Source organism: Cavia porcellus, unplaced genomic scaffold (assembly GCF_034190915.1).
Source record: "Cavia porcellus strain 051 isolate PalLab524CR breed Dunkin Hartley unplaced genomic scaffold, mCavPor4.1 scaffold_11, whole genome shotgun sequence".
Classification (NCBI taxonomy): Eukaryota; Metazoa; Chordata; class Mammalia; order Rodentia; family Caviidae; genus Cavia; species Cavia porcellus.
This window is the reverse complement of record NW_026947494.1, coordinates 23,974,784-24,118,962: the sequence shown is the minus strand read 5'-3', so window position 1 is coordinate 24,118,962 and position 144,179 is coordinate 23,974,784. Positions and strand designations below refer to the sequence as shown.

The 144,179-nt window shown below is 32.6% G+C and overlaps 1 pseudogene; it reads left to right on the top strand.

The window, feature by feature from the left end:
- The first annotated feature begins 69,186 nt into the window (after positions 1–69,186).
- On the top strand, positions 69,187–69,367 carry LOC111756981 (U2 spliceosomal RNA; annotated as a pseudogene).
- The last annotated feature ends 74,812 nt before the right edge of the window (positions 69,368–144,179 follow it).

Here is a 144,179-nt window from a genome sequence, read left to right as displayed (position 1 = left end):
TTAGTGAAGTCATGTCTCAAAGTAAAGAAAAAGAAATATCGCCCACATGGTCACATACATACACATGCACACCACATACAGACTGTGTATACTGCTCAGTGCAAAGGTCTTATTTCAACTCCAAGTACCAAACTATAAAATAAAATAAAATATGAAAAATATAGAAAATAATCTCTTTTCTGACAATCTATACTCTCATTTTCCTTAAGTGTACATTCTGAATTCTGGATAATACATTTTATTATGAATCTCAAAACAGAACATTATACTAGAACTGATAAGCACATGCAGAGAACTTTGATATTCAATGAACTAAGTAAGAGATGGTTGATGTTTTTCAATAAGAGGCCAGAAAGGAACTACTTTAAGCTTTACAAGCTTAATGGTTTCAGTTATATCTACTAAATTTGACAGTAGCAATGAAAATAAAAGCACATATAGATAACATATAATAAATTTATTTATGTCCAGTAAAGCTTTATTTGCAAAAACAGCATGATGAGTTTGACCAGCAGATTCTAGTTTTCTAAGTCTTTCAATGGATCACACACGGTAGTAATTATAAATGATTAATTCTGCTCCAGAGTATAAAATGCATAAGGTAGAAGTGGCAAGAGAGTTATAGAAAGCTCTGAGACAGTCCTCCTCCTATCAAAATAGTAAATCAAATCTTACCATATTTCTTACAAAATTGTAATGATTTGTGCCACTCTAATTTGTGGAAGATATCTTCTGCTGCTTGTACTTTGTGCCCTTGCACAATAAAAATGTAAATAATTTTAGTGGGCTTTCATAAATACCTCAAGCAACTCCTCAAAATGTTTTTGAGCTTATTTCACTGTTTGAGCATGTCTAAATTAGACTACACATGGAGCATAGTTAATGGCCTAATTAACTGCTTTTTTCTTATGCTCAAATGATTAAAATTATTGTGAAGAATTTTATCACATTATAAAAGCCTTAATACATTTTTCTTGATACATTTTTGCCATATAATCAAACATGTATAAATTCACTATGTCAGTTTTATATAGAAAGTGTTACAAATCTTCTCTGATGTTATGAAACATCATGATATTCTGTTACTGTGACAACCTCAAACTAACAAAATGAAATTAACAAGTTGTAGGAGTGCTACACATTTTGGAAAAGTTAATATAAGGCAGAAACTTATAGAAAACTTTCACTTTTTTGTATGCCTAAACTCTAGGATATGTTGAAATATCCACTCCAAATAAAGGGTAATATTTTTATAGGTATCACGAGTAACAACTACCATCATAATAAAAAGATCAATACTCCCGGAACCACTCTGGACACTGAAAGAACTACAAATCACACTGGAATGTGTTGTTCAGGTCCATTTCTTGGGTAACTGAAAAGGTTTTCAATACTGAATGAGCTCTAAAATAAAAGGAGTCATTTCAACAAACTCAATTTATAAATAAAGCAAACAGCTCTGTGATCTTGTATCTGTAACCCAATCCATCCCAGGAAACTCCACACTTCCGTTACAATGTGTAATGCTGTATCATAAGGGCTATGAAACAGAACCATAAATATAATTTCATTTCTAATACCCTGTGGACTTGGCATTTTCATTTCTAACACAGTGTGGACTTTACATTTTTTTATACATATATTTCTTCTGTTTGGAGATTAGAATTTATGCAAGAATTTTCATCTCCTTGTATTTTTTCTTCAAGTTTTACTTAGTTGTTTCTGTATATTCCCTGAGTTTTAACTTTGAGTTTATGTCTTCAGATAATAGTGCTACAAATTCATATGAAAATGATGGTTCAGGGATTACTGGGAAAAATATACCCTAAGGCCTGGAACATGCACACCTGGATTAAATGTAAATGAGACATAACAATATTGGGAAACTTTTTTCAAGGAAGATGGGGAACAAATTAAAAAGCTTCTGAGGAAAGACGAGCTTTGTACATTTCAGGTAAAACACCAAAGCCAAATGATGTACTGAGAAATAAAAGAAACAACAGTAAAGCATCACTGGAGAACTGAGTCCAGAAACTAGACTCCATAAGGCTAGTGAGCAATTTGGATATATTGTAAAGTAGGATACAATGATATTACACTTTATATATATGGTTAGACTTATATGCTAACACAAAATTTGGACTGTATGTAGAGAATAAACTAGAAATAATGTTAGTACCCGCTGTTGAACCCATGCTACAACTGTGTTGTAGCATAGTAAGGGGTGATGATGGCTTAAGTGAAATTTGTGGCGAGGTGGTAGTGTGTTTGCTTGCTAGGGATACTTCTAAAGCCAATTGTGTGGGACAGTGTAATTGCTAATATATTTACGGTAATAATTGTAGGTGGATCTCTTAGTAGTCATTGGGTCAAAGGATTTTTTCTTCTGGGAAAAAGAGCACTACATCTAAGAGTAACTATGAGATATTGAATTAGCTAAAACAGTAAAATAATTAAAAATGTTCAAAAACCTAGTGAATAAAATTTAAAGCTGAATGAATACGTTTTTTCATTCCTATAACTACTAACCTATCTGCTTCACCTCCAAACTAAGATATGTCCATGCATATCAAGTGAGTATTGCTCCTCCACTAATAATGAATCATGCAGCTTGCAGTGAACATACCTTGCGTTTTTTTCTGAAAGTCACACATTAAATAAGAAATCAACCTTGCTGAGATGTTCTAGTATCTTGTTTTTAACTATTTGGTTAATATATATTTGTCACAGTGCATTATAATTTTCTTATAATTTTTGAAGCTTTCTTCATCTTTTAATAAAAAGTATCTTCCTATGAATAAATAACTAAAAACTTGAATTATTTTTTGAAGCATAAGTTTGAATATTTATTATATTATTAAACTAAGTGAACAAAAATAATTTTAAAATTATAGGAATAGCTTCATGTCTAGCAGAATAGAGTACATTTGCATGGTTTATGTCCATATGGGTAAATCCTATAATTTAGGGATCTTTGAAAGTATGTACAACTCTATAGTCAAACACTTGAAACAAAGTAGTTTAAATATCTATTAATAGACCATATTTAACTTGTAAAAATAAACAAAACTCCACCTCATAAGAACTTTACTTTTCCTCCTTTTAAGATCATTCAGAGCACTAATTTAATATTTTTAAAAGTAGTTTAAAAATGAAACAGTAGTTTTTATTCTCATATTTTTTTGCTTGACTAGAAACTATGAATGAGAAACTAGAAAACTTTTTGTAACAAAGTGTTTCCCATATTTAATCTGACCATTACTTAATGAAGTCTTGTTACATGCATAATTTGTTTTTGTTAAGACATAGAGGATATTATGTGCATGTGCTTATCAAAAGTAAAAGTACTAGTTTATATTTTTTCTTCATTGAATGAAAAGTATTCGATTCCTTCATCTTGACAGTTAGAACATTTTGGAATAAAAAGACAAAGTAGGCATAAGAGTCAAGTTCATCTCAAGAAAATTTAAAGTTGAAATCATTAATCAATGATGAGGTAATGGAATTTTAGATGAGTCGTAGGGTTGAGATGGATTTTTCTCATGTTAATGTCATCGTGTATAACTGGGAACATTTGAAATCTTCCTTATTCTGTATGTAAACGTCAGACTTCATACATCTATATAATAACACAGTCAGTCTTGTTACTTAAATGACCTTACACAGAGTCAAGTGAATTTTTTGAGACAGTGAGTGATTGGTGAGCCTTAGTTAATCTCTGTGTATGATTTATACACCTGTCTAACATTGTAAGACACTATGTCCCTTGGAATGTAATGTGGAAGGAATATAATAATAATTTATTTTAACCTTTTAGTATAGCTCCCGATTTTATACTAACATTTACACTTTTAAAGATACATGCTTTCAGGTGTATTATTGCATTTCTGTAGTGAGTATAGAACATGCTTATGAAAATGAAAGATTTGTAGTATGATATTAAGGAAAAGACAACACAGTTATACAAACCTGTATATAAACACTTATGTAGTATCCCACCAATTTCTCAACCTTGAGTAAATTATCTTGTCTGAAACTCAGCATATTCGATCAAAAGAAATATTAGATTTTTAAAACAACGAAAAAAATTATTGGAAGAATAATGAATCTCTACTCAGTATTATACTCAATGGAAAATATAAAATTTTAGAAAAAGTGTATTTATTTGCACACATTGATATTATTTTAATGTACTCTTTAGGTACCTATATATTAATTCTCAAAAGTAATGGAGAAAAAACATTCATGTGCAATGTATCTAAAACTGTACCTTGATTTAGTACAAATGTCCTTATGAGTTTGGGGCTATTTGTTGGGATCTTTTTCTGTATGTATGATGTTTAAGTTTAAAATGATTTATACATTAAATAAATGAATCTGATGCTAGAAAATAAAAGGAGAGTGGGAAAGGGGTAACATGATTTGAGGTGTGTTATGCACAGTTACCAGTTCCCCACAGTGAATCTAATAATACACTGCAAATGTGTACTAAAATCAATTAAAAAGTTTTTTATTGATAGGCTAAATCCAGTTTCTGAACTCTCTCCTATAGAGATTCCAGTCAGTTGTGGGCACTGCATATTTAATTATTATGTGTATCTGAGAAATTCTGTTCCAGTTTTCTCTCTTTAAAAAGTTTTACTTTGAGGTCAAAACATACTTCGGGCCTTTTATCTCTTGATCACCTACTACAAAGTGAGTTTGCAAAATAGCACATTACATTTTAATTTGCTCAAATAATCTTATTTTCCATTTTGAATCTTAGAACATAAAAGTATAATTAAGTAATAGGCACATATCCTTCTCTCTTCTTGCTTACAAACTTGTATATACAAAATTGTATATATATATTACTGTTTACTTACATTAATATTTGAAAAATTGTGTAGATGGAAAGTTTATAATTTAACCATAGTCTATTTTCTTACTTGTACTCAGTATCAGTATAATTAATTACAGTAATATCTCAGTTCACAAACATTTTGATTCTGAACACAGATTCACAAAAAGAAGCTTTCCACAAAATCCTACATTATTCACGAGCTTTGTATTTGGTGAAGAATATGAAGACAGCCATCTTCCCCAGAAGAGTGGAAAGGATTAAGTTCATGAACCCAGGTACCACTCAATAAGTACATTCAGTATGAAAAAGGTTGAGCCTTGCAATAGTATAGTTGCTCTTAAAGACAGCTACTAATTTGAAGTGCTCACTATATTGTGAGATTAAACGTAGTCTTCACTATAGAATGTAAAATTCTGTTTAGTGGAGGATAATAGTTAATATAACTACAAATAAATGGTCAGAGAAAGAGAAGACAGAAAGAGAGGGAAGCAAGTAAAAGAGAGAATGTCAAAGTTAACTAACATAGAGAAAGAGATATGGGAGGTAAGATGTGTTGGCAGTCTATCAATTATTTACAAAAGTATTTACTTTATCTGTAATATTTTAATGAGAGTTAGTAAAAGAATTTATGTGGGGAGTTGAATAACAATTTAAGAGGCATGAATATAATGTAAACACATTTGCAGTTCCTAAAGAGCCATTAAAATATTCTACATTTTATTTGCTAACTTATTAGAATTACTTATTTGGTATTTTCATAAATTATTTATTATTTATTACTGCATTAGAAGTTTTTAACATGAAAGTAAATTAAACAAAATAAGTGGTCTGATTTTATTTTGAATAGTGAAAGCATGAAGTAAATACAACAAAAATTAAATTACATATATCAAAACCGAGCTTCCTAATTCAATTTTCTATGGTAGAAATATACCTGAATTGAAGGACATTTTATAATTAAATACATTTTAAAACTGATAGAATAATACATCATAAAATATTTAGTGTGAAAACCCCCAAAAAGTTATTTTGAAATACCATATTTGAATACAATATAACAATTACTTGAACACATGTATATAACTGATGCATGAGAATCACTGATAGCTTCTAAATTTGAAAGCTATAAAAGCACAATGCCACTCTATATGCCTCTAATTTATTAAAGCTAGATGTTCATACATATGCAACAAAGTTTAAACAAAATGAATATATATGTACACACATACATATATATGCAGTTGTGTGTATATATGCATTAAATATAAACGTATGTGTATACACATTTGTAGATGTAAAACACACATGGAACATTTGTGTAATATGTGTAAGGGACAGATATTGTAAATATGCACCTAATGAATGGGTGTGAGAGAAAGAGAAGTAAACTATAATCTAAAACGTAACTTTCTAGTACATTTAATTTGTCAAAATATATGAACAGTATTTTTGCCTAAATTGCATTATCAGTTAAATTTCACTTTGATATAAATACTCCGATTAAAAGAAAAAATTGTTAAGTTTCAAGATTCAACATTCTGTCATTAAGAGTTCATCTTGGGCTGGGGATATAGCTCAGCAGCACAGTGCCTGCCTGGAAAGTGCAAGATCCTTAGTTTAATTCTTGGTGGCCAAAAAAAGAGAAAAAAAAAATTGTTTCATTCATATTAATTTTTTGCGTTCATTCATGTCCTTATTCACCACAAACTCACACGCAAGCCACAGTTTAATATTATGCATGATAAATAAAAACGCATTAAAGCTGTAACTAAACTGCACAAAATGGCAGTAACTATATTTACACACATATTACTGTCATTTTGTGTGATATTTTTATATATGGAACTCTCCCCATCAGATATCTAGTAGGCACAAGAGATGAGACACATTGTTTTCTTGAAGGCATTTTTCAACAACTACTGCACAAAATGAGCATGCAATGCATGTAGTATGTAACTAAAACATTCTACACAAATATAGTATACTTTCAGATAACATAATACAGCTATACATTTTTAAAAATACAAATATCCAACTGTCAACTGGTTACCAGATAAAAAGGGATGCTCTACATAGCAGGAATGACTTAAGAAATTGTTTGCAAGGACCAGAAATGTAGCTCAGTAGTACAACCTGGGAAGTACAAGGCCCTGATAAATCCCAGTACAGAATATAACGTAACATAAAACAAAATAAAATAAAAACAAACGCATGAAAGTTCTAAACCACTCAAACAAAGGCATACATCTTCCCAACATTCAGTCTGTGAGAATCATTCTTAAATGTGTTATTTCTGGGGCTGGGGATTTAGCTCAGCGGCATAAGCAATGCCTTGCAAGCAGGCGATCGTGAGTTCGATCCCCGGTACTGATAAAAAAAAAAAAAAAAAAAAAAAAAAAAAAAGTGTTATTTATTAAATAACCAAATTGGCCTATTGAGTGTATGCCATTTAGTGTTTGGTTTCGGTTATTCCCCAAGAGAATGTTCTACAGAAATATAACTCTTACATTCCTACTGCATGAGCAACTGTGCTTGCCTCAGTTTCCCAATAATGACTGATCCATCTGAATAAACACTGCAGAAGGATTTTCAAATCAAATTTTAATCATATTGTACATTCATGACAAAATTTTATGTTTTTTATACTTGATATTTGATGTTTTATTTTCATATGTGCTTTCTTCTGCTAAAATTTTAAAATTTTTAAAGAAAGATACCTTTTGATGTTTACTGGGTTGCATAGAAATAGGGAAATATTTGTGTATGTATATTTTACATATGCTAAATAAGCTATTGATTGAATTTGCAAGATGCTTATGATATTATTTGTAGGGACATTTTATTTAAAAGTCATGTTTTCTAACTGTGTAATATCTTGAAAAGAATTTGTTATTCTAACTGTAATAACAGTGTTGTAGTCAGAGATTGCAAAGAAAATGGCTACATATAGGCCACATAATTTGTAGTATTATTTTGTAATAGTCACCCAAGAGATAAATACAAGAAGTGCGGGCAATCTATCAACATACTAAGACCCAAGGTATCCAACCGAGGGCCTGTAGCTCACAACAATGTCCTGAATGAGGTCACCTTAAACCTAGAGCCTATGATAATGTCTCCCACAGTTCAGCTGGAGACCTAGAGCCCACGACCGACAGTGACTCATGCAAGTCTGTTTCATGGCTTGAAGGATCTGTGTCAGTAAGTTGAAGGTTCTATACTGGAGCCAAGAAGTGACACTCAAAATAATAAGAATCAGAACTTTTATAAAAAATACTCCAGCCATGCAGTCCCAAGTTTCTCAGAAGATAACAGCCGACTTCATACCAGGAAATCAGTGTGATAAGTTTCTCTTGGACATTGAACAGCACAAATCTTCCTTTCTGGAGTCAGGAAGTGATGCTCAAAGTAAAGACCAGAACTCTCCAAGAATGAATCACAGCCATTCTCAGTGAAAAGGTCCAAAGCACCTCCAGGGATAACAGCTGGATTCCTATCAGGGAAGCCAGCATGACAAGCTCCTCCAGGAAAACCATCAGCTCCAAACAACAACACTTAGGCAAAACCACAATGCTAGTCTTCCATTCCACTTTTTATACTGGCAGCAGTCCTCAGGCAGACGACTACATCCAGCACTACATGATTCGTTCAGGTGGTGTTTAAATTCACCATCAGTTTTCAACCCGCAACAGTAACTACTTTTTCAGGTAATATGTATTCTAGATCATGGTGCAAGAGTAATCATACATACTCTTATAATAATGAGTATACTCTGAGTTTGGTTGTGGGAAGAAAAAAAAAACTGGCAAGGCTTTCTTAAGGAAAGAATAGAAATTTACTTTGAAGCAAAAGTACTTATAAAGGCAACTTTACAATAGCCGAAGTGTCTAAAAACTACATTGGAGATCATCAAGCTTTTAAAATTCACCATTAAACACACAAATCTATAATAAATTGAACAGATTATATGGATGTAAATACACTACAATCATATTTAAAGTACTTTTCCCACTACTGCTTTTTGATTGAATCTGACTTAATTCTTTTACTGTATTACTGAATCCTATCTCTGATATTTCATGTTTTCCAAATATTTTGTAACTTTTTGAATGACATTAACTATTTTTCCTGCATACTCAATTGTATTTGTTAATTATTTTATGATTTTTTCTCTCATTGTTCTACTTTATTAGATTCTTTTCTTTTTAGATTTATAATATTTCTATTTAATATGCATCTACCTCTGTTTGTTCATTTGTTTGTTTGAAATGATTTCTCACTATGTAATTCAGGGTGACTTTGAACTCGTAATGGAACCCTGGATGACCTCAAAATTGTAACAGCTCTCCTGCCTCAGCCTCCTGAGTATTGCACCCACATCCAGTTAGATGTCTTAAAACTCAAATAACTTGACTTAACCACCAACATGTATCTTTCTTCATAAAATTATTCATCTTACATTTTTATATTTATCTTTATTTTTAAAATTACAAAGAATGAGGTTGATTTTTTTAAGATCAGCTTTGTGGTTTTGGTTAAGTTCTCTTACCATTTGTAATTTTCTGGAATGGTCTATAAATACAATCACACAGCATGCAGAATTGATGAGATTGGATTCTTCCAGCACAATGATTTCAAGATTAATTCATATTACTGCATGAAGCAGTAGTTTACTTTTTACTGCTGAGTAGTATTTCCTGGTGCTGATATGCCACAATTTGCATAATCAATGCACTTAAGACCAGTACATCCATAAAGAACATTTGGGTAGTTTGCATTATTTGGCAATTATGAACAAAATAGCTATTGACATTTGTATTTTCATTTTTGAGAGATCATAGATTTTTATCTTTCCAGAAAAAAAGCCTACAAAGACATTGCTGGATTGTGTGCTAAGTGTATACTAAAGTCTGCAAGAAACTGGGAAACTGCTTTTCAGAGAGACTCTTCCATGATGCATTCTGATTTTTGAAAGTTACTATTGGTCTTTTTATCAACATCAGAACTGTCATTATATTTTTTGTACCTATCCTACTAAGTTCATAGTGGTATAATATAACTTACACATACATTTTTAGTGATAAAAATATTGAGCTTTTTCTGTCATTAGTTATCTGTAGATCCTTTTTGGCAAATGTATTTAAGCATTTTGATCTTTTAAAAACTGGCTTATATATGCTCTTTTTTTATTTTGAGAAGCTTTTGCATACCTTAGGTGCACATTCCTTGTCATATTTGCAGTTTATTCTAAATATGTACATTGACTTCCATTCCAATGTTATGACGCAGAGGAAAGTATAGTTTTTTATTAATTTTTAATCAAAGTTATTGTTACAACTAAGACTTTTTAAATTGTATGTTAAAGAATTTTTTTCTTTATTTTCTTCTGAAAAGTCAGTTTTACATTTTATATACAGACATACAATTCATTTTCAGTTTATTTTACAAAGACTGATAAGTCCTGATCTATACATTTCATAATGGTTTTCAAACATTCCAGCATCATTTGCTAGAAACAAGATATTTTATTCACTGAATCTTGTAACTTGGTGAAAAGTTGATAGACAAAATTGCTTAGGACTGTTTGTGGAATGTACTCTCTTCCATCAATGTATTTTTGTATATCTTTGTGTATTTTTATCATAAAGTCTTCTTTAGTTACAGTTTCATATATTAGTGAATTTTGGGATAATTGGTATCTTAATAATATCATGCTTTGGTTTGTAAACAATTCATAAACGCTATGGGGAAATCTCAAATTAGTGGATTTATTTTTACAATACCTTCTTATAGGTGAGTTTTGTTGTGTGATCTCTACACTTAATTTTCAACTAAATTTGGCTTGAGAGTTGCCCAGGGAAATAGTAAAGCATACTTCTAGATGTGCCTGGCTGAGCCGTGGAAGTGTCCGCAGTGTTTACAACTGACCTTTGTCTTCCTTCTCTCCAGAACTGTTTTCTCCTTCTCTGTTTCTCAGCCACCAGGAACCAAGTCCATTTGCTTCATCATGCCCTTCTGAGCCCATGTTTCTGCTTTGGAGCCAGCCAATCACGTATTGAATTATGGGAAACCAAGAGCCACAACAAACTCTCTTTTTTTAAAAAATTGTGTCAAAGCAATGGAGTGTTAGTTTCTTTTCTTTTGTTGCTGAGATGAAATACTTGATGTCCAAACTTAAGCAAGTAAAAGTTTGGTTAACTTACAATTTACGGAGGGTTCAGTTCATACATCAGCTGGCTCCAAGGCAGGCTGGCATGGCTGAAGGGCAACATTTCAGGAAGACAGAAGACAGCAGGAGAAACAAGATCAAAAATGGGGAGCAAAACTCCTTTCCAAAACTCTTTATGTTACAAGCAGGCTACCTGGCCTGGGCAGATACAGCCCTCATATCATCTACCTGCCTTCTTCTTACACAGGCTCAGCATGTATACAAAGCATCTAAAGAGCGTGGTCCCCTGCTGAGTTGCTTAAACTTCTAAACTTCTCAAGTGACACAATGAATCAATCATTACAACATCTCAGACCTTAAACAGCTGCCCTGGGATATGTCCTTTACACCCAAGATGCAGAACTGCTGAATTATTTAAGCTTCTAAACATTTCAAGTAGACACAATGCATCAACAGTTACAAATGTGGCAGTTGGTTAATCAGAAGATAGGCAACAGGTAAGAGAGATCTGGTGCTGTAACTATATCTGATCCTGTAGCTCAGAAGACTTAAGAACTGGTTTAGACAAGAAATTTGAAAAGATATGCAGATATGCACTATACAAGTCATAGAATATTATAAGCAAGAATTTATACTTTGTTCTGGTCTGAAGACTAGGTGCTGGTAGTAGTTTTCATAATAAAGGCCAGGCTCATGCCAGTAACATTTTGACTAACGAGTCTACTTGTTGCTTATATTCTTATATTTTCCAGGAAGTTGAGTTAAGGTCAGTGGTTTAATTGATATGACAGAAGACTATTCAAAGCACCTTAAGGTCACCCTGTAGCATGTAGTCAGCACTGCTGACTTTTTTTACTCATATTTATAAGAAACGGGAGCAAAAATAACAATAGGGATATTGTTAAAACCTAAATTTTGATTCCCAAAATACCATCCATAGAGTTGGAGCCCAAACAGGTGTTACTGCAGAGAGAATTGGCAACATTAAATTGAAAGCAAGTGTTTTTTTCATTTTTTTGACTTTTGATAGTGCGTATTTTTACTATATAATGATTGTATTCACTGTAGGGTATAAGTACATCTACATAACACATTTCACTTTTTCCCTTTTCTTTCTTCCCACTTTTAAGATTAACTGACTGTCTTTTTGAGGCAGGATTTCATTATGCAGTTCAGGCTGGCCTTGAACTCTTTTTGTGGTCTAGGCTAGCCTGGAACTCACAGTGATCCTCTTGTCTCATCCTCTGAGTGCTGGGATGACAGGTGTGGGCCTCCATGTTCAGCTCACTCCACTTTTTGTTTTTTCTAGCCTCAGCTTCATTCACTTCTTTTTTAATTCATTATAAAGTTAAATATAATATATACAGATTAAGAACAAAACTAATGGGCTAAAATCATATAAAACATGTAAAAGAATTAGACTAAGTGAAAGTATACTTTGAGACACACTGTTTGTGCTGAATCACTTTAGAACAGGGCAAAGAAGGACTTAAGTGAATCTCAGAAAGTAGCAAGACTACACATCATAGGCTCAAGTATGCAAAAGTTTGAATATTTCATTAGAAAAAATAATCTCTGTGTCCACTGCTTGAGAGGGGCTGTTGAAGCAACTGTTGGGCGGGATTCATTTTCCTGTGTTCACTCCTCCAGACAGTAAGAGGCCCCTGCTGGCAATCCATGCAGGTGGCCACTGCTCATGCTGGCAGCAATCTGCAGCTTAATCCATGTGTCGGTGGTGCAGCAGGAATGTAGAATGTGTTTCCGCATCATGGATCTTCCCAACCAGATTTCAAACAAAGGTACAGAGACCAGGCAGAGTGCTCCTGAGAGGGCTTACATAAGCCTCTGACAATTTGATAATCAGATTAGGGGTTTTATTTAGTAATAGTAGTATTTTCAAACAAATGGCAACAGTATAATTAGTGCCAAGGTGGCAAAATAGAGAATATTTTAAGTTTTAATAAAGCTGGAACATCATATAACTTGTGCAAAATGATGCAACACCAGTGTACATATACTTGATATTTTTCATTAAAAAATCCCAGAATACACATACTGGATTATATCTCATTGTAATACATGAATAGCAAGGCATAAGAATTACCATAGATTTAGAAATACTCTATATTTGCATTGTAAATTATCATGCATCTTTAAGCAAGAAGCTCTAAGCAATGGCAATTCAACTCCACCAATTCAAGACATGACTTTTGGCAGATACTTGACTCTTCTTCAGCATCAGTATTTCTCAAGGAAATACTGATTAGGGGAAGAAAGACTGCTATCACTGAATAAGTACAGAACACAATCATTTCTTTAACACAGACGCCCACATGCCACTATTTAGCTCCTCCAAATTTGCTGTATTTCAGAAAATATAGTAGTATTACTCCTCAATGTTTTGTAAAAGTTTCGTGGAAGTATTTTTCCTGCATAAGAAAGAATACATGAGTTAGGAATGAACTGATGGATCACACAAAACAGCATCTGTGAAAGCCTATGAATTGCCACTTGTCAATGATTCGAAAATCCATTGAGAAAACACTAACTGTATAACTAGAAGAGACCAATACTACTGAACTCCCTACAGAAAGAATGATGGGAACCTATAACAACAACAACTGCAAAAAAATACAGGTCATTGTTCTTTTTGGAGGTCCATAAGCCATTTAGATATTTCCTTTTGAAAACCTGAAACTACTCACGATTAATGAATCAGTAAACCATCAACCTGTACATTATTATTATTTTTGTGATCTAGGATTGTATACAGAGAGGAAAAGGTTTATTAACGTAAATTTTAAAATATTTATTCATAATGCCTTGCAAATTCAGAGAAATCCAGATATTAACTTTAACAGCAGTATGCGTGTCAAAAAGTAAAAGGGACATAAGACTATGCGGTAAATATAAGATTTTGGGTAACAAAGAGTTATGTGAAAAATACAACTTATAAAAACACAATGTCAGCTGAAATAGATTAAAAGGCCTAGAAGAGATGAGCACTTCCAGTGTAAATGTCATTTTAGTTCTTTTCAGTAAGTCATTGATGCTATGCAAAGAGATCTCCTCTGTCCTGCAGACAATTTAGGAGGGATGGAAATCTGTTTGCAATGCTAATGCAGAAATAATTATTCATTTGAAACTTGAAAATGTAGTTCTTAAAATATCTCACATCAAAAATTGATCAGTATATGAGATGAGAAATCTACTAGCCGGCTTGATTTACTAATTTCGTAGTATACATTTATCCATAGCATACAATAGCATAAATAGGGAAAATGACCACACTAGTTCTTTTGCAGGAAAAAAATGGCTGTGGTTAAGTTTATTAAATGTAATACTTAATTATAAAGGCATTGTTCTTATTAGCAGTACAAATTATTAGTTTACTGTAACTCATATTTTTCTCTGTCCTCAAATGTTCCATTGATTTATCAGACACATTAGCTTCTCTGTAGATCTATATGTTAAGTACACAAGCATAGTTTAAACATTTCATAAATGTTTTGCAATAAGTTTATTACTCTCTTTGGATGACTTGTGCATTTTTTAATCCAGGGCTTCTTTTTAGCTTTACAAATGCTTCTTTTGCAGACTGAACCTATAAATCAAAATTTAAAACTCTATCATCATCATATTGGACCACTTGAGGGACAACAAACATCATTATTCCTTTAACTTTCAAATGCTGATATATTTGGGAACTAGTACTTTCCATTCATATATGCTTGATTTCTGGAGGCCCCTATTGGAGATTGGAGAGTTTGCATATCAACTCTTCCAAACCCTACAGTCTCATAGTAGTAATTAAGTTTGAATTATATTTACTGAGTCATTCCAAACAAATAAAACAAAATTATTGCAAGAAAAGACTTGGACATGTTCATATTCTGAGGATTTCATTGGCATTCATAGATCATGTTAGAGCCTGAAGAAATATTCTGGCATTTAAAAAGCAGAGTGTAAAATTGGAAATAGTGCAGGAAAAAATAGAAGCATAAATTCTGTGTAGTAATTTGCAACAGGTTTGTTACTAGATAGCCAAATTTGATGAAATATCAACACAATACATGAGAAACTATATTTTCTAGGCTATTCCCTGAAAAGACACCTAACAGCATCTGCAAAGTCCTCCAATGAATAAATCCTTTTAAAACTTACAATCAGGTTCTCATTTACTTATTAAAATCTTTCTCTGGGTGCTGGGGATTTAGCTCAGCGGCATAAGCACCTGCATGGCAAGCAGGCAGTCATGAGTTCGATCCCCGGTACCGATAAAAGGGAAAAAGACAAAAAAAAAAAAAAAAATCTTTTTCTAACTGACTTATAGTGGAATGAAATTCTGTAGTTTTTTCTTCAGAATTCAGGTAGAACTGTGGTTGGACTTCTGCTTCTCATGTTATCCGTGTCATTCTTTTTTGCTTTTTGTTTACTTAATACTTTGCTTACTAAGAGCTGCCATCCACATTGACTTCACCAGTTGCTTCGAAGTCAAAGAACAAAGTTGAAAAAAATCACATTATCACTTAGGTTAAAGTGATTTTCATTTCAAAAAATTTTTAATCTAATTATAAAAGCCAGAAGCATTTGGATTAACTTTTGTTGGTCTTCCAATTTCCAGTTGTAATTTTAACCTTAGAGCTATGCTACTGGCATTTCAGAGCAATTTACTTCACATTTGCAAAGGGGAATGAATCAAGCCAATTGCATGAAAAATGATTTTGCTAGTGCAAATTTAACTAGGACTGATTTATTTCTAATTTTCCAACTTTCAAAGAGCCTACATGATTTTAAGAAATAAAATTAAACAGTACAAGTTTATATACATGATGTTTAAAGGAACCATGCCATTTGGTAGTGAGACTGTGGCATTCTGACTTTTAAAACTTTGAGTAATATTTTATTAGTAAAAAATGTGCTTGTTTCCTGTGTTAATAATACTGAAATTCCTGCTATTTCAGTACTAAAATTTACCCCTAATGATTGGAATTTCAAGTGAGGTGATCCATCCTTAGATGGCCACGGTGAATATAACCCTTGTGTAAGAGTATTTTTAAAACAGTACTTTTGTGTCATAATGAGGAGTGAAGCCATGGAGTCCCATAATTGCTGACTCTAATAGGCAGGTCTAGGTAAATAAAATATTGATATAGTTGAACTCTAAAAGCTTCCATTTAAACTCGACTCAGCCAATTTGGAGCGTCACTTTGAGACAACAGGTGCAAGTGTTATTGGGTACTTATCACCTTCAGATACTATATTCACAAATTGAAAGAAAGAAAACAATTATATATGGCTTAAATATTTCTCTAAAATAAAGTTAACTCAGTGAAACTTGTGACTTTAAAATTGTAGGTGATACAAAAGCTAAATATTTTAATTGATCTTCAAATTAATCAAGTGAAAATTATTTCATTCCAGAAATTTATAAATTAAATTAATTAAAATCTCCAGCAAATTTCTCAATTATCCATTCAAAAAACAATTCTGTAAAATAGATTTTTTAAACCTAATTTGTTTTTAACAAATTTTTCAAAACATAAAAATAAAAGTGATACATGTTTATAGTAGAAAATATGAATCATTCCCAAAGAAAAAATAAGAAAGACTTTAGTAAGGAAAATATACATTCTTTGCTCATTAATTCAAATATTCTATTTAAGCAGCCTGGCAACTTTTCTACATTGACACAATGGTTGAATTCAAATCAGATCAACACATGGGAATGAAGAATTCCTTTAGGGACATAACAAGTCTTGTAGGTATTCCTGAAAAGCAAATTACTATAAATGCGAATGAAAAAAGAAAAGAAAAGAAAAAATATGTAAGAGAAACCAATGTAAGAATTTTAAGAGAATTAGCAATATGACAAGAGTGAGAATTAAATCATAATAATAGTCAGTCCATATGAGAGAAAGCAAAACACAAAGAAAAAGAAAAATAAGAAAAGTAAATAAGTGTATCAGTATAAAAGAGTTACAAACCAGATAGATATTGATGTAACATAACAAAGGTTACTTTGATGCATAGGGCATAAATATACTCAATAAGAAGCAAACAAACAGAAAATTAAAAAATTGGCATAATAATTATTACATCAAATCCACCACGATGAATAAAGAATTATTTATGTATATAGCTACATAAGATCTAATTTAACTTCAAAATAAACTCATACTTGGAGGACTTCCTAAATTCAACAAGTAATAACTAAAATTAAAAAACATAGTTGATTTCATATGCACAGCATCATACATAATGGTGAGAATATATATTCAGTCCTATGTGCTTGGTGACGGCCTGAGAGTTTCCTCTACTCATATCCAGAATTAGGCTAGAAGACCTGACTAATGCAACAAGACACCCTCCAAAACCCCACAGCTATTAATAATGAATTATCTCAAAGTTACAAAATTCAGGGTACTGTACAAAGAGCAGTCACTAATACTCCTTCAGGAAAAATGACATTTAAAGTCAACAAAATTACAGTACACAGTGCCAAAAAACACTCCAAGGTAAAAATAAAGAACAATATTAAAAGAAGAGCTGTTCCATCTTTGTACATAGCAAGGTATAATACTATTAAAATCATAATTGTTCCCAAATAAATATGTAGATTTAAAACCAGCACAATCAGAATTAAGGTATGTAATTTTGTAGATATTTCAAAATTAATTGAAAAGTTTGTATGGGAAGAAAATACTACCTAATAAATAGTGCATGCCAATACTGCAGAAGACAGTGAGAAAATACACAATTCCTGATTTAAAATTTCCGGGCTCCAATACTTTTACACCTGAAACAGAATATCGTGGTTAGTTTAAACATAAACACAGACATTAGTAGAGAACAACAGAAAAAAAAGAAAAAAAAAACAGAAACAGACAAACAAATATACACGATAGACCTTTGACTGAGGAACAAAAATAAATCAATAGATTGGCTTTTGAAAACAATTGTGCTACAAAAAAAGGTTCTTACAAACAACAACTAAAAGGCAAAAAGAGAAACTACTCTTTACAGGAAAACACAAACACAAAATGAATGAGGATGCTGCATATAACTGTACTGTTTTTAGAGGATAACATAATAGAAAATCTAGGTAAAAGCGAATTTGGTGAAAAATTATTAGAAAAAATGCCAAAAGCTTAATCTAATACATACATTGTTAGTTTACCTCAATTAAAATTAAAAAAATGAATGAGAAAGAAAGTGCTCTGCAAATATATTTAAAGAAGCAACAAACCAACAATGAACTTTAATCATAATGCTTCGTACCAGTGCTGGTTTACTAATTTTCACAAATGTGAGGTAAAACACTGGGGTATTATTAATAAAGAAACTGTTGCAATGATTCATCAGAACTAGTTCTGTATGCCACTTCACTATTTTTCTCTAATTCTAGAGCTATTCTAAAATTAAATGCTCTGAATATAAAACTATCATAATTTCATAGATACACAAAAACAAAATAAAAATTGTAAAAATTTTAGGTGAAAATAGTTTTAAAATAGAATTTAATATCAAAAATAGAGTGGATAAAAAAGGGAGGATTGATGGGAAAAGAGAATTGCGAGGATCAGAAAAGAAAAGAAGAAATCTCTGTGACAAAGAGAGAAAATCCTGTACCAGGTATCTCATCAATATTACTTATCCACCACTTGTTCTGTTTCTTTTCTTGTTATCTGTTTTACCATCCAAATGACCTAACTCAACATATCTGAAATTTACCACATTATCTACATATGCTAGATTGCTATAAGCTTTAATGTATTCTACTTGATAACTGAATATATAATGAAATCCATTTTACAGAATCCTCTTGCTTATTCCTCTTTGAACTCCTTGTGGGATGGAAAACTTCTTTGTCTGTGACACATAGAGTCACATAATTGATCAAATAGTTTTCATTTTTTGCCAATTCTATGAGCAGTTGCAATTAACAGATGGAGTCACAAAGTCTGATGTTTTATTATCACTACTGGGTAATCAGTAGTGATATAATATTTTATAATATTTTTTTAAAACTATTACTTAAACAGACTCCAATTTTATAGGAAGGAAAACTAAAATTTTGATAATTCATTACTTCAGAATACCATGGAAATAATATGTCAGTACTGTGGGGATATTTGATTAACAAAAAAATGACAACATAAAAATTTCCCCTCAATCCAAATAAATACTGTATTTTTGAGACAATTCCTGTTAATGTCATAAAAATTGTGTTTTTTTATTGCAGCACTTCTGAATTTGACACATTATAAGTTCAATTGATCCCATGGAAATTGTTTAATTATTGCAGCAAATTATATTCTCTAATAACAATCAGTAATTTAAAGCGTAATTAGATACCATTTACAGAACACATAAACATTGAACAATACATATGAAAGCATGGTGAAATTTGAATGCAGGACAATGTAAGGTAAATTTATATCAATTTTGTAGCTCTATTTCAGGAAAAATATAGTGATACTTCAGTAAAGAACTTAATTCACTCCATGATTCTGGGAAAGCTGTCAAAGTTCACGTCACCTGACATAAAATTTGCAAATAGAAGCAAAATTTTGCTAACCATTTCTATTTGTGAATTGATATGTTTGTGAACAGAAGTGTTCATGAACCAAGGTGTTACTGTAAATGCTTCATTAATTAATAAAAAGGTCCAGTGTATCCCAGCCCTATATAGGTTGCTTGTGTGAATGTCAAGAAAACATGATTCATGGCTGAGGATTCAACTCAGTGGCACAGGTGCCTGCCTGGCATGTGTGAGGGTGAGAGTTCAGTTCCCAGTACTGGAAAAAAAAAGTGTAGTTCATTAGTAAATTAACACTGGTCTTTATTCCTGAAAAGATGGACACTCATTCCTCAAAGCATTTTATTCAGAATTTTTATGTGTTCTTGGTTTAGTTTTGATAATTCATGTGAGTCCAGTAATTATTCACTTTTTTCCAATATTCCAATTTGTTGGAATATAATTTTTCATACTAATTACTATGTTGTGAATTTCAATAGTTTCTTTTGTGAGTTTACCTTTTAACTCCTAATTGCATTAATGAAGGTCTTTATTCCCCTTTGGGAAAATTTTGAAGGGTTTATCGACTTTGTTTAATCTTCAAAAGTACCAGATATTCAAATCTTCCTATTAAATTTTTAATCTCCATTTCATTAATTCCATTCTGGTGTTTACATTTTCCCTTCTTAAATATGTTTTGGTTTGGTTCTTACTGTTTTTCAAGTATCTTTGGTTTCACTATGTGGATATTTATTGGAGTCTGTTCTGTTTTCCTACTGTGAGCACTGATTGCAATAAATTTCCCTCTTAAGACTGCTTTCATCATGTCCTATAGACTCTTGTGCATTGTACCAGTACTGTCATTCATTCCGGAAATTGTGTATGTTCTTTTTTGATTTCTTATTTGACACATTAGGTTTGCAAGAGGATGTTTGCAGGTGATTATAACTGCCTATGGTTTCTTACGTGATTTCTAGTTTCCATGTGCAATTATCTGCCAATAAAAACATGGGGTAATTTTAATTCTGTTCTGTTTATTTAAGTAGGGTTTTTGAATTAATATGTAGTCTATTTTGGAGCATGTTCCATATGCTACTAATAAGAATGTGTGTTTTATTATAGTATTAGAGGACATTCTCTTTTTCTAAAGTTTGGTTTTGGCCCTGAAATTTCTTTATTGAATTTTTGTTTAGTTATTTAGTTGATCTCTGCTGAAATGGAGTATTGAGGCCACCCATCATAATTGTGTTGGTGTTTATTTGATCTGCTAAGTCGAGCATTATTTATTTCATGAAGACAGGTACTCCACTATTGAGTGCTTATATATTTACAAGTGTTATCTCTTCCAAAAGATTGTATTTTAAGTAGTCAATAAATAACTTCCTTGGCCTCTGGTCAGTTTATGCTTCAACATTACTTTTCCTGAGTGTAAATATAATATCAATGATTCTTTTCAGATCTTGGCGCATTAAATAGTGTATTCCAATTTTTGCATTTTAATTTATAAATGTCTTTTTGGATTAGATGAGATTATTTTACTATTTTTTGTAAGAGTTTGATTTTATGCTTTGAAATATTCTGCCAACCTGTTTCTTTTAATTGTAGAGTTAATATTATTGACATTTAAAACTATTTCTAAAATACATTGGTTTATTCCCACCAATGCATTGCATTTTTGTTGATTTCTTCATTCTTTTTCCTTTTTTTCTTTGTTTCTCTGTTCACCTCACTTGATGTACACATTCCATCCTGATTCTGGCTTCTTTAGATTTGTTTTCTGTCTAGAATGTCCTTAAGTATTTCCTGGACTGCTGGTTTGTTGCTCATATACGTCTTGAGTTGTTTTTTTCGTAGCAGGTCAGTCCTGATTTCTCCATCTATCTTGAAAAAAAAAATGTTTTGCCAGATGTGCTAATTGGAGTTAGCACTTTTCTTTTTAGATTGGAATACTACACTTCAACTTGTACTGTCTCTTAAAGTTTTTGATGAGAGGTCTATGGTAATCTTAATAGATTTATCTTTACTTATAATTTTTCATTTTTCTCTGACATTTTTATCTCTAATTTTGATTACAATGTGTCAAGGGGAGCTTTTTTACTCATTGTAATTGGTTGGTGTTCTAGAAGCCTCACTTATATGCATGTGGATCTCTTTCCTTATACATGGGAAGTCTCTTATGATTGTTGTAGAACAATTTTTTATTTCACGTATGTTGCCTTCTACTTTCTAACTCCAATTAGCTTTAAACTGAGCTTCTTAGTGTTGCTTAGTAGCTTGAATTTTACTTCTTCTGTTTTCACTTTTACAGATTTTCTGATTAATTGATCATAATTTACCATTTGGTCCTTGATCTCAGAACTTCGGCCTTCACATTGGCCAGTTCTGCAGTTTTAAATTCTATACTTTATTTTTACATCCAGTACCATAGTTATTTCTGATCATGTTCGTGGAATCTATACCTTTGGTGAATTTGCCATTCCTGGTTTATACCATTTTGGTCAGCTTTTCCAAATTTTCCTTTTGTCTCCATAGCCACAATGCTGTGAATTTAGGGTCATGTTTTCTTTGAACTCTTCAAGTTTATCTCTTCTTTACTCAGTTTGGTGCTTACTTGCCTCTCCATAAGTGGGCCCTGGATCAGTCTTGGGATAGCTGGGAGAACTTCAGTGCTTTCTGTTGTCTTGTGTTCCTATTTCTGTGTGTATGCTGAGGTCAAGTTGGTCAAGTCAAGTCAAGTAGAATAAGGTCAAGTAGAATGAGAAGAGATTTAAGTTAATATGTATCTAATATTAAGGTCCTTTTAGATTTTTCCTTCCATTAATATCCCCAGGACCTTATTTGTCTACAGATATTGCTCACTTTTTCTGTTTAACTGAAATGGTCTAGACCCTGTCATTGTGTTGTGAGGAGATAGTTACTACTGGCTATAATGACACCTATGGATCTGATTATGTATCACTTATGTGAACTGCATTTGCATTTACACTTTCACCCTTTATAAACAGCCTTCGCAGCCTGTACTACTTTTTTTTTTTTTTTTTTTTAGCAGCTAGTCTGTGATATGAAAGGAGAAACAAAGGGAAGGGTTACAGTGATGAGTGAAAAATGAGTGTATGTGGGAGAGGCAGACAGGAGAAATACCTACATAAAAAGAAGATTGTGTTAGAGGTCTTTAATCAATAGAATTAAGTGTCAGTGTTAGGGGTTTTAAGAAGCTTGTATAAGGGCAGGAGTGGGAGGTAAGAGGAGAAGGGTGTAATGCTGGAATCAGGAGAGCTTTGGGGTGGTTGCAACTTTATTTATCTGTGCACCTATATGGTACAGATGAGACAAGGAATGGCAAAGGACTCAGTAAGATGAGGAGAAGAAAAAGTGTAGGACAGGACCAAAGGTTAATTTGAGCAGCAAAGAGATGAGCAAAGAGACCAGCAGGTAAAATGAACAACAAGTATATCAAACCACAGCAACAAAAATGAAACATTCAAAAAAAAAAAAAAATCCTTCAGATACCCAGATCCAGCACTGGCGTAGGAGAAACTACAGACAATTGCTTCCTGATCTTATTCCCTCAAAGCCTGAGTGTCTACAGGAGTACCTTTTTGTTTTATTTGGAGACGGAGTGTGGGTAGAAACATGTGAACTGCAGGGGAAGGAACCCAGAGAGGACTACACAGGCAGAGGTGCTGGTGACTCCCCACATGAGACAACTTGAGCCATGTTGACTCAGAGAGGAGCCTCTAAGGTACTATCTCACCTGGGGACTAGGTGGCAACTTCTGCTGCTATGAGACCCTGGAGGACACACAGCACGTAGGAAAATTCCCTGTTTCCGGGGTTAAAGTGGTGCAATGTGTTTTGTTTTGTTGTTGTTGTTTTGATTGGTTTGTTGGTTTTGGGGGGCACCTGGGATCAAACTCTCGACCTTGTGTTTGCCATGCAGGCGCTTATGTTACTTGCATAAATCCCCTGCCCAATGTGAAGGGATTCCTATGTATGCAGAAACCTCCTTGGGAGCAGGGGTGGTGGAGGTATACAGAGGTGGGCAGTGCAGCTTCTTTTTTACAATTATTTACAAATTTGGAATATATATATATATATACATATGTATGTATATATATATATATATATATATATATATATATATATATTTCCAAAGACAATTGGAAATTCTCAGCAGCAAATTGTACCTATAATGTCTGCCGACATTATTTCTATATTCTGGTGTGCATAATATAATATATAATACAATAAATATATATATATATATATATATATAGTGTGCATGATATAATATATTTATATCTGTAATCTTTCTTAGTAATTGTCTACCATCCCTTGTCAATCTTATTCCAAGTAAATGATCATTCAATTAAATGATTATTCTTGTAGTGTAAACCAATAACTCTCGGTGAGAGAGAAATTAATGTTGAATATATTTCTGTTCGTTATCATAATTTTGGTGACAATGTTAGCTTTTTAATTGGTAAAGGCAATGGGTACTTCTAAGAATTCAACTGTGCACATGACAATACTGCACAACAAGTAATCATACGCCCAATATGTCAGTGGTGCTGGTACTGTAAAACACTGCTAGAGGGCCCAGAATTTAGCTCAGCAGCATAAGCGTCTGCCTGGCAAGCATGCAGTCCTGAGTTTGATCCCTGGGACCAATAAATAAATAAATAAATAAATAACTGCCAGAAACTTCCCTTCAGAAACCAATCATATGATATTCTACTGAAAATCAAATGTTCTATTGAAAATTCTATGTAGGTTGCTTTTCCCAACAATCTTTCCTAACTGTAGTAAGCAGCACTGCAAAAGTACAGTTTGAAAGATGCGTATCTATAAGTTGTACATTGATATACAAACCAGTGCTTTATTTATCATTGCACTTCCAACAGTTTTCGGTTGATGCAGTGAGCTAAATTGGTGAAGCAAAGCCACAAAACCCCATATATCATTTACGTGGTCTTTGGAGTTGCTGAGGTTTCACATCTTATTTAGGTTGTCTTTATTATGGGATTTTATATGTTGAAATTTATGTCTCGATGGATCTTGTAACAGAAGTATCATAATGAATATGTAAAAAAAAATGTCTTTTTCCCTCCTATTTTAAAAACAATTAGCCAGTATGAGTTGAAGAAAACATTTCAAAAACAGTTTTGGTTATAGGCATATAACTTTTTCACTTGTGTTGAAATTCCCATAGATTACACTTAGAGCTTACTATTTTCTAAACATTTTGGAAAAAACTGGATCCGGTGCATTAAATATAATGAGTTGAAAAGTATGCCTCTCCAATGGAAAAATATGTAGATTCTTTTGAGATGGGTTGTACTCAAATGTGTAAACAGATTTAGGATACAAAATACAATCCATTATATTTGGATTCAAAACTTCAGTGGCATCATTAAGCAGTTTTACTTTCTAAAATATCACCAGCTCTTTTTGATTTTGGATGAAATATCTTTAAATCATAAAGACAATTGGAAATTCTCAGCAGCAAATTATACCTATAATGTCTCCCGGCATTATTTATGTATTCTGGTGTGCATACAGCTAATTAACTGATTTTCAGAAAAGTTACTTCTTTTTTACCAAGTCATTCATATATATATATATATATATATATATATATATATATATATATGAATACATATGTATGCAAAGTAAGACAATGCCTTATTAATGGACTTATACTAATCTGCATTAATTACAAAATACAAGAATAGAATTTTTGACAATAAAATAGCAAATAATTTAAGAGATTATAGTTTTTAGAACATTTTTATCCCAAGAATGTTCTATATCAAATTTACCCAATGAATTGGTAAATCTAGCTCCTCTGCTTGTCTCTTTTAAATCATATTGCAACCAGGCACTACATTTTCTAAAAGCTACTAAAATGTACTTTGTTTTGTTAAATCTTTTATTGACACTCCATGGACTAGTAAAATAAATTCAAATTATTTAGTAATTGTATGACTTTCACAATTTACTTTTAGCCTCTGTTTGTAGCATATCTCCTACTATGCCCATATACATATTCTGCACAGATGAAACATTGGCCTATTGATCATGTTCATAACACTTACATTTTTATTGTGTATATTTGTTAATAATCTGTGCAGAAGTGAAATAATGTTTTGCATACTGCTGTCAAAAAGTTTGCCACCAAATTATGTGAACCATTATTCCTAGTTTATGAATTCTAACATATTTTTACTATAAGTCCTTAGTTCCTATCTGCAAAATTATCATGCATCTTACTAAAAGTAAAGCAGTTAATAAGCTGACAGGCTTTTACTTGCATAGACTTATTTCCAACAGGTAATACGCAAATTACATTATGTAGTTGTACAACTTATGAAACTCTTAGTATGTTTAAGTATCAATACTAAATTAAGTACTGAAATTGGGAGAACAGAGATTAGAAGACTTTAAAATAATTTGTTACTATTGCTACAGGTAAACATGTGATCAGCAGAATGGTCTCATTGATAGTTGAGGTGGTGTGAAGTGTGCTTGATGTATGTAATATGTGTTTTTTACAAATTACAGGGGCTGAGGAGACTGATTTTTTATGATATTTAATTTGACAAATACTGACAAAGACAATGTGTATTTTAATTGTAAGTGCCATGAATATGAAGCATAAAATACATGGAAATATTTATAAATATTTATATTTACGACTCTTTTATGTAGTAAGAAGCTGAAGTTTCATGATTAAATTTATATGTAGTATTATTATAATAAGAAGAAATACAAATTAGCTGAGTTATGGAGCTGGGGAAATATGGAATGTAGAAACGTCCAAACAGAAGGCCAGTATATGTCAAAGCTTTTCTGTAAATATTATGTCTTTGAAGGATCCTTGATCATTAAAATAATAGCTTCTAGCTAATTTCTTATCAATATTCTGAATTTAAAATTTATAGAGTTCAAAAGTGCATTGTAATTTTCATTCTTTGAAACTGTTAAGAAACTTACTTTTTAATCATACTTAAAGACAATTGTTATGCCTTCATTGACAATTTGGAAGGTGACAACCAGAGCATACGTTTTACTGGTAAGGAAAAACCACTATCTGGGGTATATCATTAACAGAGCACTCTTTGGGGAAGAAGGACCTTCAGAGTTGGAAAATCAGATTTTTAAGAGGTTGTGACTGAGGCAGATTTAAAAGAGAAATCATACTTAATAAAAACTCTGCATCAGTTTAATTAGAAATTCTCAAAAAAGATTATTCTTGTGCTTCAAGAAAAAAATACAGCACTATCAAAGAATATATCAACTTACTAACAGTTTTCCCTAGTTCACTTTATATCACCTGCCCCCACGCCATAAAGAGAAATTTCCCATTATGTAAGTGTTCTGCTTTACATTTACTTTTTACTTTTTTAAGGGAAAACTGTGTCATTGGTTTTTCACTATGGACTTTGCTGTCATACTATAATCAACTATATATATTATGAATCTTAGTTTTAAACTTTAAAAAGTTCACTCCTTTTTTTTTTTTTTTTTTTGGTGCTGGGCACTCAGGACCTCGCGGTTACCAGGCAGGCGCTTATGCCGCCGAACTAAACCCCTGGACCCAAAAGTTCACTTCTTGTAGTAAATTTAAGGCCAACTACTTTTAGATTCTTTAATAACATGGCTTATTAAACAAAATGTTATTGGCAATCCATATGAAAGTTGCATGAAGCATGGAAAATCCATGTATCACACAATATTCAGTGGATTTTTAAATACACGGTTTAATGAAACATGCTCTTTAGTTGTTAATGAATGAATTATGTAGTGAAAGCATAAAATTTGCATTGATAGGGTTCAATACCAACCTTCTGGTATAAATATCAATCCATTATGGTACCAGAACGTACATGCACTGTTCTTTTTTTTTATCTCCCTTTCTTTCCTTGTTTTTCATTCTTTCTTTCATTGTTTCCTCTTCCTTTGAGACAAGGTCTTTCTATGTTGTTCAAGCTAGTTTTGAACTCAATATAAAGCACAGGGTGACCTGAGTGTGCCTCCTTAGTCCCATGATTACAGGTGTGCTTTGTTACACCAAGCTTGCACTAGCAAATTCTTAATCAATGATTACTGGTTATTTTATATTTTTTTTTAAATTGTGAATAGCCATAGAATCAAATTAAACTTAAGAGAAATTTATAAATTCAAAAAAATATACACAGTTAAGGTTGGTTCTTTTCTTTCTTTTTTGTTTTTGTTTGTTTGTTTTTTAGCAAAGTTAGTTTCCAAAATTCTTCATGGATAAGAACACTTTATCCTAAGTAACAAACCCAGTTGAATTTTTCTTGAGTCTAGATTTTCATTGCAGTGACTGGGGATATAGGAAAAAATAATGAATCTTGCATATGTGCATTTTGATGTTTCCTAAGAGATGGACAATTTAATTATGCTGATCTAATTATACCCAAATCTAGTTTGTCTGATATGATTACAACACAATCTAGATTTTGTGTAAGGTTACTGCTGAATCGGGACTACTTTAATTTCTGCCAAATCTAGTTTGCTTGCTCTTCTCATGACCAAAATTATCTAGCTTATACCTACAGCAAAATTAACATTTTGTTACACTGAGTACTTATCTGCATAATTTTTCTAACCAAAAATCAAGAAAATATAATTTAAAAACTTAAGATAATAACTAGAATGAGCACAAAAAGTACTAGATTTATAAAGGTCAAAAATTAAAATTTCTACATCAAGAGACATGAGAAACATATAATCTCTTTAAAATGCACCTCACTTTCTGGAAATTCAGTGTATATTTATATCATTCATGGGCCCACAGAGCTACTCCATTTGGAGGAAAACTGTATTGTTAATAGAAACAAGTGTCGGCAGATTGGGAAAAATAAACACAATGGTTGCAAAGCAGGCATAATTTTTCCAGATTCTTATAATTTATTGTTAGCTTGGGAATATAGCAGCATATTTAGCCTGTCTCAACTCGCCATTTCTTAATGTTATGTCTACTTTCTCTTCAGAGAAAGTACAAACAGGGCAAAACACCACACTGTAAATTCTCTCCAAGAAACGATTGCTAAAATTTATTTTTAAAGGACCTGGATAAATCCCTGACAGGTGTTTTACTTCTTTCCAGAAAGAGAAGGGGAGAGGCCTTGCAGTTTCAGTTAAAGGTAACAAGTTGACAATGCCTGCCACCTCACGTGGCTGTCACACCTTTGGGGAAGACTAACGCATATTGGTAAATAGAGATTTATAAATCATGCTTTACAAAGGCTTCAAAAATGAACTTTCTTCAATTAAAAACAGACAAGGCATTTTCAATTTGCTTTTTCATTTTTTTTTTGACCTAGAGGCCTGCAGAGATTATATTTGCTTCTCAAATACTTAGACAATTATCCACAAAGGGAAGAGAAAAACAAAAAATAAAATATCATGTGACACTGTAGCCATGTACTAAATGGCTGAGATAATGTAATTAGTGTCCCCTAAGAAAATAGCACAAATAATCAAAATTAAAGCAAAATTCAAGGAAAGGAAGAAGACAGTAACAAAAAGATGTAGTGTTATATTATTATAAATATACATGATTAAGCAAAATTATTGGGTTCACAATTAACTCCACAACACAATGCCCAGCAGTGTTTCAGAGTAGTGGGATGCTGATGTGCTTAATCAGCATTTCACATGGCAGACTCAGTCTGCATGGAATACCAAACACATACTAGGTGTATATCCAAAAACGCCAAATAGCTAGATAGCATGAACTAAATTAGAGCTTTACAGAAAACAGCTGAAAAGCATTTTTATCATTTGTAATCTAATAATGTTTTATTTTATAAAAGGACATTTCATTTTCCAATCATGTTGGACATGGAAGCACTAAAGATGTGTTATACCCATGAGCCAACTCTATACAACAAAAAATCTAAATCATCGTGTACTGTGAACACATGCTAATAAGAATGCACATTAATGAAAGGTATAAGCTTTCACTTTAATAGCTTTTCTTATGACTATCAGATATTAAGTAAAGTAAATGACCCCTAAGGCCTTCCAAAAATGTGAATGTCAATAATTATATGAGAGTTAGATAAATGTAATTGCAGTTATATCTAATTAGTATTTTAGAAGTTCAATAAAACTTTGTAATTATCTAGGATTATATATGACAAAAACATAGGCAGGTATCAATCTGAACTCATCTGACCTTTGAGGAGTATAAAGACATACACAATATGTGATAAGTAATGACTGTTTTCTCCATGTAATGTTGTTGCATATGTCATTCACACACACCACACACGCTTCCCATTAGTAATTCATAAGACACACACACCTCCTCATCCCCCCATGCCAGACCTCGCCAGAGAGTGAGAACAAGTAGCTCTGAGAGTTAATTCAATTTATTTTGGGGATTCATCGTGTAGTGAAATAGTTTGGGAAAAAAATCCAAGTATTCTCAAGAATTTTTTACATGACCTTTGCCCTTGATGCCAAATAATTTTAGCTTTAAAAAAATTAACCTCAGAACTATAAAAGAACACTGTATTGGTACATGCTGATCAAGCATGCGGCTGGATGGACCAAAGTATTTTTTAAAGGATGTTCTTTTTTGAAGTCATTCAGTATGAAAATTCATTAACAGGCATTCACAATAAATGTAAAACACTGCAATCTGTTAGGTAAACAGAGCTGATTTTATGTTGCGAGTTTAAATCAGTGTGAAATTGACCTTTGTTGTTCTGTGATATATTTGTGAGGTAACTACAAAACCAAAGGTGGCTTGAGATATTTTTCTCTTATATAAATCATGAGTTTTGCGCTATATAGTAAATGATAATAGCCTATTTTAACTTTTGTATGTAAAGTACTCTATTAATCATTTTGTTTAAACTATTCCAAAGCCTCATCACAGTAACACTATGTGGAGGTCCTGTCCTCTGCACAGATATCTAATATAGTAGAAAATGTGTCAGACAATATTAATATTTGAAATAAAATAAACATTTTGATTCTAAATTTTCCTCTACTACATATTACGTTACAACCACAATATTGTCTTGGTATTTCAAATGTGTGGAAGAATCACCTAACTTGAATCAGTGAATCAAGTTTTAATAAAACCGTGATGAACCAGGCTTGGTAGCATCTGTAATCCCAGCACCTAGGAGGCTGAGGCAGGAGGATCACTGTGAGTTGTAAGCCACTCTGGGCTACAAAGTGAGTTCAAAGATAGCCTGAAATACATAGTGAAACACTGTGTCAATACATAAATAAATTAATAAGACTAAAATAAGTATCAAAAGCCCAATGGATGAAATACAATTTCTCAAGAGTAATAATTAAGAACCGAGAATATTTTAAACTATATGGCTCAAAATAGCAATGCAGAGATCATAAGAGAAACACCCAGTGTGAGCACAAGTTGAACCCTTCTTCTGATAAGCACTGGTACCATGTGGTTCATGCTGAAACAGAGGTAGATGAATCATTTTTCAAGCTGTTTCATATCTGAGCACATGTAGAAGAGCTCGCTCCATGAAGACAGTCTGCAGCAGACACTGTGCTGCAGTGCAAAACTTAGTAAGTCAGAATAACTCTGACACTGGTCACATTCTTCTCTTGGTTTGCAGAAACTCCCTTAGAATATGCATAATATTGACATAAGCTAAACATGGCTTAGGCTACAAGAAATCCTTTAATGTGAACTTTTCAACTAAATTGTGACACACATTCTTGCAACATCTAAGTATAATACTTACACTTTAATGGAAATATTTGTGGAACAAAGACTTTTCAAAGAAATCCTGGCTCTTGTGTTTCATTTGTCAATATAGAATTTCAAGCATATATGTTAATGTGACATTCAAAGATACATTTTTTTTGACAGTCGAAGAACAGATTTTCTTTAAAATAGCTACAGTGAATGCTATTTTCATTTCTATATCAGCAGTCTTACATCATGTCTTTGGATTTTTAATGGTTTTAAAAAAACTTAACACATTAAAAGTTGTAAAAACAATTTGAATACAGTTAGTTTTTCAATGATGATATCCTACTTTGGTGATGGTTAATAAAATATACTTAATACTATTAGTATAATCATAGAGTAAGATTTATAAACATAGGAAAAGTATGACACTTAGGAATTTCATATTGAGAAGACTTTGGAAGACCTCCATTATATTTTCATTCACAGAACTTTTGCCTTTTTGTGAAAAACTATGTTCTTGAGAACATTTAATGAATGAAAGTGAAGTGGTGTTTTTGTTATTCATCAAGCATATGACAGTGCTTCATCTGCCGATAATACAGACTTTTATTATTAATATTTCTGTAGCCTGTCTTTGAGATTCAACCCATAATGATTTAATAAATCCTCAGTGTTCCCAGAAAGATCTGCTAAGAGTTTAGGCCATGCTTTCATTGAGGTCAACCTTTATTTTTCTAGTTTAAAATGTATCTGCATTTAATCAGATTATAGTTGATGATGTGTGACACCTTTTCAATAACACAATGAGATTTTCATTTTCTTAGTTTTTGCATGGTTAAGTGGGTTCGTGAAGTGTTTTACTTTCAGAAAGTCTTTAGAGAATAAACTTAGTAGAAAGAGTAAGTCATAATAAGGTATATTGCAATTTAAAACTATTACTTTTTTAATTTGGTTATTTCTTCAATAAGGGGGAAAATTGAATATATTACATGTTGTTAGCAAAAATGTTACACCAAGTACATAAACTACCCATTTCCATAATCTTTCTTTCATGTTTCTTCAGAAATCAATTTCTACATATCAAGACATGAGACTAAAATTCATTAAAATATATCAGAATATGTTAGATATTCTAACATTTAATTTATTCTATTCATTTCACTTTTCCCAACTGGAAGTTCATATAGTTCCTGACGCAGCAGTTTTCATAATATTAATTCCTGATTTAGTATTAGGAAAAACATCGATAATGTTATTTTTACATGAAGAAATATGAATAGCATGTTGGAACCCTATTTTATACATAGAAATGAACTTTAAATTTGAGGCCAGGCCAGATGTCATGACCTATGCCTACAATCTCTGCATTTGGAAGACAGGCTGGAGTATAAGTGTGAGTTTGAGGTCAGTCTTGGCTGTATTGTGAGTTCAAAGATAGCATTTTACATGTTTATTAACATAGAACAGGAAAAAATATTAAAAAACAAGTAGAATCAATAAATCCCTGAAAAAAGACACAAAGACTCTAGAAGACAGAGGTAGAATAGAATAGATAAACAGATGAAGAATGGATGACTGAACATATGATTGAATGAATGAGCAAATGATAGAGACACACAGACATTTCTGAAAATCATGAAACTATTACTTTCTACTTAGAGAATAAAGTGTCCACATGCCCTACAGTAGAAAATGTATTGTTTCATCTATGGACAAACTGAGCATGGCGCTGGAGAATCAAAACCAAAACAAGTAGTGTGTTAAGTAGATAACACTGTCCGTCACTATCATGTTTTGTGTGACTTACACTGCATTGTTGGTTATGTGGCACTGTTCAATTCTGTATTGCTGTCTACCTGAGTACATGTCTGAAATTTGTCATGTAGCTAAATAATATGTGGCTTATTTTTCTCATAAAACAAAGTGCCAAGAATTTGTTACACTGAGATTAAGCATTCAGTTTTCTAAAAATATGGTAATTGTTTTTATATTAATTGATAGATGGGGTATTGATAGAGGAAACACCATCTCTCCGATGCATCCTGTAAGACCCCACCTTGGAGGCAGTATTGAAAAAAATGTGCAATATAAACCTAATAAGTACAAAGGCCACAAAATCACAGTTATCCCACTGACATCTCTAAAGTGGAAGAGAAAATTAAATTACCTTAAACTGAAGAATAAATTCTGATAGACTGAGATACACTCAAAATAATTAAAGAGCCAAATAAATGACTGATAACAGGACACAGCGATAGATCTTTTGCGCAGGGTTGGTGGGCAAAGTGAGGGAAAGGTAGGGTTGGAGGATAGGAAATGCAAATGTTTTCTGCACGTGGACCAACTTCCCCCAAGGAGTGTGATTATTAAATACTGCAAGCATGTAAACATACAATTAAATATTAACCTTAATGACAATTTCAGCAAAGATTTCAACCAATAAAACTAAATAAATTTCCTCTCAGTAAAAGCACCTATGGTTCACCCAGATATACTTTCTTTTGTGTATACTCATAAAATCTGTTAATATATTAATATATGTTTTAAGAACATAGTGACTATTGCATATTTCTAATAGTTAAGTTTCATCCACTGGAAATTAATATTCATTAGGAATATTTTATAGAGACATTCTAAATATGACAAAGACTCATTTGTCAATCCAAACGATTGACTAAGATTATGTTTGAGATGTTTTGCGAAGGTCGTGTCACTTGGACCTCAACTTTATTTTCAGAATCACGTGTCTTAGTGTTTAATTCTTACAGCTGCTATAATCAGCATAGCTCCCAGTATGGCAAGATGTAGGGAAAGTGCATCATAGTCTATCATAATCTTGACACATGCCCAAGAATGACAGCCAGTACAATTTTAAAGGGCAAAACACTTCACCACTTACTATTTTCTATATACAACTTATAATTATTAGAAGTTAGTGATAATTTAGTTTCTTAACAGTGTCCTTTAAAGGTATTCTTTTTATATATTCAATTTACATACAGGGCTCACTGCTATTCTCAGGGGTTAACTCTTGCACTCAAGAATTCCTCCTGCCTCAGCCTCTTAACTAGTAAAGGTTAAGGAATTTTAATAATACATCAACATTCCTGGATATCTTTATTTCTTTTGTTTTGTTTTATACGTTAGAAAGCATTTGAAACAAACTTTATATTTCTGTTAAATCTTAAAAATGGACTTGGTATGAGGTAATCCAGAGTGGCTGGTATCCTTGAGGGCTGCAACCTTTGATCCAGGTATTGATTGTAAAATAATATTTCATTTGTTCTGTTATATTTTTCCTTTCACCTTATCCCTTAAGACTGTCTTATGTTGTGGCCATTTTCCAATTCTGACACACCAAATTCAATCTAAGTTGTCAGTCTCCCTTGCCATTAAATTATTCCTGAAGCCCTATTACGTGACAAGCATTGTGCTTCCTGTGAACGTGCAACAAAGAATAAAGTGAACTCTTCGATGTCAGTTTAAATCACTGCGGAGAAGTCACAAAATACAATAGTGCTATTGTGGTAAGGACTGCAAAGAAAAAACAGAAAAGTACAACAGAGGATTAGGAGTTATTTTGTTTTCAATTTAGTAATAAGGAGAGACATATTTGATTTACCAATATTTAAAATTCAGAAGCAGTATCTAAGTAAAAGAATCTTTGTTGGAAAGCTATTTACAAACAAAACAAAACAATAATAACAAAACTCCTGAAGTGGTTTATGTTTTTGTGTGTGTGTGTTTGACAAACAGAAATGAAGTGGTGGAGAATAGCATTTTTATCTTCTAACAAATCTCTATTGCGTGAGAAAGGCATAATGACTCCCAGTTCCTAGTGTCAAGAAACATTTTTATATGTTATCAGCAACATCTACAGATGGGAGAAATAATTCTTTGACATATTAATTTTGTTCCACAATTTAAAACCAATTTGAAAGACTCTAATCATTTTTAAATTTGTATACATATGCAAAATATTCAACTCTTATAATGATCTATTTCACCCATCCAGTTTTCTAAGCTATTTATGTATCTATCAACTTCATATACCTTCAAAGTAAGAAACATTTAGATTCTTCTTTATTATGTGTTGGAAGATGGCACCTACTGGTGACATTTGAAATTACTGCCAGTGAAATGATCAGAAAAAATATAAAAGCAATTTGAGCTTTATGACAAATGCAGCTAAATGTGGAAGCAGATACCCTTCAAAAATATTTAAAAATAATTATGACATGAAGGAACTCTAGGTAAATTCAGGCTGAGATAAGTCTTCAACCTTTGTATTTAATGTTATTTTAATAATTTGATATTATAATTTTTATGTGAGATATTTTGAGATGTATTTGATGTTTTCTCTAGGCCTATTTGCTATAGCCCAGAGTTCTCTTTCCCTATCTTTTTTCTTTTTGATAAAACAAGGTTGATACTGCTAATTTTTACAAGAAAATACAGTAAAGCACAAATGAAAGCAGGAAATATTTTACCAGTGTATGTAGTTTCTAGTTTTCATCTGTGCTTTTTCTGTGAATTAAAAAGGATAAATATGTAATTAAAAACATCAACAAGAGCACTGGAAAACTTGGAACTAATAACATTAAGGAAACAATAAAATATTCATAGAAACAAAAACATAACTTGAATGGAAACTCATGGAAAACTACAAAGAAAATGTGTCATTTATGTCACATTTATGAGCCTTTAATCCTTATTAAATTTCATTGAAAAGAGAAGAGAAAGAACATTGTTATCCTCAAAGTAATTGCTCGGGCTACCAGATACAGGCATGCATGATTGATCAAACAATAAAATTTCCCTCTGAGCAGTTTCTTTTCCCTTTAATGTATCTATCGTAACTTTTGGATCTTATTTACTCTTTCAACATTTTTTATACTAGTAAGATGATCCAGTTTTACACATGCAGTCTTGATTTATTTCACTTATAAGTATGGTATTTAGTTGTATCCATTTACCTATAAAATGGATGCAACAAGAAATCAACATACCATATAATAATCATTGTTAAGTTCCTATCATCTTGTTTTGAAATCCTATATTGCCATGGTTTGTTGTATTTGTAGGTGTTGTCATTTTGATTTTGTTGTTTGCTTTTTGATTTTTCTATTTTTCCTTTTTAAAATAAAAAAAAAGAGAAGAGACAGGATTCACATAGTCTCCTAAAATAAGAATAATGAAGGAGTAAATGAGCAGATGGCAATATCTAGCACAAGTGCTGAAGTTTGTGTAGTTGAAATTTGCTTAATTCAGGACTAAATGGGAACTGAAGATAAAGAGAGAAACTTAGTCAATGGAAATAAACGTGGAGTTCTGTTGGCCATTATTCTTATGAGAACATCAGAGAATTTATACTTACAGAAAATAAGGTAGGTGCAACCTCACTAGGAAATATCATTTTATAAGACCAACTTTGTGTAATCAGTCCTAGGTTGATAGAGGTGCTAACTTATGGCACATGAATACATTCAATTCTTTTATGTATTTCCTCATTGATAATTATTTTAGTTCATAAGTCATTTTGCTGCATTAATTCTTTTTGCATTTAGTTTTGATGTTCTTTGTACACATGAGAGAGCAAGGGTAAAGTTTCCTTGACACCATATTCGCCCTTGGTCTTCTGAATGGGAAATACCTTCTGATTGTATTGTATGGCCTTGTAATATTTTGTAGTTTGAAAGTGGAAATACCTGTGGTTATTCCCCAAATGAGATCTTATTCTGCTTCAGTATTTCTGTTTTGATTCTTAGGGGCTTAATTTATGTTCCACCAAAATTTTCATTGCAATTTTCCTTACATTCCAGGAACATTTTTAAAGTCCACTTTGATTTATTTAGCATTAACTTTTTTTGCTATAAGTGTTTGACAATTTTTGTCAGTTCTGAGGAATTTAATTCTAAAGTTTCTGGCTGTTTACATTTTATGATTTTTCCTGCATCAGTGAAACTTCGAAACTTTACTTTTAAACATACTGAGTCAATGTTTTCTCCTCAAATGGCACTTAACTTTTATGTGCCAATGTTATACTATTACTAGAGGATTCTGCTATATATTCAAATTTAAACACGACTACATATATACTAATATTGTAATTGGACTACTAGCTAATGTTTGTGATAACAGGTTGACAATTTATGGTACGATAACTCAGTTCTGTGTAATTCCACCCCTGTAAATTATTGACTCACTTAAAAATCTCATTTTTCAGGTTTTGTGGATGTGATTTGAAATCTGATCCCTTGTGTTCTAGAATAAAATGTTATGGCATGGGTCAAGATTGTCTCCAGAAGGCCTCCTGTGCTCCCAGTAGGGCACATGGAAGGTAATTGAGTTATTCAGGGCACCAGGGCAGTCAGCTGCTGATGAGTTCGGCAGCTGATTGTGCCATTCGAAGCTGGGACCTGACTGAAGAGGCAGATCACTGAGGGGAGTGGGTCTCTTGCCCCTGGCTTGTCCTTTTCTCTGTGCTATCTTGTGTCATGCTATAAGCAGCTTTCACCAGCTTCTCCCTTCCATCAACCTTTCCTGGCCCGCAGCAAGCCCATTGAGGACTGTAACCCTGCACCAAAAACACTTCTCCTCTTCAGGATTGTGGATAGCAGGTACTGTGTCTCTACAGTGAGAAAATGATTAAGTTATAAACTACAAAAACATTTTCTTTACCTGGTCTTACTGAAGTAGAAATTAGTATGCCGTAATGACAAAAATTTTCCTCCCTAATGTAAAAGAGTATATATAGAAAATGATGTTAATTCAGAGGCATGCAACATGAAATTTGAAATGCTGTGTGCCTTTATTGTGAGGTGGTTACATAAATATTCCTTTATATTCATTTTAAAATTTATTTTGTCGATATTCGTAGTCAAAATTAACTGAACTAACACTTCTAACACACATTATTACCTAAAGAAAAATCTGTATCAGTATTTTGAAAAATTATGTCCTAAAATTAGTGTTTAAAAAACCAAACACACAAAATACAGCAAGTTTTTATGTGTGTTCTGTGAGTCTAAAATATATATATTGAAAATCTTCTGATGTGTGTGAGAAATGAGAGTAAGCTGTGAGACCACAAGATGGCATATTAATGCCACTAAACTGATTTTTCTTACAATACCAAGGTTGTATTTCTATTTTATATACATATTGCCTTCTTGTGGACTTTTAACAAAATAATAATAACATTTCAATACAATAATAATTTTAATCATAGAAAATATTGCAAAACTAGCCTATGTGAAACTTTTCAATTTATTGTTCTTCCAAGTTTGCTCTTGTAAGATAAACTGTTTTCCTTAAGTATGGAAGAATTATTTCATGTAATTTGAACATGTGTATCAGGATGTCTCTGGACCCCTAACTTTAACATGTATTAAGTCAGCATCAAGATGGATAAAACAGTAACTATCTTAAATTATAGAAAGAAATGATTTTCTGTCAGTGATGCATTCAGAAATACAGAAGAATAAAACAAACAAAATAATAAAAGGTAAAACAAAACTGAAGGAAAACAGTGTTATATTATTACTTCATTTCTTATTTAAGGCATAATTATTTAAATTCCCTTAGTTGCAGTTTTCATGATCCTATCTAAGCTTGAACTCTGTCCTCTAAGTCCTACCATGCTCTTTTAAAAATATGATGCAAATATACCCAATGTTAATATTTACCCTACATGACAAACTAAACAAAATTTCAAAATTATATTGCAGAACTAAGCAAATCAATTGTGTCTACAAGGTGGAGTTACTAGATAAATGTAATATACAGTGAGAAATCTTCTAGCAATAGAAAATTCTACTTATTTAGGAAACAGAAAGAAGATCAATGCTACTATATGGTAAAATATGCATGGAGTTAGCATGGTTGCCAAGTGAGACAGACTATTTAGGGAAGCAATTTATTCCTGAAAAGAAACACCTTACTTATCCAGTAGGTGTTAGAGAACATTTATAGCATTCAAAGAAGGAGTTATTGTACTTCGGTTTAACTTTCTGGGCTAATTAACTGTGATTGTCAATGTGACTGGTTGAGAGACGCCTGAAGATGTGACCTGATTGTGAAGCTACTAACTCATGAATGAGCTAATAAACTGATGACTACAGAATTAAAAAGGATATTAAGATGCTGCATTTTTTTTTTTTTTTGAGAAAGTGTCTCACCAAGCATTTCCAGCTGACCTTGAGCTCCTTTTATAGCCCAGACTGGTCTCAAACTAGCAAAGATCCTCCTGCCTCCACTTCATGAGCACTGAGATTATGGGCATGTGCCATCACACTCAGTGAAAGGGATGATAAAACGTAGGATCTGGAGAAAGTGTTAGAGTGTTGCGATCTCAGAGATTATATATGATTCCTGGAAAATTCTTTTTAGAGTTTTTCTCAGCAACCGTAAGCCAAAAAATTTTCCTGTACCATACCTTCATCTCACGACATTTCCATCTTGGAGCCAGCTAACGAAGAACTGAATCCATGACCTAAATTAAATATTTTCTTCATTAAATTCTTTGTCAGGTAATTCACTCTAGCAGTAACAAAGCTAACTAATACTCACACTAAAATATCAATCTCCAAGTCTTCCAGTGATGTGAAAGAGCAGAATGTTGTTCATGGAAATCAGTGATATTTCAAATACTCATGATGAAACATAGAACCTAATAAGATTTATAAGTGGAAAGTGGAGAAGGAAAGGCTGTCTCAACATCAAAGCAGTGCGTATGCATATGGAAATTCTAATCCAATCAGTTACATAAAAAGTGATCATTAATTAATCAATTTATTTGAAAACTATATTATATCAGCCATAATATTTAACTGTGTGACAGCAATGTTTTAAACCTTGAGGTTACAATGTTGAAAGAAAAAAACAAAGTACCCAGCTTTACAGCACTTACCTAATACAGGGAATCTACATCTAGCAACCACCCAAAACCCACATTTAAATATATCTTCTAATGATTGACTGCAGAAAGATCATTAAAAACCTTGACCAAAGTACGATTAATAAGAAAGGAAACTATTTGAATTTTAGTTTGTCATGTGTTTACTAAGGCAGTGGAGTTAAAATCGCAAAGCCACTGCAGTGAGAAAAGATGTTTTAGATATATTACAATGGTGACACTGGTAGATGGGAATGAAAAGTGGAAAAGTCATTAGTAGATAACTTAAAATACTTAATAATTTAGGCATCAGTATTGTATAGACATGGCATATATAGAAGTCAGGAAGCATGACTTCTTATGAGCAGAGCTTATTGTCAAATGAAGAAGTTGCTGCATGGAAAAAAAAAAATAAAAAGAGACAAAAATTCCTACAGTTGTAAGGAAGGAGTAAATAACACAGTAAAACTATTCACCCAAGGTTTCATGCAAGAGCCTGTTCTATAACAATTCCATTAATATCCTGAAATACGTACTGGGGGTCATGATCCAAAGCCAGACATGAGCGCTGCTCCTAACATACAGAATTTGCCTTACTGTGCAATTAAAAAGAATCTGTCATTGGAAACAAATTCTTAGAGAGAGAACATAACATATACTAGTACATATGTTCATACCAAATACAGTAGAGTGAGGCAAACAATTGTATTTGATGATAATGAGAAAAAAAATATCAGGCTAAGAAATGTGGGAAAGTTTTCCAGGAGTATATGGCAATGAATATAGGGCTTCGGGAATAAGGAAAATGGGATAAATCAGATGCACAAGCTAAAATAGCAAGTGGCTTGTCTTATTTTATGAGAACCCTAAAACATAAGTAAGGAGTAGGCTACAGGATGCATAATAGAAAAAAAAAATATATATATATATATATATATATATCTTTTGCAAAAGACAACTAGAGGAGAAGCGATTAATATGTGTGATTTACAGGCACCAACTTCAGCCACGGAATACAACTATGATATACCACTAACATGCCCTAATAAAAGAAAAATAAATAATAAGTTGGTGTTGGACAGAAGGATGATGTGGAAGAGAATTGTTCAAGCAGAGAAAATAGCTTACACACAGGAAAACTAGTAAAGGCTCTCCTTTAATCAGTGATTTTATATTTTCTTCTAGCCCGCATTATATTGATAACTACACCCAAATGTATCTTGAAACATAAGGAAAGCAAAAAAAGAGAATAAAATCTGATTTCTAAGATAAAAAGCATGAATATTTTTACATTCTTGTATGAGAAAAGGTCAAAATTCTAGTATACATGACAAAAGTCTACCAAAAGAATGATGTATTATTCCATGAGTTTCTGTAACTCAGTGGAACCCATTCCTTTTCAGAGTGGAATGAGGTGAGTTGGCTTATGGTAGCTCATAATTAAAAATGTGCCAATAAAAGACATGGATTTAAGATATGCAAAGCTACCAAAGAATCAGGCTTTATTACAGAAAGGCTTTATTATACCTGAATAGAAACACGTGAACTTCATAAATTAGTAAATAATAAAATCTACTTAGGTCTCATTCAAGGAACTGGAATTTAGTAAGATGTGATTGGCTTGAGTTATTGAGGTAAATATCTTCTTATGCTAAAATATTGGGGAAAGTTACCCATCATAGGACTAGAAAGATACCCACTGAATATGAGGGGAAAAATAACTATGTATGACAATTTCTTGCTAGGCCCAAAAGCTGTAAAATAATATGATTAAAATAGATAAAGGTTTTGAAAAAAAAGATATGGATAGAACAGAGTATGGCAAAGAAATACAATAGTATTCATTTATACATACAAAGTATACCATTGTACCACAATTTCATTGTAACATAAAAGAGATATTTTAATGCAAAGAAGTGGCCATAGGGTAAATAGTGACACTGATGTGCTTGAAAGACATTAATTTTCTCTCTGTCTTTAGAGGCAAAGGACAGAAATCTAATTTTGCATTTTCTTTCATTTGAACATTGTTTCACACTCAACATTACCAGACCCACCGGAAATTCATTCTTGTCTCTTTATGTCATTCACACAAACAGATCTTTATTTACAAACCTATCTAAAATAACCACCACTCATGACTCCTGCCCTGCCCTAATTTTCACCATAATGCATTTGTTATTTGCTGCATCACAACATGTGTGCTACTTTCTGCGGCTATTAACCTAAATTAGTATCCCAGAAACTTTAGAAGAAGAGCAGGATGATTACATAGCAAATGTGATATCATCATAACCAGTGCTACAATCATTTAAAAAAGAGCTCTATTAAATTCATACTAAAATACTAAAATCAAAATTGTTTTCTTTCCATTTGAAAAGGAGAAAAATCATAGCTCAAGTATAAATAATAAATTCACAATTTGACATTAACCTGCATTTGTCCACTGTATATTCGTGGTTTTTAAATTATTTTGATGCTCAATGATTACAAAGCCTGAATCCGTCTTTGATTTTACATTGATTTAAGGTGACAAGATTCTATGAGCTATCTGACAATTGAAGTATATGTACGTGTTAACTGAATAAAGACACACATATTTAGAGCAGGTGGCAGTGTGTGTGATTCATTTGTGGTTATGAAAGTGGAAAAGGAAATTATTGTTCTGATTTCAGTTTCCACTGTTCAGCCAAATAGAGTGTGTGTTCTACTGTTCCAGATAAATTTGTGTTTGTTACTGAATAATACCTACATTTAATAATTACAGATATTTATAAAAAGCCATAAATTCTTTTTACAGTATATTGCTGCCAGTATAGTGCTCAGGGTTTCCACTAAATTCTGCTACAGTATTGGGTTAACAAGCCTCTACAATGAGTCTCTCACAGGATAAATTTAACTTGCCTCAGGTTTCCAGGGAAAACACCCAGAAGCTAAACCATTAAGGTAATTACAGGGAAAGAGAAGTGAACTGAGGCAGATTGCTACAGCAAAAAGTTGTAGATCTAACTTAATTGAATCCTCTGAATAACAATAAAAAATTTGCATCAAGCCAGACACAGAGAGGAATTTTAAGTCAAGCCTGAAGCCATGGGTGATACCTCATTATAATAGAAAGCAGTAAGTGAAATGATTTGAAAGTGTTGGACAGAACACATTTGTTAATATATGTAAATAGTATGAGTTTTAAAAAGTCTTAATCACAGTCTTGAAATATTTCAGTACAAATAGAGATATCATTGTCTTTGCCAATTTGTGGAAGCATAATTAGTATATATTCATTTTTCTAACAATAAATGAAGTGATACACAATAAGTAATAATTTTTCCTTAATTATATTGATTATTCTAGGAGACTAAGCACAAATACATGCAGGCATGATGCTATGCTTTATATATGTATATATACATATGGGATGCAGAAAAGATCAAGTCTATTTTGTATCACTTTAAGTTATGCCACTCAAGAAATTCTTTCGTATTTCTCTTACTGTAATTCAAATAATTTATTATACCTGCCTCTATTGTCTTTTTAATTAAAATACATTTTGATATAATATTAAATACAAATTCTTACATACATTGTCTTTATTTTCAAAACCACCTTGTTTTTTACTAGATCATGTAGAAAATTTGCTATGAAGCTGTGAAACTTTTAATAAATTATTTCACTACATTACCGGTTTACTTGAAAATTCAAAGATAAGAATTTCTAGGAATTTAAATCACTTTGTTCATTCATCATGTTTATCATTCATATTTATAAGTAGAATTATAATTTGCATAATGTACTCTATACCATAAATAGTTTCATTGTTGAGCACAAATGAAGAAAAAGCACAGGCTTCTTTTCATATTAGTTCACTCCACCAGATTACAGCCACCACCATCACTGATGTCAACTTTACTGGAGGGTGTAAGAACCTGTCAGATAATAAGAGCCAAAGCCAATGGTTTCTGCCTACAGGAAGGATTGATTACTGAGAATGCAACCCCTAGTGTTTCATTATTATTGATTTTAATTTGCTTTCTATAACTTTTTGTAAAACTGAATAGGTATGTAGAAACAGAATGTGAATTTCTACATTCAATTATGACATCATTTCAGCTAGGAGACCTTGTTGTTATCCAATTTATCTTCTCATAAAATTACTTAACTTTTTAAATCTCATAATATGCAAGCCCAGGATATTAGGGAAGGTTACTAAGTGTAAACAGAAAATATGCTTTGTATTACCTTGTAATAGGTGATTTAAAAAATTACTTTCCTCAAGCTGTCACTTTTACCTTCTTGAATAAGATTTACAAGGGTGCTCAAGATAAAAATCCTGGTGTATAAACATTTACCTTCGGCTTTCAAAATGCAATGATTTTCAGAAGTACAGCTATATAATCTCTATATTCTTTTTTAATAACTTGAACTCTAAAAGACTGTATTTTAAAAAATTTACTATTAATGCATTGGCCCACATAGCAAAAAAAAAAAAATTAATTATCTTAAAAATTGTTAAATAACTTTTTCCATCAAGTTTCTCAGTATTGTAACAATGACATCAAATTCAAGCACATTTGAGTGTGAGAACATCTACAAGTTGAAGCTGAAATAGTATTGTGGTTCTGAGTATTAATTTAAAAGCTTAAAAGATGAAAATCTTTCTTTGTGCATCCATTTTTTAATAAAAAGAAGAAAATGGAAGGGTTGGCAAAATAAATAAAAAACAATTAATTAAAGACCCATTATATTTAAATCTCCTTTAGAAAAATTGCCACACACATCCCATCATTCCTGTCATCTGAAAAACTTCTGGAGGTCCTCTTTTGTTAGTATTTCCATGAAGTATTATTTAAAATAAGGTGAATTAGGCTACACAGTGCTTTCTACTGGAAAGGCAGGATTGAGAAAACTGTGTGGTTGTCTTCATCCACTTTAGGAGCTGAATCTGGCACCGTGGAACCTCTCATGCAAAGCTAAAATTGATACTAAAAGGAAAATATTTTAAACTGATTCGGGAAATCAATGCAGTTATGACATCTAAAGACACCAAGGAAGATGTAGATGACACCATGCATCTATTAAAAATCACCCAAATTTGTAACACTGACAATAGCATTCGTAAAGAATGTAGGGCACGAGGAACATTTATTCATCACTGATCCAAAGCCAAAATGGGGCAGTCACAATGGAAGACAACTCTCTAGTTCTCAGAAATATAAGTGGATTTTATTTACAATACTCAGCAATCGTCATCCTTTGGGTTTACTGAAAATAGTTGAAGGCCATTTCCTAAAATTTTGTGTAAATATGATTGTACTTACTTACTTATCAATGTCAAAAGTTAGAAGTAGCAAATATGTCTTTCAAATAGTGAATGAATTGGTATCCAGATATTGAAATAATATTCAGCTCTAAAAGAAATGTGCTACGAGGCCATGGAAATATATGGAAAAATCCAAAGTGCATACTTTTAAGTGAAAAAAGCCAATCTGAAATGACTTAGTTACTTTTTTCATCACGAGGACAAGAGTCCACACTTACATCTTAAAGAAGCGGTTTATTTCAGCTCACATCCTTAACCCACAGTTTGTCAGCTCGAAAGCAGGAAGACAAGAAGAATGGCTTGGGCGGAGGAGATGTGTTGAAGTCCCTGCTTTCAGGCAACAAAAGAAAGAAGAAATGAGCCAGAGAGGAAGTATGTCCCAATGATCCATTCTAATCATGTCACACCCCTATAATTCAAGACTTTAAAAGCCTCACCTATGAGTACATGGGGCTCATGGAGGAGGTCTAGATCCTACCTACAATAACTACATACTGTATAGTTTTAAGTCTATGACATTCTAAGAATAGCAAACCTATAAAGACAGTAGATAAAGGGCTGGGAATTTAGCTCAGTGGCATAAGCATCTGCCTGGCAAGTGCGTGGTTATGAGTTCAATTCCAGGTACCAAAATTAAAAAAGACAATAAAAATGTCACTGTTTTTCTAGGACTAAGGGCATTAGTAAAGATTAGACAATGCTCAAAGGAAATTTTAGGATAGTGAAAACATTGTTTGATATATTGTCTGATATATGTTATTATTCTTTTATCCATATTCATAGAATGGGTAACACCAAAGTAAACTGTAGAGTGAAATGAATTTTTGGATGCCTAAAATGTATTAATACACATTCATCATCAATAATAAATGTGCTATAACACTGCCACATGGGTATTGGACAAGGTTGATTATGTGTGAGACCACATATAATTGGAGTATTTCTGTAATCTCTTAAAATGAACAAGAAGCCAATAAAAATGACTGATTTACAATTCCCAACAGGAATTATGTTGAAAATAAATGGGTCAAATCTGTAAACCATTTCATAGAGATAGAATGACAACAGAATGACCACATCCTTCTAAATACGTCCTAAAAGAGACACATTTTGTAGTAAGAAATATCTTGACTGAAAGTTAAGTCTTGTAAAAAGATGTTCCATGCGAATGTAAACCACAGGACAGGGCACTGACTATATTTATATCAGATAAAATAAAGTATAAGTGAAAAACTAACAACTCAAAAAGATCATTTTATAGTGATAAAAAATTCAAAGCATATAAGCATTGTAAATATACATTCATCCAACACTGGAACACACACACACACACACACACACACACACACACACACACACAGAGGAATATCTTCGTGAATACACATAACATTCATGGACTAAAAGGAAGACATTGACTGTAACAAAATAATTGCAAGAAAATTCATTATCCCACTTTCAGCAATGGACAGAAAAGACAGAGACTTCATAAAAGAATTATCAGAATTCATGCATAAAGTGACTTTATTCCTGCGTACTAGTCTGCTTATATTACTAGATAAACCACACAGCTATTCTTTATTGAACAGAAGATTGGAAACCAGAAATACTTGGAGTCGCACCATTTTGTGTGTGGCTTCGAAAGATGGGCTGCAGACACTTAGGCAACACTGCGCTATCATTGATGAGACTGTTGTTGTTAGTTATTTTTCATTTGATTTTAACATTACAATATTTTTATTTGTCATTTGTTTCAAAACTAATTATACTAAAATAGTTCCACGTATCTGTTACAGAAAATATTAACAGTAACTTCCATTCTTGAGAATAGATGCTTAATATGAACATAACAATGGAAAAGAAAGAAATATTGTTATGGTTTGAGAACTAGTGGTCAACTTAACGGCAGCTGATTACATCAGCATGCATTGAGAGAAGATGCTCCACTTGAGGAGGGTTGCCAGGATAAATAGGTGGAGAAGAAGGGAGGTGTTGAGAGCGGTTGAGGCATTAAGGAGGCATTGTGGGTTCTCCTATGAGTTTCTGTCTGAGCTGTTGGTTCTCCTGGAGAAGCTTTGGTCCTCACATCGAGCACTGCTTCTTGGTTCCGAAGGGAAAGACATGTGCTGCTTAGTCTACAGGATGAACTCGTCATGCTGCTTCCTGGCACATACCCGACTGTGCTTGCTGTCGGAGGAGCTCGGAGCCTCCGTGTCTCTGAGGACTGCTGTGGTGCTTTCAGGAAAGCCCTGGTCTTTGTTGTGAGTGTGACTTCTCAGCTCCAGTGCAGAACCTTCATCTCACTAGTACAGCTCCTTCATCCTGCTGGCACAGACTTTCTGGCTTCCACCGTTTACCCTTGGGTCTTCCTGGCATGGATCCGTAAAAGAGACTGGCGTGAGTCCTTCTTGTGGGCTCTGGACTTCAAGTGGAACTCGCGGGATGCATTGTCCTGAGCTCTGGGTTTTTATCTGGACTCATGTGGGACATTGCTGTGGGGTTTAGGCTCTTGACTAAATAATCTATGTCTTTGGTGTTGCAGATAGATTTCCTGCCTTTTCCTGTGTGAACTTCTGGTGACCATTATAAAAATATTATAAACTCCATGTCCTGATCTGAATTGTTCTCTGTGTACAACTCCTGAGTACAACAAATATATAACATAATAATATAAAATTTTATTTAAACGAAAGAGTATTGTTGGTATTTATTTTACTGTTTGAATTGGTTTTAGTAAAGTGGACACCTAAAACATTAAGACAGGTATGCATACATTTTCCTTTATCAAAATTATGCAGATGTATGTTCTACTAAGCTATAGAACATGGCAAAATTACCATGGAAATTATGTTTGGGGCATATCAAGAGTTCTACATGTATATTCTATGCATCTTTTTTCTTTTAGATGTAAAACACTGAATGAGTTAGTGTCTACTTACTACTTTGTGCCTTTCTATTTGCATCGCAACAGTCAGTAGCTCAAATCACACAGGGATAAGCTCTGAGAACTGCTGTTGTATAGAAAAAAGGGTTTTTTTTAGTTTAAAATGTAGAATGTATTGTATCACCAGGAGTGATAACATGTTTTTCATGCCCCTGAAAATAATGAAAATTAAAGAAACATCAAGTTTCTTATTAAAATACTGAAGTTAAAAAGAAAGTTGTGTGCAAGGATCCTACTACGAATAATGGAGCATCATATCATCATCATAAAGATTACTATGAAATATTACTTACTGTTACTTTTAGAGACTAAGGGTTTATTAAAGAGAAACCTTATCCCAAAAACACAGTCTAATAATGGTTATCACTGTTATCTGGAGTATAACATACTGACTTAGCTGACATGGCTGTGGGAGTGTCATTTAAATTTTTTTCTTAGCTTTCTTGAGGTAAAATTTACTTCTCACACAACTCACCAGTTTGTTGGAGACCACTGCGAAGTGGCTCTGAGCAGGATTTAAAATTAATGAATTGGTTTTCTATGTTTATCTGTGAGTCTGTCCTAGGCCTAGGCCCTTGCCTGCCTACAAGGGCCAATTCATAGTAAGTGAACTTCTATGAATCACTGGTCCTGCCTGAGGCCTGTAGTGGCCTGGGAGGCCAAAGATACTTCAAAGGTCTGGACAGACCACAGCTGAAGACATCTTGGCTCCAACAGTAATTAAGTAGATAGAGACTGCAGCTGTGGGCATCTCACTCCTGCAGTCTCACTATTACCGTACATGTCATCATGGAGATAAGATGTTTCTCCTAAATTGGCATAATTTACTACTTGGAGACTCTTTGAAGTGACTCCTAAGGTCCTGCTCATTTCCTGTGCTTTCCTTAGTATCCCTGTCTTTGTTTGCAGATGTAATAAATATGCACATTCTGAGAAGCTCTTTGTCTTAGCCCTCCTCTTAGCTGCAGAGTCAAGAACTCTGCAGAGGGTTTTGACCCTCCTAGAACCCTAAAATCATACCACTTGTCTCATTTATTTGAGCCTTCTCTGCACACTCATACGGGAGCTTGGGAATCCAGGTCAAATCCAATACCAATTAAAGCATAGGATTAGATTATTTTAATATTTTTAAATACTAAATATCTAGGATATCAATTTTAGAACATTTCTATCATATTTTAAATATTCTGTGTGCTCTTTAGGAGTAATTGTTCCCTCCATGTTACACAAGCTATCATAAATAATAAATTAGATATTTTCTTTATAGGTGGATTTGTTAATTCTGAACAGTTAATATAGATATAGTTATTTAATTTATTGTATATTGTACCTTACTTCTTTCCTATAGCATTATATTTTTATATTTAATCATATTTGCATTGTATGTAAGTATTTGATCTCTTTTTATTGCAGATCAATATCCTATTCAGTGAATATCTAACATATTATTTATCTGGTATCCAGATGACAGTCATTTGGGTTGTTTCAACTTTTTGTTATTGTTAATAATGCTATGAACATTTATGGACATGTTTTTGTGTACACGTGCATTTTCCTTTTCCTTGATATACACCTAGGAATAGACTTTTGGGTTTTATGCTAAGGTACATATTCAACCTTTTGAAGGCTTGGAAAACTATTTTCAAAATGGGTAGCACCATTGAACAATCCTTCCATAAAGAACAGGAACTACAACTTTTTGTTTTTTTTAATGACACTGTCAACTTTTATTACTTTCTGTATTTTCTATTATATTCATTCTACCATTTTGTACTTCTTTTTCTCTGGTTTAAATTTGTATATTTTTAATGGGCAGTATTATTTATCATTATTTCATGGGTTTATTCTAGATTTTTCTATATTTGTGGATAAACTGGCTATTCAAATGATTTGTTCATTGTTAAACTGGACCATTTATAAGTTTTTATTTAATTTGAAGCACATTTTGTATATTCTAGGTAGTTCTTCATCAAATATTAAATAGCTAATGTTTCTCTTACTTTTTGAACAGTTTTCATATGCTTTGAATCGCAAGTACTTTATGAATATCATTAACAATTTATTTTTTGTTATTTTGTGATTTTGATGTCATACTTAAAAAGGATTTCCTTAACTAGATGTCATAAAGATTTACTTTTCCATTTCCTTCTCAGTTTCTTGGTTTTTCTTAATTATGTACCTGAGTTGAATTTTATAGGTGGAAAGAGTTACTTTTTTTCATATGTACATATAGTTTTCCCAGCATTATATGGTCTTGATAACTGGCTGTGAATTCATTTTGTTCTAGATATGTAGATTAACTTCTGAGTTCTCTGCTCTATTTCATTAATCTAAATATCATGTTTTATCCTAGTAGCATGCTGTCTTAGTTTCTATATCCCTGTTTTATGGCATGAGAGTAGTTTTTATGACACATACAGGTTTGTTTTTACTCAGGACTATTTTTGTTATTCTGCACCTATATGATTTCTTATGTGTTTTGTAATTTTTTTTCAAGTTCTCTAAAGAATCAATCTGATAATTTGATGGAAATTGCATTGAATTTATACATAGACTTGAGAGGCATACATATCTTAATGTTGACAATTATTTCATTCTATAAACATGAGAAATCTTTCCATTTTTGTGTCTGATCTAATTTACTTTGTTTATACTAATATATATATATATATATATATATATATATTAGTATAAACAAAGTAAACAAAGTGTGTGTGTGTGTGTGTGTGTGTGTATTTTATGTTAATTCAAATGATTTTCTTACAAATGGTTTAAATTATTCCCAGAATTTTTAAGGGAATGTTGTAATTGGGATTTTTAAGATTTAATTTTTAGTTATTTTGTTTCGGATGTATTCATAAGATTTTATTTGGTGACTTTATTGAATTTATCAATTCCAACATTTTTGATGGAATCTTTAGAGTTTTAAAAATATAATATTGTTCTGGGGATGTAGCTCCACAGTGCATTTCTTGCCCTGGAAATCTGAGGTCCTGAGTTTAATTCATGTTGCTAAAAAGGAAAAATAAATAAATGAAATATAATGTCATATATTTTCCATAAAATAATTTGATTTTCTCTTTCCAGTTTGCATGTGCTGTATTTCTGTGTCTTGCCACTTTCTCTGTGTAAAATGTTCAACTAGACTGTGAAGAGACATAAGTGGAAATGTTTCAGATCTTACTGAAATCACTTCCATTTAATCTCAATTTAACATGATGTTGGTTGTTAGTTTGTCATTTGTAGGCTTTGTTGCCTTCATTGTGTTCAGATATGTTCATTGTATAGCTAATTATTTGAGATTTTGTACCATAGTGATGTTGAATGCTTTTTCTACATCTGTTGAAATATTCATGTTTTTTGTGCTTCACTTTTTTGATGGTTTCTAATACATTTGTCAATCAGCGAATGTTGGAAAATTTTTACTAACGTAAATCACACTTGATCATGGTGAATCAAGCCTGGATATGTTTTATTACATAGTTTACTGGTAATTTACTGTGCATTGTTGTATTTATGGTTATCAGGATGATTGATCCACAGTTTTCTGTTGTTGTGTTTTTGTCTGAATTTGGTTATCATTGGATGAATTTGTAAGTTATTTCATTAATTTTTTGGTTAGTTTGATTGATTACAATAGATTGACAAAATTATTATTAAGTCTGTAAACATTTGAAACAATTCAGTAGTAAAACCACCAGATTAATGTATACTGTATTAGTATTCATTAGAATTAGGTTTTTGAGCTCATTGGTGAATTGACTTTTCTGTCTTCAGGTTTAGTTTTGGTAAATCACATTTCTAATAACTTTTACATTTCATCTATGTTTCTTCAGTTTTCTGGCATATATTCACTCAAAATTTACCTTCATCCTGATATTTTTCTGATGTATGAGTTATAATGTAGTCTCTGAAACTGGGTTTTGTTTTTTCAGGTAAATATTTTCAATGAGGCAAACTATAATTTTATTAATTGTTTGCATATTTTAATTTTTCACTGTAAATTTTGCTATTTGTTTGTTTAATACTTATCAACCAGGTCTTGTATTGTGTTGTAAGGTTCTCTATATAAAACATATTTTGACGTATTTACTGCTGCAAAATTCTTTTATTTATTAGTTTTGCTATATTTCATAAAATTTTCTATGTAGTGTTTACATTCTCATTTTTTTCAGTATTATGCTCTTCAGCCAATTATTATGGCCAAATCATTTATTTTCTTTCCATTTGTAAAATGTTTAAAGTTATTGTTCACTTTTGATTTTTTTGCTGTTTTCCAAGAGAAAATATATGGTTCTGATTTTACTCTTATTTGTTGTGATTGCTTTGTGATCTAGTGTACAGTCTGTCCTGAAAAATATTTGTGTTGTAACAAGAAAAATATGAATTCTGACTCCTCAATGGAATAGTTTGTAACAGCTGATATATCATATAGCTTAACTAAAATATTTATGCATTTTTTGGATGAACTTGTTAATGAAAGTGGATTGTTAAAACATCTAATAATTATTCTAAGGCATTTCTGTATTCACTTTCAGTAATGCTTGCTTTAACCTACCTAACTCTGTGTTCAGTCGGTTTATATATGTTTACTGCTGAATTGATTCATTTATCAATTTAGTGATCGTCTGTGTCTTTTTTCAAATTTTGATTTAAAATCTATTTTATGTTTTAGGAATAACTATGCCAGATTTATCCTTCATTTTCATAATTGCTATATTTTCACTTTTAATGTATGTACTTCTTTACTGATTGAGTTTCTGTTAAGCAGCATACATATCACTGAACTTAATTTTCATTTTAAAATCAATTAAGTGGCTTTATATCTTTTGGGGGCATTTATTTCATTTACATTCAAACTTGATAAAAATCCCTTCTGTCATTTTGTTTATTGTGTTTTTTTTTATTTTTATGTTTTTACATCTCTTGGTGTTGATTTTTATGGTTTGATTGAGTTCTGCAGTGATTTGGTTGATTTTTCCATCTCTTAATTAGTGTATCTATTTATAAGTAAAGTTTTTCAACTATTTTATCACTGTTCTTATTCTTTATACTTCCAGATAAAGGTTAATTTTAATAAGTTGATCTATTTTGTAGTTTTTCAATTCTGGCAGTTATGAATTCCTTCAGATTTTGCCATCTAGGAAAGACCTTATATCTTCATTGCTGAAAGCAATTTTGCCTGTAATCTTGATTAGCTTCTTTTCTTGTTTTTATTTCAGAGGATTGAATATATTATCCCCTTCTTTCAATACTTACACAATTTATACTGAGAATTCAGTCGTTTAATGGAAGTTGTAATGAATGTAACAGAAGATTTTTCTCCTGTTATCTTCTAAATACTTTAATTTTCTTTGGTTTTGTAGTGGTTTACTACAGTAAACTTGGAGTTAATTGTTTTTTAGATCAACTCTGCAACTCTGAATGTATCCCTAGAGATTATCTATTTCTCAAAATTTGGAAATGTTCAGTCATTATAGTAATATATATTTCTATGAGATTCTATTCTCTTCTCATTTAAGAATATCTACAAGGCAAATATTTACCCTAATGTTTCATGAGTCTACCAGGTTTTACTTACTCATTTTAAAATTCTTTTCATTTAATTTTTAGAATTTGGAACCATGAGATCGTTCCAAAATGTTTGTCTTCATGTTCAGTATTTCTTTTGCCTGATCAATTTGTTTCATTTTCTAATTTCATTAAAGTTTATATTCTTTTACATCTCACTGATAGGGCTGGTGATGTGTAGTGGCTCCTGTCTCTCTGACACTATGCACTTGAACGACGACGCTGGTTTCAAGATACACTTTTGTCTAACAAGTTGTGCTCTGGAGTTTGCATAGTTGGGAATAAGTTTCTGAAGGCAAATCTCCATGTGAAGCTCCCAATTTTGCCCCACGGTGAGAGCCAGGAAACCCCCTTGTAACTCGCACCGCAGAAATTTGTGGCAGTGATGAGTTCTGCTGCGGTTTTCTTGTTTGAAATTTCCCCTGAGTTGGGGAGTCATCCTAATCAGGGAGCCCAGATTGTAGGTGCCAAGGCACTGGAGCTCTCTCTGTGCTGTTGCCCCCAATTTCTGTAAGTAAATCTTCCCGTCCTTCCCTTGTTCAAATTCACCATTCACCATCTGCCACTTATTTGAAAGTTCAATACTGAATTGTTGTTTATTCTTCTTTATCAAGGATGAGGGCAGCAGGTATCTACAGGTGGCCCTCTTTTGGATTTTCCCACAATATATCTTTCTTGGGCTTTACCTTAGGAAATACAAGATTTTCAACCACGTGTTTCAAAACCCACTTTGCCTGTTTTCCGCTGTCATAGGAGACTAAAACTTGGAAACTTTTTCTTCTTTGCTATACGTTTACTGCTACAAAACTCAGTAGTTTAAAAAAAAATGTTTTCAAAACTAGCATGATAGTTTTGCACATCATTTATTCTCTGACTTTTTGTTGAAGGAACATTTTTCAGACTCATTATTCAGCAGTACCTCTTCAAGAAAGAAATTGGCAATGATCTCCTGCTGAGAAAATTTTCAGCATGGCTTTTAGTTAAAGATTTTCACATTGAATGTTAGAGGTTCTGAGCCATTATTCTTTTAAACACTACAGAGTTATTACTTTTTTAATGACCTACTTGATTAATAGCTGTTCAGACCCATGACTGAGGTGTGCTGTTGGGGCTTATGCCCCACAATTGGCATGTATGACCTGTCTTTTCTGTTTTGTTTTGTATCACATATGACTTCTTGTTTATAAAGTCTCAGTGTATTTTTTGTGCAGTGCACTTGTTCATACAGTAATGTAGTTTTGTGCTAACTTTACTGTGTTAGTACAGTACTATAGTTTTATGTTCAGTACTGCATGTAGCTTTTATGCAAATAAAAGCACAGTTATCAAGTTGGAGTTTCCAGTGACCATTCCTTTGTTCTGAAAATTGTTATGTTCATACTATATACAATTCCTTGTTTAATGACCAAGTGGTTTAACCACCTAGTTCCAGGAGCCGTCATTGGTCACTAAAAAAGGACTCATATTTTACATACTTTCAAAAAAGGCTTTCTGGTTATAAAAAGTTCATTAAGCAAGTTTGAAAACACTGAGTTTATCATATTAAATATATAAATATTTTAAAATGTTTATCTTTATTTTGTTTCATTTTTCTGTGATTATTCCATTGAATTACTGTTTTACATGTGCAGAAAAACACCTATGACTAAAATTTTCTTTCCATCATAATCAACAGGAATTAATAATAAAGATCAATTAGCAAATTATCTCCCATAAAGATTTCTAATATGGGGGTATAATACAAGAAACATTTTTTTATTTCTGTCCTTGGAAAAATGAATATTTTTTTCCTATACTGGATGGCAAATTTGTGCTAGGCTGAAGGGTACCACTTATCTGTTTTCTATTTAACAATGTATAAAATAGATTCATTATGTCAATAGCTACCCACAGATACACAGGGAATTATTGATTTCACCATTAAGGAGATCATGGCTGCAGATGGAATCTTAACTTCATTAAGCTTAAGTAAACATATTGCAATTACCTCAGACTCATCTATCTTTTTTCCATCGAGTGATCAAGAAAATAAAATGTGATGTAATAGAAATTGCTTTTAGTATAGCACATGAGTTTGTTCTTTTTTGTACCAGAAATTGAAATATAGCGCAACAGAAAGGGTTTTAGAGTTCAATATTCTGATAAAATTTACTTTGTGACAGATTACTTGTGAAACTTAGGTATATTTTTAGTATCTGTGGCATTGAGCTTACTTATCTGTAAAATAAGACTGATTCCTAGAGTTGTGGTTGGATATGAAGAGATACAATATGTAATCTCATGTATTGTTAAAATACATATTAACTTAGTACTTTTATTGTTATTAATAATTGATAATTAAAATTTTAGATTTATTCAAGAGAAAAGTTGCAATATACTTTCTTTGCTGGTACATAAGTGAATGTCTAATTAACTAGAATTGTTGTAGATAAATATATAAAAATGACAATTTTTATTAGAGAAGAGGCCGGTGAATATTATAGTTTTGGGGTTTATGGCAAAATACAGATACGATACCATAATAGAAAAATAAGGTAACAATAATCTAGTCATCTCAAACTTAAAGATTTAACTTGTTAGACAAATTACTTGAAGCAGTGATCATACATAGAAAGATTTTCTTAAAAAGTAAATTAAGTTTTGGATAAACCATATACGAATATTTTCATATTATTCAAAGTTACCAATAAGAAAAAAACCTTGTATGAGGATATTAGATTATATAACGTATCAATTTTTTTTGCTGAAAATATAAAAGAAAACTATGCTGAGATTCCAATTCACTTCATTCAGTTAGAATGGCAGTGGAGAAGGGGGAGAGGGAGAGAGTAATAAAATATCATACGCTAGCTTATGCTATCTTGTCCTACATTTTTATTTACTATGTGAACAATCTTGCTGGAGAAGCCCTAACAATATCACAAACTGCATGCCTTAAGCAAGAAAAATTACCCTCTCAGTGTCCAGGTCACTATAATTGGTGAACAAGGTAACAGCAAGGATGGTTTCTTCTGATGCCTTTATCTAGGTGATTTTATCCTAGTTTCTTCAAATGATCCTTCTTCTATAACTGTCTGTGGATCAATATTCTTGTATTATAAAGTCACCAGTAACATTAAACCTAAAAAAGCCATTAACAGTAAGAGTAATGACCTAATTTAAATTTCAACACTTCTTTAAAGAAGTTACTCCCAAATATACTTATGTTTGTGATATGGTTCAGGACTCAAACAAATTTTGTGAGGACTAATTCTGCCAATAACACTTGGTAGACTTGGGTATCTTGAAACTTAGTGTCTGTCTCAGGAAAAGGCTCTATTTCACAGTCACTGATCCTCTTATTTTCTGGGTTATACCTGCCCATTATTGGCTTCTATTTGTAATAAGTCCATTCTTTGTGAGTTCATAAGTCTCTATTTTATCCCTTATTTTGTTCATCACCTCCAGAAGTATAGAGGCTATTGGAATATTTATGCATTGAGTTAAAATTATCCATAATTTAATCAAAATATATGGTAAACATATTAAAGGAAAAGACAAATTACCATTCTTCACCTTTAAAACACTCTTAACGATTATGTTGTGACTAGAAGATGATGCTCAAAGTTGTGATTTTAAGAGATGTGTTAATACAATTGGGTCTTATAAATTAAAGAATTGCTGGCTTCATACTGGTATCAATATGTGGATTAATGAGAAAATCAAGTTTAGGCAATTCGGAGCTTATCTTAGGCCACCGTATATTATTTCACACTGTTTATGCAGAATGAGAGACCGTAAGCAAAACTTGCTAAGGGTTATGTTTTCAGACAGCATTTTTCCACCACGGTTTTTACTAAGAAAGAGAGCTGTATCTGATTCCCCTTTTGGAATGTCTTTATCTTCAAACATTTTAATTTGACTTTAAATGTCTCTGGCAATAAATCTGGAACAACGCAGACATGTAAGATATTCTTAGTGAATTGTCTCATGATTGTTGTTTTTCTAAGGAGTAATTTTAGCATTGGCAATTTTGTACCAAGTTATATAAGCTAAGTAAGATGGTTTTGTACCAAGTTACATAAAATCGTTTTGTTCATGTGTGGTAGACTTTGTACAATTTATGAGCCATAGCATCTATTTCTTATACACTCCTCTCTGAATTTCTGGATGTGTGACACAAATATCTACTTATTACCATATCTGTATTTCAGCGGATCTGAAAATCAAATTTATTTTCTCTTCACATAAAATATTACTTCTTTTGTAGTCCTTTGCTAAGTGAAATCTGATCTGATGTATCAGGCTTAAAGGTAAATCATTGTGAATCAAAAGTTTCTTATTTTGTCTGTTCTCAAATCTGGCCCACGTCATCAACTTGATGCAATGTTTATCTCTTTTCTTCTCTTACAATGCTATTTGAAATCCAATTTTCCAATGTGTTAAGATATCTTACTGGTGTGTTTGATTCTGATGTCTCTTCATTGATTATCTATTAAATTGAGTCTCATGATATTGGTGATATTAAACAACATAAAAGACTGAAGTTTATACAGGCAAGACGGAATGAACAAATAACATTATTATGACAATAAAATAAATAATGTGAAATTTTAAAGGATGTAGGTTCATGAAAATGTGCTTCTTGTTCATTTATAAATTTTCATTAGATGTCAGTAATTTTTACAAAGCAAATATTAATAGCACGAGTCAAAAAATTTGGGCAAATTGTTTAAAACAAGCAAACCTCTTAAATACTGTGCCTAACAAATATGATCTTTATTAGCTTTGCAGAAAATATAATGTTTTAAGAGACTCACTAAGAGGGTGTAATTAATTGGTCTGAAAGGGGAGGCAGGGAAAAGATCTGGAGATTTTTTTTTTTGTCTTTTTTGTTTTTATTGGTACCGAGGATCAAACTCACGACTGCCTGCTTGCACGGCAGGTGCTTATGCCGCTGAGCAAAATCCCCAGCCCCTGAGATTTTTTAATTTGGGTTTTTTCTAGAAGCTATCCTGTGATTGGACACATCATTAGAAAGACTGCTTCAGATAGAGAAAAATAAATTGTACTTGGTTGTGTTAGGAGAGAAGCTGATTTACTAGGGAAATTCAATGAAGATAACATTTAGAGCATTGCATATTGAATTCCCTCTGTTATTTTCCTAAGTACTGCATTTAGAACATTGTGCGAGGGGAGAGCATGTCATAGATTTTATGTTTAATCAGATGAAACAGGGCAAATTTGAACATCAGAAAGCTTAGGCATTTATGCAATAATCTAGATTATCATACATTGGTAGTGACATGAACACTTGCAGTGGTGGAAGTAATTAGATTAGTGAAGTATGAAATATCTAAGAATGCCAAGAATTAATTGTTTCCTTATACAATTTAGATGAACATAAATTAGAAACGATGAGTCTTAAATTTCTAGTAGATTTCTTAGATTATGGCAGTAACATGCTTAGAAAATCCTTTTTCTTGGAATCACTGGGATATGGATCTACTCATAGGAGTTTTAAATGAATCTTCTCGTATAAAACTTAACCATTTTTCAGGACCTAAAATTGTGGTTTGATTTGATAAAATATAATGGAACAAAATTAGATTACTACAAGGAAATACTGTGAATTTAAGAAAGGAGAAACAACCTTTATTTTTTTCCTTCATGTCAACTTATTTCTATTTTGTAGAGTTTTCTCTTAATTTTCTCAATTCTCCATTAAAATGTTCATGCTAAAGAAAAGAAAAGCTGTATATCTGTTTATGGATTTTACAGATGCTTGTGATTTGTGTAAACTATAAGTTTTCTTTATGCCTTCCCAAACAACAGATAGTGCATATCTTTTAACAAAATTTAATAAAATTTAAATGACAACATGAATATTTCCACAAATAATTTAATTAATACTTAGATTTCATTTCTGTTTGCATAATGTTCAGAGAAATTGTTTTATCATTATATATAAATAAAATAATTTACATATTAAAATATTAAATACACTAGAATAAATAGAAGAATAAAACCAGAAATGAATCATTCCTAATGTTGATATTAAATAGATGCGAGCATGGTGTGATTTGCTACCATTTTACTACTCTCAGTGATTGGAAAATTTAGTTAATTGGTAATATGTTAAATGAATATCTGTAATGAAAATATGTATTTCCATCATAAAAGTGTATGTTTAATTATTATTGAATATTTTTGATAATATGGAAGAAATTATTTTACTGTGTAAATGCAATATAATTCAATGATAGAATTTTAAAATAATGTCTCAGTTAAGATCATTTATTACTTTGTATTCATTGTATTTTCAGTTATGAAATTAATAATAATAGGTCAAAGAGTAAACTGTATTCTGACTGACCCCTACTAGTGACATTAATTTTAATAAAAATCCCAAAATATCATTGATGTAATTTTCAAATGTAAATTTATGTTCTTTAAAGTAGTTAATTTGGAAATATATGAACATTTTTTTTTACTTTAAAAACATTGATTCAAATTGTTCTACATTAAAGAAATAAAATATCAGTGTCACATTAAGGGTTCACAAAGATTATTAAACTTACACTTTACAATTCTAATTTAGTTAGTTTGTTTTATGAAAATGAGTTTCAACATAACACAGTGAAAACATAGCATATTGGTGTTTGCAATAGTAAAATTTGATTGTCTTTATTAGTTTTTGAATTAAATTGGATTATTATCAACTTACTTTTCACCCCTCGTGTTTATGTAGTACTACTTAGGCAGCTTCATTTGTAACAATATTAGTGAAGCCTATGTAGGTCTTGCATAAAGCGCTTGTAACTCTTACTATTAAGCTGCACATGAACAGAATTCATATTGTGCATCCATACTGTTAGACATAAACCTGGGAACTTACTTTGCATATTACAGATCAGAATTGTGTAACATGATTTTTGAAATAAGTTTCCAGGGATAATAAAATCATATTAAATTAACAAAAAAAAGTCAGTGTACATAAAGAAAAGGAAATATAAAACAAGCTTTCTTACCAATATAAATTGAAAAACAAAACTCTACATATAAATTTGGACAATGTTAGAATCATCTTATACATAAAAGAACACTAAACTCTCTTAAGTTTTTGTAGGTGACTTGCGATAAACTTAGTTTCTATTCTTGGTCCATTTTTATTTTATTTTATTAGTATTAGTTCGCAGTATGTATATATTGCATTCTAGGAAGTTTGTGCATAAATGTAGCAGATTGTTTCTTTTGTAAATCATTTTTCCTGCCCGTCTCTCCCTTTTTTTTACAAGGTGATAAATAATTTAATTTTTATCATATTAGACTAACACTGATTTTATTCTGTTTTTGGGGTCTAGTTTCTGGTTTTCATATTAACATCATGTCATTTCCTCCCACTCTTCAACATAAACAGAAAGTGTATAGAACTTAACAGCTTTTCACTGTGTTGAAATATGAAATGGAACACCTTGAGGGCCACAGTTTCTTTCAGTTCAGCTATAAGCTACAGAGGAAGGAGTTTGATGCCTTTCTTCATATAGTGGAAAATGGAACAGGCAATATACTATTTGTGTGACTTAACTAAGTGTTTACACCATGAAAAATGGGCAAGACATCCACACATATCTCTCTCACGATTTGTTAATCATTTTATGCTACTATATCTTCAAAATAGGAAGCCAACAACAAGCTGAGTTTTTCTCCTAACATTCTATGTCTAATAGCATTATTATTGGCCATTATAAATAATCCAAAGTGTTTTTAAAAAATCATTAATGCTCTGCAATAAAGAAGAAAATAGAAGTCCATTAGATAAGCAATCATCTATTTTGTTTCTAATTTTTATTTTTCTCACCTCATGAAGATTAATTGTAAAGATATTTAATCCCTCTCAATGGTTTTGTGGCTTGGTAGTGAAGTGAATATTATATATATTCTTGTCTCTGTCTCTCGAATGAGAGAGAGAGGCTGTCAATATATTCCTGGTATTTGTATGTTTATGTATGTACATATGTTTGTGTGTGCAAATGTGTGTGGAAGAAGAGAGGGTTTTTTGCTTGCCAGGTACTAGAATGAGTATTTCCAAGTACAATTCTACTTATGTGTGCAACAGTGTGAGGAGGGAGTGAGGGTTTGTTGACTGTCAAGTGCTAGAATGGATATTTCCAAGTACAAGTTCACTTATTTGCACAGTTTTTTATTTTAAAATAAAAAAGAATAAAATTAATGATACAGAATTTCAAAACAAAACAATTAAATACTAAAATGGTTAATACATTTTGTATTGTTATTTTCAAAGTAGTTGCTCAGATTGCAACACATAAGGCTGGGCATTTAGCTCAGTGGCTCAAGCACCTACCTGGTAAATACAGGTTTGTGAGTCTAATCCCCAGTACCAAAAAACAAAACAAAACAAAATATATATGCATGAAAAAATGATGAAACAATAAAATCACAAACCATTCTTTTTGATGAACTAGCAGAGATTAGTAGTATGATTATCTATCATATAATCTTTTAATATATGTGCTAATCTAATATATAATGTTTTCCCTTTTTTTTTCTCCCCTTTCCTCTCTACTAGTTGTTACTGCCTTTTGAGCAGTTTCTTTCCCTTCGCGTTCACAATGGCTACTGTACATTTTGAATCTTATTTACTCTTTCCATGTTTTACACTAGGGAGACAATATGATGTTTACCCATGTGAGTCGTACTCATAAGTGCACAGAGTTTAAACAATTCCTTTGAAGATTCCTAAACTATGCTTGAATCAGTTCAACTATCTTGATCTTTTTGTCTTAGGACTTTTTCATGGAAGACAAGTTTTCACCAACCCAGTGTAGAGTGATGTTGATGGTTTTGAGAGGATTGGAAAGTTCATGGAATGTAGATCCCTTTTATGCACATGAAGAGCTCACAGGAGTTACCTCCTAAGAAAATCTAATGCTCCCACTCATCAGAGAGGAGGCAGAGCACAGCCAGTAGAGAGAAGGGGAACACAGGGAAACTTAGGCAAGGCTTAGATCAGTCCCCTTTCTGTTCAACTCCTTGCTGATCCTTAACCGGCCATAGAGCAGGATGCTGTGCTGCCCAGGGGTGTGGATGCCTGTGTTACAGTATCTAAACATGTGGTCAGTGCTTCCTGTAAAACCTTGTCTTTAAGGTGGAAAGACCTCAAAAATACCTTCATTTCTGTATGTGTTTTATATTGAAGTATGGTCTAATACAAATGTCATAATATATTGTTATTCAGATATTAAATTTTAGAAGTTGCACACATACTCTACGTTGTTATGATATAGTCTTCTATGATAAAGTCTTCTAATTATTTACTGCTGACACTTCTGTTTTTATCATGGTTGATAAGAACCACATTTTGTTATTTACAAATAATTTACTTCTCAATTGTTCATCCAAGAATTCTGGGTTTAATTTTCTTGCACCATGTTGTATCTATTTATACTTAAATTTATTAATGCATTTTTTGGGTTTTTTTATTTTTTTGGTACTGGGTTGTTTTTTTTTTTTTTTTTTTTTTTTTTTTTGTTTTTTTTTTTACTTTCATGATCTTGCATTTGTCAGACAGGTGCTTATGCCAACTGAGTTAAATCCCCAGCCATCAATGGATTTTATGTTAGATTTCACTGTAATATGTAAAAAAGTAAATGACAATAATATTGTACATGTCAGTTTCTTCAAATGGATTATAACAGCTTCTTGATGAAAGTTCATAAAATTTATGTTGCTTTTACACAGGTATTCTTTTATTAAACAGTATAACTAAATGAAGGTAATATAATTCTCAATCTCAACTGAAGATCTGACTCTGCCTTTAAAAATTAAAATGTCAATCAAAAATTAGATGAGTATGGCTACATTCAGAATTAAAGGACAGCACAAGGATAAAAAGCGTAACTTTTTAATATTGTTTCAACTTATATCTATCAAAATTATTCTTTAAAAATCTCAATGATAGTACATACAAGGCATGATTATTAAAACTGTGCATACCATGCAAAATAGCTAATTTAAAGTATTACTTCAAAAATATTTATTTTCTACATAATTTGACTAGTTTTGGAAGACATATCCAAGAAATCTACAATACATATATGGAATTTATTATATGTGTGTCTTCTCTATTTGTATAATTTTAATATACTGATTAAATATATGTATACCTGTGTTAAATGTATGTTTGAATATATATATATATATATATATATTATAAGTATTCACCTAAAGATAATATGATTTTCATTGGTAAATGTAATTGTTACTGTACTAATTACATGTACTAAATATATATCCTAATGTATTGCTAAATATATGTTAATATACACATTAAATATACATAGCTGTTACATTTATATTGAATATATGTATTATATGTACTTAAAACAATATAATTTTCATTATTTTCTTCATTTCTAAGAAAATGATTAATAATTTCTTAACATACATTTAAGAAATAAGAGAAATAAGGAAAATATGTATTTGACTCAGGATTCTAAAATGTTAAGTTTTCAATAGAGCAGGAAACTGCATTCTTCTTGCTCCAACTTCCTAGATTGCTGAAATTATAGACATTTAACAATAGTCTAAGCTAAATTTAAATTTCTTAAGGCAATTTTGTTCTGGTCAAAAATTCAGGATTTTGCAGTCCAGCTGTCAAGGTTATGTATTTAGTCATAAAATTTAAATCAGAAAAGATATTATAGACATATATTAGTAAAAATTAGACCTGGATTATCAGTTTAATAATTTTAATCATCTTTATATCTTAGAAATGTCTCAAGATCCATTAAGATCAAACTAAAAAGTTAATGAAATTTTAATAATATGTTTTCTGATTTCCTTTCAGGATATAGTTCTATTTATCAATTTTAAATTTATATATATATATATATATATATATATATATACACACTTGCACAATCTTTTGATGCATTTGTGAATCAGGAATGGTGTTACAATACCTACAAAGAAGTTAAGATTATCAAGTTTTAAGTTATAACATAAGCAAATAGCATAGTGAATCACAGGTGGTTTGTATCTACTATATATTAAATGAAGTGAAACTAAAGTTATCCCTCAAAAACACCAAAGTAATAATAATTTTAAATAGTTATATTAAAGTTTAAAATGAAAACTAACATTTAGTAGAAACTGTTAAATTTTGTGCAACATATATATACACACACACACACACATATATATATATATATATATATATATATATAGACAGATGCATCTATAGATAGATAGATAGATAGATAGATAGATAGATAGAAATAGATATATATGCAATGTGAATGTTGATAGAAATTTGCACCTTAGATTCCCAGGTTTTTATAAATATAATGAAGAGCAAAGAGTGCTAGAGAGGAATGAAGAAAAAATAACCCCTCATTGTTAGTTCATTGGGAAGACCAAAATGTGCAAATCTTTAGTAAGAGGTATGAGAAAAACACCTGAAATTGCCAAACTCTTCAAAAAGGTAGCTAGCAATTCGGCTGCCATTTGTCAGAATTTTGAGTGTGATATTGTGAATCTTATAGTAATCTTCCATTTGCAAATGGAAAGAGCCAATGAGAACATCATCTCTCACTGTTGTGCTGTTTTAAGGAAAACCTTGGTTCAAGATTGCCTCACATTGGAATGATGTATGTGTTACTCAGATTTAACAACTGCAGTCATGAAAGCATGGTCATAGATCTCTCTCCATCTCTCTCTCTGTCTCTCTCTCTGTCTCTCTCTCTCTCTCTCTCTCTCTCTCTCTCTCTCTCTCTCTTTCTCTCTCTTTCTCTCTCCCATCTCACTCTCTTTTCCTTGTGTAAGGCTTAAATTCACCTAAGTTGTAGTTTATACTAAATGCCTGCTCAAATATTGTTGATTACCTATTTTCGGTCCACAGATTGATTACGTTTTACACTTATTTAATTTTAACAATCTGGAAAAAAGATTCTAGAACAGTTTACATTTTAACATAGATTTTTCCTAAAGAATGTAGGTAGTTTCACAAAATAAAAAAAGGCTTTCTTTACAGTATAAACCATGTACAATAAAAATGTTCAATAAATATTAAACTTAACATATTTATTAATGAGCAACTTTTAACATTTTTACTAAGGAACAATATAACTTGTATTAATAATTTATATTTCCGTAGTAGTTTCAAATTCTTGGCTCCTATACTTAGATTCTTTTATTTTCATTTTAATTTTTTACCCATGTTTCATTATATCTGATTATTCACAGCAGTGATTTTTTAACTCAATACATAAATACTTATTAGTATGATGACTGCTATAAAATCATTGCTCATTCTCTTCTTTTACTTTTAAAAAGAAAATCTTTCTTTTTAAATATAGTCAATCGAAGTTTGAATGTTGAAAATAGAAATCTGTTTCCCTTCACCCTGTATAATCTCACAAAATGCAAATTTAGCCAGCATCTCAGAATACATATTCAGTTAGATGGATGTTATACATATCAACTATTAACTGTTTTGAATATCACTAGAAATTTACTACATATTTTCAATTTGGATACTATTTTAATGTTCCATGGTCCATAGTTTTTAAATTTGTTTTTCAAATAAGAAACTTTATAAAAAATGTATTCAAAGTGTTTTCGTCTTGTATTATCTGTATTAGATTTCTGCTTGTAAGTATTCTTTTCTTTCTTAATTTATATTTCCTTTGTGTTATTCTATTACAATTGTTCTTAGTATATTTCATTCTTATGATGTCTAAAATTCGTAAGTCTTACCTTCACTATGTTGTTTTCATGTTTATTGAATAAAGGAGTGAAAATGTAAATGAAAAAGAACTAAAAAAATTGCAGGCTTGTGTGAATAAGTATGGTGTATTTGTGTGTGTTAATGGAGTGTATGCAATTCTATGCCATAATTTTCTTTCAAATTTAAATTCCGTGGCATGAAGATTTGTCTCTGGAATTTTGTTGAGAATAAACTCTGTTTATTTTACACACATCCACATCTCTAGAGAAAGATGGAGACGGGAAGTGATAAAGACCATGACTGTCCACCAACTGAACTTGTGTGTGAATCATCTCAGCTTCCAGACCCAGGAGAAGTGTTTAACCAGATGACCAATGATTTCCACATTATAGTTGATTTATATTCTTTATTCTAACTGAATTAAAATTAGCTACATTATCCCATTAGATGTATCTTCAAATTTAATTACAAGAATAATTCAACAAGTCTTTAAATGCTTTTAACTTGCTGCTGTATTTACAATCAGAAGTCTTTATTTTTCATTCAAAACATAAAATAAACAATGACTGATGAAAATACATGACATATTCAAACATTCACAAATAAAATTATAGATGTTTTTACATAATATTTTAATAATACAAAATATTGGGGTGCCTGACTTACATTAATATGCATTTCCTCTGTTTGAATATGAAATATGGACTTTACATGCAATGGGGCACAATTAAATATTTGGCATTCAATGCAAATATAGAACAAATGAATAAGAATGATGTAATCAACTCTTTATGACTCAATTAAATGACTGAATATTGTAAAAAAGTAGAGATCAGGAGAAAGGAAGCCAAGTAAGAGGTGAGAGGGAGCCCAAAAAGAAAAAAAAAAAAAAAAAAAAAAAAAAAAATAGAAAGAAGTTTTTTTAAAATAAAATTCATTTGTCTTGTTCAGAAACCATTATATCATACATAATATTGGTCAACACCAAGCTGAATTTATTTCCCAGTAGGAACAGGAAGAATTGTTATGTCAATTTTAAATTGAAAATCCTTTTCTATTCTTTAAACAGTTGGTAACCTGGATGCTTGCAATTTGAATAAAAAGTAGGATGATTTCCAAAGAGGAATTGAGTTTTTAAAATTCAGGTCTCTCAAAAGGGAATAAGAGAACATTTTCTGTTTCCACAACACATTGCCTGCTGTTTTCCTTAAACAGAAACTGTTCTTTCTTTGAACCTTCGCCCCATAAAAATAGACAGAAAAAATAGAAAAATCAAATGAATTCAAGTTAAACAGTTGGAGTTTCTTTGGTAGAGCTGTTATGTTTTCCCGAAATGTCAAGCACTTAGCTGCAGATGGTTTATGTTCGCTGTTATTTTAAGAGGAACATGCCATGAACTGTAGCTGCTGCTGATGACAGTCAGGTGCACTGCCACCTCCTAAGAGCTAGGACTCTCCCAGACAGGGAGAAAGGCAGGGTGAGCGCCTGCTCTGTGCTAGAAGATAATGCCCAGAAATGCAAGCTGAGTTTGTTTCCTTACCTGCCTTGTGAAAACAGTTTAATAAAAGGCATCCAAGCACACAAATTGCATTAGACCTCAAGTTACAACAAAAATTGATAGTGTCTTTAATCAAAATAGTTAAGAAAATTATAATTATTAATACATTTACAAGGAAATTTGAAAATAATCACATTTAATGTTCATTTTTTCAAATTACTGTGGATATTCTGATTATTTTACATTGATAATGAAATGAAATGAAGTTAACTTAGTTTGAATGATCTCATTATGAGGAAGTAAGCTACACAATGAAGTTCTTCCTTTCAAATTTTTGCATAATGCCAAATTACACACAAATCCTGATTCTTATATTTCTGTGTTATCAAATATATGCCAAAGCATTCCTATCTGGAGACGTGGCTGAAATATGTGGAAACAAATACTTGTTAAAATAAAAGAAATAGTCTTCTGGCTGCTCTTAAGAGTCATGGAATAGATAAGCAGAGATTCTAGAGGGCGTAAGTACTATTTCATTTACATTCTAAATTTAGTACTTACTAGTTTTGTTATTTTCCACAACTTATTTAATTATCTCTAAACTTTATTGCATTAAAAAAATTAAAGTCTAGGCCCTGGGGTATTTAAAGTAGAGAATCAGTATGCTTAGAACAGCCCACTTCAAGTAACAATATACTACTGGAGGCATATTATTTATATATACTGCATTTGAAAATATGCCTACTAGCTAAAATCTAATTCTAACCTTCCAAATCAATACTCTGTGCACTTTTGTCCTACTTTAAGGATATGTACAGTGATGAATAATCCCGGCCACTTGCATAAATATTACCTGCTAAGAGGAGGTCAGACAAAATTTCAGCATTTGTTTAAGATGTCTTATTTCTTCAGCTTCAGCTTATTTCCACATTTATGAATCAACAATACTTACATAATTTAAATGTAGTGTTTCACAAACTATCCAAATCAATTCTTGGCCTTTTGGCGAAGATCAAGTATAGTATGTATACTTATTGGTTTAATATCTAATGCCCTCTCTAGTAGCATGATATATTAAAGGCATTTTTGGAGTTAGGAGATGGAATACTAGCTTGTTTCATCTACTTCACAAATTGGCCTAGTACCTATAGGAATGGGGCAGCACCATAGGAAATAAACGATTGCTAAAAGTTTGAAAAAGCCAATTGTTAACAGAGGACCAGTGGTTCAGCATTTGCTTATGCAGGGTGACAGCTACATTACAGAGTATCACCATTACACCTGACAGTAACCAGCTATGTAGTAGGACATGTGTAATAGAGCAAACCTGTAAGTGTTTGCTGCATGCTACAGTTTCTATTCCATGTCAAACTGAATCCACACATTCAGTAATGAAGTTATATGGTGATACAACAGATACGTCGGTCAGTACTTCCCTAGATGCAATTAACATTTGAGTTGGCAGAATGAGTTAAGCAAAATTGCATTTTTCAAGGTCTGTGGATCTCAACCAATAAAGTGAAAACTTTACTGGCACAAAAATTCTGAGTGTATTAGTCAAGGTTTTACTAGAGAACAGATATAACAGGAGACATACAGATGTAGAAGAAACAAGATTGGCTTACGATGGTCAGCCAAAGAGTCGGATGAGGAAGCCTGCAGAAGGTGTCTACACACTAGAGGCCGAAGGATTGAATCCGAGGTCTGGAGTTCACCCTAGTGTCTTATGCAAGTTCACACCAGCAGGCTGTTGCGACTACGAAAAAAGGCCGAAGACTCTATGATGGAAGGCCGAAGAGCCTGTGCCAGAAGCTGAAGAGTCTGCGGTGGAAGCCAGGAGATGATGTTCAAGCCAAAGGTGAAGGCTGGAGTTTCTCCAAGAATGGAATGCATTCATCCTTCTTCCTTCCCTTTCATACCTCCAGGTGATGAGCCACCCTATGGTAGGTCTTCTACACCCTTGGGTAGAGAGTTGCTAAACCCATTTAGTTAAGCTTCTAAATGTCTCAAGTTGACACAATCAATCAACCACTACATCGAGCAACATTTGTATTTGTGTATACTGGTACATATTTTGTGTTATTATCTCTTAAAATATTAAAATGAAAGAGTAAAATAGTATAAACTACAATAAAGTTATGGAGATTATGGCAGTTATAGAGATTTTGAAGAATCTATGGGTTACTTTACACAAATTTAATTCTGTTGAGAAACAAACAATTAGGAAAAAGTCTAACATCTTCTGTATAGACAAGACAACAATATAACCTTTCTGATAAAAAAAAACACTTATATATCCTAATATTTATTCCAAGTAGGTAGGAGACAATGTTTTAGATATGAATAATAAGGGAAACAATGAACTGTGGTTAAAACAAAAGATCTGTTCAAAATAAATAATTGCTTTGAGAGTACAGAAACTCAAGTGTGTCTGCTTGTAATTTAAAACATTTTTTCTAAATAGCAAGAGTTACTGTTAACTGTTGGTTTTAGAGGACACTCTGACCTCACATCTGAAAAGGTATTGCCCAGGTAAGAAACATATCAGTAATCTTTGTCAAGTAACATCATCAGAACAGAAGACAAAGATATGTCAGTTTCCAACAATGGAACATAATTTACTTATGCATATCAATGGATAGCAGGAATATGGCACATTCACTGAAAAACAACAAGAAATCTGTATGATAGACAAATATATCAACACACTCTTAAGTCAAAGAGAAGTGAAGAAAATCAAAATTATTTAGAACCACACTTAAGTGAGAGTTCTGAGAATAATAACCAACTAAAATGAAATTCCTAGGAAAATAAATCTCAAAAGGCACAAGAAATATATTGTCATAAAGAACATAAAATATATGTGAGAGAATATTAATTAAACCCTAAAATCTTCTTTGCAATCAGATGAATAAATTAAAAGTTAGAAAATACGGGGTGAGGAAGGCAAATGATAACTAGAAAACAATGTAATATTAAGCTGTTTTGAAACTTGCTTTCATTGATGCTTCATGTTTTTTCTCTTTAAAATAAAAAAATTAAATAAAATTAGCTTTAAATAAAAATTAATTATATAAAAGTATAGAAACACTATTATGTTACTTAGTAATGCTTAATATTTGGAAGTGAATTTGTTACGCATTAAGTTTTGTCTTCCTAATATTCATGTTAGCATCTTAATTACAAGAAACATAGAATGTGATCAGTTTTGGGTAGAGGACCTTTATAAAAATATTTAGCTTAACTTATTAGGATGGAATCTAACTCATTATGACAATAGTTCTTATAAAAAGAAAAACAAACTTGGACACATGAATAAAAGACAATTAGTAGGAAAAAAAAAAAGACTTATAATCCAAAAAAAGTATTGTAATTTAGTGAAGACAATGTTATAAAACTTTACCTTTTTTAGACTTTACGTTGTGGAAACATACTTTTTCAAGCACCATTTATTGAATAGAATATCTTTCTCCCACTAATCTTGCTTTGTCAAACATAAGATGATGGAGTATATTCCTGTAGCAGAAAACACACCCTTTCAGCCAGTGTTTTGCCCACATGACAGTTTCTGTTTCTCAGAAATGGCTAGTTACTGTGATGTGTAGCAGGTCACTATGATGTGTATTGTAAGAACCAGTTAAAAACAGCCAGTTTTCTGTTTCTTGCTTGTAACCCTGTAGAAACTTCCCTCCTTGAGTGTAATATATTTATAAGGATCAATTCCTTCTTGGTGCCTCCTGTCCAATGTTAAATAAATTTGCCTACAAATCCTGGGTGGGTTTTTTTTTGTTTTTTTTTGTTTTGTTTTTTTTGTTTTGTTTTTTTTTTTAATGGTGTTTCTGTTGCCACAACATTTGGAATTGTACCTGTATCTTCTAATCTGTTCTAATCTGTTCCATTGAACAGGTCTGGTTTGTTCGTTTGTTTTACTTTTCAGTACTCTCCTGTTTTATCACAGTAGGTTTGTAGAATAATTTCAAGCAGGGGTTGTTACTACCTGCCTTGATTTTCTTGCCCAGGATTGCCTTTGCTATTGTAGGTCGCATCTGGTTCCAGATTAATTTTAGGAATATTGTGATTGCTATTGCTATATAACAACCTTGGGAGTATGGCCGTTTTCCATAATTTGGTTCTTCCTACCTAAAAGCAGGCAATACCTTTTCATTTTCTGATGTCCTCTTTGATCTTTTATCAGAGTGCAGCAATGTATTGCTGTATTTATCAGAGTGTATCAATGTATTGCTCTTTTACTTTCTTTGTTAGATTGATTCCTATGTGTTTCAATTTTTTTGATGCTATTGTGAAATTATTTCCTTAATTTCTCTTTCAGTGCTTCTGTTGGTAGTGTATAGCATTGCTATTGAATTTTAAGTGCCAACTTTGTATCTAGTTATATAACAATTTGGTTATCAAAATCTACAAGTCTTTTGGTGCAGTTTTGGGGTCTTCTATGTGTAGTATCATGTCACCTGCAAATAATGATAATTTAACTTCTTCATTTTCTATTCTAATTCTTTTCATTTTTTTGCTGTGTAATTACTCTAGCTAATATTTCCAAAACTCTGTGAAATAAGAATGGTGATAGTGAACATCTTCCTTCTGTTTAAAATGAAAACTTTCAGTTTAAATCCATTTGCTCTGATGTCGGCTATTGGTTTGTCATAGATGGCCTTTATGGTATTGAGATAAAGCTCACATATTACAATTTTTTGAGGAGTCTTTATCATGAATTGATACTAGACTTTGTCAAATGCTTTTTGTATATCTATTGAGAGGCTCACATGATTTCTCCTTTGACTCATTGATATGGTGTGCACATTTATTAATTTGCACAAGTTGAACCATCCCTGCATCCCTGGTAAGAATTCTACTGCATCATAATGAATTTTCTTGATGATTTGCTGCATTCTGTTTGTGGGTATCTTATTGAAGATTTTTGTATCTATGCTCATTAGGGAGACTGGCCTTCAGTTCTCTCTGTTGGTTGCTTTCTCCTCTGGTTGGGTATCAGAGTAATACTTGATTTGGGGAGTCACTCAACAATTTCACTAAAGGGCATTATCAGTAGTGACATTAGATCTTTTCTAAGTTTCTTATAGAATTTGGTATAGAAATCATCAAGATCTTGGCTTTATCAGTTTCACTGATCAATATTGGATTATTTAGAATTTTGTATTTTTTAATTCAGTTTTGATAATTCATGTGTATCTAGGAATCATTCCATTTCTTCAGTGTTTTCTGTCTCTCATAACGCACTAAACTAAAATTGACATAAATGAAACATCTAAATATTAAAAAATGTTTAATATTACAAATATTAATCTGCTGGAAGAGACAATAATAATAACTCTCAATGACATAGGTGTAAGCAAAGATTTCATGAATGAAACCTAATAGCATGGGGGATACTACAAAGAATCAACCACTGTGTTATCCTGTTAAAAGCTTTGCACAGCAAATGTAATTATCTGTAGAATGAAAAGACAGCTCTCAGCAAATATTTCTCAGGAAAATATTTTAGTCAGCATTCCATCAGACAAAAAAACTTAAAGAACTGAAAAAGCTCCTGAATGGCCAAGAAATTTTGTAAAATGGGAAAAATTTCTTAAAAGGAAAAAGAAACTACAATAGGGCATAGAGAAAGAAAGAAGAGAAAAAAGAAAAAAAAAAGTAAAAGATAGCTATCCTACTAGTTTCTTTTAGTTCATTGAAAAGATTTTGTAATGTCATATGGATAATTTCTTAAACTCATAACTTGTGTACTCACTATTTTAAATATAACAATACTCAATGTATTAACTATTCTCCTTTTACTTTTTATTCTCATACTCCTTTTTCATGAAATTTTGTTTTACTTTTTTTCCATAAAACAAAAAGTAAATAAAATAAGTAAATATAAAAAAAGTACGTTTGGGGCTGAGAATTTAGCTCAGCGGCATAAGCGCCTGCCTTGCAAGCAGGCAGTCGTGAGTTCGATCCCTGGTACCGATAAAAATGTAAAAGACCAAAACAAACAAACAAACAAACAAACAAAAAAATGTACGTTAACTTTGTACAATTGTCTTACATGTTTTATATATTCTTTGGTCTGTTAGTCTGATTTTCAATGTGTTCATGATAATTTATAAGGTCTTATATGATGAAAAATGAATCTGATACCGGAAAAATACAGGGAGGATGGAGGGAGCAGGGTGAAAGGGAAAGAATGGAAATGTGTTCCATACATGTACCAATCCCCTACAGTGAATATGATCATTATATACTGTAAGTATGCATGAATAAGAGTAGAAAACACACAAATGAAAAAAAAATATATAAGGAGAAGATTGCCATGTGCACCCCAAGAGTCTGGGACAGATCTTTCCCTGCAGCCCTCTAAAGGAACCAACAAGGCAGATAGCTTTTTCCCCTAAATGTCCATCTTCAGAATTACAAGAAAATAATGTGTGGGTAACTGCATGTATGATGTATCATTATAGGAGCCCTGGATGAATCTATACAGGAAAAGGAAACACTAGGTACATATGATTGGCTCTAGAAACAGACCTGAGAATAGGCCAGGACAATTTCTATGTGGTTTTCTTCTCTATCTCAGTTTCTACCTCCATCTCCATCACTGTCTCTCCCTGCTCCATATTCATTTCCATTTATGTTCCTGCAGCTGGAGATGTTGAGGCGTTACAGTGGCAGTAAGCTGAAAGGACCAGACCCCCCTCACCCGACTTGGGCTCAGCGTGATTCATTTCAGGAGGGAGGACAGATAGCTTTTAACTGCAGTGACATATTTTTATGTACAGTAGAGCAGTTCTCTTCTGAAGATTGTAAAATTTTTCCGTTTATATCAGCTTTCAACAGTTATCTTCATATTTGGATGACTGTACTTTGAAATGTGTTTCTGAATTTATCATCAGAAATATTCACTAAACTTTCTAGTTAAAAATCAATTGAAATCAATTTATAATATCTTATGTAGTTAAATGAAAGTCTGTTGGGTTTATACTACCCTGGAGACTGTTTTCTAACCATGAGACTTTACTGTACATACTTAAATTTTAAAAGTATATGTATTTTAATAACAAAGCAATCCAGGTGCTGTAATATGAATAATTACTTTTAATAATTTATTTTTACAAAACTATATATAACCCATAATGCATGGTCTTAATACTTTTCATTTTGTACAATTCAAATATTTATGTAAATTATTTTCACTGAAAAAATAATTTTTCCCTAAAATATTTGTTTTGTATTCAAAAATAAACCTTTATATAATTGAAGAATTTTATTCTGATCTCTTCAAAAGTTATAAAGTTTTAAAAAATTTTTACATTTAAGTATTTTGCCAGCATTTATATTCTTGCAAAATAATATCAAGTAACAGATCACTACTAACCATATGTTAAACCAAGAAATTTTGATTGACAGAAAAATTGACGATTCTATTGAGACACTGTCTCATATCGCTAACCAGTAATTACAACAGTAACATTATCTTAAAAATGCAAGAAAACATAAATTATGCAATTAAATGTATAGAAATACATTAATAGGATCTTTTTCACTGTCTTAAAAATTATATGCATATTTAAATATATGTAGTTTTCATCATTGTATCTATTTTACTAAATAAAATTTGTTAAATTTGAATTAATGTTTTGACTCTATTTTCTTCAAAATCATTGATAATCATATAGTCTGTAAATTTTAAGTGCACCCATTATCATTTCTGATATCTTCACAAATATCTGTGGTATTCAGGACAAGAGTAACTTTTACTTCGTTTTTCTTGAAGGGTATCTTTTATGAGAATTTCCATACTCCATATTTCATATTCCATATTGGAATTTCCATATTCCAAATAATAGATTCCAGATATGTGACCTTGGGGATTGTTGCTATGAAGACTATACAGATGTAATGAAGCAAACATCTTTTTAAAATGCAAAATTTCAAGGGGAGTACTTTGGAGAATTTATATAACAATGTAAAGAGCAGATAACAATTAAATTCAACTAGTGAAGGAGCATACAATTAAATGTTGTCTTTTATACAGTCCTTTCAAGTTTTCCATTTGTTTTCCTTACTAATTTCTTTTAGGTTTTTCAACTGCTCTTCCAAACATTTTTCCCTCTAATGTATCTTTCTAGTACTTTCTGCTTCTGGAGTATTTCCTACTGCAACAGACAAATTTGACCTATAGATAGCAGGTTAATTCACCTATGTTATAAGAAAGAATTTTTTTTAAAGATTTCGTATTTACAGACATTAGCAATATTAACCACTACAAAGAAAGTGCGGTGCAGAAAATGCCTGAAATTCCTGCTGAAAAATATAAAAAATAGCATCACCTTTCTGTATGTGCGAATTTTCAGTTAAAGTTTCTACTACCAAATATTTTAGTATTGAAAAATTATTCTTTTGAGTTTTCAAGCATTCGCTATTTCCTATAATATTATGTTAATAGCTAAATTTTATGATATATTTTTCATTTATGAGCTAGCTTAAAACTCATCCCATATGGTAAACAGACTACTATAAAAAATACAGTATTGTATATAGTTTAGGGAACAACATCTTACTAGTTAAAGTTCTGAAGACTGAAAATCCCAAGATCAAAGTGCTGGGTGGTGTAGTTCCCTTTAATTGTTGTGCCGTCATAAAATTTAGAAATAAATGTGTCTCTTGATTCTCTGTAGGTGTTCATTCCTTCTTTTCTGAAGCTTCACGCCTCAAGATTGGGTAACATGCAAAGATTCAAACTCTAAACCTCATTGAGTTAGAACTAGGAATTCAGGATATGAGTTGTTTGAAGACACAATATTCACTTCATAGCTTGTTTAGAAGATGGCCACATCCAGTCCAGTTTTTTATCTATTTCCATTTGAAAGGTGAGCATAGTAGTGATTTTAAATGAAGAAATTTTTGTGAAAATGGAAATGTTCAGTTTATAACATATATTGGGATAATTTCACGTAAGTTCTTTAGTGTATTTTAGTATTCTCAACAAAAGAAGCCACTCCATTTAATGAAAAACAAAATAGAACAATACTAATTTAAAAGATAATGTGACTGTCTCAATAAACTTTCAAATATAGAAACCAAAATACCAGTCAGGTTGAAATAATCAGACACTGAAAAATTGATTGCATAATTAAAATGGAAGAATTATAAATATGAATGTAAACATTATATAGTTGATGAGTGTGTTTGCTTTCACATCAATAGTGCCAACTATTCACATCTTCAAAGAGGAAAGTATTTATTTTGCTTATGATTTCCAAGGATTCTATCCATGGCAGTAACACCATAGTTGAAAGACATCATGAAGGAAAATTTCTCATTGCATGGTGCTGGGAAATAAAATACAGGAGAGGAGCATCCCTTAGAGAGAAGCCCCATAGGAGTAACCCGTCTATGACTGTCTACAGCTGGTAGCCACCGCACGCTAACACACTGCAGTGTAAACATCTGTGTGTGACAACAGCAATAGCTGTACTGCCATCATGGTCCTATGATTCAGTCTCCTCTCCAGGAATCAAAAACTAGATGTATAACATTCTCTTATTTTCCGTTTTCCATTCAGGACCCTAGTGGGGTGTGCCTGTTTTCTCTTTCCATTTAAAAATGTGTGAATGGTAATACATGCTTAGAAGAAGCAAATATAATATTCCATGGATTAGATTCTAATATTAGTTGAAATAATGGTAATCATTCTGTCTATTACATTGCATAATCAAGCTGCACAAGTAAATTAATGTGGAAACATATGATCTTATCAGATCTTTTATAAGCCTCTCATTTCAACATTCTTCAAAGCCAATTTTTATATTCATTTTCGTGTTCCAGTAAATCAAATTGAAGTAGCACAACTTATCCCTGACTAACCTGTTTGATATTGATTATGCTGTTGGAACACTAGCACAGACAATTCACATTTGTAAATTAGAACTGTTAACAAAGCTTTTAAAATGCCAAACAATCAAATATCCCTTTTGATTTTACCTAATTAAATATTATATATTTAACTATTATAATATTAGCATGTTATGGTTTTCAAATATTTAGGTATAAAACCAAATAAATGGTGATTTATGTAATGTTTCGATTGCATAAATTAATTCTTTTTCAATTGGGATAACGGACGGTATCTACTACAAGTATTAAACCCTACAAGTTAACTGTTCACAAAGAAAGTAAATATGTAATTTAGTTCTTATAAGCCAGGTGTGGTGGGGCACATCTGTAATCTCAGCACTTGTGAGGCTGAGGGAGGAGGATCATTGTGAGTTCAAGACCAGTTTGGGCTACAAAGTGAGCCCAAGGCCAGCCTGAACTGCATAGTGGTACCTTGTCTCAAATGACAAATAATAATAATAATAATAATAATAATAATAATAATTTAGTTTTTATGTTAATAACATCTAATTATGTTATTTTATAAATAAGAGACAACATAAACTAATATATTATAATTTTTGCTAAAAATTTTCATTAAAAACATAATGATTATCCTAATAAATACATTTCGTTTTCTTATTCTATTTAAGGCTTATGATTTGTCCTTTTTCTACAATTATTATAAGTGTATTTTTATATCACATCATATAAAATAAAATAAAACTGATTTGGCACTTCATATTTGTAAGACATTCAACCAACCATTGTACTCTAATTTTCACAACTTTATAGAAGTTTTAGTCTTGTAATCTTTTACCAGATGAGGTGATGAAAAGAAAAATATATCTTATTTTACCACTTATCTCACTGATAACTGTAATTAAAATTTTAAGAGTTTAACTTTTTAGTTAATGATATGTTTGTTAACATACAATAATGTAATAAGGTATCCTACTGAAGAAGCATATTTTATTAATTGTTAGCAACATTAAATTCTGGTATAAATTATTACTTAGTATTTTGGGAAGGACTACTCTACATATGACCAAGACAAATAATTCTTATTTTCAGTAATAGCAAGGCAATTCATAACCCATGAAGTAACCAGAAACTTTTTTAAAAATTTAAAAATTAATTTTAAATATGTATACACTTGTGTAGTATCAGAACAGAGTGACCATCCATGATCTGAAAATCAAGAAATTCCAAATAATCCAAAACGTAAAACTCTTTGACACTGTAAAAAGTTTATAATACTAATCCTTGTAAAATTGTTTTCAAGTCATATATATAAATTATACATGAAACAAAAGTAAATTTTGTTTTCATATTTGGTCCCATTCCCAGGGTATCTCATTAGGTATATGCAAATAATTCAAAAATTAAATAGCAAAATTCAAACATTTATGGTTCCAAGTGTTTCAGACAAGGGATATTTAACCTATAATTATGAAATATTACATGAAACAAATGGAACATCTAATTATCCCCAAAACTTCAGAGAAGCATTGATATTCATATTGGATTTTTTACATTGACTAATTACAAGGAAACAGGTGAAGGGAGGAATTTATGTTATCTTTTTCTTGTACTGGAATCTGAGCTCCATAATTGCAAGAAATTTTTGTTAATTACTCCATCCTTATATATAGTTCCTATTTAATGACTGGTAAAAAATTAACACAAATTATGATAACTATGATGTGGACCAGTATTCCTGATGGTATTTTGAGCCGTACCATCATTTTAAGAACAAATTTTAAAATATGTATCCAGGATCCTAAAAACATTAACTATTCGGTAAGCCAATAATTCTATAGCCACACCTCCTTCTTTAGAAAATAATCTACATGTTCTTGTCTATGCTGTTCATTATTATATTGCTTAGCTAATCAAAGTGCTGTAAACCTCCTAAACTCAAGCAACACGGAAATAGCCACCTCTGTTTGACTTTTCTCAATGCTGAGACAAAATACCCAACACCTACAGTTAAAGAAGGAAAGATTTATCTGCTTTAGAGTTTCAGTTCATAATCGGCTGGTTCCAATATAGGGTGGCATAGAAGGGGGGCAATGCAGAGGAGAAATAGGACACAGCAAGTAGGCAAGTGTTATGGATTAAAACCTGGTTGTCAACTTAACACTACCTGAATTGAGTTAGCATGACACTGAGTGTAGATGGCTCACCTGCGGAAAGTTGCCAAAATAAAAGAAAGAAATATGGAGAGGAAGAACTTGACATTGTGGATTCTCCTAAACGTTGCTGTGTCTGGAGCCATTGGTTCTCCTGGAAAGGAGCTTGTCATGGCTGGCTTCCCTAATAGTACTCAGCTATTGTCCAGAGGAGCTCAGGACTTTGTTGCTAAGACTGGCTGTGGTTCACTTTGGGGGAGCATGGTTGTTACTTTAAACATCCCTTCCTGGCTCTGGAGGGGAAGATGTGTGCTGTTTAATTTTCAGGAGAAGCTTGTCATGCTGGCTTCCTGATATGTGCTTGAAACCCTGACTACAACATCAAGTGAGTGCTCATTAGTCCTCTTTCTGTGCCTTATGTTGCATACAGTTAACTACCCGAGGGCAGGTATAGCATTCACACCCTTAATCCTAGCCAGAACTATGCCAAACCAGTCATTACTCAGCACACATCCTTGATGCCAACATCACACATTCTAAATCCTTCCCCCTCTAAAAATACCCTTTGGGGGCACATTTAGATACAGGCCATACCAGTAGCTAAGCAAATTATGGTAATAAACCACAACCATTAAAATATTTTTTTTGTCATCTGTTTTTCCCAGGCTAGCATTAGAGCCTTGGGCTCAAGTGATACATCCTCCTGCTTCAGCCTCACAAATGGCTGGATCTGCAGGGTGCACAACACCAGCTTAAAATTTATGATTTTGTAGGAAATATTAGTGAACATGGAAAACAACTTCTCTTATAGTAGCATATGATACCAGTGATGGCAAAACTCGGAGCACATATTATGGTTTCTGTATTTTAATAAAAAAGATGTAAATGCATTAGTTTTCTTTTTTTCTAAATTAAAACATCAAAATTCATGTTTAGTTGCAATGTTGATACGTTATGACAAATAAATAGGTTTTGAGTTGGAGTTTGGGCACTCAACTTTAAAAGGCTGATTATCACTGAGATAGGCCTTTTTATTCATGTTCAGTTTGCAATAGTTTCTCTAGGGTAGTTCCAAAAGCTAGTTAGGCTTAAATCTGTTTCTGATATTGCCAGAGAAAAGCGAAGCAAACAACTTGACTAACTGATTTCAAACTAAGATACTTCCAATGAAGCAAAAAGTCAGAGAAACATGCCCAATTCTTTTAAAAATTTTGATCTTTATTTATTTATTTGTTTGTTTGTTTGTTTGTTTGTTTTTTTGAGACAGGATCTGCTGTCATGCAGTTGGCTAAGCTGGGTTTGAACTTTTTACTTTTTCTTTGGTTAGCCAAATGAGGAATGATATTCTCTCTGTGAACAGAGTGAATGGCAATACCAAGCCATCCAGGGTTCATGAAAAGTCTCTGTACATTGCTAGGTTTGAAAGTTTGGGTAAAGTAAGTGTGATTCAGACAAGTACCATTTTTAATATAATGGGTTTATCAGGATGTAACCATATTGTAAATGTGTAGAATTTTTTCTGGTGTGTAAATTAAAATACCAATTTAAGAAAGAGAAACTCTCAAAAATTTTACTAATTTTGATACATTAGACTATTAAGTATAAGCCTCTATAAAGCTTTGGGTATGTATTGGTTATCTGAACTATTTAATAAAAGTATAGATCCATTGGTCTTACTCTTATCAGTGTTAAAAATGGTAGATATGGCAGTTAATCTTGATTGTCATCATGACTGATTTGGCTCAGAGAATTACAAAAGCACCTTCCTGGGATTTTCTGTGGGAGATTGTGGCTTCTTCCATTCTGGCCCTGGTCCCTTGCTCCGCTTACCAGCTCCCGGGTACAAAGCAGCTTTGCTGTGTCTTCCACTTCCACTAGGATATGCTCACCTTGAAGCCAAGTGACCATAAACTGAAACCTCTAAAAGTGAGTTAGATAATTTTTTGGCTTTTTAGTTTTATAGGAGAATTTGGTCCCAGCAGCAGAAATGACCAGGGTAGGAAATTGGGGGTCATTGCCTCTGATATACTGACAATATGATTAAGGAGCCTCTGAATTTGTTTGTGGGAGGACTTTGGAAAGGTTTGGAGATGAATCCTAAGGAGTCCTAGAATTTAAACAGATTCTCCCATCCAAGTACAAACCATGCTTAGCTTAAGATCAGGCGAGATTAGGCATATTTAGGATGGTATGGCTGCATGCTGTAAACAGATTCTGATGAATGAATGTGATCCAAGATCCGAGAACTAGAATACTGATAGGAATGTGGGTGGTAATGGTCAGGCTTGTGGGGTTTTATTTGAAAAAGAGAAATCTGTTGGAATTGAATACAGGTCATGTGTGTCACGCTCTGACAGAAGATTTGCCTAAATGTGTCCTATGTATTGAGACTATGCAGGAAGCTGAGTTTAAGGACAGGACATAATTGATTCGATGGAGAAAATTTCAAGGCAGCCCCATGGTCAGATAGCAGAGTAGGTACTGCTAGCTGCCTGTTTGTAGTGACACAGAGGAACAAAAGCATGTTTTTGAAAAACTAAGTTTTGGCACAAAAAAGAGCCACCTTTAAACTGTGTGTGTGGGGGGGGGGATAGGAGATGTGATTGCTACAGAGATCATATCATTAAAAAGAAATTATGTAATTTGAAGCAGAACATGAAGAAAGATATTGAAGACTGAAGGCTCTCAGGAATTGGTAGCACCACACACATTTGAAGGCAAATGTGCAAAAATAATAGTATTTCATTTGAGATCATAGCTCTGGGATGCCTTTCTCATGATGGGCTACCTAATGCATTTCTTCCACTTTATTTGAACATGGCAAGTCATGAAGTCTCTCATAGTTCCCTGTAGTCAAGAACTGAAGTATCTAGTTACTGCTTAAATGGCTCACACATGCTTATACTGTTCATGTGATGCTGCTTTTACTAGTAGGACAAAAGCAACAGTTGTGTGGCCAGGAACCTTCACCCAAATTTCAGATGAAGGCCTAGAATAGTAAGCTGTGGAACAAAAGGGGATGGTGTGGTTGAGACTGCAAAGGATTGGAGATGGAGGAATTTGGAAGGTCCCCTGGGGAATGCCACAAGCTGCTAATAGATCCAGCTAAAGAAAGAAACCACAAGCACTGTAATCAGCAAGACAATAGGAACGGTGCCACCCAAACCATCTGGAATTCATGTCTCATCACCCTGTGCCCTGAATGCTGGACACAGAGCTACAGAGCACAGTGCTTGCCTTCCTGGGTTTTAGTCTGATTTTTGGTCTTATTCATTTCTATTTTCCTTTCCTTTTCCCTTAAAATGAGATTTTTAATTCCATACTATTGTGTATTAATGTGAAACAACTTCTTGTGGAATTTTACAATTTCAGATCAGATATAGAATTGATTCTTAAAGATTTTGACTTGTACTTTTGAAAGACAGTGAGACAATTGAAGATTTTGAAAGGATATTAAGCATGTTTGAATTGTACATGGCTCACTTTTATTTTTTGGAAAATTATTACCTTGCACTTGTTTGGACAGTAAAGCATATGTTTGGGTGTAGTCTGGGTGTCAACATAATAACATAGATTAGTCTCAAGCCATTATCTGTTACAACTTATATTTATATGTCCCTCCAAAGTTAATGCTGTCCAAAGTGGTGCCATTCTGAGGTAGCTGGATCTACAGTGTGTCATGCTGAGATTAAATGTGTGATGCTGGGATTGAGGGTGTGTAATTATTAAATTAGCTCACTGATTGATTCGGTATAGTTCTGGGTGTACATAGTAAGGAAGCCCACCCTGGCCACCTACCCTAAGTGTGTGTAATCTGCATAGAGTATAAGAAACATAAAGGAGGCTGCTGTCATTTGATTGGTGTTTGCTATGTTGGTGCTTTGCTACCTTCTTCTTGGCATGAATTTTTTCTCCTCTACATTGCCTCTCTGCCAGGCCAGGCTGCCTTGGAGCTAGCCAACTGGGAGCTGAAATTCCTACAGACAGTGAATCAAAATAAAGCTTTCCTTCTCTAACTTTGGGTGTTGGATATTTTGTCTTAGAAATGAGAAAAGTATCTGAGACACTATCTAGGGGATTAGGCAAGTCATTTTGCTCTTTCTCAATAAACTATGGAGGAGGTATGATCTTGGCTACTATATCTAGTTCTTTGCATCTTTTTCTCTGGCAGACTTAACCCTGATCTGTTTCCTGGCCACAGAAATTAATCAGTTCTCCCCTACCACACATTATTGCCATGATGTTCCTGCCTTGAAGACAGCCTTATATGGTCTGAATTCTCTGATATCATTTATCAAATAAACTTGTCCTACTTTAAGATTAGGTGTAAAGCTTTTGTCACAATGATAAAAAGAAGATAAATGAACTATTTAGGAAGTTGAGCAGGAAGGAAGAACTTTCCAGTTTCCCTGTGATTTGGAACCAAAACAGCTGGACAACAATTCATATGAAGATTAGCCATTCAATGTCCTATGTAAGATACAATGCATTTAATACTTTAAGAAAGACACTCATTGTGTCTTATCATATTTATCATATTTCAACAGAATCGTTGAATATTCACTCATAGTTGAGTACCATTAGTATCATTTCACCCGTTTCATCCAAAAGTATACAAATATTTTTATTGTAAGTGATTTTACCAGTTGATTCATAACAATTTATGTTTTCATAATGAAACATCATATAAAACATGATAAGGAGTGATCAGGAGCAAAGCTGCTAGTATGATGGCCAGGAAACAGGTATGGGGGAAAAACAAGGGAGAGGAGACAGCTAGGATCAACAAAAGTACCCAGGGTCAGGCCTCCATGCATCACTCAGATACACCTAAAGAATATTTTACTAATTCATTAGACATTTCTAAAGTCAACCGAATTGACAATCAAGATTTCCCATCATAGTTTGAGAAATATTGTTGACCAAGAGACAATCTGTGAGAATGTAAAGAAAGCACTATATTTTCCATGTCAGCATTTTATCTAAAATAGTGCTAACATAAGCATGAATTTTCATTAATATATATCTATATATCACTGTATATTGAGTGCATTAACATTGTTGATGTGTGATTATCTTTACTTAATGAAAGTTTATGTTACCACAAAAATCTGGAGATTATTCTTATACATCATGATGTGCAAAAGTCAATACATATATATAAATATCTCAGAGAGAATCACTGGCCTTACAAATATTAGAAGAGTAAATCCCTGACTTGTGAATGAATTCTGTTCCAGTAGAACTTCTAAAGTTGGATTCCTGCAAAAACTAATAAAGTGAGCCTTATACACTTTTGACACAAATGCATTGTAAAACAAACAAACAAAAAAAACCCCACAAACACAAAAATACAAAGTCCCTACTGCACTGCACACTGTCTCACTGTAGAGTAAGCACACAGCAGCACAACTGTGACAGTGTCCAGGAGATATATCAGCCTCTGCCATGGTTTGGTCCCAGTCTATGACTGTTCCTAAGGTGAGACCAATTCCTATATGTGAAAGTCTGCAACTGAAATGTCAGAACACGGGGACTCTATATACAATCTTCAGATGATGTGAAATATCAACACTGTGCATCAAGTTTCTAAATATGAAAGGTGCTAGGGATTTTTTTTTTTTTTTTTTTTTTTTTATGTCAGCAATCTGGAAACTCAAAGCAGAAAGTGTAAAGTTACATAAATTTTGTCAACCGAAGTTTAAAAGTTTTTACGTTTCTTAATTAAAACATTTTTGAAATTTAATAAAATGACATGAAAAATACACAAACCTACTTTTATCATTTTAAAAAGTACATTGTGAAAATATTGGTAATATGATTTTTCCAGGTTTTTCTAATAAGAGATGGCACATACTTTCACGCTAGGTGAACATAGAGCTTTGGCTGAGAGAAAATACTCATACCTGGTCTTTGCCATGAAAATATGCTTAAGTCAGCTTAATAGAATTGTGAAGCAAAAAAAATAAATAAATAAAATAAAATAAAAATGCATTAGAACAGTGAGCCTCTAGTCAACTGAACCCAGGGTGTGTCAGTGTATGAAAACACTTAACTGAGATCAGCTATCACTAAAGCAATAATTCCAAATACCCCAGGTTATATGACCCAACACACAGAATTCTGGGCAGATAAGTATTGTTTTAACGCACTAACAACAGTGAGTATTACATATTAATAACTAATAATAACTAATAATAACTAATCATTTACAGCTATGAAAACTAAATTCCATTGTTTGAGATTTCAACACTGAAGTTTCCAACATGACTGAGAAATGAGTGTAATTTTGTATATTTCTAACACCTAATAAAAATGTGCCCATCAATTCCCCTCGCATGGAAAGCAGATTTTTTTTTGAGATACCATATCTATTATGATAAGACTGTTGGATTTTAGATAGGTTTATCATACCTGAATTGATTCCATTCTTCCTTCTAAATGTATACACATTAAAATAGCCATAACATCTCAATTAAACTGTAACAAGTTTATTAACCGAAATCTTGCTACATATCAAGCACTATCCCAGGAACCTCCTTAGCATATTTAATTTTTTTAGTACTCTGAAAATTGCTATGACTCATCTGTTGTGACTGCTTTCGATTTTAAGGGAAAGAACCCTTAAATACAGGCATATTGAATGGCATGCCTCAGATTACATGCCTTACAACTTTCAGGCCAATAACAATAACGAAAAAATATTTACTAGTATTTTGCACAACATTTTTTCTCTCTCTCTCTCAAAAAAATCTCATTGACTTTTATTTTTTTAGCTTCTTTTTAATTCCTTCTATATTACCAACTGCAAAGTTTTTTTTACTGAATGTAATTTATCACATTAATTTTTTTCAGTTTTTAAAATTCATGTGTTTTTCTCAAGTTCATGGCATTTACTTAGATTTGGTCAAGCTTCAGTAAGAAAACCATATCCTGTTGTGGGTTGAATCAAATACTGGCCCTGGGACAGAATATCTGCCACCTTCCACAACGAAGAGGCTGAGGTTGGCTCACAATTTCTAGAGGTGTTGGTCTGTGAGGCAGGAAGGCCTGGGAGAAGGGTCTGTGGAAGTCTGCTGGCACCAAGGCATATAGGAAGCCAGAAATGAAGGGGAACTGGCAAGAAGACATCCCCACATGCACCACTCCTCTGACAGGCTCCACTAGCCAACACCAAGCTATCAGAACTCACCCATTGATTTTTTTTTTTTTTTTTTCTTTTGCTCACCCATGATTAAGTCACTTTCCAAAGTCCTGCCTCTGCACACATGAGACTCCCTGTGGACATCTAGATCAAAACAATAATACTTTTCCAAAATAGGTTTAATCTTAACCCTGGTGACCTTTTTAGGGGTTGAGGACATTGTAGCTGCGATAAAATATATGTTTAGAAGAAGTTTTAAATTTTACAATGAACCCAAACCCAGTATCTGATGTCCCCCACATGGTAGGTCCTGGGGAATTCTCTCCAGGTTCTTGGTGTCTGAATTAAGAATCGCACAAGACACATAAGAGAGATTATCAGGAGTGCAGCTTCCTTGAAGGTGGAACAGAAGTGCACTCTGAAAGTCAGAGTGGGCTGGTGAACAGATTCATGGCAACCTAAAGGATAATAGAAAAAGGAACTTTGCATCTGGAACCCTTGCATTGGCTTCTCCTGCTTACAAACAGCACTGGGATGGTTGTCCATGAAAGCTCATTTGGTCTGGGACCACTTTTACACTGTTTTATCAAAAGACATGCTTGGTTTTATCAAAAGACATACTTGGCTAGATGTAGATCAAGAATTGAAAATAGCACTTTTCTGATCTGTTCCATGCACAGTGCTCAGGAGCTTCAGTCATCCTGTGTTCTGAGCAGGTGCTGATGTTGATAGGAAACTGTCTGGTTAACAAGTTTGCACCAATCCTAATCCCTACCTCACTTATAGGAAGACATAATGACATACAAAGAATATGCTATTGAGAAATGAATACAAAAACTGGACTGATGTGTCTACATACCATGAAAAGCCACTGCGGCATCATTCTGCACAAGAAAGAGAGGCATGAAACAAAAAGTCCTTCTGAGTCTTTAGGAAATATCAAACTTGTTTTCTTGAATTCAGACTTCTTTCCTCTAGAGTTGTGAGAAAATAATCTCTTCCTGTAAGCCATTGATCTTGTGATGTTTTGCTATACGAGTCCTAGGAAATTAATGTGATTCCCTCCAACTAAAATTTGTCATGATTATTTTTACTCATCAAAATATTTTAATGGCTTCCGTCCTTAGACTAATCCTGACCTTCACTGTATTAATTTCAAATATTTTTCATTTAAAATTTACTTAACTGTGTAATCCCCATTTCGTACCCTTTGAGGATTGGAAGCAGTCAGCTGTATTAATCTGGCAAGCCTCTAAGTGGCTTGGACTCTTGCTTTTCTTTCATTTCTGGATACAAATTACTCTCTCTCCTCTGCTTTGCAACCTTATTTCTTGATTGTAGTATTTTGCAAATGCTGCTGATACTAATTAAATGACTTACAGTAATTTAGCTTTGTAATAGTTATTGCTATGGCTTGAAAGATGAATATTATACTTGCAATATTATCAGGCAACAAAAATCCTAAATATTTTGTCAAATCATTGTAATGAAACATATTTTGCAAGCTCAGTGATCATTTTCCATCCTGCTTTCCCACTATTCACCAAATAAAAATTTAGTCTTCATATGACTCAAGAGAATTTTGCACATAGCGTATTGGTCTGCAAATTTTATGGCTTACTAAGAAAGTAAATGAAGCCATTCATATGTGTATGTCAGAAAAAGATACATGATTTCAAGGAAATATAATAATGTCTACCAAAATATTTCTACTTAAGGGTCCATTTAGCTGATGTTTCTGAATTACCTATGAAGCTTTGAAAAACTTAAAATACAAGTAAATCTCTATACCAACCCCAAGAACTTCCAAAAAACACTGACCGCCGAATACTTAACAAAATCTAGTTATTTTGTATATTAATAAAAAAAGTTTACTGATAGGTTTTTCAATAGTCAAAGCAATTACTAGTGTAAAAACTGTTTAGAATTTCTCTGCTATTATTTTATTTCCTTTTTATAGGAACATCTTCCAAATAGAAAGCAATCAAAGCAGAAGTAATGCTATCCATATATTAAATTTAGGCTGAGGATATAGCTCAGCCATGTGAGTTCAATCCCCTGTACAAAAATATAATAATAAAATAAAATAATAAAAAATAATAAAATACATAAATAGATAAGCACATATATATTATTATTTTACCAAATAAGATAAAATATATTCCTACAGATTACAAAAATGCTTATTTCATATTTATAATTGTATGGAAAAAACAGAGAGACAGAGACAGAGACAGAGACAGAGAGTTGTTTAATTTATATCTCATTCTCACTGTGTATGTGTGTTTTTGTGCTTTTCTCAATTTCTTGGACTGAGGGGATATCGGGCAATTGGAAGCTGTTACTCAGAAGGAAAACTGAGTTTAATAGCATGTAGCTCCAGATGTCTGGTCCCAAGGGCTGCTGGATCTGACTGTAGCACATTCGGAGCACAGTTAGGGGTGCTATGCATCAGTTAGGCTGGGTTATATTTACAAAGAGCGAACTGAACTTCTGAATGATCACACTGAACAGAATTTCACTAACATTCTGACACTTGCTCAGAGAAACTCGCAGAGATCTCCCACAGGTGGGAACTGGCAGACAGTGCTTCAGATATTGTGGACATTTCAGCTAGATCCAGAGCAGTGTTTCCTGAGTGACCCAGCAGTCCTACTACAGCTCTCTTTTCCTCATCAGGGAACATATATATCTTCCTTCATTTAAAGGTGACTAAAATTAGCTGGCCATGAAAAAATGTTACTAAATGAGTTGAAAATAAGAGAAACATGTTATAACAGAAACCAATAGCATAGGTGCTTGGATTTTAAAAGTTCTTTTGATGGTTAGTAAGATAATTTAGTAAGATGGTTAGTAAACCTTTGTTTGGTTTTGTGTTTTGAGCTGTTGTAACTAATAAAATGTTCTAAGCACATGATACCTAAAAAATACTCATTTAAAACTATTAGAATCATATTGCTTAAAGCAGTAGAATAAGAAAGATATGACTGGCATTTGATGTTGTTGTTTGAATAACTTCAAACACATTTAGTGAACGCATGACGTGAATTTTTTTTTTTTTTTTAATTCTTATGACCTGGTAATTTCACTCTGTGATATTTGACAAGAAAAATAAAACGTATTTCTCATCAAAGAAAATCATTTCTAACTTTATTCATTTTCCTAATATTTAGAAATGTCTAATTATAAAGTAGACACATGCACATTGAAAAGCTTGAACTATGTATCTATGTAGATTTTGCAAAATAATCACAGAAATTATAAACTAAATATGAAAAATACACTTAAAAAACAAAAAGCATAAAACAGAAGACTCAGTATTACTCTTACAAATTACTTTTTAAATTTATAAAGATTTTAGAATTTTATTTCGATATATAGACTTTCTCAGAGCAAATAATTTCAAAATTAAAAAGAAATAGATCACCAACATTGAAAACATTTCATGTTTCACCAAAAGAGATCAACTCTAATAAATGCAACAAAATTTTCCCTTGCCTTGGTTATACATAGTACATAATAATAGTAAATAATTAAAAGGTAGTTATTTTTAATATTGCTTCTATGTTTTACAATTAGCAATTATCACTCCTTGGATAAACCTCATTGGTTGTGATACTGATACCACTGCATAAAACTTGCTTTCATGTTTGCAGATTGAATGAATACTATTAGCCAACGTCTATGTGAAATTCAGTATTCTAATGAAATATTTGCTTGTGTGTAGACATATTATATAAACAAAAGAATTTTATTCCTGAATATAAGATTAAAATTTTATACATTATAACATTTTTAATTAAAAAGGAGATTAAGATGAAGGAGGACATAACAACACAGGTCAGAACAGAACAATTTAAGCAACAAGATAACCCGACATAACAGTAGTTACCGTAGTATATCTTTCCTTGACATATTTGAGTTTACCTTCTTATACTATGGCATCAAGCATAACAAGACACTGTAAAACCATTAAAGAGAATGAAAGTATTACAGAGTATTTAGAACCAACTAACAGAAAACGAACAATGGTTTCTATATTATTTCCTTGTCTATAAAAAAATTTATACTATCACATATAATAAAATCCAATAATATACAACATGATAAAACCAATGAAGACAGAAGAACAAGAACAGATAGGACATTATATGTTTATAAAATAAAAACTCCTATAAATAAATTTGCAATTGAAAGTACATGCTTACTAATTTATATAATGCATATTGAATTATTTTTAAATTTTTATTTTATATAACTTTCATCTGGATTATTTTTCTCTGAAGAGATCAAGTTTTCGGCACTACTGTCTTAATGTAGAGGAAACCTTCATATACGCAAAATTGTTTTACATAATTCCTGTCTCATCCATGAACTAAATAAAAAAAATCCACTTCATATCCACAGTCTCGCTTGTTCATGTAGTTCCTTCATTTTAAAATGGTGACAAAATATACTTAACGGAAATTTGTGGTCTTATTTTATTCACACTGGGTTTGAATACACACATGCGAGTGTTTTACCCTGAACTGTGACACAAACTCTTTTTAAATTTTATTCAGTTACAAAGTTTCCCACACTTGCTTGAACTTGCGATCATCCTGCTGTTTTAGCCTCTGTTTCCAGATGATTATTCTAGATACCTCCTAATGTAAACTCGCTGTATTTACTTTTGTGAGTGGATTTTTTTAAGCTAGAATAATGTTGTCAAACATATTCTGCGTTCTAGCATGTGTCATAATCTTTTTTCAGTCTAATTATGTAACCATATACACATTATGTTTTCTTTCTTTATTCCTTTAAGGACGTGAGACACACTCAAAATTTGTCTATTGTGAACATTGTTGTTATGAACATCAGTAGAAAATTATACCTTTGAGATCCAGTTTTCATTTATGTTGAATATTGTACAGCATAGAATTACTGAAACTCATATTCTATTTCTATAGTTTGTGTACTACTTCACATTTGGCCAAAGTGTACAAGAATTTAAAATTCTCCAAACTATTGCATGATGGGTAATTTTTGCTTTTATATATTTAAAAAACTACTATGTGTGAGATGATGGTCCATTATGATTTTTTGTTATTTCCTTAATAATTGATAAGCATTTTTCATCTTATTGACCCATTGCTTTTCTTGCATCTAGAAATATCAAATTTGATTTCAGATACATATGTGTAATTAACTTTTTTATACCAATGTATAGAAAAAATTTGAAACAATCAAATTTATTTAATTTCTAAAGTTTTCAATGTTTCTTTGTATATTATCTTGAGTTTTATTTTTAGTAAAAACACCTAGGTATTATATTTGATTTATTAATATATTAATGCCTTGTTTTATTGTATACAAATATAATTCCAATCATTGATATGTTTATGTGAGCGTCATTTTGATTTTATTGAAATTGTCATAAAGCATTGAAATATATCATCTTACATCTAAATTGTAAAACATTAAGACAATAAACATGGATAAAATTTGAAAAATAAGACATTTCAATTTTAAAAAGCTCCTCATTTATGCTATTTGTACATTTATGCAAATTTTTGTTTATGTGTGAGAAACTCCATGTGGAAATAATTCATGATGCGATTTCCTTTACAATTGTAGGCTTAATTAATATGGAAGACATTTTACTTTTTAAATTAACTTACATGTGCAGAATACGATTGTGGGAGAAAATAAGACCGAAAAATTCATCCAATGGAGATTAGAAGTTTCACGTTAGTTACTAATATATCCCCATGTCTACAATTAAATGTAAAGCAACTCACAGAAATGGTTGATAGTTAAAGACTTTAGAAAAATAATGAGAGAGCTGACCCTCTTAGTAATGCTATGCAAACAGCCAGCATAAAACCCCTACCTGTTTCAACAGATTATTCTGGAAAAATACATATTCAGTATCCCTAGCTGCAAGTTAATAGAAAACTACTTCTATAACAACCACATATCAAATTTAATAACTTAAGTATCTTAGTATCATGCTCAGGAATAGTTTATGTGTAGAATTCAAATTTAACACACTATCAAATATTAAGATAGGCATTATATTACATAATAATATTGACATAAAAATAACATTATTATCAAATGATTTTGACTTTTAATTTATCCAAATAATTTCTTCTAAAACTCACTATAGATACAAATAATCATTATTATAAAGTAATTTTGTGCTATGACATACCATCAGTAAATAAATTATATCTTTAAATAAATTATATCTTTAATAAGTGTATAAAGATTTGATAGCTGTCAGACTCACTCTTCATCTATTTGTCTGTCTGTCCTGCTGGTATTTTCTCAGTTCTCCCAAATAAGAATGAGAAGTCAGTTCTAAATAAACTAAAATAGAGTTAATCAGATTTCATGCAAGCATGTTTTTCTTATCTGAAGTATTGAGTAATTTATTTAAAATAAATTATTAAACTAATTTTATATATCAATAAATGTATTACATTTAGTGCTCAAGAAAACAATTGAGCCTGATCTTTAAAAAATACGTGGTGGTGAGGTCAGATTTTCTTAACTAAAAAAATAAAAGAAAAAAAGCAGTATTGGTGTATTATACATATTTTTAAAACTATCTAATTAATATGAGTCAAGATGAACAATTTCCAAGATATTTTTTAAAAGATTTCTTAACAGTTTTCATGAATTATTCTCTTTATAGTGAAGCATTCCCATATATTAGTTTCTTAAGAAAACAGCAGAGTAATATGTATGGATTCTGTATTCTTGTCTGGCTTGAATGCGGCTTAAAGTGCAAGTGAAAGTTCTCTGGGATGCAGCTTTGCTGAATGTCTCCTTTTGAATGTTTTCCTAAGAAAAATCTCTCTGCCCCATTAACCGCATATATCATCTCCACTTCATTCCTCCCTAACCTCAAAAATGCTGTAGTTCAAATTTTGACCTTAATACTCATAAACATTTAACAACATGACTTATTCATAATACAAAAACCAAGAGCAGTTTCTCTATCCTCAACCTCTTGACTGCTTTTGAAATGTTTGGTTGCATCATTCTTCCTGGGGAAAAGCCCTTTCCATAATATTTTAAGAATATCATTTACATTTCAATATTCTTTTCTGTTCTAGGAATTGGACTCAAGTCTTTTTCACTGAGCTAAGACCCCAGTTTTTTTTTTAAATTTATTTTCTTTATAGTTGTGAGATGCCATCTCCCCAACTGACTAAATTGCTTAGTCTGTATTCAAATTTGTTATTCTCATGTGTCAGCCTATCACAGTGCTGAGATTAGAGGTACGCCCCATCACAGCACTTTCTGATTTCTAATTTCAGTATTTGTAATCCTCTGAAATCATTGCTGCATCCTATTAATTTTCAGACATTTCGATATTGATGCCTTGGGCACAACCGTGGGCTCATCCTCCCTCCTCTTTATCTTCTTCCAATGCGCCCTCACTGACTCCATCATTAGTGAAACGAGCTTGTAATTGAGAGTCTGGCAGGAAATCCAGGCATATAGTTACTACTTTCTAAATAAATTTTCACACGCACTTACTAGCATCAAACATAATATATGTGACAGTAAGTTTTTGACATTGCTAACATTCCATCCTTAACTAAATCTGACAATTATTTATCATGAATTTTTCAACCTCTCTAATCTAATCCTTGGTTTTTAATTTAGCTCTGTTCCAAAAACCTACTTTCTGTACACGACTCAGATGGTACATTACAGAATATACAACATAAAGTCATCAGGACAGACTCATTCAATTGTTTGTTATACTCAGAATAATAATCAGAATCATTCCTACAAGGTCATGTTAGATCTCGACCTTTTCTTCCTGTCATCAAATTTAGCATTACTCCTTCTCACCCTGTATCATCATTTATTTTGGTAATCCCGTGATTCATAGTCCACAGTTGCTGTTGTTTGTTTGTTTTTGTGCAGAGGGAGAATTACTAGTTACTATATCTTTGGAGGGCTCAGTCTTCAAATGAACAATCAAAATGGAGGAATATTTTAAATCTATACTAAAATGAATATCAAGGAAAAGTTGAGCATGATGACTTTAGTCTGATTTCTAACAAGAAGCATCTGTGACCATTTAATTCAAAATGGAAAACTAGTTACTTGGTCTTGAAACTCTGCTAATTATGAAGTCAAAGATTAAATAATCACTTAAGATGAGTTCTTTGTGTTACCTCATCTTACAGGAAAAAAAGAAAAATGACAACGAGCGTGACTGAGAAAGAACAAGATGCAAAAAGATCACGAATCATCCATTCATAAGGACTCACTCCAATGATAACCAGTATATTCCTGCAACATCAGCGGACCACCAGGCTGCGGAGGAATTCCTAACCAGCGAATCATCTCCTACTGCTGCTGCTCGCATCACTGGCACATTGGAGCTTAACTTCTCACACGTGACTTTTTAGAGGACACATTCAAATGAGACCACTGAGATTGAAGTCATTATTTCTAGAGCAGCTGTAGTGTTTAATAAAAAAGCCATGAAAAAGAAGCATAATCATATTTTCTTTATAAAAAAAATGTCTGAAAATAATGTGTAAATTTTGTTGTAAAAAAGAGAAGGAAAAAAGTGCTCTAACGGATACAACAGCAAGTGTGTTTAGGGGTGTTAAATATCTGACTATATTAATGTTTTTGGTTGGATCATTGAACACAACTGTTTGCAGTCTCACTGTTTGAATGTCCACTTTGTATGCTTTGATACTGTGACTTGAGCAACTATCTCTAAGATGATAATATGTAATCTATTAACTGGTGATTTCTTACTTTTTTTTTTTTTTTTTTTTGTAGTTCTGTATTACTTGTACCCTTACACCGCTTTGTTTTGTTTTGTTTTTTCTCTTTTTATTTTTTAAATAAAATTTTAAAAAAATGTCATCATTGGAAAAGCAGGTATTATACCCAGTCTATCCATTTTTAAATTTGGCTTCAAATGTCTTACTACTTAAAACTCTCCACACAATATCCTTTGAAATGTAGGATTTTCCTTTAAGAAGTAAAAATAAAGCTTTCTTCTTTTTGAAAAAAAAAATCTGAAGAATGCTAATCTATAGAGCCACAATCATACAAACATATAAAAAAGAACACAACATTTAAAAATCATGCATCATTTCATATTTTTCTGAGGGTTTATGTGTTCAATTTCTCCAAAAAAGTTTTCTGTAATAGTTGCAATTATATTTGTTTTTTTCCTCTGTTGCATCCTAATCTCTAGAATGTTGTCCTGTATGAGCAATGGAGATGGGCAGCCTTGATCACAGAGTAGCAAGGAACTCTGGGTATATTTCTCTACAAGGAGATGCTCGGCACAGTGCTTGCTGCCTTTAGCTTCTAGAAATGGCTCTGTATTCTCACCTCTCCTGCTTAGTCATAGATACAATCCACAGCCATTATACGTCTGATACTTGACACGAAATATTTTATTATGGGATTGGTACAATAAATACATGTTTTTATAAATGATTCCTTTATTCAATTGCCATGAAATCCCCAATTTAATGCTTTTTGGTCATAACTACCCTGAGTGAACCACAGCTGTTAAAATGATACATTGCATTTATTCATTATAGATACTTACTACAGTTTTATTTTACAATTTTGAATTCTCATAAGTAGTATGTATGATTAGCACCCATTATGAAACTATGCTACACAGACACAAGTCTGCTTGTAAAAGTGTATCGTCATTTAGCCAGTCTTACAAAGCCATACCATTTATTAGTTTATTCAGTCAATGTTGTGTGCCTGGATAAACTCTGGGTAAAAAAAAAAAAAATGTAGACTTTTATGGATTTTCCTCAGTTTATTTTTCACATTATGACGAACACCAAAGTCACCATAAAAGCTACACAAAAATCCATGTAACAGACTTGGAGGGATGGAAAAAATTATGTCTATCAGCCAATGTTTTTTGATTTCTGTGTAGATGTTCCCCCAAATCTCCCAGGCTCAAAGTTAGTACTTTTGTGGGGTAGCTGGAAGGAGGGTGTTTGATGCTGGGATTAAGGATGAGTATGGTAATGGAAGCTCCACTCTGGTTGTGGGTGGCATTAGTCAGTATGCTTGTAATGCATACGGAATATATAGGAGCAGAAGGAAGGTAGGCAGCTGCTTTCTGATGACTTCCTGTTCCTCCTCCTTCTTGCTTGCTCTGCCAAGGACTGTTTCTCCTCTGCCATAACCCTCTGCCTGCTGCCTTTCCTGAGAGCTAGCCAACTATGGACTGAAAGCTCTACAAATTGTTAGCTGCAATGAAATTGTCCTTCTTTAACTTGTGGATGTGTAAGATGGGAAATTGCTCAAAAGGAAAGCTGAGTGGGATGAGGGGAAGGAAGGGAACAGGAAAAAAATAATGCAAGATAGTTGCATACTAGTTTCTCTTAGTTCATTTAAAAGAAAAATTTGTGCTAATATTGGAAGATATTTTTCTCCTATTTTATACACTAACTACTTTGAAGATAACAGTATGCAAAATATTAACTATGTAAAATCTAAATATATATTATTCATGTTATCATCAGCATTTATGCTTGTTTTATTGATTTGAAGATATCTCATTATGTTTTTGCAAATATTGTGCGATTTTTAGAACACTAAGATCTCCTAAAATGTTAAAAGTTATCTTATTGAAATTCACTTATTTTAATAGTATTTGTAGTTGACTAAGAACTTCAATAATTTTTCATAAGGGTTAAATTTTTTCTAAGCAAGTTTAATAATTTGCATTAAATACATACTTTTATAACCTGTTTACATTTCTAAAATTTGACTCAATCTTTTATATATAATTGCTGGATGCTACCATTATTTTCAACTTTCAGATTTGTGAATTTTACTCTCAACATTGGTAAGATTACTAGTAGTTGGCTGGGAACAAGTGCAAGATTATGAGTTTGTTTCCTGATTCCAAAAAAAAAAAAAAAAAAAAAAAAAGAAAGAAAGAAAAGAAAAGACTACTAAAGCTAATATATATTTTTGATATAATTATATCAATGCCACTCTATATATACTAAAAAGTAGCAGTGACTTATAATTTACAAATTTCTTTTTAACAGCATAGAATACTAAATCCACCACTGTTGGTTATTAACTACTTAGTGTCACAATTCAATGGGAAACGAAAGTGTCATGGTATTTTTTCTTAAAGGTTATCTTAAATGCACTAGTTGTTGAAATATTCCATAAGTCTGTACCCATTAAAACTTTTCCTCTGCATAATGTACTCTTTATTTCTTCACATTAGTGCAGGAATGTTCTAGTTCCCCTAAAATAGAGATATATTTTCTTTCATTTTTGTCTAATTTTTTGTGTCCTTATGTTTTTTAAAAATGTATAAACCTCATATTTTATGCCCTCTTTCCCCTACACACTCTCCATTTATATATCATTCCTGACCTTCACTTTTTTCCTATTCATACTCATTATCTACATTGTTTTTTCCTAACTCTAAAGTAAGCATATCTGATATGAGATGGAAGGTCCTTGAGGCTGGAATATAATGTTTTGTTCATAGCACCTGCATGATGCATCCCAGTCTATAAATTATGAGCAGATAACAATTTTGGAGATCTGGAAGTAGTGAGAAGAAATCAGACTCTTAGTTTGCTATTTTGTTGAGAGCAAAAATGCAGTGAAAAAAAAAAAGGACTAAAATTACTTCTATCCAACGCTAGAAGCAATAAGTTAAGTTAGAAAAGAGCAACAGATCATCAAAATGACAGTCAGCAATTCAGAATGAGAATAAAGACTATTCCCGGTACAGGACCTAACAAAAATACACTAAGAAAAGCGTATGCTCAACTGAGTTCCATTATGTTAAGATTTGCCATTAGATAGAGACAATGCTTAGTAACACAAATTCAGTGTATTAATTGTAAATAATTTCAGTGATATTCTGGGTAGTATAATCCATCTTTGGCTGTGTCTAGCCTTCACGTTTACTGTTTCTTTGAACTTATCTTAGCAATGTATCTTGCGCTATCTCAGCAACATTCCTCTGGGACTAAGGTCTGCTTTCATTTCCTTTTACACTATGCTTTAGCAAGACTTCTTCCATGAAAAAAAAAAAAAATCAATCATGTGCACTAGCAGAGCTCAAAGTCCCTGGAGTTACACGAAATAAGGTTAATTTAAGATATAGGTTTTCCCACAGCAATGTACTTCTTAAAGTCTGTGACAACTAGTAATGTCAAGAACAGCAGCTGACCCTAAAGATGAGAGCACAACAATGCACAGCATGCACCTTTTTTATAGAATGACATTCCATGTAGCGTGGTGCTGAGGAAGGTAAACTGACAGTGGAAACACAAACATGCTCCCATCTCCTTTTTCTGTCAGCTTGTTTTTCTTTGTTTTTGTTTGATTTCTGAGATAGAATATTGCTCTGTAGTCCATGTTAGTTTTGAACTCACTATGTAGCTCGGGTTGGCCTCAAACTCACAGTGACCCTCCTGCTTTAGCCTGCCAGTTTCTGGGATTATAGAAGTGCACCACGAAGCCTGGATTCATCTCCTTTGTAAACACTCTTTTTCATAAAATTGCACTAACCCCGTAGGAGTAACAACCTGAATTTCTAAGGAGCAATAGCAAAAGTTGTGAATGACGATGAAATGATTAATGATTATTGCCACGATTTTAACTGGTTCACTTAGTAATCTCATTTCCTTCAGAGATATTCTTAAACATGGGGAAAATATTCAATTGAAATTTTGTTGAGTCCAATAAGGTTAAAGCTTGCTATGTATTTTGTAAGCTTTTCTTAAATTTTTGTCTATGTATAACCTCAGAATGACTTTATATGAAAATAGTGTAAGTGTATATATGTCATATATTTGGAACTAGAATAAAGTCAAGATGAAGTCACGTTTGATTAAGGTGCACTCTAATGACTTATTCTTATAAAGAGAGAGATACAAAACACACTCAGAAGGGGTATTATCCTATGGTGATGGATGTAGAAATTGGAAGATGGCTGCTTCAGTCCACACAATGCTGTTAAAAAGCAGCAGCCAAGCTTAGACAAGAATTCTAACCTTGAGCTTTTAGAAGGAGTCCTACTAACGTCTTGCTTTAAAATACAATTTTGTTTCTGTGTGTGTGTTACTGTTACAGCAGCACAAGGAAAAGAATATAATCAGTCACATACATGGACACATAAGAAACTGAAGGGTGCTCAGTTGCTTTTGTTAGAAAATAGCTATACTCTTTCATGAATTCTAAGTAGTGTAAAAAAGTGTATTTAACGGAGGTGTTTATGTTGAGAGGATCATGTATTCTGTATTGAAGTAATTTCAAATCATTTTTTAAGAAGAATGTTGAAATTTGGATGGAGGGGCAACTGATGTTGACACTGACAGGATTCTATATTTTGGAAATTAATATTATTCTAATGTAAAGTTAATAAGATGTTAGGATGTGAATATTTGGGGAAGGATGGCATGAAAAATTATATACTTTTGAAATGTCAAGTTAGAAGATACGCAAAATTGAAACAGGCACTGAAGTGAAATATAAGATGCTAAGCATTTCAATGAGTGTTGGTTGCTACAAAAGTGAAATCACATGAGACAAAGAAAGAGAGATGGCAGATGGCATAACTTAGATTTGAGCACTTCAGAAGACGTCATATTGGGTCAAAGTGTCAGCATGAAATTGTATAGTAATGCTTGCTGCATTCAAGTGCTGTGGTAGAATGTCTGAGACTAGCAATTTTACATAGATCTGATAATTTAATAAAATAAAAAATATCATTTTGACCAAAAGAAAGCATCAAGTTGTCAGGGAATTGATGATACAGTATCGTTTTTGAAACTTTAAGTGCTAAGTATGTATATTTTAGAGGTCATTATTTAGCCTGCTACTATTAAACATTTTTAAAATTAATGATTGGGGTGATGAACCACAGTGTATCTTTATTAAATTTGCTGATAACACCAATTTCATAGGACAATTAGCACATTTAAAAGCTGGATTGAAATTCAAAATGACCTTGATGAGTTGGAAAAGAGCCTGGATATAAACAAGATGAAGCTGATTAAGTTCATGTGCTATAATTCACTTAGCCTACTTCACATTCACAGTGGCCAAACCATTATGCAACTCTGATCAGAACTTTTAATCAAAATAGTTTGAGCCATCTGTCTTCATTGCACTGCTTTCACAGCAAAAGTGAAGTCAAGACTCTATGCCTCCAACTGGCATAAAACTTAGGTTATTAGTTTAATTGAAATAATTCATCTGCCAGCATTCATGAAGACATAGAAAGTAAGATTCATAATACCAAAAATCACTTACCAAAAACCACATGGAACTGTTTGGGTTTTCTGAAAACAATCACTGCAGAAAACTTGGTGGAGAACCTGAAAAGGCCTTGCAACTTGGAAATTCCATTTAAAAAAGAGAAAGAAATGCATCCATATATTAAAATCGTGTAATGCATTGTTACTTAGTGTTTGGAAAGAAATTTCATAACTTAATTGTGTTTGTAAGATTTTTAAAAATGAATTGTTTATGACAGCTATATTATTCATGAGTAATTCTGCTTAAGAAATGTGTGAAAATTTAAGAAAATAAAATTAATATTAATACTTTTCTTCAATTGATGTTTTAATATTTAATGTCCAGATATATAATAATAATTTACATATGAAAATTTCAAACAATTTTTCATTTTAAATTACAAGGATAAGAGCTTTCACACAAAGAAAGGCACACCTTCAATACATATTACTTTGGTTGGTACATTAATAGTGAAAAGGTGATGACACATGAGTTATGGTTTATGTCATTAGCCCCCAAGCCTCATGCAATTATAGATGAGACCAAATCTAACGTTTGTGATTGGTCCTTTGTCTAGACCTTGTATTGGTGATGTGAGTGTTTCACCCACCTAGGAGTAGAGCCAGGATATGATATATGATGCATGGCAGGACTCTCTCTCTCTCTCTCTCTCTCTCTCTCTCTCTCTCTCTCTCTCTCTCTTTCTCTCTTGCCAGTTTGCAGTTTGCTGCTTGCAGTAGTCATGAATGGTCAGCCAACAAATACATGCTTCCTTGCAGCCAACTGAATATAAACTGAAACTTCCAACCTGCAAGAAATAAATCTTTCTTTCCTTCATTTTGGGTGTCAGGTATTTTGTCCCAGCAATGAGTAAACCGTAACTAAAACAACATGCTTTTTCTGTAGAGATGGCTTGTGGTCTTCTAAACTAAAAAAAAAAAAAAAAAAAAAAAAAAAAATATATATATATATATATATATATATATATATATATATATTTTAAAGTCAAATAAATATTAAACTCAGATAGATCATGTGCTAACCTCATCAAAATAAAATATTAATATTTAATTAATACAGTACAATTACAGTTCATGAGATAATATTGACACAGTATAGTATCTAAAATTTATAGTAGTTATATGAGTCATGATTTGTGGGATAACTGTATATTTCTAGAAAATGCCTCATGTCTTGGATCTACAACTATAGTATTTACAGAGTAATTTACTGACCTAAAGTCTTTGTTACTCCACTAATTTATTTTTCCATTGCTCTCCTTAACTTCTAAAAACTCAATCTTTCTGATAAGTTTGCTTTTGTTTTTAAAGAACATTATATACTTGGAATCATACAATAAGTAGTTTACACAAACTATCTTCTTTAGCATACCAATATACATTCAAATTTCCTCCATATATTTGCATGACTCAACATTTTATTTCTTTGTATTTCTGAACAATATTGTATCACACAGATATACTCCAGCTTGTTTCTACATAAGTTTTTCAGGGACATATCACTTTTTTAAATTTTTGGTAATTATGAATGAGATACTACAAACAGTGATGTATTATACTTGAGAAGATATAAGTCTTCAAATCCATGGATACATATCTAGGATGGAAATGCTACATTATACACCAAAAGTAAACTAAGATTTTCAAGTAATTGCTACACTATCTTTCAAAATTATTATATGATTTCAAGTGTTAGCCAGAAAAATTCAACTTATTTCTCTCTCACACACATGGGATTTATGATTTACCTTTAAAAATCTTTCTCTTCCATTGAATGTCAACTCATAAAATATCAGTTTTCTCCAGTGTGTTGAGTGAATAAAATCAAAGAATTTACAGTCAAAATTAATTAGGATTTATTAAATGGAATCTGCATATTTGAGATATTCTGTATTTCAGAAATGTCATTGATTTGATATTTGGTCATGTATTATTACAAATTTTATTGAAATGAGAATAAATGTATTTATAAATTTTAAAATCTAAGAAGAAATTTAAAATACACTTGATTTTTTTGCAAGATAGGATTTATCTTGAAAGTATAGAATATCTTTGAGTTTTAAGTGAATACAAAAGTCTCTCATTGATAAAATAAATCCATAATAATGACAAAAATACAGTACTTAATAAAGATTAGATTATTTCCTTTGAACAATAATTCCAAAATGAAATGTTTGTAAAATGTTAACATCAAAGATAATCCATTGAGGATCATACACTAATAATGATATTCTTATGTTTAATAGTAGGACATGCTGACTTCCTATTAGACAGTTCTTTTTATATTTTAGGTGATGAATCGGAACTGTCAGAAATATCAACTTTCTCTCAAAATATGGGACATTGTCACAATATTTGAAAGTGCCAATTCCCCTAAGGCAAATGTAAAGACACTGTCAGTTTTTTGTATTTCTTTGGTCCAATACTGTGTGATTCACGGTCTCTTGGGAAGCAGAGCTGCTTCACTTTCAAAAGGTTTACTTTGGACTAACATGTATTATTTTATAAAAGTCAAGGAGAAACGATTCCTAATCAACAAGTTAAGATGTTGTTCTAGGGACCTGAAAAATTTTAATGACTTTAGATATGAATTAAGATTTCTTATTCAAATGTATATTATAAATAATATAAATCAATAAGCAAATGACTTTACTACATTTAAATAGCTATTGGCATCAACTAGTTGCCCGTATGAGAAATAGTTAAGAAATATAAAACTGTTTTATTTTCAATTAAATTGTGGTGATAAAATGAATAAACCCATGATTGTTTAAGTGCAAAATAGCTAATAAATTCTCTAACATTTCTAGATAACTATACTACATATTAGCTCAATAAATTACCAAAAGTCAGAGTAAAAAAGCACCCAAGACAGTAAAATATATAAATATGGTCCTTAATTTCTAAACTTTAAGACATAAATAAATTTCATGGTAATATTTCAGTTTGTGGTACCATTTTTGGCAATCAGTATCTTTAAAAATGGAAATATTGAATAGAAGCTAAGGGAAAAATATAAGAACTTTACATATAATATATGCAACTACATTACCCAGGTGCAAATTCCAAATTCATTCAGATGGCAAGACACCATGACAGTTATTTAGAACTTGACATTTAATTTCATTCTCACAGCCAAACGTCCATGCATTTGCTTTTTTATTCACTTAACAAATAGAAAATAGAAAGATTAATTGAATTAAGTGCATTACACAATCTTGCAGGTGGAAAAGTTTTCATTTCAAACCAGATGTGCTTTTTTCTAAGGTTAATGCCAATATTTGAGGGTAGATTTATTTTTAAAAATAGAAAAAATTGAAGATAGAGGAAAAAATAAATTAGAGATGTATAATATAGAATTATGCAAGCAAACCTACACTGACGCACACTAACATGTCCAACAAAGTCTTTCTCCCAAATATATTCTCCTATAAAAAAGAATGTACAAAAAAGAAATTCTTTCAAAAGAAACAAAAATAGTTGTGGAATCTAAAGGAAATTTTCTGATTTTTCATTTCTTTTCTATGATCTGTATGATTTATTTTTTTGAAATAGCACAGGTTTATAACAATGCTATTACTCTGTATATATTTAAAAGAAATTAAATCGTTGTGAAAGTTGTTTTGCCATGTCCATTTACTATTCTAATATTTAAGATATGGAACCACTCTGTATGTGTTGGTGAACGAGTGGGTACTGAAAATTTTGCATATAAAGGGACACATGATGACATGTTATTCAGCCTTTATACAGGAAGCAAATTCATACAATGTCTCTTTTATGTTTGATTTATGATTTTATTCCAGTATGTTCTGATAATACTTCAGGTGACATTTTTAAGTGTATAGTGCTTTGGACCACACATAGGAGACATTCACATTCTAAAAGGATCAAATTGTAAGCAGAAAATGTGTCTCGGTTCCCAAGCAGACAATCAGGAAAGATTTTTGTTCTTTTCATTCTGGATGCAGAGACCACTTCGATTGCAGCTCTGCCTTCTCAGGCTTCTGCATCAATTCCTCTAAAGTTAGTATCATTTTTCATTCATTGTGTTCTTTGTTCCTAAGAACCCTCACAATGTCTGCTTATAAAATAATCTCATGATTCTTGATGGTTTTCCATGTGATTCCATGGGACAGCCAAGTTCCTAGGCATAAGTCTTCTCACATGTCCTTCCACAGACAATAAAATATATGTTCTTACTTTCCATTGAGCTACTGATTAGAGTAATAAGTCAGTATCCTTTGGAAGCATCAAATTTTTATCCACTTATGTAATAAATATTCTCTCCAGAGTGGGTTGCTCCGGTGTTTACTACTATTAGCTGACTTGATCAAACATTTTCCAAATCAACACCTGCTGGTTAATTTTTGCTTAACAATTTTGTCTTCATTTAACCTAATTCCCTCCATATTTTATTATAATTCATAAAGAGAAACTGTCTGTCTTGTCACAGCTTCTTGAAAATATTCTCAGCTAAATATGCAAGTTGCTTAAAAATTCTACTTCTCCTTCAAATATAGACCTCAATACAAATAAATAGTCTCATTTTATAAAAAGCATTGCCTTTCCTCTGATGTCTAACAATATATTCCTATTTTCTGTCACAAATCATCACCAGAAGCGTCTTCTTATGACTTTTTTCTGTAGATTTTACATCCAAGATTTTATCATCTTATAATTAAACCAGAAGTAGATTCATGGATCAGTCCACCAAACTGAATTCATATTAATTTAATTACATATGCAAAGAATCTATTTCTGAACAGTCATATTTATAGATAATGATAGAATTTAAGATACAAACTTCAACTTACCGAATTGTCCCTATGATAAATCTTTATATGTGTGTTTTCTTCAAGTACTTTCTTATTTTTTATATAAAGTTTTCTGGCTCATTTTGTATTTTTATTACTTTAGAATCAGTGTTTCTGGGAGTCTAATAACTTTTGCTGCAAATGGTATTAGAAACCAATATCTGGTTATCAAACTTTCCAATATTTGCTACTAGAGATTCACGTATTTTAAGCCTCTTCAGTTGACAGAATAATGATATATTGTGTATATACTAGATTTGAAAGTATTTCTATATTAAAACATGTGCATCTACATTGTTCATCTAGCATTTTTCTATATCTCCATCTCTACATTACCACATATAAACTTCAGTGTTGAACTTTCCTGTCAGAATTCTTTTGTCTTATACTTCTATTCTTAAGGCAGTCTTATAGCTTGATATAATTATCTTGAAATACACTTCCGTCTTTTTTATTGATGCTTCTATTGTAGACACTGCCATATTCATTAACAATAAATCTTCTTTGACCAAATGCATTTTGTTCTTGAATGTTTTCAAGTATTTTAGTATGTTTGATGAAATCTGATATATCAATGTATTGATTGAAGATAATATTAATGGATTCTGAAAATTCATGTAATAAAAATATCAGAATTAATGCAGGATAAGGTTATGACATATTAATTAAAATTTTGGCAGCTTTGTAATCAACTGAGCTTAAACCTTTCCCAAAATCATATATGCACATTGAAACTCCACTAGCATTTCTATCCAGGACCAGTCTGTTCATAATTTGCAGACAACACAGGGCTTTATGTTTCCTTTTCTCAAATGAACTCTCAAATGAAACATGACACTCAAGTGAAACATGAGTTGTGTGGCAATTAGAAATCTGAGAGATCCCACCATTCTACCAGGTGTTACTTATCTATCTATTGTTTGCAGAGAACAAATACCTCTCCATCTATATGATTTGTACTTATGTCATCACAGTTACAAAAGTTGACATCATGGGAGAAAGGTAATGTTTCCAGTCACAAAAACGCTTACTATTACTCTGAAACACTGTTCACTTGGCAGATCTTTGTTTTTATTCTTTCTTTATTTCATTGCCTTTATGCAATATCAAGACTTTCTTATTAATTAGGAGAGTTTTTTTTTTTTTTTTTTTTATCCCTTTTTTCTTAACTCCATGCACTCCATTTCAATTTCTGGAAAAGTGGTGTTTGAAACACCGGATCTTTCTTTACTTGGCCTCACCTTTCTTTTGCAGGCCTGTACAGCAGTCACATCCACTGACAGAATGCTCAATATCTGATCATGCCACATTGATTTATTCTTCGCTGTGTTACACTTTGGCCCAGTTGCTGTAGGAGTAGATGATTTTTCTGATGTTGTTCGGCACTTGACACTGTAGCTCTTTTCTGTACAGTAAATGAAAATAAGTCATATTTTTTTTTGGCAAAATAAGACTTGCTTTTGTCTCTACTCCTTCTGAATGGCTAACTCAATTGGCTTCAGGATTGATTTTTTTTCTTCTAACAGAATTTGAAAGATAAGATTGGATATTTATCTTACTCACAAAATAATTCATGAAATGTAGACTGTCAGTTTCTAATCTGAAGTCTCTGTACATTTTGTTTTATATTATTTTTCTGAGGCAATAAATTATTTATTCTACATACACATCTATTTAATTAATTATTTTAACAATACAAGAGACATTAAAAAGAATCTGCTATCTAATTTTTATCTAACAAAATTTTCTTCATATCATTGAAAAACCATATGAAATTTAAAGCATTAATATTCATATTTTAGTTATGGATCAAATGTTATCAAAAAAGAATTGCATAGTAAACATATAACACAATTATGAAAACGTATTATGAAAACAAACGAAATGGCATTGTGTGGGAGACTACCAAAGGGAATTTGGCTTTGATATGAATGACTTTTAATGGCCCTTGCAGTAGAATCCCTAAGCCCAGTTTGGTGATGAATTCTTTAAAAAGCGGGTCTTAGCTGGAGGTCACAGAGTTATTGAAGATGTTGTTTTCAAAAGGCTGTGATATAATGTTGTCAGATTCTGGTTAGCTCTTGGGACAGTGCTCTTATTAAAAAAAAAAAAAAAAAAATAGACTGCCTGTCATGGTTTATGCCTGTGTCCCCCAGGCCTCATGAATTCGCATTTTGCATTTGTGATGGTTCACTGTCTAGTGCTTGGATTGATGGTGTCAGTGCTCCACCCACATAGGGGTGGAGCCAGGATGCGATGTAATGGTAGGAAGAAGGTGTGTCTTGCTCTTTGCTGGTTCTGGCTTGCTGTTCTGCAGCCACCATGAACTGCGGTCCAGCCATGCCTGCCTGTCTTGGAGCCAACTGAGTGTGAACTGAAACCTCCAAAAACTGTAAGAAATACACCTTTCCTTTCCCAACTTTGGGCTTTAGGTATTTTGTCTCAGTGAGGAGCATAAAGTAAATAAGACACTTCCCCTTCCATCTTCTGTCTTCATATCTTTCCATGTAAGCATTCTATTTTTTCCACATACTCCTGCCATTTTGGTACTCTGATCCTCCATGACATTGTGATCCATACGGAGGGTTAATGAAGCACACTTTTGGGTGTGGTCATGGTGGCATGACCTTGAGTTTTACATTTTTACCATGTGGTTTCTTCCTTAGAGCCAGATTTTCTTGAATTAAAAATGTTCAAAAGGTAAATCAAATTAAACTTTTCCGTTAAATTTATTATGTCTGTTACTGATTTGTAAGAGGAATTTGGAAAAATTTGGAGACACAAGGTAAAGGATTCCTGTCAAATAATTTTATTTGGAGTCCAGAAAAACACAGAGATTGCAGGAATGTGGGTAATAAAGGCAAGATTCCAAGTGGCTTCAGTTAAAGACAATGATTCCATTGGCAAATAGAGTGAGCCCATGTGCCTCATTCTGTCAAAAACCATGTATGTTTTGCCCATGTATAGAGATTTTGTGAGGGGCTGCAATTAAGGATGGTAGACTATATGATCTTATAGAGAAAATTTCAGTGAAGCCCAACATTCATACTATTTCATGAATACTACTGATTGCCTTTAATCATTTTCACAGTGAAAAAGCAGAGGAGAAAAAATTGAAATACTTTAACTTTAACCAAGAAGGAACCATGTGTAGATTTTGAGTCAAAGAGTTATGGTAACTGAATAAATTAGTGCTATTAAAAGATGATGAGATAATAATAAATAAAAAGAAGCCTTAAGGCTACCTCAGAAATCAATAGGACCCAAACAATCAAAGATTCATAGGAAAAATGCTCAAAATTTTCTTTTACATAAAGATTCCCTGAAACCCATGCTCATAAAGGAAAAAAGCATTTGGAGACTATGTTCATGAAGATTGTTTCTCTGGGAATCCTTGTACAATGTGGCACCATCCAGATACTTTGGGACCACTGCATCCTTGTTTTAATGTAGCATGGCTTGTGCTCCACTGGCAGGACACCTTGATACTGGCTGCATGATGTTGATTGTACTGTCATAAAGAATTCAAGCTTTGTGTCCACAGAAAGATTTCCACCCAGATTTCAAGCTCAGGCCTGAGAGGTCAGGTATGGAGTCCTGAAAAGGAATACTATATGCTGTGGGAATGAATCAGAAAGTACAGTGGAAAGATCTGTCCAGCCCGGTGCAAAGCCCAAGTGTCATAGCTCAGTAGTGCCCCAGCTGGCCATGTGGATCCTGAAGTTTTTATGCCCCATCCAATCCAGTGTCATATTTTGAGGGTACACCCTAGCCAGTTGTGCATATCTGGAAGGTTCCAGTTCTACCCAGCCCACTGTAAGGACATGATGCCATAATTTGTGGATGCACACCAACTAGCCATGTGGGACCTGAAGGATCCACTCTCTGCCCATCCAAGCATCCCAGTGCAATCCATCAGGGGAGTCCCTGGTCACCAGTACAGGTCTTGGAGGTACTGAGCCTTGCTTCACCCAGTCCAAACCCCAGAGTCATTCTTCAAGAGAGCACACTGGCTAGGTGTGTGAGTCTCATGAGTTCCAACCAGCCCAGTCAAGGCCCCAGTGCTTAGTTTGGAGGTACATCCCAGCTAACCACATGAGTCTGGAATTTCTGAGCTCCACCTAGCCAGGTGCAATGCCTTGGCACCATAGTTTCAAGGTGTGCCACAGCTATCAGAATGAGTCCTAGAGGATTAGAGCTGTGCTCAGTCCAGCATCATGGAAAAATCTGTCGTGGGAGCACCTAGCTAGACATGTGTGTCCTGGAAGTTCCAAGCTCTTCTCAGCTCAGCACACAGCCTCAGTCTCATAATTTGCAGGTGTTCCTTGGCTAGCCTCATGGTTTCTGGAGTATCAGACCTCTGTCCAAATCATTGCAGCAACTTGGCACGATGCATCAGGGGATCTCCACAGCTAACCTCATATGTCTTAGAGAAGATAAGCCCTACTCAGCCCATTATAATGCCCAGGCACTATCTGTGGAGTGCCTCAGAGAGAAACATGGGTCCAGAGGAGTTCACTGATGAGCCTAAGTCAGACAGAATTTCTGCCGATCACTTTTCTGTCACCCCGAGAATCTTTGGTCAGTGGAAAGCAGGTGCCTGGCCCACCACTTTACAAAACAGTCAAAAGTCAGTGCAGTTAGAACCTCTGACTTAATTGTCTTGTCTGGAGGGACCTCGGAAAATGACAAAATGAAATATCTGCATGCAGTCTCAGACCTCCAGTCTACCAAGAACATATTCAGGAATCATGGACAGGAATACATTGGAAACAGCACAACTGAAATTTCTTAAATGACAGCAACAGAAGTAAAGAAAAAACTCCATGTGGCTATAGTAGAAATTAGATTCAAAATAATCTCTTTGGTGAAAAAATAAATAAGAAACATTATGAAAGAAATGTTGAATATCTAAAGAAGACATAGATAAAAAAAAATACAGAAACATAAGAAAATGATGGAAACCTGGACTGAAAAATATAGGAAGGAATTAAGATGTATAAAACAGATTGCAAGAGATATTCATAAATTAAACATTCCACTGAAAGCTGGCAAAACTGAATGAAGCTGAAGATAAACTTTAGAGGGGGTGGAGGCTGACGATCACAAAAGAAAAGATCTCTTGAAAACAACAAGGAACCAGGAAACAACAATTCAACAGCTTCAAGATGAGGCAAAGAAAAACAAGAGAAGACTGATAGATGTCAAAAATCCAGGAGTCAACACACATGAAATAAAAAGAATATTTACAGAAATAGTAGCATAACATTTTCTAAACATGGGAAAAGAATCTGACATACAGATAAGTGAGGCATATAGAACACCATTAGCCATTATCAAAATGCATCTCCACCAAGATATAAGATACTAGAAATTCAGTACAAGAATATAATGCTAAAATCTTTCAGAGAAAGGAAGTAGATCCCATTAGAACCATGGCAGACTTCTCAGCACAAACCATAAAGTCAAGGAAAGCTCAGAATGAAGTATTTTAAGTCCTGAAAGAAAAAAATCTTCCATCCCTGATGGAAAAATGTCTTTCAAATTGATCGAGATATAAGATACTTCCATGAAAATGAAAACTGAAGAAATTAATGATCACCAAACCAACACTGCAAAGTGTACTGAAAGATACAGTAAAGATAATGACTACAATTCCAAGAACAGTAACAGAAAGAAACCAAACAGAACAAGCAGATAAGCACTTTAAAAGAGAGAACCAGCAACAGGAAAATAAGACAACAGAGGTAAGTCAGTACATATCAACTATAATCATCAATGTAAATGGCCTCAATTCACCAATCAAAAGAAACATACTAACAGAGTAGATGAAGAAACAAAATCCAACAGTATGCTTTATACAATAAGCACACCATCAAAAGGAAATTTACAGACTCAACATCCAGTACTTCATGCCACAGGAAACTAGATAAAAGCAGGAGTAAATATTTTATTTGCAGACAATGAAAATTTCAAACCAAGAACAATCAAAAGAATAAAGGTCACTACATACTTGTTAGGAGAAAACTTCAATAGGTAGAGATAAGGATCATCAGTATGTATGCACCAAATATGGAAGCTCTCAACTACTGTAAGACACAGCTTAATAGACATGAAAAAATCAAATAAATAGTAACACAATTATAACAGGAGATATTAACAGCCTATTTTCATAAAGGGACAGATGAAGTAGACAAAAAAAATCAGCAAAGAAATAACAGAACTGGATCAAACTTGCGAACAAATGAAACTAGTAGATTTGTAGATAATGTTCCAGCCATAATACATTCTTCTCAGCTCTCTAACATAGATCACAGATTGCATGAAATATAATGTAGTTCACAGAACATGCTTAACTAAATACAAAAGAATTGAAAATGTTTCATGAATATTATCTGATCATATTGCAATAAAATTTTGAAATTAATGACAAAAGAAACTACAAAAAACTCCATAAATATGTGGAAATTAAATTACATTCTCTTAACCAATCAATGGGCCAAAGAAGAAATTAAAGAAAAAATATAAAATATCTGCAATGAAAGAAAAATGTAAATATAACTTACTGGAACCTGTGGGACACAATGAAAGTAGTCCTGAGACGTAACTTTATGTTAGTGGATTCTCACATCAGGAAAATTGCACAAAGATAAATAAACAACCTAACATTTCACCTAAACTTCTGGAAAAGAAAGAGCAAGTCAAATCCAAAACCCAAGGAAGGGAAGAAATTATAAACACCAGAACAGAAGTTAATGCAATTGAGACTAAGGAAAAAAATAAAAGAATTAATGAATTGAAGAGTTGCATGTTTAAAAGAATAAATAAAATTGACATACATCTAGCTATCCTTATTAAAAGAAGAAAGAAAAAACTAAAATCCATTCAACAAGGAGTGAAAAGGGTGAAATCACTACAGATACTGTGAAACTTTAGAAGATCATAGATACCTATTTTATAAATCTATATTCTCATAGGATAGATAACACAGAAAAATGGATAGATTCCTAGAAACATATTATTTATCAAAACTGAGTGAAGATGTAAAAATTCTGAAAAACCTAATATCAATTAATAAAATTGAAAATGTAATTAAAATTTTTACCAAAGAAGAAAAGCCCAGGTCCTGATGAATTTGCAGCTGAATTCCACAAGAAATTTAGAGAAGATTTAACACAAATAATCTTCAAACTCCTTAATTAAATTGAAAGGGTAGAAATTTTCTCTAAATTAATTCTGGAGGCCAATATTATCCTGATGCCAAAACCAGAGAAAGACCCAACCAAACAAGAACTATGGGCCAATCTCCCTAAATAACATACATGCAAAAGTATTTAACAAAATACTAGCAAACAGAATGCAGAAAATCATCAAGAAGATTGCAATAGTCACCAAGAAAACTGCAAATCATGATCAAGTGGGATTCATCCCAGGAATGCAGAATGGTCCAACATATTCAAAGCAATAAACATAATACATCATACTAACAGAGCCAAAGACAAAAATCACATGATCATCTCAGTAGATGCAGAAAAAGCCTTTGATAAAATTCAACATTCTTTCATGGTAACAACCGTTGAGAAAGTAAGAATAGATGGTTGCTCCTTCCCTCAGCCTGATTAAAGTCATTTATGACAAACTAACAGCCAATTTCATACAAAATGAACAAAAATTAAAAGCTTTCATTCTACAGTCAGAAATAAAACAATGTTTCCCACTATCACCACCGCTATTCAACATAGTACTGGATATGTTAGCCAGAACAATTAGACAAGAGAGAGAAATAAAAGGAATAAAGATAGGAAAAGAAGAAGTTAAATTAACATTATTGACAGACGATGTGATACTATACCCAGATGACCCCTGAAAACTCCACCAACAGACTTCTTGACTTAATAAGCAAATTCCACAGCATATCGGGATACAAAATCAACACTCAGAAGTCAATAACATTCCTGTACACAAACAACAAACTCACTGAGACAGAAAGTAGAGAAAACACACACTTCATTGCAACATTCAAAACAATGAAATACTCAGGAATCAATCTTATAAAGGTAGTGTAAGATTTATAAATTGAAAATTACAGTACTGAGGAAGAACAAATTGAAGAAAAATTCAGAAAAGAGAAAGATATCCCTTCATCATGGATAGGAAGAGTCAGCATCCATACTGCCAATACTGTTACATAGATTTAATGCAATCCAATCAAAATACCATTAGCATATCTCACAGATCTAGCAAAAAAAAAAATCCCTAAAATTCATCTGGAATCAGAATAGACCTAGAATAGTAAAGGCAATTCTGGGTAGCAAAAGCAAGGCTACAAATATCACACTATCCGGCTTGAAATTATACTACAAAGATGCTATAATAAAACCAGCATGGGGCTGGCAAATAAACAGACTTAAGGATCAGTGGAACAGAGAAGAAGATAAAGATACTATCAAAAACATACTCAGCCACCTTGTCATTGCCAAAGGGGTGAAACATGATCACTGAAAAAAAGATAGCCTCTTTAATAAGTGGTGCTCAAAAAAAGTGGCTTTCTACATGCCAAAGACTTAAAGTAGCCCCGTGAGTATCATCATGCACTAAACAAGTCAAAAATGGAACAAAGATCTAAATATTAAAAGAGAAACACTAAATTTACTGCAAGACAATCTGGGAGAAATCTTGAGGACATAGGAGTAGGCGGAGAGTTCATGAACAAAAACCAAACTTTATGGGAAGTACTTCAAATAATCAATAAATGAGATCTCATCTTACTAAAAAGTTTTTGAACATGCAAAGAAATCACCAACAGAGTGAAAAGAAAACAGATTGGAAAAAGATTTTTGCCAACTGTCACTCTGACAAAGATCTTCTATCTAGAATATATAAAGAAAGGAAAAAATTAGATGCCCCAGATTCAAAGACCCAATCTAAAAATTGGTATCTGAGTTGAACACACAACTCTCAGATGAAGAAATTCAAATGGAAAAAAATATGAATAAATGTTCAGGAGTCTTTGTCATTCAAGAAATGCAAATTAAAACAACAGCGAGATATCTCATTTCAGAAAAAATGGACAACATGAATAAATGAACAGATAACAAACTTTGGAGGGCTTGAAGGGAAAAAGGATCCCTTCTGCATGGTTGATGAGAGTTCAGATTGGTAAAACCACTTTGCAAATCAGTTCGGAAATTCCTCAAACAACTAGAATTAGAACTTTCATTTGACCCAGCTTTTCTCCTGCTGGGTATTTTCCCAGAACAATTAAAAACATCATACCTCAGCAACACAGTACACTCATATTTGTAAACTGCACAACTTGTAATAGGCAGAACTTAGAAACAACCAAAAATCTCATATATTTTGTATTGGATAAAAACAATATGGTATGTTTATACAATAGAGTAGTATTCAACCATAAAAAGGATGAACTAAAGGCTTTTATAGGGAAATGGATGCAACTAGAGACCATACTCATAAGTGAAATAAATCAGACTCATTTGTGTAATATCATATTGTCTCATTGGTGTAAGAAACTGAAAGTAAGAAAGATTTAAAAGTTACAATAAGTATAGTGAAATGAAAGAATATGCTCAAAAAGATGTTGTATTGTTTGATCAATTCTACATGCCTCTATCTGGTAACTTGAGTGACTAATTTGAATATAACATTATGCAATAAAATAACCATTGTTAAATTTTTGTCATCTGGTTTTGAAATCCTGTACTACTATTGTTTTTTTGCTTTTTGATGTCATTTGGCTTCTGTTTTTTGTTTTTTTCCCTTTGTTTGATTGTTTTATGATTTTTCTGTTTTTTCTCTTTAACATTAAAAAAATAAAGTGAAAAATACATGCACAGAATATATTTCCAAATATTCCTCTTTAAATAAAGGTCCTCCTCCTCCTCTTTCTCTGTATATACACTATACCTAATAAATCAATCTTTGTTAATTGAATAAATGATTCTGATAGTCTCAAGAACAAAATGGGAGATTTGTACTTAATACTACATGACTAACTATGATTGTACTGATAAATACATACTATATTCATGTGAAATGTTTGTGGATTTGCATTCTATTCCTCCATTTAGGCTTACTAAAATTCCAGGAAATCAATACATCGATAATTTATAAGTTACAATGATACAGGAGAAGTATAATTTAACATTAGCCTGAATACTAAGGAATTTAACAACACCTAAAATGAGCATAATAAACTCTATAATTAAAACATGTTTTCCACTTGTTCTCATAGGCTGTGAACCATTTCAGCTGTTGCTCTGCCAATTTTTCATAATCAAAAAACGCCAGCTGATGTATTTGAAATATGCATTGATAGTACAATATTTCTCTGGTTGCTAATTCCCTGAAGATTATACAGTCTCTGGAGATGTTAAGCACGAGCCAATGCTGCAGCCTTCTGCCCAAAGAGTATCACTGCAGTAACAGCCCCGCCAAAGATTCTCTGTTGCCACTGACAGCTCATAATACTGATAAAAATATCTGGTAGTAGTATGCAAAAATGCACACTCGTACATATAGGTTTTGATTACAAAACACTGACACTTTCAACACAAACTTATTTGGTAAATAAAAACAGTAAAACAAATATCAAATGCAATTGGAAGAATAATACTTTCTGAATATGCATTTTGTCTTTGCAATACTCTTATCTTATAATCCATAAGCTCCTTCACATATACGCATCTTAATCATTTCTTTCATGATTACTTCTGTTACATCTACCAGGAATAAATTTTGTCTGTGGTATCCAAAACAAGTATTAATGCTTCTGGTTCCTGGTGAAACTATCATTAAAACAGCACTCACAAGCACACAGGATTCAAAGATTAAACGTTTCCCCTATATTAGTATATAGAACATGTGGCTCAGAAAATAAAGAGATGAAACATGATACCAACAAAAGGAAATTAGCAGGGACATCTTTATCTTTATTCATGACAGGATACATACTGAATCCACTGTATTTACCTTGTCATGCAGAAATAAATGGTGAATGGAGGAGTTGTTTTCTCATTTTCTTCTTCAAAGTGTGCAGTTTCTAAGCATTATAAAGAGAAAACAATTTCTAAACATTAGAATGGAGAAAACATATATCTTGTTTTGTAGACAGTATTCTCAGAATGACTGCTGGTAGCTTTGGCCTTGTTATTTTCCCAAGCTTTTCCACTGTGGGAAGAACTTCTGAATATCATGGGTGCCATTTCTGTGAATCTCGTACAATATATGGCAAAAAAAAAAAAAAAAAAAGAGATTACCAGTTGAGCTTAATCTTATCATAAACCCTTTTCACCAGTTTCTCTCCAGATGGTGGCAAAGAAAGAATCTGAGAATTTCAAACCTTAGAATGATTCAAGGTACCAGTGCTGCCCTCCTGCACGTGAAGGAAAGCCGTATTAACTCTGTCAGTACTTCATGCAACTAAAGTTTAGAGGGATTTTTTTTTCTTGACTATAGATCCTAACTCCCATTTTCTAAGGCATATATATTAAATTCCAACTGTAAACTCTTTGCCACATTGAGGTGACAATCTTCCATAACCCATAATCTCTTATTAAAGACTTGTGAATCATCCCTTTGAGATGTGATCACCAAAGGGCAAGAAGAGAACACGTTTTCTGACAAGCATCTGTGGAAGGAAGATTTGAAACCACACTTGAATGAGTACCAATTAACAACCAGACGGCTTACTCATGATGACGCCTCTCCTCTAACTTCTTGCCCTTTTTTCCTTATGTTTCAGCTCAGTTTCTTTGCTATTTTGGAATAATTTCTTTCCTGTAGTATTGAATAAATTATCCCTTGGATGCTTAACTAATCAGGTATGATGTATCTTTAACTGCATGCAGGGCTTGTAGAATGACATCTGTAGTAATAGTTGAGAAGAATGTCAAAGAAGATTGACCAGCAACAGGGACATAAAACTTCCAGCTATGAGAAACTAAATAAACCAAAACCTAAATCAGTTTAAAAGTACTTCTTCCTCAAACTCTCCTGATAAGAGTTTAGTTCAGCCAACACCTTGATATTGGCTCTTTGAGACCCTAAAATAAATCTATTTAAATCCATTTGGGCTATTGATAGACCAAACTAATTTAAGCCACTGCATTTCTGGGAAACTGTTATAAAGCAATATAAAAATAAGTATATGACATCTGAATTTAAGCGAATTTTTAAGTTCCTGGCTTGCATTTACAAGCCACAATAAAAATTAAAGTGTTTTGGAACACAATTTTAGTTATGTTATAAACAATGTGGCTTATAGTATAGCTATTTTAAATGGTGCAAGCATATTACACTTTAATTTTTATATTAATATATAAAATAATATGACTATTTTAAATTTTGGTAATCTTTTTAAGCCAACCTAAACATACAAGTCACTTAATTCTCCACTGTGTATAAAAATGAACAGTTTAGCAAAGACGTGTCAAAAATAAATGATAAGAATTACATTCTTTTTAGGCCAAAATACATGCTAAATAAAAGAATGGTTTTAAAAGAATGTAAATTCACATACAATCAACTAGAGCATATTAAAAATAATTTTTGTCATTTTTACATTTAAAGTTAAAATTTTATGACTTCATGCAACACAAAGCACAGCCATTCAAATTATTTACTAAGTTAAACCTAGTTCATTCTTTCAAAAATGTTGCATGTTTCTTTGCTATGAGTAGCATTATCATTTAATTCTGGGAATAATGAATTCTAAATATTATGTATTTTGTTAGATTCATTTTAGTCCAAATACTTACTAAATATAAGAATGATTTCTAGCTAAAGAGAAGCTTGTTTTGACAACTGGATCCAGATAGGCGTAATTGAAAGGTTTTATATTTATAATATTATTACATACTATTATATTAAACAAATTATTATATTTGTTATGAAAATCTCTCCTGAGTTAAAGAATATCATAACATATCATATACATTTGGAAGTCATTAGAAATATTCTCAAAACTTAATTTTTATAACTCCTTTTTGTGGTTGATCTGTGGCAGTTATCTTAAACAACGTACTTCAAAGATTCTTTAAAACATTTCTCATTTAAATGTAATTTCAAATAGTTATCTACTATATGCAATATTAACAACTAAAAGATCCTTCCACCATGCATAGCTATTGAAGTGGGGCAATTTCAAAAACATATGAATTTTAAAATTATTTTTGACAAATCTTTATAAATAGTTCATTTTTATATACAGTGGAGAGTTAAATGACTTGTATGTATAGGCTGGCTTAAAAAGATGATCAAAATTTAAAATGGCCAAATTATTTTATATATTAATATAAAAATAAAATTAAAAGATAATTTGCTAGCATCATTTAAGTGCCACATTTTGTACACTAGGGTTATATTATAAAAACATTATTTACTCCTGCCAAATGTTCAACTACACCTAGTCAGACCTTGATCTTTGAGTTTATCACTGACTATGGGAGACAAGGATCTGAAAAAATATTTCCATGTTTTCAGTGTATATTTTTCCATCAGCAAAACCTAAAAATATGAAGTTTCCTGATCTATGCCTAGTTATCTACTTACAACTTCCCTACAGATTTAATTCTTAGTTTCAGAACTGGTAAAAACAGCTAATAGACTAAAAATAAAAGACTTCTTTACATCACTCATGTGTAAATACATATTATATATAGCAAATATACATTATGTATATATTAAAACTTACAAATGCTATTTACAGATAAAATAAAGGTCTTAATTTTTAAAGTGATAATTTTGCTTTTTCAAACATTTTGAAACCGATTTACTAAGGTTGTGCATAAATGTTGATTGACTTTTAGTTGTTTTAGCGAAGACTACCACATCATTATTTTTATTAACCTGATGCTTCTTGAGCACTCATCACACTTAAAATGTTGCTTTAAAAAGCACTTATTAGTTAACAAAAGATATCTATGTCTGCTTTCATGTGACAGAGAAGACAGAATTTTAACACAGTGTTTATGGGTTTATGTTCATTGATTTTTCTAGGAAAACTCACAGAGATTAAGAAGAGATTAAGAAGAAAATATCTGCAGAGATTAAGAAAATAAAATGTAGTAAAAAGCCATTATAAATTTCGTGAAATTTGAAAATTTGATAAAGTCAATATAAATTGACTTAAAATAATACAGTCTGTAAAATCTTAATTCCCATATAATTAATGTCATGTGTTATTATCCTTAAAATTATCCGAAGCATTATTAGAAACATTAAATAAACTTATCACCTGGTGGACACTTTTGAGTTTTATTTAATTACTCACACATTCATTTGCTCAGTGAAGTGTGACACGCAGGTCAACTAACTGCAAAATATTCCACAAAGTGATAGCGTGCAGAACAAGCCAGAAGTAACCCTTATTTTTATGAGTTTACAGGCAAATTAGAGAAACTGGAGAAATGAATTATGTAGATAAACGAGGATCTGATCTGACACTTCAGGAAAGAAGCCGACTGCGGAAAGCTTACACTATGCAGAATGAAAAGCAGCATGCAGCATTGAAATTGGACTCAATTAAAAGTGTGCCTTGAAAAAGGAAGATGGTAAATGAAAGGCCTGGAGCGGAAAGAAAGCAACCTGGCACTGAGAAGGTAAAAGACGCCTGAGTGACAGCAGTCCTCATCAGAATCCTGACGACGAAACAAAGAAGCCGAGAAGTAGAGATGAGCCTCAAAGACCAGGTTAATGATTTTAGACATAAGACTTGAAGCACGGGAAGTTACTGCAGGGTGGCAAGCTTGAAAGTGACATGATCTGTGAGACTTTCAAGAAGAATTCTTTGGGTTTTTATAGAAATTCAATTGCCTTGGGGTAGGATAATTGTGCACAGCCACTCTAGGAGGATAATATGATTACATAGGCAAGAACTGTTGCTCCCTTAGTGAAAGAAGATTGCATAGGAGGGATATTTCCCAAGGAGCAATAAACTGGAATGCTTAACAGCCAAACAGGCCATCAGAGAAAAATAGAACACTTAGGATGGAAACCCAATGGCATGATGAATTAGTTGATTGTACCATGTATAGAGTTCAAGAAAACTATAGAAAAATTAATTTCAATAACATAAGATATGAGTAACAGTGTGCTCAATATCATATGCAGATGTGTGCTAAGGAGAATATTACCATGGAATATTTTATTACTCTGGGAATAAATCAGAAGGTATGTACTAGAAAAAAATCTATCACAAGTTGTAGAAAAAGTGCATGCCAAAGCCTTAAAAATAGATCAAATTAGTTAAGGAGGCAGGTTAGTATACAATAAAGGAAGAAAAATGCCATATATAAAAATTGGATAATAGAAATGCTTTCTTAGCGAACTGAGACTTATAGTCCACCCAATTCATATGAAAATAGAGGAGAAATTAGATAAAAAGAGGAGTGTTTATGTAAATAAATATTGCAAGTACTTCAATAGAATGAAGAATGCCCAATATATTTATCCTCATAGATGTTCTTAATGACTCTCTGAAAAAATATGAAATGTTGTTGTGAATTTGCACAGGCCAAATTGACATGAGCCATGAGTAATTAAAAGATGTAAAAGCTCAGATTTTATGAGGACAATTTTTCCCAGAAGTTTGCATTTGAAAAAAGGATGGTTGTGTGAATTAGTTGTCTATCACTGTGGCAAAATACCTAAGAAAATTATCTTAAAAGGACAAAGTTTTATTTTGCCACACACTGTCAGAGATTTTGCTCCATGGTCTACCAGCTGCATTATTTTAGGCTGATGGAAGGCAGGACACCAGAGAGCAGATGCACGTGGAACAGGAGGCTGCTCACTTCATAGCAGCCAAGAAGCAGCCTTGTGGCAGTGCAGGAAGTGGCTGGGACAAGACAGACACTTTCAGGGCAAGCTCATAATCACCTATTTCCTCCCACTTGGCTGTTTTTCCTAAAGATCCCATTTTTCCAATAATGCTATCATCTACGACACAATCATAGCTGAGTCCATTGATGACATTGCAGCCCTCATGGTTCAATCCCTTCTGAAAGCCTTGCTCTGAGCATGGTAGTATTGGGGATCAATCCTTCTACACATCACCTATGGTCTATATTTGGACTAGAAAACTGGCAAATACATCAGTATGATTGACAATCAACAGAGGAGTCTGGCTGAGTGATTTCCAATCAGACAGAATATCAGCATTTGCAAATAGGGCATTCATATGCAATGGAATTTTTTCTAAATTTTCTTGTTTTCAAACATTCTGTAATGTTTCATGACATAAGTGTGACCTTCAATCTTGCGTATTGTTGATCCTCCAAATATTTGTGGCAAATCTCAAATAATTTCTAAGGTTCTGCAAATGTCACCTGGCCATCTGTTCACTAGCTTTTCTCTCTCCCATGATAAAATTTGTCATTTGAACCAAGTATGAATCTATGTAGACTCAAGTTACTCAAAAGTTGAAGTTTTGGTGTATTTAAAACAAAAAGTTTAAAGATTTCCATTAGCAGATGCAAAAGACACATTATTAAAAGAAACATATTATGAGATTTTTAAAATATTCACTGTGGTTCACTAAAGGAAAAGATTTAATATGAAACAGTCACACACACACACACACACACACACACACACACACACACTCCTGCAGAGTCAGGTGAAAGGGGCCATCTACAGGAGAGCAGGAGGGTCCAGGCCAAAGTCAAAAGCCTGAAGCTTCCCACAGAATTTGGTGCAGGTTCTTACAAGAAATCTGATGCACCTGCTCCTGGAAGGCTGAAGGCTCTGTGCCCAAAGCCAGAGGTTGGAAGTCCAAAGACATTGGGAAGACTGGAGCTTCTCTGAGAAGACAAAAGAACAACTTCATTTTTTTTTTCCATTTCATTCCACCCAGTCTATAGCCTGGTGCTCCCACATTCAGCACAGCCATTCTCTCTTCAGAAAATCAGTCAGCCAGAGACACATGGAAATAATACACGAGGCATGTTTTTATTCAGGTGGACAGCACAGTTAACTACCACAAGTATCAGATGATGTAGGTCCTGAAATTCCTGATTGACACCATCAATTATTATCTTGTTCTTTAGCTGACCATCTCTGCCAATTTCCTCACCTACCATTTTGCTGCAAATATCACAGTGTTTCCACCACTGATAGATTCATAGATTGCTCCCCTTACCCTGTGTCTTAGTCACTTTATGTTCATCGCTGAGACAAAATACCTGATGCCCAAGCTGGGAAACGAAAGGTTTATTTCTTACAGTTTTTGGAGGTTTCGGTCCACACTCAGTTGGCTCCAAGGCAGGTGGGCATGGCTGGACTGCAGTTCATGGCAGCCCTCAAGACAGCAAGCTCAAACCAGCAAAGAGAAAGACACACCTTCTTCCTGCCATTACATCACATCCTGGTTCCACCCCTATGTGGGTGGAGCACTGACACAATCAACCCAAGCACTAGACAATGAACGAATAACAAATGCACAATTCAAACTCTTGAAGGCTGGGGGACACAGACATAAACTATGACACCCTGTAATGAAGCTTTTAAGCGACAGACTTTGTACCCAAAAGAAAAACAAAAACACACACTTTTAGGCTTTCCTTTCTGCTTGAGCACTCAGTTTTATCGAACTTACGATGACTTATAAAAACACACATTATATCAAGCAGACAACTTCTCAAAATACTTCGTTAATTTTTCCCTTGATATACTGTGCTCTCCATTCACACTCGAGTCTAAGATTTTATTTAAACATAGGACTCATTTACTACTTTGTGAAATTCATAGACTTTATTTATATTAAAAAGAAATAAAAATTTACTCTTAAGTGCTTCATCATTCTTAATTTATCCATATGAAAGAGTCCATTGCTGCCAGTATTAAAATAGAATTTTTTTTTCTTTTTCATTCTCTACATTAAATGCTGCATAGGATTATACTACAAAGTTGTATAATTATCATCCACTTTACATTGAAATCACTTACACAAGTCAAAATTATTTTAAAGAATAGGGTAAGGCACTTTAGTTTAAAGCATAAGAAAAACTTTAAAAATAATGACAGAAAATGTCTGAGTTGATCCTGAGGTTGAACTTGACGGGCAGCATGGTGGTTCAGCACATGGGTAGCATAAAGGAGCCCCGAGTTCAGGAGCCCACCTCCCAAAATTACAAATCAGAGAAAATTGTAAAATGATGAAGAAACTGTGTTACTGCTAGGTTAGGAAAAAAAAAAAAAAAAGAAACATAAGGGAATAAGTTATTAATACTCAAAATCTTCACCTCTACTGGAATATTTTGCTATGTTCCTTACAGTACAAACCTCAGTAGTGTTCAGCAGTACAGGGGAAATGGTGATCTGAGGCAAATAGAGACCTCCATCTCTTCCACGGAGACAGTAAACAAAGGAATCTGAGCTCATGAACCGAAGTAACAGCTAACATATGCAGCCTAAGTGGAATAATGTACAAGTTCAACAGTCAGTCACAATACAAATCAGTGTACTCAGTCGCAATAGAAACCAGTGTACTTCTTCATTTATGCTTTATAAAATGCCTTATACATCTTGACAGCTGAACTTACCACTTTTGGTTTAGAGTTTTCCAGTTCACAAACTGCTCCTTTGTATGCACAATGAACTCGTATATTTCTTTAAAAAATTAAAATAAAATAAATAAACAAACCAGGACTTGTATGCATCGTAATTGTGTATCTGTATATTGTCTGTGTTTATGTTGCTGTGTATTAGCTATAAATTTCTGTGGTTCATTGAATTAGATTTCTTTCAGTTAAAATAAGACAGAAGTTATCTGTACTTTTAACCATCAGCTTGTGCATCATTAATATCAAGAAAAAGCCAATCCACCCTAACTCTTCCTTTACTCAGGACCAAGAACATTAAGTTGCAATTTTATTTATAATCTTATAACAGAGTAATTACTTCCAACTTGAACACTTCTCCAGGATCTTTCTTGTCACAATAAATGAAACAATATTCAAAATATTTCATTTAGAATCATTTAACATTCATATATAAATCAAAATATCCTCTACTCTGTGATTGGCCTGCCCTTCAAGATGCATTTTGCAATTCTCTGCTTGACTCAGGGTGATCTAATATTCCCTGTGTAAGGAACAAGCAAAAATTACTCTCCAATTTTTTAAAATATTGTTTCCAAAAATTTTTCCATCTATCCTAAGTCATTTCTAAAAGAAAAAGTAAGCTTTAAAACAAAACAAACACTAAAAAGAATAATAAGCGAACTGATACCCTTTTGGTTTAAGGGAATAGAGATAAATTGATTTGGGACATTTTCTTTTCCTTTAATGTCCGAATCAAATCAGTGTTTTCAGTGTCCAGCAGAGTCAGCCTGAATACATAGCAAAGTGTAGCCTTGAGTTCACTTTAGGAATAGGATATTTATTCAAAATTATTCCTTCCACCTCCACATCAAAGCTTATTGTTCAGTATGGTTATGCTTTAGGTTAGAGAAAAGAAATTTCAAATAAAAATTCTGAGGTAAAGAATAAATGACATCCAAAGAGGTGCTTCTATGTTTAAATCTTAACAAATAATGACTATTACAGCATATGTTTAAAATAGGAGACTTAAAATATCCCAGCAATGACTTGGCTGTGGGAAAGAGGGTCATGAATTTCCAGGGGATATTAAATATAGTAAGACACTTGCATCAACTTATCAAATGCACATTTTTATAAATGCCACAGCAATGTCAGCGGTTCAGTGGCAAAAAACAAACAAAATTTTTATTTGCCAAAGAAAATGCATACATTTAATGTATGCTATGAGCCTACAGAGGTGATTGGACAAACACACTCATGTTGTCGCACAGAGAAGCCAGTTAATAAAGGATGGAGTGAGCAGCTTGACTAGAGACATGTGGAAAACACTGCAGACTCCTAACTGGCTCTTGAAGAGTCTACACCAAAGCAAACAGCCTCACTCTGGTTATATCCTACTGGTCAAAGCAAATCGGATGGCCAGAGGAAACTTCAACAGTATTTTCAACCAAGAAAACCTTTAAATAGTCTACCATGCAGTTGCAGAGAACAAAGCTGGGCTGATCTGAAGAACGCTGATTCTTACTAGAATCAACCTGCCTGCTCACTAGAGTCTGTTCATGTCTCTCCCCTTTACCCAGGCAAAGTCCACCCTAAATGTTTTATCCACAGCTGATGCCTCTCCTTTCACATGAACAAGGGAAACACATTATCTGCCTAGACATCAGATAGAATAAGAGGAATCAGGACAATTACATGCAAATAAATACATCCATGTAGAAAGAAGAGAAAAATGGAGAACAGAAGAATTTGTGACCACATCAATTTTGTAGGGGTGGTGGGAATTACAGTTTCCCTATCCTACCTCAGTGTTAGGAATAAATTCTTCCTCTAACATCCAAATTTGTCTAGACAAGAGTCTTAAATTTACTGTGCTCCATGATCCTGAGTTCTGCATTTAAATAGGAATATGTGAAATCCACAAAGAAGATGATATGTTTCAGTCATCTACTTCCTGCTTATTGACCACTGATTTCAAATAATGTCTAAATGTAGACAATACACAGATACCTTAAGTCTAGATTCTTGGATCTAATGGTAACTTAAATCTGTAAAGTTTAAATTTGGTAGGCTTTGAATTCTGTTCTACTAGGATACCTTCGTTTTTCAGAAAAGCATCTTGGGATCTTTCCATATCTTTTTACATTTTTGTTTTTTTCCTTCTCTTCTACTTCGTAGTGACCATGAGGCTGATTCTGAAGTCAAAGCATATTTTAATCTATTTCCCAGAAACACTTTTCTTCTAATTAAAAAAAAAAAAAAGATACTGATTTGCACTATAATGAAAGGAAGATCGTTAAAAACCTTGACTTGATCTTTATAAAAGGGCTGAATTTAATCCTCCTTAGTTATCAAAGTATCAAATCAATGTGAAGTTTTCATTATTTTGTAGTTTAAAAATCTTTTAATTTGTGAACTTGTTGACTCTACTCTACTTTATTGAAGATTAACCATACTATATTTGTTCCTTAGGTCATCTCCTTTAGCAATACATTGCTAAGTAAAGTGAAGAGCAAGTTATTACTACATTCATGGAGGAGTAAACAAACAAAAAACATATAATTCTACAATTTCATTGAATGATCAGATTTTCACAGAATAAAACCTATTTTCCAACACATTCTTTGCTGGCTATTGGTTATGGTCCCGAAAATATACACATGTCTAAGCACACACACACACACACACACACACACACACACACACTTTGTATTCAGAATTTTGTTGTTGCTTTTTTTTTTTTTTAATTGGCCAGGAATGGAACTCAGGGCCTAACACTTGCCAGGCAGGCACTGTGCCACTGAGCTATATCCTCAGCCCTCCATTGAGAATTTTTGTAATTATTTTGTCTTTGCCACAATGACCATCTAAAATTTCTCTACAATCTCCATTATCCGTCTCATTGTCCGTCAGCAGTTTACCTCTACTGGTGTTTTTACTTTCCCTAAAATATCCTCCTTTACTAGAAAAAAGTTTCTTTCCCATATATATTCACAATTTCTATTCTAAAAACTACATTTCATACTAGAAAAATGAGCACAAAATACATACATACATTTTAAACCTATGAAATAATCTCATTAGCAATCAAATCTATGAAATGGCATTCAGCTATCAGATTTGAAAACAAAAAGCCATATCCAAAACTCCACATATATTTTAATTTGGATAATAGACTGAAATTAAGCAATTATTTTAGAAATGAGATCAGAATTTTATACTCGTATTGAAGAAGTTATGCATAGCATAACCACAGAAAGTCAATTCTCTTGTATCATAGTGGCTCATGATAAACAATTCCTCAATTACAAGGTGATCGAAGTAAAAAAAATAATCTCTAGAAATTAACAAATGATTTTTACAAACAATTTATTGACTGAAATATGATACGAATAAAAATATGCAGTGTTCTTAAGTAAATGAACCTGAGGAAACTTAGTTGAAGGGTTATTATATAGACAATAGAATTTTAAGAAAAAATTAATGAATAATGATCAAAAGTATTTGTATAAGGTAGGATTATACCCATCTCAATTGCAGTACAGTTTCACCTTTATAGCCATATACAAGTTTATTTGAACTTATGTGTTTAATAATGAAATTTTTATTAGTATGTCCATGCAGTACATAATATTTACATTCCTTGTGTAGGAATCATATGTATCTAATGTAGGTTAGATACATATGATTCTTTTTTAAAATCCCTTAACCTTCCCCTCATATGGGAGTAACCATGTGATATTTCAACTTGTCTGATTTGTTTCACTTAACATCATTCTATTTTAATGTAAATTAGAATTCTCATAAAATGAGCAGATATAAAGTAATTTTGAGGCATAGTAATTGATTCTACAAAAAACAAACAATAATTATTATTCAACTGTTTTGAGAAACAGTTTTGAAAAAAATAGAATATAATTTTTCAATGAGCATTCAATCATCTGGCTGAATTTTCCAACTGTGACATAGTTGCATTTGTTCAAATGATAATTAATCTATCAGCCTATATTGTCATTTCAACAAAATACATAAGGGAAACTAAATCACTTGATTGTTGAGAGATATTAGTGTGAAAAAGAGAGAAATTAATGTGATAGGTAAATTGTTTAGTAATGTCTCACTACAATTTTTAATTACTATTATTTTTAAGACTGCATTGATAACTTGCAATTAAGTTGACTGCTGTTAAACTTTCCTGCTTCCCAAGGTAATCCAACTTTCTCTAACTCGCTTGACTTTCAGTTTCCTCAAAGACTCTATACAATATAGTTGTATTTCCAATATCATAAATCATCTCTGTCAAGTCTACCATATTGTCATGGTTTATGTCTGTGTCCCCCAGGCCTCATGAGTTTGCATTGTGTACTTGTGATTGGTTTATTGTCTAGTGCTTGGATTGATGGTGTCAGTGCTCTCCACCCACCTAGGGGTGGATGTGATGTAATGGCAGGATGTGATGTAATGGCAGGATGTGATGTAATGGCAGGAAGAAGGTGTGTCTTGCTCTTTTTTGCTGATTTGGGTTTGCTGTTTGCAGCTGCCATGAACTGCAGCCCAGCCATGCCCACCTGTCTTGGAGCCAACTGAGTGTGGACTTAAACCTCCAAAAACTGTAAGAAATAAACCTTTCCTTTCCCAACTTTGGGCTTCAGGTATTTTGTCTCAGCGATGAGTAAAAAGTAACTAAGACACATATCTAGGAAAACATCCCATCATGATGAGATTAAATTTTAATTCATTTGGGAATAAATGATACACAACAAGCCCAACACCCTCAACATGTGAAAATGTTCTGCCTGTGAGTTGGTAGCAATAATTGTTTCAACATTTTCAGATCTTAACAGATAAACTCTAAGAACCAAAATATTGTTTTCAATAAGGTTCCCTTTAGCAAATTGTGGGTATAATGTTTTGATTTTTGTTTTCATATTGATTTTATTATACATAATGCAGCTTTTTTTTTCTAGTGTCTGATATTAGTAAATGCAAACCTTGGTTTAGAACTTCGATTAAAAATTCCGTATAAGACCAAATAATCACCATGGGTTATCTATTTGTTTTTTATTGTCTTAGTATTTGTAATTTTAAATTCACTTAATATAAACAGTTAAGAGAAAGAGAAGCATATACTTGTTTAATTTTAAAATTTATTTGTATTTATTTTGTATTAGATCTTTGCATATTAACTTAGTCTATTTTACTTTAATACATTTTTTTTTTTTTCTGTGAAACCTGGATGGTCATTATATTACCCAGAACAGCACCAACAAAATTATTCCAAATGATTGAGTAAAGACTTCAAATTTCCACCAGGTGGCGATCCATCCCCTCAAATGTTAGCATTTACTAGAAGGTATTTTAAATGTGAAAATTTAGTGTTTAAAAATATGTATTTTAAGAAATTGAAATAATTAAATAGAATTTATTTCACCTTCTTGCAGTCAAAAGTAATCTTGCTATGCTAAATTATTTTTCATTAATTGTGTAGGTTTACCAATGTATTTGCAATTTATTTTAATTTACATATTATTTACAAATATAAACATTCAATAGTATCTTTTCCTTAGTGATATATGTATTTGAAAATATTAGTCATGAACATAAATGTCAGCCAGAAAATGACACATTAAATACATAAATATATAACTATATATAACTATATATATATATATATTGTTCTAATGCTGCTAAAAACTCACACTGTTCTGAACAAATGATAGAGTATATTTGTATTATAATTTGATAAGACAGTATGATAATGCTTTGTGAATAAAGAGGGGGAAATTAACTTTATTGTAAACGATTAGGAGGGAGATTTTTCATAGATAAAACACTCACTTAGCTGTGTTTACAGAAGGCAAAATCAGTATTTTCTCATCTGTGAAATGGAAAAAAAGTGATTTGAAGAAAGGATATAAATGCATACAAAGAAGGAGATATTAGACAGTTCCTGGGTGATTTGGAAATAGCAGTCAGTGAGTAACCAGAAAATAAAATGAATCATCAGAATGAAGAGTGGACAAGGTCATGAGGAGATTCTGATGTCTTGAAAACCTACTGACAGGCTCTAGAGTAGGTGTTGATGAGGTGGAAGCTTTCTGTGCTGTCCCACCTGCCATGACACTCTGCACTGCAGCCAGGTGCCTGTGTGCTAATCCTCTGAAACTATGGGTCACACTGAACCTCTGCTCTGTTAAATACAGTGCCAGCTATTTTGCCCCAGCTGTGGGAAACCCGGCCAGAGTAGTGCTTCTGTGACCAGTAGAGTATGCACAGCCAAGAGGCCACTTAAGAGCGAAGATGAGATGACTTTGGCGGTGATTTTTCAAAGGTCATTCCAGGTGTTCTGCTCAACAAGTAGCTGGGAACATGAATAAGATTGAAACTTTATAGCTACATGGAATACGATGAAAAAATAAGTCAAATGTGAGAAGCAACCTTTATAGAATGAAAGTAAGAAGCATCCTACAGAAAAATGACACTAAAACAGAAAGCAAATACATACACGTACACCTATATACAAGAATATTAATATCTAATGTATATCAGTGCTTCACTGAATGCCAGGTATTTGATAGGATGTTTTAAATTTGCCAGTTTAAGTAACTATAGTAGGGCATGCCTGTAATCCCATCACTCTAGAAGCTGAGGCAGGAAAGTTATCATATACTGGAGAGTAGTATTGTAAATATACTGTGTTCAAAGCCAGGCTGACAAACGTATAAAGAGCCTGTCATAAAAAAGACAAATAAATAAATTTTAAAAATGCTAGTTTTCTTGTTACTCTAAATAACACGAGGATGAAACTTGCTACCTTAGTTTTATAGCTTAAAACAATAAACACAGAGAAGTTACAAAACTAGAACAGTCATAAAAGCCACAGTTTGAAGAGCTCGAGAGTCCCATTTGTCCAGAAGCTGCTTTATTGTCCACTGCAAGAGCAAAGTAACTCCATTAATCAGGGAAATCTTAGTGTTACCTCAGTTTCATAAAACTTTAGACAAACTTCAACTTAATTAGAAAAATTTTAGAACATTTATAATTGCAAATTCTTTCTCTGTCCATGTTATATATATGAAAATTTATTTAAAATAATCTCTCCAGGTTAGAAATGCTTTTTTTCTTTAACCTAGGAATCATACTTTGGCAATGTAAATATTAAGAAAGTTAGTACTTCTGTCTTTCAGAGGGAAGCCTAACCTTAGTAGACATATCACAATTTTGACGAAAATATGAAAAACCTACTTGTGCATTGGGAATATCAGTTAGTACACAGTCTATGATTTTCCCATCAACCCAGATTTTAGGGCCAACCTACACCTTTTATTGAGTTCTAGCTTCTTGAATAAAGTTATCCTTGAATATTGTACTACCTAATTAAGTTTTTGTTTGACTTCATTAAAGTGTAAGGTTGTATTACATAGCCATGATCTTGGTTAAGGATGATGTACAGAAAAAATATTCTATTAATAATTAGGTGATACTTGATCACAGTCTTCATTCTAGTAATCAAAAAATTATACATAATAGTAACCCTTCTTCATAGATCCTTCCATATTCCTTGTGGTTCCAACTCTTGCCTGTGGGGGGGGGGGAAATGAGACCACATATCTTAAATGTACAACATTTCAGAGCGTAGTAACCTGAAAATAGTAGCTACTGCAAGACTACATTTTTCCTTTTCCTTTTCCAACATATTAGAGATCGCAGAAAAAACAATGCACTTCTTTTTTTACTGTTATTAAAAAATAATAACAGTAAATCTTTTACCTGAGCTACAGCTTTGCAACTACAAACCCTCATCCTAAAGAACTGTTGAACAAAGGCAATACTTTTGTTTTCCTGTATGTGTCTGCAAAGACCAAATCAAATAGTGAATATGTGAGTCACAATAAAACCTTTAGGAGTCTTTTTTTTTCAGTTTCTTAAAATAGTGATTCCATAGATATCAAAAATCATAGGTAACTACAAGTTCATACATGAGGTGTATGTGTGTATGCCTGTGTTTATACATGTATTTACGGATCATTCATATAATTTATTATACAGTAAGATATACACAGATTATGAAAAAATATATTTTAACAGACAAGGATTGGCTAGATGGCACTTGAGATTAGCATCATTGCATGAAACATACTCATGACACCTCATTTATTACTTCTGGCTCACATTTCTTCACTCTATGGAGAAAATGTTAACACTATGTGACAATAAATTGTCAACACCTTTTACAGTCTTACATTCCTAGTCTTTCACTAATACTAGTTTCATATCTGGTTTTCACTTATATTTATTTTCTTAAAATCTGATGCATAATAATTTGTATGAAATAATTTATACTATTTCAAATCACTCAAAATTTTCTTTGTAATATTTAGGTAACATTGGCATAATGTTCATTCTGGGGGACATAATTAACATTGAGGAGAAGTCAATGGTAATTGTGACACTCATGTATAGAGCAAGATGATGTCCATTTGGAGGAGTGACACACTACCATGGGCATTTGAGAGCCCTAGGTAGGAATCGGTGTGGTTTATGATTGTCCAGAGAGTAGTAAGTGAAAAAATCTGGCTGCTGTGTTTATTTTGTAATTAGAAAAAAAAAATCTTCAGAGGAACATCATTTTTCCTTGAATTATCTAGAACTATAAAACTTACTATGTCTTCCAGGTTCTTTGATAACATCTCAGCTCCCTTTAACAGACACAGTAGGGCATCATTGTAATAATATTTATTCCAGGAAAAATTAGTCTGTCCTTTAGGACATTATATCAAGTGCATCATGAGGTATATTGTAACTCAATGCTTACTGCCAAACAGGTGATATATTGCAGAACCTAAATGACACACATTAGTGTATGGCTGACATGTAGAGAAAATCAGTATAGCACACGTATTATGAAATCATATTAATATCTGAATATATGACAATCTTAATTAGCATAATGGTTTTTGGCATTTCATGAACACTACTGTAGAACATAACAGAAGGAAACATAGGCTATACAAATATATTATTTGAAACTATATTTAAATTTAACAAGGATTCAAGTCTGTTAGCAAAAAAATAAAATCTTGTAGGTTAAGATAAAGAGATTTTCCAAAATTAGAACATTCGTATCATAGCCTGATCATACAGCTTCAGCTCACTTGTGATCATCTAGAATAGACTACCATTTTCTTTCAATTTTTTCCCTTTGATTGATTTATCTTATGTTGTACATTTAATTCTATCTGTAAATTCAGCGCTCTTAAATATTATGAAAATCATGCAAATTCTTCTGAATTTAGTTTGACCCATTAACATTAGAAACGATTCACAAAGAAATGTGGTTTCTGCCTGACCTAGATAACTTCTACAGTTTTCCTTGTTATATCTTCAAATATTGTATTCCTCAGTCCTCAGTATTTATATGCTATGCTTATTGTTTGGACTCCTTGTCTGAGATGTAGGCAGAATTGTAACCAAAGTAGGAATTAAGAAAAATGCCACTGTCAATAAATTTCTAAATAAGGAATACTGGAAAATAAATGGGATCTTCTTCTTATGTTCTGTATGATAGTGGAATGTGGTTAACACTAAAAGAGAAATCTGAGCTGCAGATTCAATTAGAAATGTTATCTAAGAAGGGTAAGTCAGTGAAATATGTTTTTAAAGTGCTCAATTAAGATATTATTTTGTATATAATCATGTTAGCTATTCTTAGTAGTTATTGCTAGCTATATACTATAACTAACAGTTTAAGCTCAAGCCAATTGGCAATCTTTTCATATTTTTCTATGTTATGAGAGGAAGATGCCTCCTCGCTTGTGGGGGGGGATGATTACATCCACCTCAGAGCCTCCTGCAGCATGGATGGTCACACACATGCCTTGCCATTTAAGCGCTCACAGTTTAGGAGATTATACTGGTTCATCTACATACGAACATGCGACTGAAACTGAACCATATCTTTTGTGCTTAAAATTAATATCGTGAGGTTCTAAGGTAGAAATGTCTTAGCGCCAAATATTAATCCAGTACTCTGACAAAAAGGTTATGGAGCCTTCAGTACTTAACATTCTGTCATTAACAGAATGGATTTTGGCATTTCCCAAACACTACTGCAGAACATAACAGAAGGAAACAGGCTATACAAACACATTAGTTGAACTATATAGTGAAGGAAACTTTCAGGGCTTCATCTTAAGTTACATTTGCAACCATAATTATTATTTTAATGCTACATACATAAAGGACACAGTATGACAATTATATGCAAGATACTACGTGTATTGATCAAATCAGTATAGTTTTTATTTTTACTTCTTTAAATCTTCCCATAACAATTTTATTAGCATGAAATAACTGTACATTTTTATAAGATACAATGTGATATTTCACAAAGGAATAAAGAGATAATGTTTAATAATAAGTATGTGTTACATACTGAAAAATTTGAATATTTCTTGAATCTTTAACTTTTCCATGTTCAAATTTTGGTTATTTGACTCATGTATACATTTTACAAAAGAACATATGATTATAACTTTACATATAATCATTCCTGAGTCTCTGTATTCCACATCCATGAGTTCAATGAGCTGTGATGAAAAATATATTTGAGAAAAAATGTAAATATCAAAATAATACAATGCTCTTTTATTATTCCTTAACCAATACAGTGTAACTGACAATGTAGTTGTTCCATTATATTTTACGAAACATCTAGAAATTGTCTAAACTATAGCAGGTATGTATAGATTGTATGCAAATATAATCTGATCCTATATAAGACTGGAACATCTCTGGGTTGATGCGAAACTAGAGAATCAGTCCCTCACACATACCAGCTCTCCACTCCACTCCAGTGACATGGTGATGTAAGTATAACTGAGGAATTAAAAATAACTGTCCATTGAAAAGAAATGGCCATAGAAATATATTTATAAAAGAAAGAGCATTTCAGACAGTTGAGGGACCAAGAAACACTAGATCTCATCTAGTAATCCAGAGCACATTCTGAGAGTTTTGGATTAACCATCTACAGGAATAGATTTACAGGTCTAACTGAAGAGCAGAGGCACTGAGCAGTGGGGTAACCAGGCCTTCACACATAGAGTCCTACATATCAAATACGTGCAAGGGTAAGTATGCACACAGACAAAACCAAGGAGCAGTATTCTTTCTGTTCATCACAGAGTGCTTTAGAAACAATACTGTTGCCTGCATCAAAGTTAATCTGGTGGTGCTGAGAGATGAGTGCTGTGTGGCTCCATCCCTGTCACAGTGGCTTTTATCTGAAATGAAGTTTTCTTTGAAAGAGTAGGATACATTTATTGAAAGAGTAAGGTATATTTATTGCATTTAATATAAGGAAAGTTCAAAGCAAAGCAAACCTCTGTAATATTTGTAGTCACATAACAATGCATATTTACTCTAAGGAAACAGTCTCGTTTGTGTTCTTTATTATAATTAGATTTGATTTGAGTTTCTATCTAGTAGTGTTAGGTTTTAGTCATTAGCATAACTACATCAATGGATACAAAGACTCAAGAAAATCATAAATTAATACAAATATATTAGCAAAACCGCATCCTAATACAATTAGCTGAAGACCATCAAGGTAATTCATAGCAACATCAGGAACATAGTCAAATCATTTTATAGTGTTATATAAACTTAAATGATTAAAATGAAATTAATCTTACTGTGGATTTACTGAAGATCCACGTAGCCACGCAAATTCCTTGGTGAATTCAAATTTATAGATAACTCAACCTTTGGGAATGAAAACAATTAAACGGGTGAGTATTTATATTTTCCTTTTCAAGTAAGTGCTATTTTCCAGAAAACAACCCAAATAGAGGGATGAGAGACGCTAATAATAGAACTGGTAGTCAATGTTTAGTGCAAAAAGATTTCAAAGGAAGTGTAGTCCTAATTTGAATCAGCGTCTAATTAGTTCATTTAATTACTCCATGCCAGAAGTAATTGATTTTAGACCTAGAAACAGAAACATGACTACTATGGAGAAAAAGTAATTTTGGTTCTTTAAATTGGATGCTGGACAAAGGTTGCATCTAAAAGTGTCTAACATGTGTCACTTTTTATCTACCATTTGAACTATTATTTTAACAACCCCCTGTAGTTATCATGGTATTAATTACCAGCATAATTTAGACTTTGCTTTTAAAATTACCATATTACTGTAGCAAACTTCTACATGATCCATGGGAAACATATCATTCCACATATATAATTAATGATTTAGATCCTGAGAGGAGGTACCCTTCTCTAATAACATGAATAAATGGTAGATTAAAGATTTAGAAGTTTTGAGTCATATGAAAGTTATCCATTTTTACAAAATACATAGAATGATGCTTGATGCCCATACGGGGGGGGGGTGTGGATTTTTATGACATAGCATCAGGTTTAAATTATAAAAGGGAGAAGATCTTTTCTCTACCTGGATCCTTAGTTGTCTACAGGTATCAATCGAATGTCTACTTAAATAAAAAATCCTGCTTCCTCAGCCTCGTCCTGTTCTTACAGTGCCTTGTATTAGAGTGAGACACTTCAGGGTCCATGAACGGGTTCACTGAAGTGGTTTCCTTCAGTAGCTCTCAAAATAGGTGGTTGAGCATGGCTGATTTAGCCCTGGGGCAGAGCAGGGTGACCCAAGTCCTGGACAAAGTGAAATGCAGCTGTTCCAGCTTCCATAGATGCTGACGTCTGACTATTTAAATATCACAGTGAAAGAATAGTTAATTGTAGCAGAAGTATATTTAATTTTAATACATTCCCAAATGCAAATAGAGAATATTTTCTCCTGAAATATTCCCATATCATTATGTTTTAAATGAGAATTTTGATTGCTGCATACTATGTAAATATATGGACTTGTCATGACTCTTTTACCCAATCCCTTTTCAAAAAATCAAATAAGTACATCATGCATTTACTACTTTTACTATTTTGGGAAAAATCTGAATAGTAGAAACTTGACAACAGCACTTGAAAAGCCTAACCTCTGATCTTCTGCGGTGCAAAATGAACGAAAACCTAATGGAAAAAGCGACAAAACACTGAGGCAACATAGACTTAGCTCTAGCAGAGTCAAACCGATAATGATCAATCTGTTCTTCCAACTTCATGAAGGTTTAGATGGCAGCTTTGGCAACACTTCTGAGAGATACACTCTAGCTGGGCCTGATCTCAAAAATTCAGTCTTTTACTTGGCTAAGATTGAGGATGGATCTGAGCCCTGCCACCACTACTCCTTGGAGACTTGGTGCTGTGATTTCATCAAGCCCTTCTGCATGAAAGACCAAAGCCCTCTTATGTATCCCCAGAATCTTACACATGATTGCAAAGATTTGCTTGTCCTTAACATACAAATTCTTTTTGATTTTTCCAGAAAGCCATTTCATATCTTGGCTCTAATATTAGTCACATAACTCTTTTCAAAGGGAATTGGGCTTCTGTCTTTTTCATTTGGCCTAGCTCATTCTTTCTGTTATCCAAGATACCCTTTCCTAAAACTAAAAGCCAAAAAAGAAATCAGCTATATAATTATCATCTCAACGCCAAGTTGCCTCTTCACAATTGTTTTTCTCTCTGTATCACATATTTGGTAATTTCGTACAAATCTTAAATGGTAATAGCCTCCTACAAATTTATGTAGGATTGTAACCAGTCCTAGGATGCTGATCAGGTAGCTATAGTAACCACCTTAAGTCTCAATTGCAAACACTCAATATTTGTTTCCCACTAGTAAATGTTTCATGCAAGCACAAGTTATATAGATGATGATGATTAGGACTGCATTCATCCTGATACTGTAATGTGAACAGAGGACTTTGCTTAAAGCTCTCTTTGGGTAGACTCTCTTTTTTCCAAATCTGGAACTACTTTGGCTGGTCTATTTCCCAATATAACCTTAGTCAACTTTCTCACCTGGCCCTATTTCAAATCTTTCAAGCTATTATGTTAGGGTGGAATTTGGTCACTGAGGATGAAGCCAATCCTCAGAGCTGTAGAAGCAGCAACATTCAGTTCTGCATGCAGTGCCCTGTATTCAACATAACCATTGTTTATGAGCCTCTGTTAGAGACTGAAGGTTTGCCGTGAGCTATGGATTGTGCCCCCCATTTGCTCATGAAGTACCAGTCTCCCCAGTTCAAATTTTTGCTAAATCTATTTTCATCTAAGGCCTTGCTTGCAACTTTGACCTCATGGGCAAACTATTTTAGGGCAGTCACATAGCTTGGGTATAAATGAGGTTCACAACACAGGTGGAGATGTTTAGAGTTCCTTATAAGAATACCATTATTGCTACCCCACCACCCAGCTTCCCAGAATTTGGTCAAGCCTGTTGGTTTCCAAATCAGTGGTGCATACCCCAAGATAATGAATCCACTACCATATACAACCAGGTTCTTGATTTCTTCCAAAATAAGTGGTCTTTCTCAAGGTCATTTGTACCTTCAGCTACAATAATTACATTGTGATGAGAACCACAAATCTTTGGGTGGTGAAACACCATCTAGCAGGCATTTAGGAATAAAAATCAAGCAGACTTGTAGAACAGAGATTTAAAAACCTAAGTACTTAGAGTGGCACCTGTCTGTGGGATCCCCAAGCAGTGATGTTAACAGAAACCATCTCTATGATGCAATATATGGTGGAATTGGCACCAGTGGTCACACCAGCTCCCCAAAATCAGCAGCAACCTATAATTGCCGTGAACAAAGAAAGACACTGACACCAATGACTATAGCAGCTCAAACTACAGCAACATTTACACCTTGGGAATCCACCAAATTTTAACATGATGACGGCTTTAATGATCCCCAAGGCTTTGGCTTATGTACAGTGTATAGATGGTGATATGCTATTTTGTTCTTAGGTCTTTCATTGAATTTTGACTGTTCATTGTCCTTGGAAAGAAGAAAGAGACAATTTTATCTTTCTTAATTCATAAGCCTCATTTGCTTAAAGCTCTCCTTCTTTTGCGAGTATATTACCATTCTTTTGGGAAGTACTTTCTTTTCTAGATTTGTCTTTACTTCATTCTCTCAATTTTCTTTTTATTTCCTTACTGATTCTTTATATATTTTTTCAGATCATTTGTTAGATTTGCAAATAGAATTCTAAGCAAATCTGAATCCTGGATTCTATCCCCATACATGTTCATTGTTGTTTAACTGCTCAGTGTCCTTTAAATGATAATGGATTTCTATATATCCCTTCCTCCAGGAACTCAATCTGTTGTCCAGATTATCAACTACGAAGGGCTAAATGTATATGTGAGCTCTCAAATTTGTATAGTAAAACATTAACTCCCAAGGTGATGATATTAGGGTTAGATATTTGACAGGCAGTTTCGTTATGAAACCATGGCCTCCAAGAGTAAGACTAGTGTTCTTATGAAGATGATTCTGTACTAATTGATGTGATTGCAGAACAAAGATGAGTGTTTGAAGGAACTGAGTCTCACCAGACACCAAATTTGCCACTGTCTTTATTTTACATTTCCTAGCCTTTAGAACAGTTAGCAATGTATTTCTGCTGTTTCGAAGTCATCAGTTACATGGTATTTGTTATAGCACCTTGAGGAAACTAAACCTCCAACTTTCCTGTTAAAATTTTAGTTTTAATGTATAAAAGGCATCACATTATGCCTAAAGAGAACTCATGAGCACTCCCTCCCCTGGACATCCCTGAGTGTATGGACATTCCACTATTGTGATGTCTTGGATACTAAGGCTCTGGTGTTATTTTTTTTTTTTTTTATCTTGCTGCATATGTACCTTCAGAAATACCCAAATTCTCCTCTAGTTTGTTTGCTTTTTTTCTGAGTGTGTGTCTTTGAGCATGAAGTTCTTTACCTTTTTTTTTTTTTTTTTTTTTTTTTTGGTGTATATTCTGCCTGGAAAATTGTGTCCCAGATATACCACAGCGTGGTGTATCATTTCTCTTTTGGTCTTAGATCAAGTTAACCTTCACAATTATCCTTTTAAAAATCATTATCACTGTTTTTATAATTTTACTCAATACCTATGTCTACTCATGGAATAAAATTCATACATTTTATTGTATCGAATTATATTATTTTATATTATATTATGTAATATACTTTCTATCATGGAATTGTGTTCGTTGCATCACTTGGGGATGTTTCTGATCTGTTTTGAGCATTTACAAATATATTCTGTTTTTGAGCAAACGATATAGACAGACAATTTTTAAAGAATGTATTAAGCAGTAAAGTTAAAAAACGGTAAAACATTGTGGGGCTGAGTATACAGTCCAGCAGCATAGCACCTGTTTGACAAGTGCAAGGTTTGATTCCTCATCCCCCTCCAAAAAAAAATACATTATGATTGAACATGAAAAATACTTAAATTATAATTTGCATGTTGCTTTTTGTTATTTCAATGAAATATCTAAAACTAATGCATGAATTATTTTTACCATATTTTCTGTTGATGCTTTGCCTCTTATTCTGAATTAAAATTTGTATAGTAAACATAATACTTAATGATGCCTAAATTCAATATATGGATTGAATTAAATTATAAATTAACTTTTTGTAACCCAACAATATGTTCAATTTTTACCAGTTGACTTACATATTTCAGAAATTATAAGCCTCTTTCCCTATCAAAACACATGCAGAAGAATCATTACTGAAGTATGTTAACCAAAATGCTAAGATAATTCAAAGAAAAATGTTTGGTATAAGATACCCACTGCGTACTTTACTCAGGATGAGAAAGAAGATGGATAAGCCGAGATAAGTACAAAAATAGAAGAAATGTAGAAACAAGTAAGAAATTCAATGCTGACATCAGAATAGATGCACTGCTAACCTATAGGTCTCTTCCCATCTGATGTGTATTAAGCAATCAGAATGAGGATTTTAACATCTATGCTAATTATCACCCAGCACTATTGTTACCCTTGTATAAATCTGTATTTTCATAAAAATAGTGTATATGTATAAAATATACACATATACATATGATATTTATACATAAATTCCTACTTTCATAACTTAAACACAACTTATTTTTGAAAGCACACAGTGGCAGATTTCCTCTTTGTTTTGAACCGAACTCCTCTGGCACTGTTCCACGTGTGCCCTCAGCATCTGCAGTGCTGACGAGAGAGTCAGCCAGTAGAAGCCCTGGGTCTGGATACATGAATGCCATTTTCAGCTGATGATTAGCAGAGAGGCCTGCAGACCTTGTCAGCATGTGTGAACACCTCTTCGGTACCTTTTTCTTGACTTTCTGAGTCGAATCGATTCCACTGTGACTGTTGAACACTAGGATCATCTGCCTGCAGCACCAGAGCACCTGCACAGCACTAGATGTTACACTGCAGTGATTCTTTAGAGGCTCTCCTGCCTGCACTCTGTCACCGCTGCAGACTCCACATAGGAGAGAGGCATGTGAAGGCTGCTGGTATCTAGTCTTACGCAGATTCTGTCGGTTTTATTGCTGAGACCAGTACTGTCTTTTTGACTGTAGGAAGACATAGGCAATTTAGGGAAATTGCCACATGAAAAATCTTCCAAAAAAACCACAACTCTAATGGGCAAAAAGGAGGGTAAGGCCATAATACTCAAAATTTGTTTGTTGACAAGTAGAACAAGATATTGACACATACCAGAACTGTATATGTTAAATATTTCCAATATGTATGTATATGCCATGCCTTGATTCTGAAGGGATAGTAGTTTGCCTTCCAGAAATTCAGGCATGAAGTTTCAGTGCAAGCACCTGAGATGAAAGGGTTAGGACCTAGTGTACAGTGGACTGAGTCACTGGTGGATTACTCAAAGTGAGTGAGTGTGTGTGTGTGTGTGTGTGTGTGTGTGTGTGTGGCTGCAGTTTACTGTGCTCACCTGATGTTTCCTGCAGACAGATGTGCACCTAAACAGACTTGAAATTCACATTGTGATTGCATTGCTTCCTAACATTAATTATTTTAGAAGAAGTCACATTTACAAAGCAAATTATGGCTGAACACACTGTACTGTTTTCTTCTACATCAGCCTATATTATGTATAAAACTCTAGGTTTTACCCACATCTACATTCTAAAATAGTGACTTAAGTGGTAGTTTGGATCACTCAGATGTTTCTGGCTATATTAATATAAAAATAAAACAACAGGTAAAGTCATATCAAAAACAAAATTAAACAATATGATTTATTTGTTGGAAAATTTGTTCAAGAAATCAAGCAAGGTTTGATGTCTCAATAAATTTGTAATTGATTACTTCAAGATGTATCAGAGTAGGGGAAACAGATTGAGCTGTACAAATATACAAATTAGAGAGGTGTGGTGTGCAAACCTGTAATCTCAGCACTCAGGAGGTTGAGGTAGGTAGCTTATCATGAGTTTGAAGTGAAACTGGCCTACACAGTGAGTTCAATGCAAGGCTGAACTACATAGCAGGCCACTATGTCAAAACGAAACAAAACACAAATAAATCTACAGAAACTGTTAAGCCAAGACAGAAGAAATTTAGGCTTGTAAGAATATGGGAGCTGAGGGATGTTAATGGGAAACAATACTCATCCAAATCAGTCTTTGATGATTTTTAGTGATATTCTACATAAACACATACTGATAAAGAATAAGAACCATAAAAAGACAATAGTATCAGGGCATGCAGAAAATCTATGAACTCTTTTTATTTCATAAATGTACAACCCAGTATCTGGGATTATCTCCACTCTGGAGAGCAGCTGACTGACAGAAAGAGTTAGAGAGTAAGTGATGATTTGGAGGATATGGGATAATGCCTACAGTTTTTTTTTTGTTGTTGTTGTTGTTCTTGTTGTTGTTAGTTTGTTTTGTTTTTAACTGAGGTGAAACCCAGGACCTTAGCACTGCGCCACATTTCCAGTCCATTTTTCCTTATTTTGTTTTTTGAGAGAATCTTTTATGTCACTAAGTTGCAAAAGATAGATGCAATTCACCCACTTCCTGCCTTAGTCTTCCAAGTCCTGGGATTGGAGGCCTACACTACATGCCTAGCAAATGACTAAACTATTAGAATGTTTGGTGCAGTGAAAAACAAATTTGTTTGGTTCCTAAGCAGTTTG